At 37.0% G+C, this 144,179-nt stretch overlaps 2 protein-coding genes across 3 annotated transcripts; both read right to left on the bottom strand.

The window, feature by feature from the left end:
- Window positions 1-6,830: 6,830 nt before the first annotated feature.
- DPH5 (diphthamide biosynthesis 5) lies at window positions 6,831-42,177 on the bottom strand (the record flags this gene model as incomplete). Of its 2 annotated transcripts, none has more annotated exons than XM_079696914.1 (7): window positions 6,831-7,051; window positions 8,546-8,649; window positions 10,123-10,162; window positions 15,141-15,261; window positions 27,764-27,872; window positions 34,566-34,690; window positions 42,043-42,177. In XM_079696914.1, 7 exons carry the CDS (start codon window positions 42,175-42,177, stop codon window positions 6,831-6,833), a joined length of 855 nt encoding a protein of 284 aa, XP_079553040.1. The 2 variants fall into 2 exon arrangements, with proteins under 2 accessions (XP_079553040.1, XP_079553039.1); XM_079696913.1 differs by having other exon boundaries at window positions 6,831-7,054.
- A 95,060-nt stretch (window positions 42,178-137,237) lies between these two features.
- LOC307068001 (protein CDV3 homolog) lies at window positions 137,238-138,529 on the bottom strand (the record flags this gene model as incomplete). The annotated part of the gene is made up of 2 exons (XM_079725616.1): window positions 138,123-138,529; window positions 137,238-137,388 (listed from the first exon to the last, which is right to left on the bottom strand). Exons 1-2 carry the CDS (start codon window positions 138,440-138,442, stop codon window positions 137,238-137,240), a joined length of 471 nt encoding a protein of 156 aa, XP_079581742.1. The 5' UTR covers window positions 138,443-138,529.
- Window positions 138,530-144,179: the final 5,650 nt, after the last annotated feature.

Here is a 144,179-nt window from a genome sequence, read left to right on the forward strand (position 1 = left end):
CAAATATGGTCAAAACAAATATGGCCAACTGATTTTTGACAACAGGGCAGAAACAATTCAATAGAGATGGTCTTTTTAAACAAACGGCGTTGGAGCAATTGAATATCTATACACAAAACAAAAACAAACAAAAGATGAACCTTCATCTAAAACTCATACTTCATAAAAAATTAACAAAATGTATTACAGATCTAAATGTAAACCGCAAAACTGTAAAAATTTTAGAAGAAAACATAGGATAAAATCTACATGTCCTTGAGTTTGGTGATAGGTCCTTATACATGGTAACAGCAACATGATCTATACAAAAAAAAGTAATAAACCTGATTTCATCAAAATGAAAAACTTTTGCTTTGCCAAAGACATGGTTAAGGGAATGAAAGGATAAGCCAGAGATTGGGAGGAAATAATTGCAAATCACAATCTGACAAAGAACTTGTATCCAGAATTTATAAAGTACTGAAAACTTGGGACTTCCCTGGTTGCCCAGTGGCTAAGACTCCATGCTCCCAATGGAGGGGGCCTGGGTTCTATCCCCAGTCGGGGAACTAGGATCCCACATACCGCAACTAAGTCGGCACACCGCAACTACTGAGTCCACGTGCTCTAGAGCCCATGCTGCAACTAGAGAAAGCCCGCACACTGCAACGAAGAGCCCATGTGCTGTGATGAAGACCCAACGCAGCCTAAAGCAAGAAAGAACACTCAAACCCTAACCATAAGAAAACAATTCAAATTAAAAGTGGGCAGAAGGCATGAACAGATGCTTCATTAAATAGGATATAAAATGGTAAATAAGCACATGAAAAGATGTTCAACATCATTAGCCATTAGGAAAATGCAAATTAAAACTAAGATGACATACCACAACACACCTATCAGAATAGCTAAAATAAAAATATTGCCAATATGAAGTGCTGACAAAAATACAGAGCAATGGGCACTCTTACACTGCTTGCAGCAATGCAAAATGACACAGCCACTCTGGAAATCATTTTGGCAGTTTCTTATAAACTTAAATGTACATTTACCATATGACCCAGCAATTGCACTCCTGCCTATCTTCTCTAGAGAAATAAAAACTTAACGTTCACACAAAAGCCTGTATGTGAATATTTTAACAACTCTATATGTAATTACTAAAAATTGGAAAAACCCAAATCTCGTTCAAATAGTGAATGGATAAACAAACTACAGTGTATCTATACATGAGACTACTACTTAGCAATAAAAAAGAATGAACTTTTGATACATGCAATAACTTGGATGAATTTTAAAAGCATTTTGTTTTGAAAGAAGCCAGTTTCATTTATATGCCATGCTCAAAAAGACAAAACTATAGAGAAAGATCAGCTCAATGGTTACAAGGGATTATAGGGGGGTAGAGGGGTGAATATGAAGGGATACGGTGAGGGAGTTTTTCTGGGTGATAGAACTATTCTGTGTCTGGATTATGAGAGTGATTTCACTGTATGATAGTTTAAAATAGCATTAAAAATAATAGTATTAATAGTATTAAAGGGCTAACAACTATTAAACAAACAAATGAATGTAGTGTTTAGGTGTTTCAACTTAAATGGCCAAAACACTGGGATTCCACAATAGCAGACCAAAACCAATATCATTCATCCTTTTTCTGCTGATAAATAGTGCACATTTTTCATTTTACAATTACATTTAAATTGAGGTTAAATTACATACAGACTAGAGTTACCAGATTTAGCAAATAAAAACACAGGCACTCAATTCAATTTCAATTTCAAATAAATATCTTTTTTTTAGTATAAATGTGTCCCAAATATTGAATGGGACATATTTGTATTTAAAAAAATTATTCATTGTTTATCTGAAATTCAATTTAAATGCATACCCTGTGTTAACTGGTAGTCCTAACACAGAAAAATTCACAGATCCTAAATCTATATAACTGAATTTTGATAAATGTTTATACCCATACAACAAAAAACCCCATCAAGATACAGAAACTTTTCATGACCCTGGTTCCTTTCTGTCCCCTTCCAGTCACTCTTCACTCTCTCCATAAGTAACCACTGTTTTCTTTTAATTAGTTTTGCCTGTTGCTGTACTTCATATAAATGGAAGTGTACAGTACTATTTTGTGTCTGGTTTCTTTCACCTAACATGTTTTTGAAATTCACTCATGTCTGTGTGTGAGTCAATAGCTCATTCTGTTTTATGGCCAAGTAATATTCCATCGTAAAACACACAATTTGTAAATGCATTCTCTTGTAATGGACACATGGCTTGGTTCCAGTTTGGGGCTATAAATGAATAAATATACAAAGTTATAAACATTCACAGACTATTTTTTGTCAGTATGTTTTCATTTATTTTGAGTCAATACATAGGACTGGTTTTGCTAGTTCAGGGGGCAGTTGTATGTTTAATTTATAAGAAACTGCCAGTTATTTTCCAAAGTAGTTGTGCCGATTTATATTCCTACCAATACTGAGATTTTCAGTTACTCCATATCCTGGTAGCTTTCACTACTGTTAGCCTTTAAAAATTCTGACATTCTATTGGCTTTAATTTTCTTTACTGTTTGTCCGTTTCCTATTTCACCAATTTCTGCTCTTATGTTCAGTATTTGCTTCCTTGTAGTTAGTGCTTAATACACTTTTTTCTAGCTTTCTAAAATGAAAACAGATCGTTGATTTTAAAACTTTTCTATTCTAACGCAATAAATTTCTAAGGTCTGCATCCCACAAATTTTCACATTTTATGTTTCTGTCTTTATTCAGTTAAAAATATTGTTTTATCTCCAAATATTTGGGACTTTTACAGACATCTTTTTGTCAGCAATTTAAAATTTAATTCCATTGTGGTCAATGGCCAAGCATATGGTCTACTTTGGTGAATGTTTCATATGTGCTTGAAAATAACGTCTAGTCTACGACTGTTAGCTGTAGTGATCAGTTTGACCCAAATTGTTGGTGTTGTCCAATCAATATTTTTACTGGTTTTGTTTACTTCTATCAGTTGCTGAGACAAGATTGTTAAAATCCCCAACTTTGTAGATTTGTCTATATCATCCTTCAGTTTTGTCAATTTTTGCCTCATGTATTTTCAAGCTGGTATTCAATGCATACACATTTAGGATATGTCTTCTTCATGAACTGCCCCTTTCCTCTTTATGAAAAGTCTTTCTTTATCTCCAGTATACTCCTTCTTTTGAAGTCCATTTTGTTTTATGTTAATAGAGCCCCTTGTTTTCTTATGCTTACTGTTTGTATGGTCTATTTTTTCCCCATTCTTCTACTTTCATCCTGTCTTTATATTTAAAGTTTAATGCTTAGAGACATTTAGTTGAGCCTTTAAAAAAAAATCTAGTTCTTTTCATCAGACTACCTAATTTACATTTAAGCAATTATTGGTTTGTTTGAATTTAACTCTACCATTCTACTATTTGTTTTCTCTTTGCCCTATGTTTTTTGACCTTTATTTCCTCCTTTCCTGCCCTCTTTTTGTTAACCATGTGTCTTTCAGTATTCAATTTTAATTCCTTAATTATTTTTTACCTCTGCCATGTGTGTTTTTTTGATAGTAGTTGACAAGGGATTACAATACATACCCTTACCTTATCAGTCTACTTAGTTAGTATTCTACTACTTCAAATAAAATGTAACAACCTGCATAATTATAATTATGCAACTGTATAATTCCCTTTACCCCCTGCAACTTGTGTTATTATTTGCATATATTTTACAGCTACATATATGCCACAATGCTATGTTAAATTGTCAGTTGTCTTTTAAAAACATGAAGCAAAGAAAACCTGATAGTCATTTATACTTACATACTTATTATTTCCTTCCTTCTAGCTGATGTCATTTACCTTCAGCCCAAAAATTCTCCCTCGGCTTTCCTCGCAGTGCAGGTCTGCTAGTGACAAATTCTGTTTTCATGAAGATTGCTTTATTTTGCCTTTATTTTTGAAGGACATTTTTACTGGATCTAGAACACTGGATTGATAAGTTTTGTTTTGCTTTTGAATTTGTGTAAAGATTTTGTCTTTCCATTGTCTTATGACCTCCACTATTTCTGATGAGAAGTAGTCAATTTTTGTTATTCCCTGGTGGGTTCCCCAATACCGCTTTTGGTGGCTTTTAAGATTCTCTCTTATCTTTGGTTTTCATCAGTTTTAACTATGATGTGTTAGGTGTGGTTTTCTCTACATTTATTCTGCTTTGAGTTCACTAAATTTATTGGATCTGTATATTCATAGTTTCACCAAACTTGGGTAAATTTTGGCCTTTACCTACTCGTATTTTTTCTACCCTATTTCCTTTCTGTTCTTCTTCTGGGGATCCAGTTACATCTTTGTTGGACTGCTTGATATTGTCCCACATGGCACTGAGGTTCTGTGCTTTTTTTTTTTTCTTCCCTCTAACCTTTTTTCTTTATTCCTCAGATAGATATCAATAATTTCTATTCATCTATCATCTGCACTCTGTTGTTAAGTCCAACCGTTCGGGGTTTTTTGTTTGTTTCCAATTCTCTGCTGAGAGTACCATTTATATTAATTCATTACAACCACTTTTCCTTTTCATCCTCATAGTTCTAATAGCTGCTTTGAAATCCTTGTCTGTGAATTCCAGTATCTGGATTATGTTGGGATCTCGTTCTACTGTGTGCTTTTCTCTTTTTGACCAAAAGTCATATTTTCCTGTTTCATTGCATGCCTCATAATATTTTATAGTATTCTAGGCATTGTTGATAGATTGATTCATTTTGTTATGCTCCGGAAGTAATAAGCTTTGTTCTAGCAGGCAGTTAAATTATTGGCTAATCACCTTGATTTTATGGAAGCTTGATTTTACATTATGTTAAAGATTTTGTCTTTAGTTTTAGCACAAATCCTTAGTGCTGGGCACAGCCTTTTCTGATAATACACAACCATTCTGGGGATTTGAGGGAAAGCCTAAGGTACTTACCAAGCCTTCTAGCTTGTTGGGATTCAAACTCTGTTTTCTCTTGCAACTGAGAGCAACAATCTCTGCTCAGCTTTTTCAGCCTTCCAGCTATGGCTTTCCACCTGGTTCACTAGAATCTTCCCTGCACATGCACAATGCAGGAGTTAGTCAAAGACTTAAGAGGAAATCATATGCAGATTGGAAGTCTCCTCCATCAGTGCCACCTTCATTTCTAGAATTTCCTCCTTCAATTTACAGCTCCTCAAGCAGCCCCCAATTCCTCCAATACCTCAAGTCATTAAGACTGCAACTTTCTCGTCAGTTCTAGCCACCCCCTCACCAGACAGACTGGTGAATGCCCTGAGGGAAAAGTCATATAAGCATAGTTCTCAGGCTGCTTCTGGTCACTCCCCAGTGCCTTTAGACAGTTATTTATTATATTTTTCCAGAGTTTATAATTGGGAGGGCTTGTACATTACAACTATTCCACCACTACCAACACCAGAAGGCCTTCACTTTATAATTCTTCATTGTTTAATTTAACACCTTAGAAAAAAACAATACAGAACTGGTACTTAAATGCCCTTGTCTCTCTCCTCTTTTTCGTCCAACATAGTGAAAACAGAATGTTTCACATATATTAAAATATCTTTTATCTCAAATGAAATGAAACAACTCAAAATAATCTCTTCTTAATTGATGCTTCCAGAAAGTAGGCAAGTAGTTGCTCAACTTCCTATGGATCTACTGAACAAAGAGTTCAGATAAGTTGATTAGGCCATGAAAACACAGTTGATTGACCTTGAACAATGTCGGGGTTAGGGACACTGACCCTCCATGCAGTTGAAAACATCTCTGGTTCCACATCCATGGATTCAACCATCTGAGGATTCAACCAACCATGGATTGTGTAGTACTGTAGTATGTATTTAGTGAAAAAAATCTGCGTATATGCAGACCTACACAGTTCAAACCTGTGTTGTTCAAGGGTCAACTGTACTCAGAGTTAGACCAACTAAACTAACATGTAGCAAAGCTATTTCTGTTGTAAACTGACAAAGTATGAGACTTCATAGTCACGAAACATAATAAATGGAGTGTGATTTACAACTAGGAAGAAGAATGTGGCTACTTGCATACATACAGAGGCATATTAACTGTTAACTGATATGATAAATCTTGACCAATCCACTGTTGTTTTCAAACTTAAATATTTTAAAATTTTATTTTGTAGTCAGCAAGTTTTCCATTTTTCAGCTTGGATGTGAAGGATGCTATTTAAAACCAAATAGCAACTGTACATGGCTGGCTGAACATTTATAATTCAACAATTATATAACCTCCAAAATACAGCAGAATATGAGGCACATAATTAGGACGTCAGCTAAACAAGACAAGGCAATTCAAAAGGATGTCACGTTGTGGCATGTGCTCAGCTGAGCTTTTAAGTAAGTAGGACTGTTGGGTGGGGACTTATTCTTCCCACCTCTGTTTATACGCATTAATACCAAATGTTGTCAGGACAACTTATCTTGCAGTCAGGACATCTGACTTTTTAAGAAAGAAGAAAGCTCCACCTTGTATAAACTGATTTCATAAACAAAAATTGCTTTTAAATGACTCTGTCGATGGATGTCTATCTGTAAGTTTTCCAGCATGGTCTGCTCCATGTATGTACATCCTGAAAAACTGCCAAAATAGCAGCAAAAACTGATGATATCATAGGGAAAAAACTCATTGCCAAAGGAAACCAAGCATTGTTGAGTCAGCATCTTTCTTCTTGGTCACTCGTTTTATACTTCTTAGGTAAACCAAAAGATCTGTTTGATTTGTTATACAAATATGTGTATTGCATATATAACTGAAATTAACATCTAACAATAGAAATGCCTACATTCAGAGTCCATCAGTGCTTTGGGATTCTGAGCTATTTTCTGGTATGGAAAACAGACTTAGCATCTCCATCTCCAGTGGATGCAAGCTGCCTCCTGTGATAATCAAGGAATGTAATGGTCCTCCCAAGTCCACAGTACACATTTGCTGCAAAGTGCCTGCTGCAATTTTCTGGTCTTCAGCTCCAACCCTGGCTAAGCCAACACAGAGTGTCTCCTCGGTGACTGCTATTTAAAAAAAAAAAGATACCACCATTCAATTCAGCAAATGCATTATCCTGAATCCATTCAAACTAACACTAGTACCAAAGTACATTTAAAGAAGACCCAAATATATTACATCTCCTTAGTCACTCATTATGGACACACTATCTACTGATTTATCTAAGGCTTTTCTAAATTATTTGCACTACCTGACATATAAAGTAAAGTAGTACTTCCTAACTTTATCCTTTCAGAATTCCAAAGACTTACCTTAGTTTAAATTTTTAGGACTTGAATAATTCCTGTATCCATACTCTATTGCATAGCATTTGTCTTTAAGTAGATTCCGAGTGGACAATGTTTATTACATGCTTATATTTTAAATAAAATGTTTGAGATATATTCACATTGGCCAAGATATACTGGAAAAACCAGGGGATTATGAGCTAAATACACAGATTTGAGTCTGTGCTTGGCCACCTAGCTATGTGACAAACTTCAGTTTTTTCATTTTTTTTTTTTTAGTGGAATACCATCTGTCATAAATGGTGGTTTAAGGGCTAAGATAATAGATATGAAAGTACTTAGTAAACTACATAGCCCTTAACAAATAATAGGCATTATGACATTCCTTATGCTTTTAAGTTCAAAATAACCAATATTAGTGAACTTTAGTATTATTCACTCTGGCCTGACAGCTGAAGGGCTGACCCTCTTGTGGTTTTGTTTAGTTGGGAAAGCTGTCCTGATTGAAAAATGGTCAAAATGGGGCACATCATTTCTACAAGGACAAGCAGGCATGTAAGGAACTCTGTGCAAAGGTATGGATACAGAGCACCCTTGCAGATTATTTGTTTCATGACTTTAACAAGGCCTACTGAGGCCAATGTTATTCAAGAATCTATTCATGTATCTTTTCTATCAAGAAATAGGTGCTCAAAGCCAGTCAGCACCTAACAACAGAATATAATGACAGATTCATTTAAGAACGTCTCAATAAAAACCTACTGACAGTGAACATTTTATTATATACCACATCTATTAATACTATGTCTAGATATTAGGAATATAAGGATAAATTCTCTTGTCTTTATCCTGAAGAAAACTATACCTGGTCTAATTGCTGAGAATGAGAAAAAGTAGAATAAATATACTTTTACAGGACAGAGTTTACCATAGATTTGGGCTAAAATGGAAGTTCTGTATTTTACCAAAATATTTATATGTTAACATTTACATAAAGCTGATTTATAGTTAATTTATAAAAAATCCTTACTTTCTAGAATGATATTAATTTTACTAGAAGGAGCTCCATTATTTTTCTTTCAGTAGAACATTCAGCTTATGAGATTTAAGGTAATGTTGAAAAAAAGTGACATGGAAAAATACAATGCAAACACACTGACTCTCACTTCAGTGGTGCTGGTATATATATGTGTGTGTATGTCAGACGTTACATACACATCTCAGTGTAACAGTAGGGGAATACGAGAGCCCTTTTAAGGTTCTTCATACCTGGTTCTTCTCCTCGTATTCGCTGATTCTGAACAATCTCCAGAAGTTGCTGGGCTGCTTGGTTTACACTCATATAACGAGGAGGTTCATAGATCTTTCTTCCCCTGTAAGTGTAAAACTAGATGCCACTGTTCTTAGCCATGAAATTACACAATATATTTTTAACACAGTTACTCCCCCAGGTATACTCAATTACCATAGTCTACATTATGTTTGAAGCGGTCACTTGTTACCCACTTTAAGTATACATTAAAGCATGGATACAGTGATCATTTATCTTAAGTTTCTTAACCTTTTTTCATTGTTCTACTTCAAATGCCCTCTCATCTCACTGAAATGCTGGCAGAAATAAAAGTCCAACAACTTAAAAGATAAATGTTTAAATCAAAGTTACTTTTATTCGAAGTGATACTTCAGGCAAAAATAATTCAAAATAAGCAGCAATTTGTTCTATACCTTAGTTTAATCAGGTTCTATAGTGTTCATTTTTATTACCATGTTTAAACCACATATCCCTCTTTTCACATCTTCCTCTAAAAAAAGTAAACTAAAGCGATAAATATCTCAAAATCTTGGAGGATAAGATGTTTACTTCCATATGCCTCAAAAGCCTACCACATTTGCCCAATGATCAAAATAAAAACACTGCTTTTGCAGTTTACAAAACAGTCCATATAGATTATTTTACTGACTCTCAAAACAATTCTGTAAGTCAGCACTCTCCAAGAGGAATATAGTGCAAACAGTAAACATAATTTTAAATTTTCTATAGTCTCTACATTAATAAAAGTAAAAAAAAAGAAAAAAATAACTTTAGTATGTTTATTTAACCCAATAGATCCAGAATGTTATATTTCAACATTTATTCCTATAAAAATTATCAAAGATTGTTTTTGTACTAAGTCTTTGAAATCTGGAATGTATTTTATATTTTAGCACATCTTAATTCAAATGTTAAATTTTCATTGGAAATACTTGATCTGTATTTAGATTTCATAAAATTCATGGTTGTAAAAGTAGATTTACATACTGAATTGTTCTAAATATACTTAAATGTTTTCTATTAACTAAGTCGAGTATGTTTTAATTAAAATTAAATTATAAATTCAGTTCCTCAGTTACATTAGCCATACATATTTAAAGTGCTCATTAGTTACATGTGGGTAGCAGCTACTGTATTGGACACTGCACCTATAAGCAAAAGGGGTTAGTACTCCCATTATACAAATGAAGAAAATACAGCTCAGAAATGGAAGTAACTTGCCCAAGAGCACATAACCAGAGGCCAACTCAAGACTCAAACCCGTGTCTTCTGACTCCCAATTAACTCATTCCACAAATACTTACTGAGTGCCTATCAGGTGCCAACCACTGTTCGCAGTACTGACCCAAGAAATCTATTGCTATTTCCACTCTATCTATCACACTGCTTATCATTTCATAAGATTGAAAGTATTTAATTTTGCACTGTTACTGAAAACTGATTTTCAACAATCTTTAGAACCCATGTTACTTAAGTAGAACTTATTGTTCAGGGAATTAAAGTAGATGTAAGCATTCTCAGAATAAGAACTTACTTGATTAGATTTTCCAAAGACTGCTCCTTTACTTTGATGTCTGTAGGAAGTAAAAAATAGTTCTCTTTTAATTAACTACTTTATCCAAAATCCTACGTGTAAACTTCAACTGAGTCACCTAAGTTTGTGGTAGACATTATTTCTCAAGTCTCCAAAATGCTAATTTGATTGAGTCTACGACAATCGTTCCTCACACTTGTATCTGGCCACTTTTTAAAGGAAATATGAAGAAGAAGGGAAGCTTGTGGTTGTGTAAAGGTCATTAGTTAGAAAACAAACATGAAGTTGGCCCTGAGACCATCCTGAAAGGATCGAATTTCCTCTTGGAAAAGAAGACACAGGAAAGAGTTAGATAAATATTGGCATATACACTACCAAACAGCTAATCAAAATTTTTGTGTTCATTTCTATTAGGTGGTAACTTCATAGAACCAACTGAAAAGTCTTGTTATGTTCCTCTTCTTACCTATTTTTCAGGCACTAGAATATAAGCTTCAATGCATGTAACATAAATAAAAGAAAATTCTTACCACATTTTGAAAAGAGACTTTTGCTTTCTTGTGAATGGTAAGACATGCCTAATAACTTATGAATACTTTAATACCAAGTATTCATACTTTAATTGGGATTTCCTGAGCACTGACTGGTAGCCAGGTACAGGGCTACCACAGCGGCCAAAACCCACGTAGTCTTTGCTCTAATAAAGCTTGACAATGCAAACATCACAAAGATTTGATCCTTTACACTTTTTAATCACTGATGCTCAGCTAAACAATTCGGTAGAAGGTAAAAAAGCAGAATCACTCTACATCCTCACAGGAACTCAGCACACAACAGCAAGAGCGACAGCTGCTTCCTGTTCTACATGCTGAAAACAAATGGTTCAGTCAAAGTTTGTTTTTGAAAAAATAAATATAGTGTAACTGAGGGGTCTTTCTGATAGACTTCTACAGCTTTCCCAAGTGATTATAAAAGTTTTTCTCATAAAGGATACTAAGTATTTGCTTGGAAAATACTCCAGAGATAATCCCTTACATGTATTTCTAAATGTTCTTGGAACCAGCAGTGAATATATTTTTCAGGTTCGAAATATCATTAATTATTTAATATTGCCACTTGTCTGGCACATATAGGAAAAAAATGCGTATCTATTATTGAAATATGGCCTGCAATACAATTAATGATATATAAGTCAACTTTGAGCTCCTTTACACAACAGTTGTAATATATTTTTTTAATTAAACATTTATTAATGTATTCACCTTGAGCTTCTGAAATGTTGTCATACTTAAGTTTTTAATTTAATATCTTCAATATTTTTACTTTTTTACTGATATGCTCTACAGAATTTGATTTCAAAAATTAAGAGGGTTGGGGAGAATTTTTACAGGCAAATGCTTTTTAATTGAACATAAGACTGCATTAGTGAATTAATCTCAAGACAGACCTATCTTGATACTTTTCCCTTGTCTTCACACAGGCCATAATTATTCCTTTCTACTTCTACTTGCTAGAATGTAAGTTTCTCCTATTCATCTTAGTACCAGCACCTAGCATAATGCAAGTACCTAGTAGATACTCCATAAATTCTACTGAATAAATTTGTTCACATGGCTCTACTACCACCAGCCCATCTTAAATTATCTACCCTTTAAGTAGAGTAAAAGTCCCAGCTCTTTCAGAAAGCCTTTACTGACTTCCTCTTAAATGCTCTTTGTACTCTGAAATATCCATACAATTAATGCTATATTTTATTAATCTCTAATTACATTATATATATCAGTCTTATCCTTCCAAGTAAATTTTAAATTCTCTATGGTTTCTTACCATGACATAGTCTCACTAATCCCTACAGGGCATGGCCCATAGCAGGCATTCAATAAATACGTACTAATTTGAATAATGAGAATTCCAGGTGATTAAATGATGAGATCTATGGTTTGAGAATTTGGAATCATGATATCTTATACTTCACACCTTGTTCCTGTTTTTGTTAATGGAGCAAGGAAAATATATTGTTTAACCTTGTTTGTTTTTTCCCAGGAAAGCCAAGAAAAGAGGCAGCTCTTAGAGAAAGTTCAAGAGCCAAAGTTCTGGTTTGTCCTTCCTGCCTCTCCATACAATAGAACTTAACTGTTCTATAAACTTTCATGTACACAGCACATTAGTTCCAACTAGATTGCAAAACCCTGAGGGCAGGACCCATGTCTTAATACTTCCTTAGTATTCCAGAAGAACCTAACTCCACACTGGGCATACAGTAAATACTCAATAAATACTGTAAACTGATTTTCTGTCCTTACAAAGCTTCCAAAAGATAAATCCTATTTTTCCTCCTTTCCCCCATTTTTTATGATACATCAAGATGTTATCAGGTAGCTTGCCTCTTAAGACTACTTTTCTCCCCATTCTGTTTTAAAACCTCTCAGTTCTGTTGTAAAACACACACACACACATGCTTTTTAGTACCTGAGCTCCAATGAATCCTTATTTTTTATCCCTCAGTTGCATATACTTCTACTTCTGCCTTTTATTAAAGTCCGTTTAACAGCTGTCCTTCTCACATCCTTCTAGTTTGACTTTCTACATACTGCTGGCCTTAATTGGATCTAAGTTTAAGATAACATGATGGAAATATCTAATGGCATATTCCACATGAATTAACAAGTGTGTTACAGTTGGCCTGCCAGTAGGAACTACAAAAAAAGGAAAACTAGTATCTTTCCACATGGAAAATCGAAACACAAAACTATAAAGCTAATTAATAATGAATTACTAAACTGCCCTGGTAATAAACTAAAATAAGAAAACATTATTATACCAGTTAATAAGCCAAAAAAATGTTAGAGGAGCATGCATGGCCTGATCTAGATCTAGAATTAATTAGATGTCAATGTTAATGGAGTAAAAAGGATGTATTCTAGCTGGAACTGAATGAGCTAGCAAGAGTTAAAACACTTTCTGTGCCAATGGGTAATAAGATCCAAGTCTGAGAAAATAAGCTAAAAGTAAACTTTAACCAATTAACTTCCATTACATATTTGTTGAACAGCTACACTGTGCCAGACTTCTAGACATTAGGAAGAGGGGAATGAGCAAGATAAAGTCCCTGCTCTTATGAAGTAGGGAAGAAAACCAACAAGTTAATAAAATAATTCAGATGGATGGTAAGACTTAAAAGAAATAATACAAGGTAATAGGAAAGAGAATCACTGGAGGATACAGCGTGTACCACATCAGATTAGGTAGAATTTCACTTTAGATCAGGAGTCAGTAAACTTGTTCTGTAAAGAAGTAGGTAGTAAATATTTTAGGTTCTGAGGGCTACAAGGTCTCTGTCAAAATTACTTATCACTGCCAGTGGAGCATGAAAGCAGCCACAGATAATACATAAATGAAGTAGCATGGCTATGTTCTAATTAAACTTTATTTATAAAACAGGCAGTAGGCTAGATTTGATCCACGGGTGCTAGTTTGCTAGCCCCTGCTAGATAATTTCTGATTTCTACCCTATAAGAAATGCTAAACATTAGTAAAACTTTTCTACAGTCTTCTCTTTTAAAAGAGACATATTGATTGAGGTTCTGATAATGTACAAATTATATATTATTGAATAATAGAGAACTGTCTATATTATACAAATAACCTAAATGCCTTTGGCAAATAGGAATCTTTTCTAATGTTCTGAATATCTGTACTTACTACAGAGGCCAAAACCATGGGTTCATTCTTTGCCCTGATTCTGTGCTATGTGGCAGACATTCTTCTGCTGTGACTTCACACACAGTATCACTAAAACAGTGCAATTCAATGTATGATCCGAGGACTGATGCCACTATGTGAGAATTTTGTTCCCAATAAATGATTTTAAAAAAACTACAGGAGTAAGAATAAGTGTTTACAAACACAGTAATTTGACTTTGACACAAAAGATTAGAAACTTAAAAGTAAATAAATATATGTATTTATTTTTACATATATTTATTTTATATATGTGTGTGTATATACACACATATCTACACACACATATGTATAAAAAACTTGGTCCTTCACCACAAATTGAGAAGTACTGCTCTAAACACTTCATGAGGCAAGAAAAGATTATTCCTATTTGATAAAAATGAAGGCAAAGGTAAGGGCTGTTTACAATATTGTCTAGCTAGTATATAGCAGCACTCAGATTTTGTCTTCTGATCCCAAGTGTCATTTCAAAGTTATCAAAGATGCCAGTTATTTCTTTTCTGTTGACTAGCCACAGATTAAAGCTCTGGTTATAGCATTTTTACAACACACACTGTAGAATAGGAACTGATAGCAAATGTGAATCAGTACAATTCCAGTACCTCTGCTGACAAACGCAGCCCATCCCTTCTGAAGCTCTATCAGTACCACCAGCTTAGTGTACAAAGACAGTGATCCCAGCTATTTCCACACTAGGTAGGAAACAGAATTTGGCAGCATAATACAGTGAAAAGAGCTGTGAATAACAGGCTATTTGGATTCTATGAATTCTGCAACTAATAATCTGGGTGACAGTGGGAAAATGATTCAATGTCTCTGGGCCTCAACTTCATCTGTAAAATAGGGTTTCAGTAAGATGATCTCAAGAGTCTCTTTCAGATCTATAATTCTGTGATTCTGATAGCATTAATACTGCAGTATTCAAAGGACACCGTAAGGAAGACAGGATGGAACGTGGTAAGAATAAATGCTCAATACGTCTACTGAATTGCTGTAAATTGACCAGAACAGGGTCTTAATGGACAAATGGGTAAAAGATGGCGAGGATCTATTAGGGCATAAGTAGGCAGCAGCACGAACTATGGCACATATGTAGGAGTAGCCATGTCATATTTGGAACAGAAAATTCATTTCTCCACAGAGTACAGGGGAGAGCATGCCATGCATAGAGTAGCTAGCCTGTATCCCACAGAACAGTTTCACCTTCACACAAAATCAAAATGAGAACAATATGACAACTCCATATTGTCATCCTAAAGAAACTCCACAGCCCTTACCTAGTAAGCATAATGTGTGCATGCCGTTTTGTCTGTTCTTCTTCACTTTGTCAAAAAAGCTTTCTGGTCTCCAAGTGTCTGTCCAAAAAACAACAGACACTGTCTCTCCAAACCTATACAACTAGAAAAAATAAAAACTAAAATTAATTAATGATGGAACAATTCACTACTATTTCATAGACAACAATAAAAATAAAAAGCAAGAACCAAACTTGAGATTGACTGGGTATCAAGTCTGTCACACAAAAAAAAAGGTAATAAAAATTCTCTTTGATCCACAGCAGCTGGTGTCATTCTGATGCCCTTTCAGTTGGAGATTTCTAGTATTTCTGCATTCAGTATGGGAACATATGTAACTACTTCATGATTTAGCTAGGTAGCTGCTAAAAATACTGAAATACAAAGAACCCAGAGGAAGCCAAAAAAAAAAAAAAAGACTTTTGAGCAGTCAGAGCACAGTTCACAAAAATATTATCCTCACTTTACAGATGAGTCCACTGTCAAGATCAACTGACTTGCCTAAGGTCACACAGCTAGTTAGCAGTGAAAAAGAAACTCAAACCTAGGTCTGAGGAAGAGCTCCTTTCTACCATGACGTCTCAGTAAAATTCATGCACTGTATACTCACTGCAGCCATTCCCAAAACCTACTCCCCTACTTTACCCACTGTTTATTCCCTCACTATAGAGTTCAGTGATAGGCCTTTTCCCAGACCTCCTCCTTTCCCCCCAGGAGGCCCACCCACTCCACTTGACCATCACACAACCAAGAAGCTTGCTTTGTTCCAACTTGCTTCCAGGCTGGCTGCACATCTCACTTAAGTGAGTCCAACTCCAAATCTTATGCTGAGAAAATCTAGTTTTGAATTTTAGTTCCTCAACTTGTTAGCTGTGTGACATTATTCTTTTTAAGTCTTAATCCTTAAAATAGGAACAGTGATAACATATGTCCTTCCAATCCATAGGGGTGTACGAATCAAATAACATGTAAAAAGTTATTCGAACTGTGAATAATATGCTTATATTAGTTCTTATCCAGGCACTGCACAAAGGATTTTATTTTCAAAGACTTAATATATGGTAAAACGTAACACTGAAGTTGTTATGTAAAGATTTAATTATTCAATTTAAAGAATGCCTGAAAGAATTTTTAGTAGAGCTGGAAAGCACTAAATGCTGGAAATTACATCTAGTCCTCTGCCGTAAATTAGCTGTGTAACTGAAACAGCTGTGTGACTTCAGGAACTCACCTAACTTTTCTAACCCTAAAGTTCTTTATTTGAAAAATGAAGAAACTGGTCTGGAGAAGGGATTATCATCCCCAGGCTTCTCAGTTTTCAGAAGCTGCTGCAAGACGCATATAGGGAGGAAAGAGAGAAGCTACGACATTCAAAGTCCTCCATCCCTCCATCACTAAAGAACCTCAACTTTTCTCAATTTTTATATGTTGAGGGCTTAGAAACTATCACCGATATTCATAATGGTGACTTTGAGATCCCAAGGGAAGGTTCATCATATTCCTTATATGGCCACAACCTCCAACCTACCTACCAATAGGCTTTATTCCCAAAGTCCATTTGAAAATTGTCCGAAAAGGTATTTCCCCATAGAAGCCATGCTATCCAGTGGCAGTCGAATTCATAGATTAGTGTACAAAGACCCATGTAACTCTCAGAATTCAGTCATAAACCTTCCAGCCACACCTAACATGGTTTCTCTGTAATAAATGTATTTAGAGTTCCAATGTAAGATCCCTGGAATACATTCACCCAAGCTACAAGGACTAAGCCTAGCTCTGTTGAGGGCTTCTGTTATTGTTGTTGTTCTATAAGAGGCAAATCTGTCCGACAAATATTTATTATAAATCACCCACTATGTGCCAGGCATTATACTAGGCATAAAGTGAGAAGCAAAGCAGAGCTCCAGTCCTCACGAAGTATGCAGTCTCACTTATACCTGACATAGCGGGCAAAAGCTCTGGAGTCATGGCTCTGGTTCCTACTAGTTGGAGGATCATGGTGACTAGTTCGGTGACTTTCAGGAGGAACTCCCTTGCAAAATGGATATAATAATTATAAACCTAATAATGTGTTTTGTTAAGGATTAAATGACATACTGTATGTAGTGCCTAGTGCCATAGTAAAGACTCAATAAATGTTATGAATAATTTGATAATATAACAACGATAATGTTTATAATGATGATATGAAGATGTTCTAAAATGCTGTGTTGTGCTATAATCCAACTGCTCTCCTTACTAGAGTGAGCTCAAAAATATTACCAAACATTTGAAACTATGTTTATGATTTAATTCTGACAAGTTCAATCGTTTACATTCTTAAAAGGATTTTTGGCATCTCTGATCAGATTTTAAAATATTAACATTACTCTATTAAAAAAAACTTTAAAGGAAAACCATTAGAGTTAAAGAAAATTTCATATGCAACCATATATAAATACTGTAAAAAGCTTTTCAATATTTTAAGAGTCATGAAAATATAGTCATGGAGGTAAATTCTTCATTCAGAAAGAAGGGGATAGATGATTTAAAAGAGAATTGAGATGCTAGTCACATATAAACATTAGTTGAAACACTTTATGTAAAAGCGTCTTTCAATTGTCTAATTTGGGGGATTAAAGAAAACCTCACATAAGCACTGCTTTCTAGGACACTGATTTATAGACTGTAACCATTTCCATGGCTGTGGTACAAACTTCTTCAATGAATTCTGGAACATTATGCAAACAGTTTCGCCATTTAGATGTCAGTACCTCAAAGAACAGAAAGGCCAATTCCTTTGTGTTTCACAATTCAAGGACTTACCAGTAAATTACAAAAAGAAACTGGAACAGAATCATACAGTGACGAGAACTGAGCTTACAGAAGCCTAAGCACCTACCATCCTAAAAATGTAAGCCTTTTTGCTTGTGATCATTTTCCCCCAAACCATTATTGATGCAGATCTACATTTAAAGATTACAAAAAGAACTGTTTTCAAAAACAGTAGGTAAATACAGGCTTTCTGTGTGTGTTTTAACCGAGAGTAAGTTATAAGGAAAGCAGTTTATCTAACTTGATATTGGATCATGTTTTTTATCAATTGAAGACAAAAATTCAATTCAAAATGATTTACTCAATTATATATAAGGCACTAGTTAAGAGTGAAAAGATGCACAAGAAAGACAAATATGAGGTAATAAATAATAATAAAAAATTAGATATAAATTGTATAAGAGTTCAGCATTTCCCCCACAGAGAGCGCACCTGAAGGTAACTTCTGAATAGACAGGATATAAGCTGGACCTTAAAGGATGGGTAAGATTTACCCTGGGGAAGTTGAACATGCAGAAGAATGAGATGATGTGAACAAAGTAACAGAGGTGGGAAATCCTGGGCAGTATTTACAGTGGCACTAATCAAGTATCTAGAAATAAGTATTGCCTGACTTTGCCTCTAACAAGTATCTCTAATTCCTGACACCTTACCAGGTACCAATTCCTGTCAATTCTAGCTCTACAGTTTATCTAGAAACTATTAATTTCTTTTCCCTCTACCTTAGTTTGAGTTCTCAGTACCACCTGCCCAAACGACCTTAATAATCTTAATTCATCTCGCTGCCAGTATTTCCTTTCTTTCAGAAGCACAGATGCTTTGAAAACTCCAGTTTATAATTATATTTTAATGCTTTGGTATTTTATATTGAAATGAAAATATTTTGTGATTTTTAGGTTAAAAAGTATCTTTTCTGGATATGGAAAAATTAGAAAATTTAACTTGCTAAGAACTCTATCAAGCCCCACATGTATCTTTTATATATGTATATCCTAATCAGATCACTTAAATCTGTGAGGTAAAAGAAAGCTGAGCCAGCAGAGTTGTCAAAAAATGTACTACAAAACCATATAATCAAGAGTTACTAGTTTTTTATATAGAATACTTGTTTTTAATCTTCATATGCATTTTGCTTAACACTGATAAAACACTGACTTTTGCTAACAGTAAGAAAGATTATACACATGGCTACAACTAGGTACACAGATAAAGCTGAATGACTATGTAGACAGAAGAGCAGCTAGATTTATATTTTCACATATAAATGAGAGAACCCACATACAAATTAAGTGAAAGAATTACAACTTGAAGCATACAATTCCAAAGACAAGATCCAACTTGGGGTAGGGGGTGGGGAGGGGGGAATAAATAAATAAGCAATTCAACTCAGCAAATATTTGTTACACATTGATTATATGTGCATGGCACTGCAATAAAGTACCATGGAAGATGTGAAGATAAGTAAATTAAGGAGTTTATAATATGGTAAGCACATAAACATATGCAAGCAACTGAATACTCTTATAGGATAGAGATTTACCAGGATTGTTTGAATAGAACGGCACAATCAGATCTACAATTTAAGCAGAAAACTATAAAGTGGAAGAGAATGATGGGAAGGTGGCTATTAAAATAGTGACTAAAAAAAAGGAAATGGAAAGTAAGGAAAAAAATTTTAACATGCTCATGATTTAACAGGTGGTCAAAAATAATTCCAAAGTGACTAAAAGAACAGAGAACTTATTAGATGAATTCTTCTAAGGTTACATAGTAATGTAGAGCTCTAATACCTTTATTACCTAGTTAAGTGTTCTTTGTACTCGTTAGGTTTTATCATTTCTACAATAGTGCCTGGACAACAATGAAAGCAATTTAACACTTCTGAAAACTAACAGTAAGAACTACTACAAGGTCAAAAATGCTGACTATCACAATGAGTGTTGTGTTATTTAAAAAAAAGGAAGGAAATGAGTTCTTATTTTTTGAAAGTAATATACATTTTTTTCCCAAAGTAAATATGTATTATATAAACAGAGGAACATATGGCAATAATCAAGGTCACTCATGCAACAGTCAGCGAAAGTGGAAGCATTTCATAATGATGAGAAAATTATACAACCTTTTTCCCTGAAGTCAGCCACAACTGATAATGCAGTTTTAAATGCAGAAATCATTGCTACCTAGTTTCAAACTGTCTTATTTATCTTTCCTTTAAAAATGTCTCAAAATCATTTCAGTCACCAAACTTTTACAAAAGAATTAACATATTCTATCACACAAATGGCTAACAATAAATGAAAGTACCAGGCAAAAAAATTATTTTAGGATCTGTAATTCTTTTTTAGCCTGTCAGATTCAGGAGAATGTACACACAGTAAGTGCTAAGTAAAAAGACTGAAAGAAAACATACCAAAATGGTAACTATGGTTACCTTCAGGTGGTGAGACTACGGATGCTTTTATTTTCTTCTTTATACTTACTGTATTTTCCTGATTTTCTATGCGTATATATGTCATTTGTTATTAAGAAAAAACATTATTTTGTAAGTGGCTCTTCAAAAGCAGCAACAATAATAAAAGCAATTCTGATTCTGCATGATTAAGCTGCTAAATGCCTAACGAAGATTTCAAGAGAAGAAGCACTTGTTCCTCTTGTCTTTTGTGTACTGAGAAAAATCTCTGATTTTTCGTTATCAGGAATGTCTAAATACTTGCCTGGCTCTCGACAAATAAATGGATTTTTCTTTGACTAGAAAAATCCTCAAAATACAAATAAGTATTAGAAATATCTGTTACTTAGGAATTTCAAGTAACATGATTTTAAAGTATACATGTTTATAACTAATATTTTAATTGCAAAAAATCTTAAAATTAACTCAATGAAAATTTGAGTATCTAACATATCTTGGTTTATGTATCCTTTGCCTAAAGGTGGAAAACAGGCCCGTTTTTTTTTAATAAATCTTTTTTTAAAAAAATTATTTATTTATTTTTGGCTGCATTGGGTCTTTGTTGTTGCACGCGGGCTTTCTCTCCAGTTGCTGAGAGCGGGGGCTGCCCTTCGTTGTGGTGCGCGGGCTTCTCATTGTGGTCGCTTCTCTTGTTGCAGAGCACAGGCTTTAGACATGCAGGCTCAGTAGTTGTGGCACATGGGGTCAGTAGTTGTGGCTCGCAGGCTCTAGAGCACAGGCTCAGTAGTTGTGGCACACGCGCTTAGTTGCTCCACAACATGTGGGATCTTCCCAGACCAGGGCTCGAACCTGTGTCCCCTGCATTGGCAGGTGGATTCTTAACCACTGCGCCACCAGGGAGGTCCCAACAGGCCAGCTTTTTAGCTTCCAAAACTATAGGATATTAGAACTTAGCTAGTTTAGTATTCTTCATACTTTTTAGTGACAAATCTTTTTTCCAAATGAATTCTTACATAGAACATCACTGATGTTAAAAATTGAGTTAAAGATAATGACCTGGCTCCTCAGAGGTTTATTCTTTGTGTTTTGGTGTCAATTACTTCATTATCTGCAGAACCCTAAAGCATCTTCATAAATCATGGTGCACTTTGAAAACCACTAGTTTTGTCCAACGTTCCTCCCTGTTCCCACCTCATCCCCTTGTAGTTAAGAAACTTAAGATCCAGAGCAGTTAGATGACTCCTTAGTTACCACCTGAGCAAAAAGTAAAACCAAAACCTTTTAACTTACAGTTAAACTCTAAACCTTTTCCATTATATCCATTATACCTTTCCTTTACTAATTCTTCCCAATATGTAGTCAGTTTTTACCCAACATACTTATTGTAAGTCTTGTGTTAACTAATCTCTAGATAGCCAAGGTTTCTGTGGTATGTATGTATGGATTCACTTGTGTTTCTGTAATACCTTGCAGATGCCCCAAAGTGCCTCCATGACTCTCTAACTCTACCTTTCTCTCTTTTGGGAATGTCTTTTAACTTCTTGTCCATCTAGAAAACCCCTTATAATTCCTTTTCTAAACCACTTTACTGAGGTATAATTATCATACCATAACATTCACTCATTCCAAGTATACATGAAATGATTTTTAGTAAATCTAAGTTGTACAACCATCACTACATCCAGTTTTAGAGAATTTTTATCACTCCAGATCCCTTATGTCCATTTATACTTAATCCTTGTCCTCATCCTCAGCCTCAGCCAACCACTAATTACTTTCTGTCTCTATAGATTTGCTTTTTCTGGACACTTTATGTAAATGGAATCATAAATTATGTGGTCTTCTATGTCTCACTTCTTTCACTTAACATACATATGCTTATTATCTATGCTGGGACTACCAATTGTTCATAAGAAAAAAGGAGATACTTCAGGGAAATATCATGCCTTCGAGAGTCTGGGAATAAGACAAACCCAATCGTATTCTTCTACATAATCAGTTCTAAGATTGATAATGGTCCTGAAAGCATAGGAAGACTGGCACAGGGTTCTTAGGACAGGAGGCAACTTCTCTAGAAACGACAAGTTAATACAACCAACCAAAATGAGAAAACACCTGGGCAATGGTATTAGAAGGGTCCAGCCCCATGGACAAGTCTATGGGGGTAAGGACCATGATAACTGTGGTAGTGAGATGGTAGGATCCATTAGCATATAGAGTCCGTTTCCTTTCCTAGGACTATCAGTAAGGCACAAATGGCTCTCTATATCTCACTAAATCTCAATTCCCTTAATAGACACTGCTCCTATGTATCTACTTCTTTTAATCGTCTATTGCACCCTACCCTCTCCATGAAGTCCAAGCCCCCATCACCTCTTCTCTAAAAGACTGCAATAAACCTACTAATTGATTTCCTCACTTCTAGTCTTCCCTGGCAGAAATTCAGTCTCCACATACCAGCCAGAGATATCTTTTTAAAACACTTACCAGATCAAGTATTTGCTCTGTTTAAATCCCTCTAAAGGCAGCTAGTCTATATCACTTAGAATAAAATCCAAATTCCTGACAGTGTATTAGCCTAGTGAGCCAACCCTACCCACCTATCCAGCCTCAGATCACTCCTCTCCTTGCCTACTACTCTCCAGCAAGCCTTCCTTTGGTTCCTTTAACAAGCCAAGCTCATCTCCGCTTTAGGGTCTTTGTCCAAACTGTTCCTTCTGACTGGGATATGGTTGTTCCTTCTTGATTCATATCTAATCTTAAATGTTACCACCCAGAGAGACCTCCCCTGACTATCCAACTAGAGTAGTGACCTAGTCACTCTCTAAACTAGCAGTCTACTTGAATTTCTTATACTTGCTACTACCTGACTTTATTTTTTAAATTTGTTATTGCCTCTCTTTCCTACTAGAATGTAAGCTCTTTGAGAGCAGAGACCTTCTTGGTCAGGTTTACCACCATATTCAAAGAAACTCAGTAGGCAAACAATAAGAAGACAAACTATTTGTTGAATAAACAAACCACTATTTCTCTTAATGATGTCTAACTTGGCAACCTCTAATATACTTTCAATATAACAACAACAACAAAAATTTCATTAGGTATATGGGGTTTGTGGTAAGGAAGTGTATTTATGGCATGCCTAGAATAGAATGCATATCAACTGGCTGTGTATGTGTTTATGTGTTTGTGTGTTTGTGTGTGTGTGTGTGTGTGTGTGTGTGTGTGTGTTTGTAGAAGTGTTAGTCTATGCAACTACTTACCTTCATAGATACTGATAATCAAGAATCTTCTGTTGGTTAATAAACTACAAAGTTAATAAAAAATACTCAGTGGTCGATTCTGAACTATGCTGCTTTAGAAAACAACAAAAACAAAAAAGATAGTTCAAAAGGAGCTGATAAATGATAGCTAAAAAAATTGTACCCATTCTCAGGTTAGGAATTTCATACTACTCCTCTTTAACCTAAGGTAAAGATGTTGGAAAAGTATATACTGTTCAGGTCTGTAACCTTACCCAAGTAGAACTTCTGTTTAACAAGAAGTTTAACTTCTTGTTATGGCTGTTTTTCAGTTCATAGGAAAGCTCTTTCACATAGATGACAGAATGCCTTTCGAAAGTGGTGCCCACTTCCCTTTTAGAAAATTGAGCAAGAGAGCATGGCAAGGTAACCTGTTAACACTCTACATTTAGCAAGCGTATTTCTGGGAACTAAAATCTACTTTTCCAATTCTGCTATACTAAAAGAATGATAGTGCAGTTTTTAACTTTCTAAGAAATTTTTTATCTGTCTAGGTTGATGAATCTCAAAGTGTGGTGCCAGCACCAGCAGCTTCAGCATCACCTGAGAACTTGTTAGAAATGCAGACTCTCAGACCCCTACTCCAGATATACACTGTATCAGAAAATCTGAAGGGAAGGCTCAGGAAACTCTTTAATAATCCCTTCAGGTGATTCTGATGAATACTAATGTCTGAGAACCACTGGTATAGGTTATTGTTTTTCCATAAATGCTAGTCCAAAGAGTAAAGAGAAAAAGACTAGCTATTATAAGGAAGGGGACTTTGCCAAAATTTTTGCATTATGCAGGATATCCATATACATTTATTTTAAAATTTAAGTGTGCTGTGCATATGATTATTTTTTTAAGTCTTTTATCTTAGAAAACTATACAAAGGAATCAATAATTACCTCCTTCTCCTGGGATATGAATACCTTGGGTGGTACAAGAATTACACTTCCATAGAGATTTCATAAGTACAAAAGACAGAAAATAGAAAGGTACTTCCTGTTTTTCACACTAGTAGTAAGTCATTTCATATCCAGATTAGGGAACAGAACCAAGATGGGGAAACAGTACTTTGTGGCTGCTTAGAGAAATCCCATATAAAACTGAGAGAAAGCTAAATTTAAAATAATAATAATATATGTAAATGTGGATATGATCTTGGGGGCTTATATGTATGGAGACTGTCAATTCTCATAGTAAATTCCTCTCAAATACCTTCACCCATTTAAAATATGAGAACAATAATACTGTACTTCTTTATCAGTGTAGGGGATCAGAGGGAAAGGGTCACCCTAGTCTAGCTTTACCCAGTCTGGATAACAGATTTACATAATAAAGACAAAGATCTTTTAAAATATTTATGCCTTACACCCTGAGAAAACCATAATTCAAAAAGAGTCATGTACCACAATGTTCATTGCAGCACTATTTACAATAGCCAGGACATGGAAGCAACCTAAGTGTCCATCGACAGACGAATGGATAAAGAAGATGTGGCACATTTATAAAATGGAATATTACTCAGCTATAAAAAGAAACGAAATGGAGTTATTTGTAGTGAGGTGGATGGACCTAGAGTCTGTCATACAGCGTGAAGAAAGTCAGAAAGAGAAAAACAAATACCATATGCTAATACATATATATGGAATCTAAAAAAAAAAAGAAAAGGTTCTGATGAACGTAGGGGCAGGACAGGAATAAAGACAAAGACACAGACACAGAGAATGGACTTGAGGACACGGGGAGGGGGAAGGGTAAGCTGGGACGGAGTGAAAGAGTAGCACTGACATATATACACTGCCAAATGTAAAATAGAAAGCTAGTGGGAAGCAGTTGCATAGCACAGGGAGATCAGCTCGGTGTTCTGTGACCACCTAGACGGGTGGGAGGGAGACGCAAGAGGGAGGGGATATGGGGATAAACATATGCATATAGCTGATTCACTCTGTTATACAATAGAAACTAACACAACATTGTAAAGCAATTATATTCCAATAAAGATGTTAAAAAAAATTTTACGCTTAAAAAGCAAAAAACTCTAAATAATAGATTATTAGAAGATAATTTAGAGCAAAATATGATGGAAAGGGGCTAACTAACCTTCTTCACCAGAAATAAAAATAAAACCAATATGAAAAAATATATATAGTCCCTTATATATAGTCCAATAGCTTAAGATTTATACATTTTTGTCTATCACATAATTTATTCCTCTCTTTTTTTCCTTTCTCCTGGCAATCATTCTTAAATGATTAAAAGATAGCATGTCTAGAGGAAAGAATATTGGACTGAGAATCACTCAAGAATCTGAGAGTCAAGAATTCAATTCATTCCAACACAGAAATGTTTGGAAAAACTTTTACGTGTAAAAAAGACTTGAATTGGCAAGGTTTTTTTTAAGTATGCATTTTCTTAGAAGACAAAACAGACAGCAAAGTTCTTTGCCAATTTAGACGTAGTCATAACTAAGAGGAAGTAATGAATACTGAAAGGTGAATCATTTATACTTTTTCTCTGGTTCTTCAGAACCAAAGTCAATATTTCTGGGATGCCTGGCCAGGATTAGTCAATTAAAGTGAGCTACTTTTCATAGGTAATACAGAAAATACAGGTCCCTCTAAAGCCACAGACACAGCATTGGGTACCAAGGCGAATGTAGCTTCTTGCTGTAAACAGCTATTTTTTTTTAATGGATGAATTCAATAGCATTTTACTGACCCTCAGAACAAAAGAAAAGTTGTGTTTTTTGAGATTTCCTATATATACAACTAGCAATTGAATTCAGAGTCTAGGTGATCCATTGGCTGTGAGTTGTCTCTTTGTGCCTAATAATCAGCAGCTCTTATTCTGTGTGGTATCACACCTTTAATTTGGGACACCTAATTAGTGTGTAGAAAATTAAAAACTGCATTTATCAGAATAATCATGCCATTACTTCATAACTGACAGTAGCTTTTATCCATGGGCTTCACTAAAGCATAGAAGTATTAATTAAATTTTATGGGATTATATTTCCTTTAAAATACGTGTGTAGAAAGGATCAAGCTATCTTTATATTTCTCAAGAGATTGGAAATACATAAATGATTCCCAAAAAATCTTTACTATTTTTTCTTTTATTTGATTTTGAGAATATCTGGGAGATTCTTGACTACTTTTCTAATGGACTCTCCATATATATGATCAAAATATTTAAGATTTCATTAAAATAAAATGCCTGTTTCATATTCACAGAGAGGAAACCAACCAATACATGCCAATAGTTCTCAGTTCATGCTGTCCCTTACTTTGTAAACAGCTATTTTAAATTATGCATTCCAGTAAGATATATTGGGAAATACCTATTTCATACACTCTAAGATGCAAATTTTTTCCTGTTATAATACATCTGAAATAGGAATGTGTCTTAACAATCAATAAAGTCTTAAAACTACTGTTGGCCACAAGCAGTCACAACTGTCATGGATTATATATGTGTGAACATCAGAACACAGATATCAAACTTGTAAAATGAATGTCAGCAGCCTGGAAGAAAATATTAAACAGTTATGGAGTGCTCCTTTAACTCCTCAGAACCAAGATTTCTGGGCTAAAAACAACTAACTTTACATATCAATAATTGCAAAGCTGGCTTAAAAGCCTAACATCACTGGCTTTTAGCTCTTTCATGGATTATTTTAAGAAATGCTGCATCACCGTGCTCTTAACAGCACAGAAAACAATATTGGGTGGAAAAACATGGGCCTCAGCAATGCAGAGTAAGTCATCTGGAATAATTTTGAAAGGTTTTAGGAATACTTAACCAATTTAATTTGGTTATATTCCCTTTTTTGTATATTACAATTTGGATATAAAATTAAAATCTTTCTCTAGCTAAATTTCAATGATCTATTCCAGTGAGGGGAAAAGAAGTCTAAGCTATGGGAAAATTATTATAAAAAAAATCTAGTATTAAAAAACTTAATACAGTCTTATATAAAATAATAATGTCTTATAATTCATGAAATACAATAAAATCTATGGAAATTTGCAGAAAACTAAAACATTTTTGCTAAATACCATTAAAAAAAACCCGTTCTTTTGTAGTGTTACCTGTAAACCGCAGCAGCCTACAGCATTCATTATGGAAGCATTGTGAATAACTCGGTAAGGGATTCCCAGTTTCGTTGCTCTCAGAATAAGATCGCTATGTGTTGTAGCTCTGTAGTGAGAAAACATCAGGTTGGATTAAACTAACCACGGCTGACTTTTTTAAGACAGTAAAGCCACAGCATTTCATGAGCTCAAGTCAATCAAAGGGTCAAGGACACTGCTTTCCCTCAGATATTTCGAGGCATCTGCATAACACTTTCATCTGGGCTTCTGGGCAAAAAAAGTGTAAGTTTACACAGGCCCTGTACAATGTTGAACGGCACCTTTAACACTCTTAAAGCAACCTTGGCAGCTACAGAAAAAAAGGAACTTTTAACTTGCTCTTTTCGTCCTGTTAACACCTGCAAAAGACATCTGTGGAATATTACTCAGCAACTGAACTCCTGAGTAGCATTCTCAAATGTTTTGGTCTTAGGGTCCCTTTAAACTCTTAAAATTTCTGCTACAGAGCTCCAAATTATGGCACTAGACTTCCTCCTTGATTTCTGCTCTATTTTGAAGGCTTTGTTTCTGTATAAGGCACAATTTACAGAACATTTTCACAGCCTGTAGATCAGAGTTCTGACTGATATATTCCTAGTTGGATTTTATCTGTCTAGCAGTCATTTTATTTATAACTGTTTTCAGCCTGGTTGTTACTGTGCATAATTAGTATGTGTAAGGGTGTGCCTATTCTGCCTGCTGCCTTCCCTTTTTTGAGATAGATCTAACGATTATAATTAGATAGATTGGGGTAAGAGAGAATACATGTAAATATAAATATGGATACTGTGAAACTTAACCCCATATCAATTTAGAACTGCATTATTAAAGGCATTTTTCCCCCTTGATGAAAACTCAAGGCCCTACTGGGGAAAGCAACATTAGCATGTTTGAGAAACTACATACAAACAAGCAGAACCTGTCAACTGGTCAATGCATACCAAGTAGGAAGATCAAGGGCTTTCACCCCATGAGGCAGTCAGAAACAGATTAAAGAATGCCCACCAGGGAAGTCTGTTTTAAATCACACACATAAAATACAAACTACTATAAAAATAATCATTAATTTGATTTAAAGTAAGCTTTTAAAAAATAATATAAATACCAGTTATAAGCTTTTAATATCACTTTCAACAGAATTTCACTATTTAACACTAAGCTAAGGGAAAACTGAATTAGTTACTTGGTGAGTTATTTAAATAGATGAGCAGAAAGAAAAACTGGTTTAAAATTATTCTCTTTTTATCACAAGTTCATTTAAAACGACCAGATGTGGTTGGTGTACTATGAAGATTTAATGACCTGGCAAAGTGATTTGATTTTGTGAAACTGATATAAATGTGATTAAATTAGCCTTTCAGATTACTGCTATGAAAAACTGTGATAAAATTGGTATTTTATCATCACAATTACCTAGATTATATTGTTTCATTAAAAAAAAAAAGAAAAGAACTGTACGAACCATGGGCTTAACGCCCTTATACTGGGCATTCCTCCAGGTCCATGGCTCATGAAAATGTTTCATTGTAGCGACTGGGAAAGTGTGTGCGTGCATGTGCACGTATGTGCACTGCCATGTGTAAAGACAAATTTATTACTATTTCTGGGCATGTGGCTCTATCTAAAATCATATATACTTATATACACACACATATGGTTCTAGATAGAGCCACATGCCCATAAATAGTAAATGTTTCTTAATAATATACTTGGAATTGCTCTGAAGGCAATTTCAAAAGAGATTCAAGAATGTTGTGATCAATGGAATCAATAAAATGAAGTTCATAAGGGTGACAACTTGAATGTATAAGACTTAGTATGTCTATTTTAAATTTTATTTTATAATAACATTAATTTGCAGAATGGAAGCAATTAAATGATCCACGTTAAGGCACATAGGAGACAGGTGAATAAAGGTATATTTGTGTGTGTGTATGTGTGTGTGTGTACCATGAACATATTATAGAGCATATTAAAATAGCAAATGGAATAAAAACAGAACCATCTTTAGAAAGAACTTGGTTTTTGTTTTTTAATTTATTTATTTTTGGCTGTGTTGGGTCTTCGTTGTTGCGTGGGCTTTCTCTAGTTACAGTGAGTGGGGGCTACTCTTTGCTGCAGTGCGTGGGCTCTCATTGTGGTGGCTTCTCTTGTTGCGGAGCACGGGCTCTAGGCACACGGGTTTCAGTAGTTGCAGCACGTGGGCTCAGCAGTTGTGGTGCATGGGCTTAGTTGCTTCGCAGCATGTGGGATCTTCCCGGACCAGGGACCGAACCCGTGATCCCTGCACTGGCAGGCGGATTCTTAACCACTGCGCCACCAGGGAAGTCCAGAAAGAATCTGTTTAATGATGACCCTGTTCAACTGCTCTTTATGGGGACAGAAAGCTTAAGACTGTCATCTCTCACATGACTGAGTCAGATCTACTGATGCAGAACATTTTTAGAGTCATTTACATTATTTATGTGATTAACTTCCACATTCCTTTTAATAACCTAGATAAAAGGGCAAAGATGAGGGGCTTCCCTGGTGGCGCAGTGGTTGCGAGTCCGCCTGCCGATGCAGGGGACACGGGTTCGTGCCCCGGTCCGGGAAGATCCCACATGCCACGGAGCAGCTGGGCCCGTGAGCCATGGCTGCTGAGCCTGTGCGTCCAGAGCCTGTGCTCCGCAACGGGAGAGGCCACAACAGTGAGAGGCCTGCATACCACAAAAAAAAAAAAGGGCAAAGATGAGAACTACACCAACTGACTTAACTTACTTTCAATTACCTTCTCCATGAATTTAAGATTGGTGGAGATAGACGGTTCTGATGGACGCACAATAATGTGAATGTTCTTAATGCCACTGAACTGTACACTCAAAAATGGTTAAAATAATAAATTTTTAAATATTTTAAAAATATTAGAATTTTAAAATATTAGAAAATTTTTAAAAATTAGAAAAAAGAATTTAAGATTGAGTAAACAATTTTCCCTTCTTTTTGAAATTTTTATTCAAATAAGTAGAAAGGGGCTTAAAATTAAACAAAGTACATTTTTTTGGTCTTATATATACATGGAAGAATTTCAGTGCCTTGTTGCATTCTGTATTGCCTTCCTGGTTTATCCATTTAATTAATTCAAATTCTAATTCTTCAAGGCCCAATTAAAATTTACACATTCCTTACCACCTGTCTCCAGCTACTATATCCCAACAGTAATCCAGTGGATAAATGAAAAATAACTACAGTTACAGTAAATATTACATAAATCCAAATACAAGGTTATATATGATTAGTCACTGACATAGGGAAAATTAACTGGCTAGAAGTTAAAAAAAAAAAAAAAAAAAGCACTTACTCCTGAATAAAATAAGGTAGGATTCATGGAAGAGGTGGCATCTAAGCTGGGTCTTAAAGAATCTACTATTTCACTAAATAGAAACTAGGAACAACAGTCTGTTTAAGGAAAAAGCACGAGCAAAGACATGGAAAACGAATACTGCAAAACATTTACAAAATGGCAAAGTTATATAATTTGGCTCTACCACAGTCAAAAAGAAGAGTAGTCAAAGGAAGAAGTAGATAAACTGTTAAAAGATTTAAGGCCAGGAAGTCACTGAAGGATTCTGAGTATCGTCACAGCACTTTCTCTGGGCCTCAGTTTTTTCATTTACATTGAAGTTTCCCTTCCACCCCTCCTTCCACCCCAACCCCCCCCCATCCTACCCCACAATCTTACCCCACAGTCTTCAACTATTAAACCAGACCTTGCTCAAGCACCAACTCCTCCATAAAATAAAGCCTTTAAGTTTACACACACTTTTCTATCCTCATCTTCTACTTAACCTTTCAGCAGTACATCAAAGCTGACCACTCTTTCTTTTCTAAAATATTTTCTTTTCTTGGCTTCTGTGACAGCACACTCTATCGGTTTTCCTCCTCCTCTGCTCTTGAGAGACCATGAAATGCCAGTTTCCTAGGGATTGATCATCCTAGGTCTTCTGTTCTTGCTCTTGTTCCTTCCTAATGTGATTCCATCCACTACTCAGGTTTTAAATACCATCTAGATACTGATGACTTCAAAAGTCATATAACCAGGATAAATCCTCCCTTGAGCTCCAGTAGCAGATATCAAATTGTCTATATGACATCCAAAACTTAAAACATTTCCAGAACCAATTCTTGTTTCTCCCAGCCCTTTTTCCCGCTGGTTTTCATCATTTCAAAAAATGGCATCGTCAACTACTCAGTTACTAAAGCCAGAATCCTTGAAGACTTACTTCTTTCCTTTTCCTCATCTACTATATACATCCGAGCATTTTTCCTTCTAAATTTTTCGCAGTTTGTCTTTTTCTCTCTTCTACCAGAGCCACCCTTGCCTCCCTAAAACCCACTCACCCAAGAATTTAGAGTGATCTTTTAAGAATGTCAATGAGATTGTGATTATTTGCTGCTTATAATCCTCTAAAAGTTTACCACTGTACTTCAAACAAAATCCCTACTCCCTCCAAAGCCTTACATGTCTGGATCCCACCTATCTATTTAACTCCTTCTCAGGTCCCTTTTTCCTTCACTCACAGAGCTCCAACCACTCTGGCCTTTCAGTTCCTTGAATACATTCTTGCTGTTCCCCTCTGCTTAGAATGTTCTTCCCTTCTGCTTTTCCTTTTACTCTTTAGATACCTGCTTGAATATCACCTCCACATGAAGGATTTTCCATATGACCCTGCATAAATAAGTCTGTTCCTGTTAGTCTCTATTTTTTTTCTTTACAGATTTATTTTTAATTTTTTATTTTTTCTTCAACTAATGTCAGTCTCCCTTACTAAACTGTAAACCCATGAGTTATCATCTAATATATATCCAGCACATAGGAATGCCTGTCATGAGATAGGTGCTCAAAAGATATTTGCTGAATGGATGTCAGTCCAAATACACCTGGTCCTCCTTTGTCATGACCTCAGGCAAAATATTAACAATTCTTTCAATTAATATTTGATTGATGTCTACTATAAGCCAAGTATTGTGAAGGAAGCTAGAGAGATAAAAATGTGAAGGACAGCCTACAAATCTAAAGAGTAAATATACAAATAAAAAAATACTTTGTGAAGTAATATATGAAAACTAATATGAATAATATGTCAGCAGTTAGGAAGAGATATAACTTCTGGTTGGGTTAATTAGGAACAATATCACAGAGAATGTGATGTTTGAGTTGGGCTTTGAAAAATGAGTAGGTTTCTGACAGTCAGAAACAGGGCAAAGGGCACCACAGATGAGGAAAACAGTTTGAACAAATGCGTGGTGAGAAAGCATGACGATCAGGGAAGGGCAAACTGGTTGGCGTGAGTGTGGGTTTCAGTACAAGACTGGCAGGACACCAGTAGAAGAGCAGGCTAGACAGTATTTTTCATGTCTGGCCAATGATGGAGTTAATAATAGTCTAATTTTGAGCCCGGGTGAGATTTTAAAATTGTGGATCTACAAACATGAATTTGATCACAGCATAGGTAATGAGTTAAGGATCTACACCTGGACCAGGTAAAAGGCTACTATATTAAATTAGTATAATGAGAGCTTGGATTAGGTAGAATAGTGGCTGCCACAGATGAAAGGAATGAAAGGATATGAAAAACGTGGTAAAACAAAAGTCAACAGCAGTGCTTCTCAAACTGTGTGAAAGGCCAATATTTTTTAAGTTCTAAATTGTCATGGAACATTAGTTTTGTAAAATGCAAAAAAAATAATATTAGAAAAATAAAATATAAAATAATACAAAATACATGCTCCAAATTTTTATTATTACTTTCAGCAGAGTTAAAATTATTTTGTAAAACTGCTATAAAAGTTTCTAAATGCTTACTTTCAATTTCTGTAGTTATCTCATCATGGACTGGTAAGTTTGTGGGCTGGCAATAGCCTGCAAATCTCACTTAAAGTAGCATTGGTTTACTGGACTTCATCAGTGACTGGATACCATTTGCAACTAAGTATAATAATGATACATAATCTCTGGCACCTCATATTGATATAAATTACTTTCTTTTTGACAGACACATGCACATGTAACTCCATTGTTTTGAAAAATATCCTTGGTGGTGGGCTCACAGTGATTTAATTGTCCTTATGTTCCTTAAACCTGTGACATATATCCTGGGTCACCAGCTGGAGAAAAAGAACTGTTCTGTTTGGCTTGACATTAGAGATTGATGATGCTTGGCTAGACAAGTATAAGCCCATCTTTTTAGTAATGGGGAAGAACAGAGCTCCCAATGGATATAAGAAATTGAAATCTGAGGCTTAATAAATGATAAATTCAAGGCAAGTAAAGTGACAACAGTATTGCTAAATAGTAGATGATTAAAAAAGAAAAAAAAAAGCCTAGGACAAAGCAAGCAGAAGATACTTGCACTTACCTGCAAAATAAATGGCAGGTACAACTCTTGATAATGTAATATACTTATTTAATAATGGTATACTAGTTTAGGTTATTTGATGCCCTAAGTGACTTTCTAAAAATATAGCTGAAGCAACGATATAAACTTTAGAGTTGACACTTGATAATCAATATAAGTTATACATGATGACATCCTTCCCAAATAAATTTTCTTCATTAATCTCAAAGATAATGAAAGTTTAAACTACAAAATTTTAGACAGCGCCTAGGTAAACAGTCTCCTATCAGGACCTGGAAGATAAAGTTTTAAATGTAATAAAAGAATTCTTAATGATTAAAAAAGTAAATAAATTAAAACTCAAAATATCTCCTTTGACTTACCCAAATGGATCACCAACTACAAGGAATGCAACATCACTGATATCAGCATCCTTTAAAATATTATTTGCTTCCTGTTCCACTTCTTCTCTATCAGCGAGAATCAATTTTCTTCCATAAAACTCTTCCTATAGATTTAAGTCCAATATAAAAATGAGACACAGGTGACCATTTCAACACACACACACACACACACACACACACACACACACACACACACACCTCTCTCACACACACAAAACAGTCTTTGTCTGGGGCCTGTGTAAATCTTGGCAACCATCCAAACAGAGATCATTGAATACAACTCTTCAATGAGCTAGCCCTCTGTATCATGTTGCAATTAAACTCTGTCTTTGGGGCTATCTTAATATCCCAAGAGGAGGTAGACCTCCTAACACCTCAGGCTCTTTGCATTTTAAATTAACCTCTAAATTTGGGTCTAATAGACCAGGCTGAACATTGTAGGATGAATAGAGAACATGTATGCATGAGCCTGACTTCAGAAACACAGTACTGCAGAATAAATATATTAAACAATAATTATACACATACATGGTAGTTGGGTTTGATTAAATTTTCCTTGGGAAATCTATGAAACCTTGACTAAAAAAGAAGATAATTTCAATGAGAAACAGTAGAAAATTAAGATTTAGTTGTTTACAGAACCAGCAAACATTCCTGCATAATTGCAGGAAAGACTAATTTAAAACTGTATTTCCTAGTTCCTGCTAAAAAAGGCAGAGTTGCAGGAGCAAGAAAAGAATTCTAAATATATAAGAAGTCTCCATACAAACTGCTTTGTGAACGAATCCCCAGAAGTTCAACTCTAAAGCACAAACCCAGGAGGCTGACCTTAACTGGAATGGCAGCACGGAAGTAAGAGTGTGCTAGTGGTCATGCGGTAGTGGTTACAACCTATTATGCAAGATCATGAATCTTATAACTGATTTCCTGTGGAGTAATATATTGAATATAGTAAAAGTGGATGCACAGATAAATAATACTATTTCTTACATGCTGAGAAGTTTATTTTTGTCATAAGGATTATATCATATGTCAAAAGTTATAAGGATTGCTGTAATAGAAGAGTATCTGCTACTCTAATATTTGTCAAGCAAATGAGTAAATGAAAAAATGATTAAGCATTTGAAGATAAAGGCTGTAGTTCCAACTGCGATAATTACTTCCTAATACTTAACTAGAATCTGTTCCTCAAATGTGAAAAAAGATTCTTTCCTTTTCTCTGAATATCTTCTTAGAGATAATGTTCCAGAAGTTCCCAGTGACAATGATGTTTTCATAGATGAAAATGTTTTATTTTCACTTGTACCACATATTTTTTCTTAATCCTTCCTTTTTATACACCTTACTTTAATTTTGTAAGCCCAATAAACTTAACAGTTGTAGAGGGGACTTCCCTGGTGGTGCGGTGGTTAAGAATCCACCTGCCAATGCAGGGGACACGGGTTCGATCCCTGGTCAGGGAAGATCCCACATGCTGTGGAGCAACTAAGCCCATGCGCCACAACTACTGAGCCTGTGCTCTAGAGCCTGCAAGCCACAACTACTGAATCCACATGCCACAACTACTGAAGCCTGCACGCCTAGAGACTGTGCTCTGCAACGAGAAGCCACCACAATGAGAAGCCCGCACACTGCAACCAAGAGTAGCCCCCGCTCGCCGCAAGTAGAGAAAGCCCACGTGCAGCAACAAAGACCCAAGGCAGCCAAAAAACAAGACAACAAACAAACAAAAAACAGCTGTGGAACATTTATAAACATTTATTTATATATATTCAAACAGCTGTGGAACATATGTAAGAGAACACACATATGATTACTGAAAACTGAAGGAAACAATGTTCTTTTCTGAACTTCTAACATTTCTTAAAAATCAAGGAGTCACATGTTACTAGGTTAATGCTGGCAGTAATCCTATCCAATATTTTATAAATGACTTAACAACAGAAAACCCACTCTCTCCTCAAGACTTTTATCATGATCACTTCATATTTATCACTTACCGTAACCCAAGAAATATTTCATTAACTAATTGAAACAACAGATTATTTATTTTTTTAAAACATCCTCCTTAAAGAGAAACACACATTAACACCTCAATATAATCAAAGGTTGATCGTCTTTAAAAAGAATGTTTAAAAAAAGGAAGAGATTGCTAAAGCAGAAATAGACTGGTACTACATTATTTTATCTTAATCACTTATTTATGTATTCGTTCATCCACTCATTTGAAAAATATTTCTGTGTACGACCTCCATGCCAAGCTCTATGCATGATGTTGGGAAACAGTGTGAATGAGACACACATGACCTCTGCCCTATGGAGCATAATGTCTAGCGGGGAATTAACTGCCACATTATATGTGCTATAGGAACATCAAAGCTAGTCAGGGTCAGGAAAGGAAAATTTAAAAAACAAGCAGCACCATTTAACAAATGATTTTAAATTTATACTATATATTATCCAATGATTGATTAGACAGTTTTCATATAATCTCAGTCCTAATCTTCTCCATTCATGAAAATGAAGGTAAAACTCAAAATCGTTCTTAGTTTTACATTGGTGGGTTTTGTACATAGGGAAGAAAGTAAAAACTAACAGCTAAAATTACTTTTGGTATTTCTGGAAGGATACACAAGAAATTAGTAATGATTGCCTCAAGAAGGAAGAACTGGGATAGAAATCTTTTGATGTATATACCTTTTAGTATCTTTGAGTTTCAAACTATTTAACATATTACCTAGTCAAAAAGTAGAAGAGTAGAGGCTCAAAGTAGCATATGGAAACACATGCAAGAACAAAACCTTAAAAAGAAAACAAAAACACTAACATTTAAAGTAGGAATGGAAAAATAAGGAGCTTACAAAGGGGACTGAGAAAAATGAAAAAGCAGGAATAAAACCAATAGAGAGCCATGTCTTGAAAGTCGGTTTCAAGGAATAGTCAACTATGTCAAAAGAAGTAAAACAGACAAGAATTCAATACTATCCTCTGGAGTTCTCAGCTACTAAATAATTGTTCAATAAACAGAGAAGTATTTCAGAGAAATGGAAGTCAGCTTGTAGGAGTCTTGAGACATAAGGGGGTGTGGGGGGACAAGAGAAGTATACTGCTTTTTCAAAAAGCTTTGGAAAAAGGAGAGAGAAACAGAATAATAACTATGGGGAAAACAGGCTTAAAAAAGGAGAGTTTTCAGAATGGACAATACACTTGATCCTTGAAGAATGCAGGGGTTAAGGGTGCCGAACCTTCACAAAGTCAAAAATTTGAGTATAACCTATAGTCAGCCCTCCATATCCGTGATTCCTCCATAACCGTGGATTCAACCAACCTCGGATCAAGTAGTACTGTAGTATTTACTATGGAAAAAAAACCCAAATATAAGTGGATCTGTGCAGTTCAAACTCAAGTTGTTCAAGGGTCAACTGTATTTGACCCTTGAGAGGACAAAAGAATATTAATATAGATCAAACATAAAGAAGAGAGAATAATTGACAGGAGTAAGTTTCCAGAGGAATGGAGAGAAGTTTGAAAGAAAACCCATCTAGATGGCATTAGACTTGAACAGGAAGAGAACCTCATCTTACAAGTCATTTTCTGAGACTGGAGGGAGGACAGATTCAGATTCAGGGCAAGGATAAATAGGAAGCTAATAAAGGTCATAGCTGATGGCCTCATTTTTCTCAATGCAAAGTTCTTTACTGTTCTCTCCTATCCCTCCAATCTCAATCCACAGCAGTTAGATAGGAGGACAAGGAAACAGAGTTGGCTGGTATACCCAGGTGAAGTAGGTTAGGAAGAAAAGAGAAGGAACAATGATAAATATAATTAACACTGCCGTACTCTACGTATGAAAGTTGTTAAGAGAGTAAATCCGAAGAGTTCTCATCACAAGGAAAACAATTCTTTTTCTTTTACTTTGTATCTATATGAGATGATGAATGTTCACTAAACTTACTGTAATCATTTCATGATGTGAGAAGTCAAATCATTATGTCACTTATACACTTTAAACTTTTACAGCCCTGTATATCAATTATATCTCAATAAAACTGGAAGGAAAAAAAGAGGGAAAAGATACACCAGAGGAAAATGAATGTTATTTTGGTGTTGCCCAAGAACAAGTTATAGCAAATATTTGTTTTTCTCCTCCCTGCTTTTGCTCACTATTATTTTTTCTTCAGCAAGGAATGTTCTTTCTCTTCCCCTTACCAAATCTTATCTATAGTAATATCTGTCTCTCGCTCTTCCCCTTATCAAATATCATCTATAATAACAATATCTGTAATAATACATTTACAATGGGCTTACTCTGTGGTCAGGCACTCTTCTAAGAACTTATGCATATGAATTCATTTAATCTTTACCACAATTTATGAATCGGCACTATTTTTATTCCTGTTTTACAGATAAGAAAAAGAGCAAAGAAAATTTAAATGACTGCCCAAGGACACAGAACATTAGTTGATTGCAGGACTTCACAGAACTGCAAATGAGGCATAGATAAGCAGAGATGAATGAGCTCCTCTGCTTTATGCAGGATAGCTAGGGCCCCAAAGTTAGCCCTCGCAAGCCATGAGCAGCTTCCTCCATTTATCGTGAAGAGCTACACAAATATTATCATTTTGTATTTGGGCCATGATTTAAACAAAAGAAACAAAACAAAACAATTGAGATGTGTCGTTTTAAAACATCGCTCAAATTCCATCTGTTCCATAGTATTCCCTGATCAGCACAGCCTGAAGTGACCTTCTCTCTTACATGTACCCCAATTGTAATTAATACCTAGTAGCTACTTGATAGCTTCTACTACTTAATTGGTGAAAAAGTGTTGGCTTAAATAAAATAATCAAGTTCTTGTCAGCAATATAATTTTATAGTTTCTCTCTTCCACTACTGTCATGAATTGTTATTTACATCTTCCAGTATTATTTAAGTTTTCCTGGGTAAACGCAGATGAATCATGACCCAAAGAACAAAGATCATAGCTTATATCTCGTTGTATAACGTATATAGGTGCGTTATATCAAATAGGCACATAAGATAATAATTTAGCCACAGAAAGTGCCTAAAGAAATCCAAACTGTATATACCAAAACTAAAACTCTTTCCTGGATTCACTGTCTCTAGTTTAATTAACTTCTGAATAATAGGGAATATATAAACGATACTACCCATCTGGCAATTTGAAAATAATAGCTTTCATTGTAAATTCTAGATTTCTTTAGCAACATCCATGTGTGCCTTTTTAAAAAAAAAATTATTTTGTGTAATTAGTGATAAAAGAAAGCATATATTCATTACAGAAAACAGAATTTTCCCATCTTTTTTTCACTGTATAATAACTATCTAGAGTTATTGAGACCAGATTGTATGAGCACATCTTAACAACTTTTTAAGTAATTTGTTTAAAAAAGAAAGAAAAGGTAGAAATTAAAGGAAGAAAGAAAGTGGCTGAAGATAAAGTGGTTCTAAAATTTTACTGGGCAATATAAGGCATGATTGTATTTACTTATACCTTACTTTATTCCAGAAAGGATTCATTTAAGGTGGCTGATGTATGGAAAGTTGTTCAAGGAAGAACATGAATTGAGGACCCAGAGGGGCTCATGGAGAGCAGGTCAGTGGAATTTTGTGACAGGGAGGGATCCAGGATTGACCACTTTACTTGAATTCTAACTTCTCTGTAGGTGCTCTGTGACATTATATTTTGTGAAGCTATTATCTATCCCTAAGAGTACAGAGACACAGTATGGTCAAAAGTGGTGGATCTCAACTGAGGACTGCTTTGGCCCATATTCTGGCTCTATCATTCACTATCTGTATGACCCTGGACAAGTTTTTCTGTGCCTCTAAAACTGTGAACAGTAATTAAAGAGTAATAATCCTGTTCTACATGTAAAGTGCTTAAAACAGTGCATAATAAGTGTTCTAAAAATATTAGCACTTTTTATTGTTGAGGAATAGAATTCTAGTACCTTAACAAAGTACATATAATTTACCTGTGAGTTTGAGCTCAGCCCCAGATCTTGACCCTGTATGTAGTAACTCTACAAAAATGTTTTTGGAAAAATAAAATAATACTTAAAAAAAATCATAGCAACCAAAATTAACATTTAGCTAGCACTTAAATTTGCAAAGCACTTTCAAATACATCATCTTAATAAATGATATAATCTTAATAGCCTTCCAACTGATTATTATCTCCATTTGACAAATGAAGAAACTGAGGTTTAGAGATGTTTGGAAATGTATCTGTTAACAACTCATGTTTTCTGAACACTTTTGTGCCAGACGCTATGCTAAAATCCTATAAGGTAGGCATTTCTGTCCTCTTTTTACAAAGTAAGAAACTACAGTTAAAGGGCTTGTCCAGGGTCACATGTTAACATGTGACAGAGCAAAGACATAAAACCAGGTCCAATTCTATAAAACTACTGATTTGTCTATATTCTCTAAAAAGATTTTAAGTTCATTCTAATTATCCTTTATCACTAATTAAGAGAGGAACATTTCTATCATCTTGAGCTTGGATATTTTAGCTCCATCCTAATAAACTGGAGCCAACAAATCAAAGCTGGTCATTAGACACAATTTTTATTTCAACGCATGGCCAATCAAGTAGCAGTCCTTTAAGATTTTAAAGAAACTCTGAGACCTTCAGAATTCTCTGGGCTGTGAATCTGAGAGGCCAGAAGACCTGAAATTCTCTAGGTCACCTTTTTCTCTGGAAGACTTGATAGACCAGACAATCCTAAAATGTTCTCCCTCCTCCTATAACATGGCCATCAATCTTTTCATCTTAATTTACATTGTATTTGAAATTTGACAATGAACCTGAATTTGACCCCTCCTCCAAAATTTACTGAGCCCTTAACCAAAGCCAGGTAAACGTATGATACACTAGCAAATTCTACAGTTACTAAGTTCCAGGCTGACTCAATACATCCAAGTGTATGGGTATAAGCCTTACTGGGAGATGTCTATTCAAAGGTTAGATCTCTCTGGATATGATACAGACAGAAAGGTGATTACCATTCCCTATGGAAATACTTCAAAGGGGGGAGGTTTTCAGCTTGGTTCCTGAATACATAACCAACTCATTAAGGCTGTGTCAGCACCTCATTAGCACTCAACTCAGAAAGGATTTCTTGGCTATCTCATGAAATACGGGATTCTGATAATTATCCCCAGGAGTGTAAAATAACTTTCCTATTTAATGGAGAAAGCTACACAATTAGACTTGTAAAGTAAGAAAAAGCACCCTTTCATTTTCCAAGTCACTTGGTTAGGGTGTTATTTCCATTTTTGTACCCCTCAGATTCTTAATAATAAGCAGGGCATGTGTTTTAAAGGGTTTGAACCAACAGACCTGAAAAATTCGGCTCAGCTTGGTGTAATAAAAATCAGCTGTTAAATATCGTTCTTCCCAGGAGGCTGGAAAGCCTTAAGCACCTACCAGAACTTCCTTCCCTACAGTCAGGACTGAGGTATAGGCTTCCAGATACACTCGACTGCAGCGTTTTAGAACTTCCAGCCCCTTGACTGTGATGTCCTTGGCATCTCCCAGGCCCAAACCGATCATGTAAAGCATTTCAAAGTCCAGGGGTAGGGCGACTGCAAAACGAAATGAATAAGAAAATCAAGTGTCAGCTACATGGAAGATGCCTAAAATCTAGTGATGAATACTTAGACGAAAACCAAAAGAGCATGAGGGACGGCATGTCACAAGGAAGGAGGTTTAAGAACCTTACTTCAAGCCTTTTAAATAAGGATTGTACTGTTTATAAACAACCCTACCCGCTTTCTCTCTTGTTACACAAACCTAGGAGCAATTACCCTTTGAGAGAATAGTAGCTGGGTCACCGTCCTCCCCAATCTCCTATCTGCCGCGGTTTCCCAGAAGCAGCTGCCCAACCGGATGATTTGCGCAGAGCAAGGATCCACGCTGCAGCCTCACCTACGGCGCCGCAAAGCGCCGGCGCTGCGCTTTGCGGCACTTTACGACTAGCTGGAAGTGATGGCTCGTTCCGGCACCAGGCGCGGGACCTTGTCCCGCCGCGACTAAGAATGATACGGAGGTTGCTGGGGCGGGGAGGCGAAAGGTCAGCTGGTCGGAGGGAGTCTGACCAGTGCCCCCAGCATGACCTTTGGGAAGGGACGAGGCCTGCCCGCGATCCCCTATGTTTAAGCCCCCAGCCTGGGACCGGCTAAGTGCAGGAGCTCTTCGCCCGCGAGGAGAGCCGGCCGCAAAGTTGGCCCGAGGAGCCCCACGCCCTCCCCCTCTCCTCCTCCAGACACACTAGGGGGTGGCGGGTGGAAGGGGTTTCCCTAGTCTGCCCCGGGATTGCCCAAGCGCGCATGTTCCCATCCTCGCCTTTTCATTTGGCCGTAGTTTCACCAGCTGCTTCCCTCGTGAGCTGCCAGCTTGGCGAACTCGTTGGTGAGTGTTAGTTCAGATTTCCCAGCGGGGCGGTGGTTCCTTGGGCTTGTCCCCAAGACCTCATTCTGGAGTGCCCCAAGGGGCGTGACGGGAATCTGTCTCAGTCATCGTCAGTGTCGGGAAGCCCAGGACCCTCCTGTGCCCCGAGAAGTGACCTTTAAGAATGCTCAGGGATTTCAGGCCTCGTCCCAATGCTTCCACAGGGGGAATTCTTAAAGTGGTTGGTTAAATGAAGTTCCAATGTCGAAATGATTTGTTTTGACTGAATATGCTCTTCCTAAGGTCACTAATGACCTCATCCAAGTTCAGAAGACAAGTTCCATTGCTTATCTCAGTAGACAGAGTTTTCCTTGTGCTTCTCCGACAATGCCTTGTGTCTTATTTGCTCAACTCCGCTTCCTTTAGCCTAGGCTTATCTTTTCTCCCAGAATTTCATCCACCTTTTGGCCTTCTTATTGTGTACACTCTTAGTGATTGGTTCTATCCACTCACATTATATCAATCCATTCCTCAATAAACAAAAATAAACTCAAAATGTCTCATAGATGTAAGTGAAAAACTTGAAACTTCCAAAGGAAAACAGGAGAAAATATTTGTGACCTTAGGCAAAGATTTCTTAGGTGCAACACCAAAAGCATGATTCAGAAAAGATAAAATGAAAAAATACTTAAACGAAATAAAAACTATGGTCTTCAGAAAACACTGAAGCCACACACTGGGAGAAAATATTTGCAAAGCATATATCTGGCAGAAAAAGACTTATATTGAGAACATACAAAGAACTCTCAAAACACAATAATAAGAAAACAAATTAATTTTTTAAATGGGGAAAAATTATGAGCAGACACATCCGCAAAGAAGTTATATGAATAGCAAATAAACATTTGAAAATATGCAAAACATCATTAGACATTAGGGAAATAAAAATTAAAACCACCATGAGCTACTACTACACACCTATTAGAATGGCTAAAATCAAAAACAAAAACAAAATCCTGAATATTCAGTCTCACGATTTCAAATATCTCTCTGTTTTGCTGACTCAAATTTCAACCTCCCATTCAGACCTCCTCCTCAGCATCCTGTATTTAACTTCCTTCTGGAAATCATCTAGATAACCCAGAGGCATGTCAAATCCAACACATCCAAAGCTGAATCCATCACCTTTCAACTTGGCTTTTCCTTCTGTGTTATCTACTTTGATGGGAAGACATTGTTATCTATTGACTCTTATCCAATCCAGACACCTGGAAATCACCTCACATTTTAATCTGACAATCTGCTGGCCTTTCTCAGTAGAAACCATACCTACCACCACAATCTTGATTCAGGTCCTCATTATGTCACTCCTGCAGCTGCTCACCATGTCTCCCTCACATTCATCCTTCTCTCAGGAGCCAGGGAGATCTAGCTAAGATATAATCTGAAAATGTCACTCCACTTCTAAATCCTTATCAGGCCAAGAGAAAGTCCAGGCTCCTTTATATATCCCACAAGATCATCCATGATATGACAACTGCCTATCTCCATAGCTTCATCTGTCTCCATTACATACCATGAAATTTTCTCTAGCAGCACAGTTCTGTGCCAACAACATGCTGCTCTGTGCCTTTAGTCAGGCGGCCACCTCAGCATGGAATACCCTCTCCCATTTTCTCCTGTCTAAATCACTGCTACCCATTCTTTAAGACTAAACTCAGCAAGCAGTCCCAGAGATCCCCCAGCTAGGTTAGGTATCTCCTTTTTCTTACAGTAACACTCCACACATATACTTATTGGTCAATTTAAGTGTTTTGTAATTGTGTATCTTCTTTACCAAACCGTAAAGTTCGTGAAGTCAGGGACTGTGTTTTATTTATATTCTCATCCCTAAGCCTTAGCACAGTGTCTGGCACATGGTAGGTATTCAATAAATCTTTATTAAATAGGTCATTATCCACTACTAGCTGAGCAATTTCTTTGAGATGATGTCTTTTTCTGTCTTTACAAAATGCAGGGAGTGATATGCTTTTGATGACTACCAAAAAATCATTGATAGAATTATCAAACATAAAGATGCCTTGCTTATGACACTTTAGAAAGTCATTTATGTTGAAAGGCTTATGACACATATCACATATACTTTATACACACAAAACATACATACCTAAGCATATAGCTGATTAAATGATATCATATTTAGTATGTAAATTTTCCAATGTACTGGTCATTTTTTAACATGTTTTTGTTTTGATTTTCTTTGAGTGATTTCAAACAGCTTCACAGGGAAAGGGCATTGCCAAAAAGAATAATTAGTAATCCAAAGGAAGGTATACTTTATCTCCTTTCAGGAAATCTATATTGAAAATGAAGTTATTCTGAGTAGGTAAAGAAATATTGTATTTTTAGATACAGAAGTAATTTCAAGTCTTACTTTTCAAAATTCAGTTAAAGGAACTTACTTTCACTATAGAATTCTTGAACAAATCAACCTTTCTGCCTGCCTTCATTTCTCAATAGCAGTGTGAATTTGGAGGACTCTTCTGGAGGTAGATTGATAAAGGTGTTATGGCAGTCCTTTTCCTCCTCAACTCAATATAAGCGGCAAAAACTAGTCTCATCTTTTTTGCAGAATTATTCTGTGTGATTTGGTTTCTCCCTTGCCATGTAAAACAGGTTTCAAGTATGATTGCATTTTCCCCAACAATTTATCGTTAAAAATCTCAAATATATAGAAAAGTTAAAACAATTTTACAGTAAGTGTCCATACAGTGACCTCCTAGGATCTACAGTTTTAACATTTTGCTGTATTTTTTCAATCATATATTTATCCACCCACTCAGCCATCAACCCATGTTATTATTTTGTTGCATTTCCAAGGGAGTTACAGACATAAGCACACATATGATTGCATTCTGCGTGAAAGATAAACCCTTCATCTAGGTAACAGATTAACAAAACATACATACCTAAGCATATAGCTGATTAAATGATATCATTTCTTCATCTAATTTCAGCAGGGCCTTGAGAATTTTTCTTTAAAACAGTTTCAAATTAGTTTTTAATCAACACTAACATTATTTTGATGATAATGAAAGCAAATAGAATATTTATTTCTAATGTCATAGCAAATATGAAATTTCTATGTAGCAGAAGAGAGGGGCATGGTTATAGAGAGCCATTATTCTAGGGGAATAAGCCTTTTTAGTGTAAAGAATAACAAGGATACATGGGGGGGCCTGAAGAGTTTTCTGCTTTCTATTTCTCCTTTTATGTAGGACAATACCAAATCATCCCTGAGGGTAAACATTCATGCCTTTCCTGAAAGATCTTTAAGATGCTTTAAAACCTTTGTTATAACTCATTTTTAGTAACTTCACTGTCAGAAATTCTTATAGCTAATCTAAGACCTTCAAGCAGAAGTCACAAAATGTGAAAAAGAGATGCAGATAGTCATAAGAAGTTAATACTGATGGGTTTTCCATTCCATTGTCATAAACACATCATACAGTAGTTTTATATTAAAGTGATAACACATAGTTGAGACACTGCATTACATTATGAACAAATTGTAATTACCTTACATCTGAAAGGAGTCATCCATCAATTTTCCTATTTGAGTTCATTGTGTGTCTTTTGAAAAGAAGATATCAGGGCTACTGAGTAAACTCCATCTGACCTTATTGTGAATAGAGAGTATTATTTTACTCTGAAACTGTTCCCAGAGATTGCCTCTTTGTTAGAGGAAATTTTGATTAATATTCGTAGAGCTTAGAAACCCTGAATTGATTGTCATTATTTTCTAACAATTCACAAATAAGTTATAATTAAAGTTAGCATTGCTTCAGAAGACAGAGTTATATTTACTAAGATCAAGAAAAGTTCTGAAGTTACATTATTGTGCATTTGCTTACTCGGGGGAAAAAGGTAATTGTTTATTTAGTGATCTTGCTCATCTACACATTTTACATGATGTGATCATGTAAAATGCACAATAATTTTTTTTTAAAAAAACTCCATATCCATAGTGATTTTCTGTGAAAAATATGGAATTTTTACTGTTATTTTTAACCCTAGCTTAATAGATTGAGAGAGTAACCATGTGGACTGATTGTAAGAAAATCACTTACAGCCCTATATTTTTGTGTAAAGTAACTCCCCAAGATGTTTCCTTGTGTGTGTAAACTTTTTTTCTTCATTTCTAACCCATTTTTATACTTGGCAATTCCTTCCTCCAAAGAATATTGCTAAAAAGGTAGAATCAGGGGTACATAGTTTCACTCTTTCTACGCTTAAAAAACTACATCCTGCCCTTTTAAGATTTATTTAGGGAAACATATCTCAATTAGCCAAGATTTGGTGGGAGAAGGAGGGTGGTTCCCCTTCACTCAAAAGCCAAAGTTCTTAAAAGTAGTCTATCAACCCACACACACCCCCTCACTCTACTACTCTTGTATTTCTCTGACCTCACTTCTTGCTATTCTCCCTACCCGCACCGCCCCCCCACCCCAGATATCTGTGTGGCTCTGGCTCCGCTTCCTTGAAGTCTTTGCCCAAAATTTACCTCCTCAGTGAGGCCTTATCTGTATAAAACTGACACTTCCAATCACTTCATCTGCTCTTTACCCCAGAGCACATGTTCATCTTCTAACATAACTGTATAATTTACTTACTTATTATGTTTATTCTCCATGTTGTCCTAGAATATAAGCACCACAAGGGCAGGGATTTGTTGTTCCATTTGATTTACTAATGTGAAGGAAATACCTAGAACAGTGTTTGGCACATATGCTCAATAGATGTATGTTGAATGAATGAGTGCATATCTACGTATGGTAATATATTATAAATACATTTTTTATTCATAAGGGAAGAACTGTGCAGAGAGAAGTTTGCATAATTATTAAGAACTCAGGTTTTCATGTCATTCAGACCTTGGTTTAAGTTTAGGTGTTTTCTGTTCAGTAGTCTTACTGAACCAAACTTGGGTCTGCTTACCTGTGCACAATAAAGCCAATCTACTGACAATGAGTTGTGGTGATGGGAAGTGCCGCATTTATTGCAGGGTACCAAGCAAGGAGAACAGGCAGCTCATGCTCAAAAGACCCAAACTCCCCAATGGCTTTCAAGAAAGGGGTTTGAAGGCACTGTGAGGGAGGGGACTGCAAGGTACATGATCAGCTCATGCATAGTTCTCAGATTTGTTGGCATCAAGGTAAAGTTTCAAGCATCATCAACCTTTGGGTTTCAATGGGTCTAGGGTCTATGTGCGTGTGGTCAGTGTATTTTCATCTGATGGTGGTCTGCTTCCTCTAAAAACAACTTAGGAATGTGTGTCAGGCCTTTATATCTTTCAGGGAACTGGGAGTTCAGTGATTCTGCCATGTGGCAGATTTATAGTCTAAACTGTTACCAGTTTCCCAGCCCCAATGGCTATTTGTCTCTACATCTTCACATTTCCTAATCATTAACTCTTGAGTCATCCTTTTGAGACTCAAGGGAGGCCTGGGAAACTAAAGCAAAAGCCTTTTACTTCAAAGGACAGGGACACAGGGGCTTGTATATGGTTTCAGTAGTTCATTTCCTTTCTAAACCTCAGTTTTCTCATCTGTGAAAATAGTGATAATAATACCATCCCTCATAGGATTATTGTGAGGATAAATGAACGAATACATATTAAGGACTTAGCATAGTGTCAGGCAATTAGTAAAGATTCAATCAACACTGGCAGATATGGAGTTTGAAATTAATTTTATAGCAATCTACAGTGTCCATCAGATTATGAGAATCAGCCCTTATCTCCCACCTAGATTGGTTCTCATTCTTTTCCTCATTCACAATAGTTCTCTGAAATCATTACATAGTTCATTATAGACCAGTTCTCTAGATGGACTATTTTATTGATTCACAAAGGGTCATCTTAAGCAAACATTATTATTATACTCCGAGGTACTCTTTCTGAGAAAAACTTTGTTTCTATCATTTAATTGAGTTTAGCACTGTAAACTTGATTGGCACCAAATAAATGTTGCTTGGCAATATGTTAATACTTAAAATAGAAGATGGCTAGCATGCAGATGGGCTTTGTTTCTTAGTATTATAGTAAACAAAATCTACTGATGAGCAGAGAAGATGTTCACTTGGGTTCGAAACAATTTTTAAAAATTTTAGATACTCAACAACAATTAAAAAAATAATTGTGGTACATTCATACAATACAATACTATACAGCAATGAAAAAAATGAACTACTGCTACATAAAACAACATGGATGAATCTCAGAATCTCAACATGGATAAGTAAAAGAGTACCTTGGAGATGGGATGTAGCTTACATACAGCAAAGTCCACAAAATCTTAAGTGTACAGTTTGATAAGTCTGCTCTGAACATTGTATCTGACATTTGTTGGACATAAGCACTCATTTCTCTTGGTATATACCCAGGAATTGGAATTGCTAGGTTATAGGATGCATGTGTTTTTACTTCAGTAGATGGTGCCAAACAGTTTTCCAAAGTGTTTGTACAATTTACATTCTCACCAAAAAGAGATGAGAGTTCCTGTTCCCCCACTTCCTTGCCAATACTTGGTATGGTGAGTCCTTTGAATTTTGGTGAGTGTGTATTTTTATCTCATTGTGGTTTTAGTATGCAGTTCCTTGATAATTAAGATGTTTATCACCTCATATGTAATTTTTTCTTGAGTCATTCTTTAATTTCTTTATTCTTTAATATTTTAAAATAAATTTATTTATTTATTTATTTTTGGCTGCATTGGGTCTTCACTGTTGCACACAGGCTTTCTCTAGTTGCAGCGAGCAGGGGCTACTCTTCATTGTGGTGCGCGGGCTTCTCATTGAGGTGGCTTCTCTTGTTGTGGAGCACGGGCTCTAGGTGTGCAGGCTTCAGTAGATGTGGCACATGGGCTCAGTAGTTGTGGCTCATGGGCTCTAGAGCACAGGCTCAGTAGTTGTGGCACATGGGCTTAGTTGCTCCATGGCATGTGGGATCTTCCCGGACCAGGGATTGAACCTGTGTCCCCTGCATTGCCAGGTGGATTCTTAACCAGTGTACTACCAGGCAAGTCCCTGTTTATTCTTTAATATTAAAACAATATCAATTTTTGTATTGGATAAAAGTGGTTTTCTGTTTGTTTACTATATGATTCCATTTATATAAAATTCTATAAGAGGCAAAAGGTTAGTGGCAGAAAGATCAGTGGTGTGGCCAGGGGCCAAAGATGGGAGAAAGGATTGACTGCAAGAGGCATGAGGGAACTTTTTGAAGTGATGAAAATACTCTATATCTTGATTGTGGTGGTGGTTGTATATTTGTCAAAACTCATTGAATTGTATACTGAAAATTGATCAGTTTTACTGTATGTAAATTATACTTCAGTAAAAAGCTGATTAAAAAACTGAAGTAGGTAAATATAGTTTGCTCATGAAAAAATAGAAAATGTGATCTTGAAAGAGAAAGGAGGAACATTCTATTACAAATCAAAATAGATCCCCTTTATAGTTTATATATTTCAGTTTCAGCTTTTAAATAGTAAATTTCCCAGCCTCATCTCTTGTGCTGAACATTAGTCTCTAGTGATACCAAACTTGGTAAGAAGTCCTCCATGCACACTATATTGTTTCTTTCTTTGCTGTCATTGGCTTATGCTGAACACTTGCCTGGAACAGCTTCCTCTCTTGTCCTCCCCTGAGATTCCCACTTCCTCTCTCCCTCACCTGGCTAACTCCTACCTACCCTTGAAGACTTGGTGTGGAATTCACCTTGGATGAAAGTATTTTTAAAGACAGTGTTAATTGAAAACATTTCAAAGCAAGTTTATTTATTTTTAAAGGTAACAAACACTGTCATTTTTTAAATCTCCTTGCTATACTTAAGCAATATTTCTTCTAGCTCATTGAGGTATAGTTGACACATAACATTGTGTAAATTTGTGTACAATAAACTTACTTGTTTTTTTAAAGCATAAGTATTTATTTCTCCCATCACAATGTTATTTAAGTGGTGAATCTGTACTTGTAAGTAAGTAAACCAATTATAAACTAAGATACTTTTGGGGCTTCCCTGGTGGCGCAGTGGTTGAGAGTCCACCTGCCGATGCAGGGGACACGGGTTCGTGCCCCGTTCCAGGAAGATCCCACATGCCGTGGAGTGTCTGGGCCAGTGGGCTCGTGGGCCATGGCCGCTGAGCCTGTGCGTCCGGAGCCTGTGCTCTGCAATGGGAGAGGCCACAACAGTGAGAGGCCCGCGTACCACACACACACACAAAAAAAGTAAACTAAGATACTTTTTTCAGTGGGAATATGTGTGCACCAATGACTGTGTGTGCCTAAAGAATATAGTTATTCCCAGAGAGATACCTGTGGTCAGGATGCCCATTCACTCTGGCTCTGTTGCCAGTCACTACGTGAGTTTGGACTGGTTTTGCGCTCAGTGAAGTTGATGTTTTTAGCTCGATGATTTCTAAGACACACTCTAGGATTCAGAAACTTCCTTCTGTAGAATAAGCAGGTTAGAATGGAAAGAATACTAGACCAGGAATCAACCTGAGCTCTGCACCTGTGGGCCTTTGCTTCATTTCATGGTTCTAAACTCCAGTAAGTTTCTTTGTCATCGTACTCTTTTCCTACCTTCCCTCCTTTAACAGATTCTGATATAAAACAGTGAGCAATGCAGCAATTCCTTAAGCCTGGAAATTAGCATAACCAGAATATAAATTTTTTAAAACCGTATAAGTTGTTATTAAATGTGTACACTAATAAACTGTGTAGACATTGAGTTATTCAGATTTAATAATATGGTCACTTATGATACTTAGTGTGTTTTTTTCTATGATAAATCTAGAAACTTTTTAAACCAAAATTAAACCCCTGTCTTTATCAAGTTGCAGAATTTCCACAAAATTAAGTTTCTTGGAATAGATTTGGTTTGCATTTTCTAGATCCTAGGCAGGCATGGGATATGATTCACCCTAACCTTATTTCCTTGCGTTTTACTTTATTTTATTTGGTTTTTTGCTTGTTTTACAGTAGTTTTCTGCTGTAGCTGAGTATCATTGTTTCTTTTCAGCAATTTTCATCACCTCACTATCAAAGCCCATTAAATTTTCTGAAAATAATGGCTTATTGGGATCCAGACTCAAATAAGAGCTATTTTAATCTTATCTTTGCTTCTGGTTGTTGCTCCTCTTTGGACATTCATTAAATAATATGCACTTGATGAAATTTTAACAGTAGTATCAAAGATATTATTTACTCCATGAATACCAGTTGTGGAAGCAGTAGAAAGCTGTGAGTAAGAAAGAGCTTGGGCTTTGAAGTGAGACTACTAGACTTGAATTCTGGCTCTTCATACTAGCAATTTGTCCTTAGGAAATTTCCTGAATCCTCAGATATATTATGTGTAAAATGAAGATAATAAAGGTACTTATCTCATTGAACTGTCTTGTGGATTAAATGAGGTAATACTAAATGTAAATTGCTCTGAACAGTGTCTTGTACTTAGTAATCATTCAGTTCTTAGCTGCCATTATAAATATTACTACCTTTAGGTTTCTTGTGAGGATTAAATGTGATCATGTATGTAAAGTGTATATGAAAGGCCTGCAATGTTGTAAACAATTAACATTAGCTGATATTATTACTAAACGAAGATTTTCTCTGGCCAGTTGGTTTTAAAAAATTTCTTTTTTTAAAATTAATTAATTTATTTATTTTATTTTTGGCCGCGTTGGGTCTTTGTTGCTGCGCGTGGGCTTTCTCTAGTTGTGTCAAGCAGGGGCTACTCTTCGTTGCAGTGCACGGACTTCTCATTGTGGTGGCTTCTCTTGTTGGGGAGCACAGGCTCTAGGTGCGTGGGCTTCAGTAGTTGTGGCACTCAGGCCCAATAGTTGTGGCTCACAGGCTCTAGAGTGCAGGCTCAGTAGTTGTGGTGCACGGGCTTAGTTGCTCCGTGGCATGTGGGATCTTCGTGGACCAGGGCTCGAACCCGTGTCCCCTTCACTGGTGGGCAGATTCTTAACCACTGTGCCACCAGGGAAGCCCAATTTTACACAGTTTCTATGTGTCCAAGTAAAACTGCACTTTAGGACCGTTCTCTCCCCTCCCCCCACCCAAAAAGTGAATGTGCCATTAATATATTTGTACTCCAAAAACATACAGATTTCTAGGCTAAAGCTCAAAGTTTTTAAAAATTATAACGTAGCTGAAATATTATTTGTAATGAAAGGAAGCAAACATGGTATTAATAACCATAAAAATAAATAAAGGCTTAAACACTTTTTTCTTAAATAATGATGTGATGACATATTTTCCTTCCTAATAACTTTGTTCTATGGCAATTAAAGTCCATCAGTAAGTTGGGGGTGTTTGGGGGCATTGTGGTGTGAGACTCTGGGGCCAATCCTTTTCTTAAAGAAGCTATAAGAATTCTTACATAGAAATTACACTCAGAGTCATACTATCTTGATACATTGCTTATACCTTGTTCCTAAGGTATAAGAACCTGCGTCTCTATCTTGTTGTTTCAAGACTTTGAACTGTACAACTGATTTCAGTCTTCTGAGAGACTTAATTTCTTGCTCTCTGACCCATCTCTACATGAATGAGTTCCTTTTTGCAAAGCTAGACCCCTGCAAAGTTAATTACTCACCTGTCTGAAACCATCAGGGTTACTGAGTACTTTTGAACAGGTCGTGCACTGAACAACTTTAGAAAGTGCCATTCACATAGACTACATACAACTGTACAACTGCACATGGTGGCCCAGTGACCAGTTTTCTATTTCTTAAACTATTGTTCACCTGCTATGCCCCTGCCTGGGTAGGTACCCTGGATCTTGCATTACTTGATTTCTTTGTTTGTTTTTGTTTTAAAGTAATATTATATGCCATATCATTATGTACTAGATAGAATAGCACTTTTAAAGAGTGGTCTTCATTAGATAGCATGTGCTGAGATTCCTGCCCAGTGTTTGTAGTCTTTAATTATTTGATCTCATCTGCTTTGTATATTGCTTCTGGTTAACTTGCCTCAACTTTCACAGCCACTCATTGCTCAGTGCTGTTGCATCCGCCTGGAACACTCCCTCTCTACTTTATCCCATAGGAATCTCATCCTTTAAATTGTAGTTTAGAAGCCGCTCATCTATAGTATCTCACCGGAGCTGCAATTTTTCCTTTCTTCCTCTTCTGATTTCCTTTAATGTTTTATTACTGTTGCATGTTACTTCTCTAGTTAGACTGTAGATTTGAAGGGCAAGCACAGTGTTTTACTTGTCTTTATCTTCTCTATAACACCTATATCAGTGCTTTGCTCTTAATAGGTGCTCAATGAATATTTGTAGAGTGTCTTGGTGAGACTGCCACTTAACAAGAGCCATCAAGTAGATATGCTTAATGGAACTGAGACGGGAGAGGCTAGAAGCAGGGAAGTGATTTGGTAAACTCTTGTAGTGATTTGTGCGTGAGGTGATAATCAATCTTGAGTCTACTTAATGGCAAAATAAGTTGAGATGCACTGATTATATAAATCAACGTGGATGACCATGAACATAACTGGGGGAGGGGAGGACAGGGATTGATTAAAATCTGTTGTTGATGCAAATTGGAACCTGTTTCTTACGTTTAGAAGTTTATGTCAGATGTCAGGAGAATAAAAATAAATTCAGATCTAAGTTAACAGTACTCTGCATTCACTTTAGTAATGGTTAAAACCACAAAGAAACGTATCCTTAAAAAACCTTTGTTTACTCTTTCTAAGGCTGTCATAACATTTGATTATTTTAAATATGAAATCCAGTATTTTGTGAAATTCAACAAAACCAGAATGAGCTGTGGGATTTTTTTTCCCCACTTGTAACCAGCTGGACACAGGAAAAAATAGGCATAGTGAGAGTTGAGATTATTACTCATTTCAGCAAATTATTTGGAATACTTTATGCCTTTTTTCCCAAAAGCCCCCAAGAGCTAGACTTACTCATTTCTGGAGGATCACATTTTTGACAGATTCTTGCACATTCATGAGTGTCCATCACATGCAGAGATTTAGCTTAATTCCTTTCACAACTAATTTGAAGCCCTAAATACCTAATTGACCTTAATTGTGCCTGGTTCAATACAGCAAATATTTATTGAGTATCTGTTGTGTGTAAGGCTATGTGTCCTGTATTCTTAGGGAAAAAGAAAAGCATAAGTTACTATCTATGCCCTCTAGAAATTATATTCAGGTGGGAAAAGCAGCATAAATAGCTATGTTCCATAGTGATAACGTGATAATAGACAGTGATACACATGCTATAATAAAGGCACAGGCAGTGTACAGTGGGAGAACAGAGGGAAGAAGGGATTAATTAAACTGGATACTGCTCTAATAGCTTGGTCTAATTCTGTTCCTTTTATAATATCTAGGTAACACAAGGAAGCTCTTTCTGGATGCTTGACTGGTCACCGGATAAGCAGAGTTTATTTATGTCACCATTTCGGGGAGACTGTGTTGGTGGGTGTTGTCCAGGGAGCCCAGCTAGCTGCAGATGAACTTCAGCCTTGCAAACATATTAACTGGATTTTCCAGGTTACCCAGAATACCAGTTTCTTAGCAGTGGACTAAAACTAACCACATTTATCTGTTTCAGACATACAAAAATATAGGTGTCATTTTGTCAACTTTGTTAGTGTTTGGGGAGAGGTAGGGGATGTATATTCCTAATATGGACATTCCTTTTTTCGGATACCATCTTGAAGGTTACTTGATGACCATACAATCCATACAGGAAAGTCGGTATTATTACCTAGATTCCGGGAAGACATAAGGAAATATCAATCTTCCACACAGTATACAGGCATAATGGGATTCTTGAGAGCCCCATTTTTATAAGTTCCCAGTCTGAAGCCTGTTTCCTGGACATAAATTTGAATCACTTGCCCTGAGGGGTTGGTATGCAGAAATGAGTGACTCACCTTTTGAGGATTCCAGACAGCTAAATACCACCATCATTTCAGAGTGTTTTGTTGTTGTTTTTTGCATGAAAACTGCTAAAGTCCTATTGAAAAATTTCAGTTATAGGATGAGTTCAGTCAGTTTTTGTGGGCTATTTTTCTGAATCTTTTCATAGAAAAATGAATACTAGTTTAAAGTGTTGTAAATACACCTCAACAATATGGCCATGCATTCTGCATACTCAGCAGAAACAGAATATCCACTTATGTATCTATTTCAATAGTTAATTCCTGGGCTTCCCTGGTGGCACAGTGGTTAAGAATCCGCCTGCCAATGCAGGGGACACGGGTTCGAGCCCTGGTCCGGGAAGATCCCACATGCCGCGGAGCAACTAAGCCCATGCACCACAACTACTGAGCCTGCACTCTAGAGACTCTGAGACACACCTACTGAAGCTGCGCACATAGAGCCTGTGATCCACAGCAAGAGAAGCCACTACAATGAGAAGCCCACGCACCGCAGTGAAGAGTAGCCCCAGCTCACTGCAGCTAGAGAAAGCCTGTGAGCAACAACAAAGACCCAACACAGCCAAAAAATTAATTAATTAATTAGTTAATTAATTAATTAAAAAATAGTTAATTCCTGGCTTCCTCAGGAAAAGGAAACATGGCACGGACATAATTCTTATTCTTTGAGCCTGATATTATGCATGGCATTCCTCTGTAGAGAATGTATATAAATTGTTGCCTATTTTGTATCATTTTCAAAGATTAGCAGGCTCAATAGGAGCAATTGTTAGTGAATTTCCTGTCCTTGTAAGTAGTTCGAGTTGTAACTTAAGTTTTCTCTTTGTAGTGCCATCCCTACCATTGTGTTTTTTTTTTTCCTACTCAATACAGTATTCCTCATATTGTTTGTTGAACATATATCCCTCTACCCCTTCTCTTAATCTCTTCTCCCACATTCACAGAGCCCTTGCTTCATCCACCATGCTCTTTCCTAATTTCACTGCTGGCTTTTTCCCTTCAGCATATTAGAGTGTACCCATCTTAAAAATAATCAGAACAACCTTCCTCTAATTGTTGCCCCATCTAGCTATTATCCAATACTTCTTCCCTTCACACACCATGTTTTGAAAAAATAGCCAGACGTCATCTCAAATTCCTCATTCCTGCTATTTTCTTAATCCATTTAATCTGATTTTCATCCCTTCTACAATGAAACCATGTTCTTTAATGACCTGCGTTACCTTCTGCTGCTGGATCTCTGTAGCTCTGTTGATCCTTCCTTGGTTTGTGACACCATTTCACTTCAATTTCTATGTTCTGATTCCATCTACTCCTCAAATGTTGGCGTTCTTGGGATTCTTTTCTTGGTCTTATTCTTTCCTTGCTCTACAGGCTCCAATTTGATGATCTTATTCATTCCTGTAGTTCCAAAATCATCGTTAAAGTTATAACCTTTAACAGTGGTTGTATTTTCACTTACAGTAGCCTTCCTGAGCTGCCATCTCATATATTCAGCCATATATCTGCTATACTTACTTGTTTCACAGTATCTCAGTATGTACAGAACTGAACCCTACTCTTCCCACCATGGATGCTTTTCTTCCTGGATTCCCTTTAATGAAGAGAAGCACCATCCAGACCAAACCCTGATGCCTCCCTAAGTGCTTACCCCCTCAAAATCAAACGAGGCTAAATGTCTCTTGATTCTAATTCCATCTTTCTATCCTAATTCCAAAGCCTACTGTTTTTGGCCAGAATTACCTCATCACTTCTTAAGACTGATTCCAATCTCATCTGATATTTATTCTATTTATAACACTGCTTCAATTTTTTTTTCCTGAAACACATCTTTTATTATTTTATTCCCCTTCTTGAAATCCTTCAGTGCTTCCCCATTACATTTAAGATAAACTCCAAACTTCTTAGCATAGTAGTATAAGACATTTTATGTTCTGGGCCCAGTGTTTCTCTCTAGCTGCAACTCTTACCTCTGCTATGTGCAGTTCAACTTTGTATCCGGTCCCAGAGGGCACTCCACTCTCCACCTTCCACGCTGTCCTCTTTCCCCTTTTTACCCTTCCTTCTGGCCATTCCCTGCCCAGCTCTCAAACTTCAATCCTAACAGCACTTCTTCCAGGCCTCTGCTTTTCTTTCTCACCTACTCATTTGGCATTGCCATGTTTCCTATTCATGTTTCTTTTATCACACTGATTAATTCTACTGTAATGGGTTGTCTGAGTCTTTCCTACACTCCCTAGCAGCAGGAATCATGTATTATCTTTGTATCCTGCTAACTAGAATGTACCTATGGAATATACTTAATAAAATCTTGTTGGATAAAAATGTCTGATGTCTGATTTACTTCAGAAATAATCACTGCTATCTATAATTGCAGTTCTTTTTTAAAAAATTATGTAACGCATAACAAGTTTACTCTTTAAAAATGGTCACAGTTCCACTCTGAACCAAAGAACTTAGAGATAAGGGAAAGTAGCTCAGGAATACAAGTGGCAGTAAATATGGTAGAGGCTTTGCAATGCAATTCTGACTCTACCCATAGTTAGGCCAAATTTCATAGGTTAAGGGCACAATCTTCCACAAGACTGCCCTCATTTCATTCACCAGCTGCAAGCTCGTGAACTCCCACAGCTACCCTCGCTTCTGACCAACTGATTACAAATTTGGGAGTTTCCCATGACCCCCTCATGTTTGATTATTCACTAGAAAAATTCACAGAATTCAGGAAGGCACTAAATGTAAATTATAGTTTTATTATAGCAAAGAAGATTCAAACCAGAACCAGACAAAAGAAGAGACTCATAAGGTGATGTCTGGGAGGGCCCAAAGTGTGAAGTTTCCGTGTCCTTTCCCCATGGAGTTAGCTACCCACCTTACATTGATGTGTGACAATGCTTAGTGTATCACTAAACAGGGTAGTGCATCTGAGCTTCAGTGTCCAGAGTTTTTACTGGGGTTTCATTATGTGAGCATGATTGACTAAATCGTTGGCTATAAGGTTGAACTCAGTCTCCATCCGCCCCCCCCTTCCCAGAGGTTGTGCTGATATTATGTGACTCAAGGTCCCAGTTTTCTAATCACATGATTGCTCTTTCTAACATGTCTCTCTCCCATCCTGAGTCATCTCATTAGTATAAACTCTAGAAGCCACCATGAATAACAAAGCCACTCCAATCACTGGCAAAATTCCAAGGATTTAGAGGCTACCTCACAGAAACTGGGGACAAAGGCCAGCCACATTCTCTAGCCAATAGTCTTAGACCATCTAAAATTAAAATGTCTGGCCACCAGAAATGAAGCTTGTGCAAAACCTAAATTATATTGATAATCTAGAATTTGTATTCATCTGCCTTTTTTAATCATACCAGGAAAGGACCATGGTCTGAAGGAAATGAAAACAGAATATTGAAGAGATATTTGCTCTCCTGTGTTTATTGTAACATCATTCATAATAGCCAAGATATGGAAACAACCTAAGTATCCATCAACAGATGAATGGATAAAGAAGATGCAGTGTATGTGTGTGCGTGTATATGAATATATTCCACACAATGGAATATTATTGAGGTATGAGAAAGAAGGAAATCCTGCCATTTGTGACAACATTGATGGACCTTGAGGGCATTAGGCTACATTAAATAAGTCAGATGGAGACAGACAGATACTACATGGTATCATTTATGTATAATCTTTTAAAAAGTTATACTCATAGAAACAGAGTAAAAAAGTGGTTTCCAGGGTCTGGGGATGGCAGGAAATAGGGAGAGGTTGTAAAAGGTTACAAACTTTCAGCTATAAGATAATAACATCTGAGGATCCAATATATAACATGGCGACTATAGTTGATAACACTGTATTGTATAATTAAAATTTGCTAAGAAAGTAAGGGGTGGGGCAAGGAATTTGGCATTCATGTACAGGTTAAAAGTCTTAATGTCACTTAAAAACTTAATTGATAGCATAAATTTCTATTTGGCAAAGTCTGTTAGAGGCTGTCCATACAAGAAAAATTTATCAGAATTAGGAACTTCCTCTGAATTAGATTACACAAGGTGGAATTAGATTACACCTTGTTTAGAGAATATGTTTCAGAAATTGTGCTAATGTGTACATTAAGAGCGTATAAAGAGAATAAAACTTGAATGATCCTTCTTATAAAGCTGATGGTCTGTGAAATCTTGTTAGGTTCTGCATCAAACAAGTTAGATAGAATAGACAAAGAAATCTTCCCTAAAAAAGATTTATTTCCTCCATTTGGTATTTCTTACTGATTGAATTTAATATTTTTACCATTTATAATATATCAAAATTTTGTTTATAAACAGGAATTAAATCTTGATAAAGATTTCTGCCTACATTAGAGGTACCTTAAGTAACCAAACAAAATTAAATCTATTTTACCAGTATTGACACTCTTTCTTAAGAGCTGTTAGCCTGGAGTGAAGTATAACCCCTAGGAAGAGGATCTCTGTTTCTGCAGAATGGCAAAATATTCTGACTAGCCCTCCTACTCATAACGGCAATGAATGATGGATAAATGTATAACTGAGTTGACAAATTTTAAAAATTCACAGGACAAAAGCAAAATGAATACAGAAACTCAGAGAGCTAAAGTAATGCTCAAGCTGCCTTTTGTCCCAGGGATTCATGCAAAAGCATTTTGACCGTAAGCTTCATCTGCACAACTCGGACTACTGAGGGCAGGAGACAAACTCTGCAGCCTACCAAAGTAAAGCAATAAGAAACCTCTGCTGTAAACAGAGCTGTCCTTAAAGGGCTATACCTTCAGTGTAAGGGTGAACCTAGATTAAACCTGTCCCACAAAAGGGAACAGCAAGGAATATTAATTCCCTTGGTTAGGGATCAGCAAACTGTATATCTCAAGACAAATCTGCCTGCTGCCTGTTTTTGTATAGCCTGGGAGCAAAGAATGGTTTTTACATTTTTAAGTGGTTGAAAAAATCAAAAGGAAAACCATATTTCATGATGTGAAAATTATACATGAAATTCAAATTTCAGTGTCTATAAAGTTTTATCGGAACACAGCCATGCTCATTCATGTACATATTGTCTGTGGCTGCTTTTGCCCTGGGACAGCTGAGTTAAGCAATTGCAGTAGAGACTATGCATGGCCTGCAAAGCCTAAAGTATTTACTATCTGGCGTTTTACAGAAAAAGCTTGTCAACCCTTGGTTTAGGATTTATGATTAGAAATCATTCAAGCTTTTTTCAGGTGCAGTTCATAACCCATGTGATACTACATACTCCTTTAAATAATAGACTTAAAAGAAATAGTGATTTGATGTCAAAGAAATAGAACGTAAATTACTTCAGCTCTGCCATTTTCTGTGACTACTTTGAGTTTATATTTGTATTTGAAACTTAATGAAACTGTGCAAACTATGAGAAATAATATCTTACTGAATTTTAATATCTTTAAAATTGAAATATATTCTCATTTATTAACTGTTAAGTTTTTAAACTAAAGAACAAATCAGGGAAATAATTTCTTATAAAAGACCCCAAAAGCACTAACCCTAACCTAAAAGCAATTGATAAATTGAAACTTCAAAATTAAAATCTTCTGCTCATCCAAAGACATCATTAAGAAAATGAAAAGTGAAGCCACAGATTGAGAGAAGACATTCAAAATACATACATCTGGATAAATAAATTAAGTCCTGCAAAGAGGTGAAATTCCGTTTCTACTTTGCTCTTACAATACGACCACACTACTTCTGTCACCAGACGTGTGGAGTTTTCCCACAGCAACAAATTCTCCAACACCAGCTCAGTGTTGTACAATTCAATTCAATTCTGAAACTAACCAGAGTTAGCACAGACTCCACAGGTTAAGGGCTCAGTCTCATGAGACTGCCCCCAACTTCAGACGACAATCACAATTAGTAGCTCTCCAGGTTACTGTTTGGTGTGTTTTTTCCAACACCAAACAATTCTCCATTTCTCAGCAGATACTTACCAGGTGTCCCACAAATTTAACTCAGTTCTGACATTATCTACCTGGAGATAGTGTCAGATCCCACAGGTTAAGGGCTCAGTCCCACAAGACTGCCCCCACTTCAGATGCCAATCACAAGTCCAGGTTGTTACCTGTGCTGCTGACTAAGTGGCTGTAGGTTGGAGAGTATCACCGCCTTCTCTTTGGGCTTGATTAATTTGCTAGAGTAGCTCATAGAACTTACTAGATTACTGTTTTATTACAAAAGGATATAACTCAGGAACAGTCAAAAGGAAGAGAGGCATAGGGCAAGGTATGCGGGAAGGGCACTGAGCTTCCATGCTCTTGGCTTGCGGAGTTTCTGAGAGGCTCCATTAAACAGGCACAATTGATTATATCATTGGCCATTGGTGATTGATCCAACCTCCAGCCCCTCTCCCCTCTCCAGAGCTCAGGTGGTAGGACTGAAACTTCCAAATGCCTAATCATGGTTAGTTCCCCTCACAACTAGTCCTCATCCTTAGGGGATTTCCAAAAGTCACCTCATTAACATAAACTCAGGTGAAGTAGAAAGGGGTTTGTGAATAACAAAACACTCCCTTCACCTTTATGGCTCTGCAGCTATTTCAGGAATCGATGACAAAATGCCAAATATTATAACAAAAGATGCCCCTACAGATCTTATACAGGGAATTGCAAGGTTTTACAAGCAATGTGCCAGGAACAATGGACAAAGATCAATTATGTATTTCTTATTGTAAAGCCCAGTATCATAGCATGACCCACAACGTCTGTCTGGCTTAGCTGCAAATCAAATGTTCACATGACCCCCTTCTTGGATTTGATCATTTGTTAGAACAACTCACAGGACTCAGGGAAACACTTATGTTTACCAGCTTACTGTATAATAAGAGATATGTTAAAGGATACACATGAACAGCCATATGAAGAGATACATAAGGCATGGTCTGGAAGTGTCCCAAGCACAGGAGCTTCTATCCCTGTGGAATTGGTGTGGACCACCCTCCTGGCACATAGGTGTGTTCACCTACTCAGAAACTCTCTGAAGCTCATACCATTGGGGTTTCTTTGGAGCCACAACACATAGTCATGACTGATTGTTAACTCCATTTCCAGACCCTCTCCAAATCTCCTCTTTTTGGGTCTTTATGGAGGCTCTATTACATAGGTATGATTGATGATTACATTCAAGAAAAGGGAGTGGGGTGGGGCTGACAGTTCCAAGATTATGACTTGATCTTTGGTGACCAGTCCCCATCCAGAAGCCCACCAATGGTCCTTATTAGAACAAAAGATACTCCTATCACTCAGGAAATTACCAACTTCACAGTATCTCTTTGTCAGGAACTCTGGTCAGAGACTAAATATTAGAAAAAAAGATTCTCCTAGCACCCCTATATACAAGGGTTTTAAGAGCTCTGTGTCAGGAACTAGGGGCAGAGATCAAAATATACATTATATGTATATAACATGTATTTTATTATTTCATGCTACCATTCAAAAATAAGACAATCCAATTTTAAAAAATGACTTGAATAATACTTTACCAGAGAAGATTTACTGATGGTTAGTAAGCACAGGAAAAAGTACTCAGAATAATTAGTTATTAGAGAAACACAAATTAATATTAACAATGAGATATAACTCTACACCCATTAGAATGGCTAAAACATTAAAAACTAACACTACCAAATGTTGGCAAGGATGTGGAGCACCTAAATTCTCATACATTGCTAGTACCAGGTAAAATGGTAAAAGGACTTTGGGCACCTGTTTGGCAGTTAAACAAGCACCTACTCTACGACATAACCCACTTGACTCCCAGTATTTATCCAAGAGAAATTGTTACATATGCCCATAAAAAGACTTGTACAATAGTTTTTCTGGCAATTTTATTCATAAGAGCTACAAATTGGAAACAACCCAAATGTCCATAAAAAGGCAAATGGATTTTTAAAAATTGCAATAGTCATATAATGGAATACTATACTATAAGCAATTAAAAATGAACTACTGAGCAGAAGCAAGAAGAACTACAGTCTTGCAGCCTGTGGGAAAAAAACCACATTCACAGAAAGATAGATAAAATGAAAAGGCAGAGGGCTATGTACCAGATGAAGGAACAAGATAAAATCCCAGAAAAACAACTAAATGAAGTGGAGATAGGCAACTTTCCACAAAAAGAATTCAGAATAATGACAGTGAAGATGATCCAGCACCTTGGAAAAAGAATGGAGGCAAAGATCTAGAAGATGCAAGAAATGTTTAACAAAGACCTAGAAGAATTAAAGAACAAAAAAACAGAGATGAACAACACAATAACTGAAATGAAAAATACACTAGAAGGAATCAATAGCGGAATAACTGAGGCAGAAGAACGGATAAGTGACCAGGAAGACAGAATGGTGGAATTCACTGCTGTGGAACAGAATAAAGAAAAAAGAATGAAAAGAAATGAAGACAGCCTAAGAGACCTCTGGGACAACATTAAATGCAACAACATTCACATTATAGGGGTCCCTGAAGGAGAAGAGAGAGAGAAAGGACCCGAGAAAATATTTGCAGAGATTATAGTCAAAAACTTCCCTAACATGGGAAAGGAAATAGCCACCCAAGTCCAGGAGGCGCAGAGTCCCATACACGATAAAACAAAGGAGAAACACAGTAATCAAATTGGCAAAAATTAAACAAAAAGAAAAATTATTGAAAGCAGCAAGGGAAAAATGACAAATAACATACAAGGGAACTCCCATAAGGTTAACAGCTGATTTCTCAGCAGAAACTCTACAAGCCAGAAGGGAGTGGCATGATATACTTAAAGTGATGAAAGGGAAGAACCTACAACCAAGATTACTCTACCCAGCAAGGATCTCATTCAGATTCGATGGAGAAATTAAAACCTTTACAGACAAGCAAAAGCTAAGAGAATTCAGCACCACCAAACCAGCTCTACAACAAATGCTAAAGGAAACTCTCTAAGTGGGAAACACCAGAGAAGAAAAGGACCTACAAAAACAAACCCAAAACAATTAAGAAAATGGTAATAGGAACATACATATCTATAATTACCTTAAATGTGAATGGATTAAATGCTCCAACCAAAAGACACAGGCTTGCTGAATGGGTACAGACCCATATATATGCTGTCTGCAAGAGACCCACTTCAGACCTAGGGAAACATTCAGACTGAAAGTGAGGAGATGAAAAAAGATATTCCATGTGAATGGAAATCAAAAGAAAGCTGGAGTAGCAATACTCATATCAGATAAAATAGACTTTAAAATAAAGTCTGTTACAAGAGACAAGGAAGGACACTACATAATGATCAAGGGATCAATCCAAGAAGAAGATATAAAAATTATAAATATATATGCACCCAACATAGGAGCACCTCAATACATAAGGCAACTGCTAACAGCTATAAAAGAGGAAATCGACAGTAACACAATAATAGTGGGGGACTTTAACACCTTACTTACACCAATGGACAGATCATCCAAACATAAAATTAATAAGGAAACAGAAACTTTAAATGACACAATAGACCAGATAGATTTAATTGATATTTACAGGATATTCCATCCAAAAACAGCAGATTACACTTCCTTCTCAAGTGCTCATGGAACATTCTCCAGGATAGATCACATCTTGGGTCACAAATCAAGCCTCAGTAAATTTAAGAAAATTGAAATCATATCAAGCATCTTTTCTGACCACAATGCTATGAGATTAGAAATCAACTAGAGGGAAAAAAAGGGAAAAACCACAAACACATGGAGGCTAAACAATACATTACTAAATAACTAAGAGATCACTGAAGAAATCAAAGAGGAAATCAAAAAATACCTAGAGACAAATGAGAATGAAAACACGACAATCCAAAACTTATGGGATGCAGCAAAAGCAGTTCTAAGGGGGAAGTCTAGAGCTATACAAGCCCACCTCAAGAAACAAGAAAAATCTAAAATAAACAATCTAACCTTACACCTAAAAGAACTAGAGAAAGAAGAACAAATAAAACCCAAAGTTAGTAGAAGGAAAGAAATCATAAAGATCAGAGCAGAAATAAATGAAATAGAAACAAAGAAAACAATAGCAAAGATCAATAAAACTAAAAGCTGGATCTTGGAGAAGATAAAAAAATTTGATAAACCATTAGCCAGACTCATCAAGGAAAAGAGGGAGAGGACTCAAATCAATAAAATTAGAAATGAAAAAGGAGAAGTTACAACAGATACTGCAGAAATACAAAGCATCCTAAGAGACTACTACAAACAACTCTATGCCAATAAAATGGACAACCTGGAAGAAATGGACAAATTCTTAGAAAGGTATAACCTTCCAAGACTGAACCAGGAAGAAATAGAAAATATGAACAGACCACTCACAAGTAATGAAATTGAAACTGTGATTAAAAATCTTCCAACAAGCAAGAGTCCAGGACCAGATGGCTTCACAGGTGAATTCTATCAAACATTTAGAGAAGAGCTAACACCCACCCTTCTCAAACTCTTCCAAAAAATTGTGGAGGAAGGAAAACTCCCAAACTCATTCTATGAGGCCACCATCACCTTGATACCAAAACCAGACAAAGATACTACAAAAAAAGAAAATTACAGACCAATATCACTGATGAATATAGATGCAAAAATCCCCAACAAAATACTAGCAAACAGAATCCAACAACACATTAAAAAGATCATACACCATGATCAAGTGGGATTTATCCCAGGGATGCAAGGATTCTGCAATATATGCAAATCAATCATTGTGATACACCATATTAACAAATTGAAGAAGAAAAACCATATGATCATCCCAGTAGATGCAGAAAAAGCTTTTGACAAAATTCAACACCACTTATGATAAAAACTCTCCAGAAAGTGGTTATAGAGGGAACCTACCTCAACATAATAAAGGCCATATATGACAAACTCACAGCAAACATCATTCTCAATGGTGAAAAACTGAAAGCATTTCCTCTGCGATCAGAAACAAGAAAAGGATATGCACTCGAGCCACTATTATTCAACATAGTTTTGGAAGTCCTAGCCATGGCAATCAGAGAAGAAAAAAGAAATAAAAGGAATACAAAGTGGAAAAGAAGAAGTAAAACTGTCACTGTTTGCAGATGACATGATACTAATCATAGAGAATCCTAAAGATGCCACCAGAAAACTACTAGAGCTAATCAATGAATTTGCTAAAGTTGCAGGATACAAAATTAATGCACAGAAATCTCTTGCATTCTTACACTCTAATGATGAAAAATCTGAAAGAGAAATTAAGGAAACACTCCTATTTACCATTGCAAGAAAAAGAATAAAATACCTAGGAATAAACCTACCTAGGGAGACAAAAGACCTGTATGCAGAAAACTATAATACACTGTGGAAAGAAATTAAAGATGATACCAACAAATGGAGAGATATACCATGTTCTTGGATCAGAAGAATCAATATTGTGAAAATGACTATACTACCCAAAGCAATCTACAGATTCAATGCAGTCCCTGTCAAATTACCAATGGCATTTTTTACAGAACTAGAACAAAAAATCTTAAAATCTGTATGGAGATACAAAAGACCCTGAATAGCCAAAGCAGTCTTGAGGGGAAAAAAAAAGAGCTGGAGGAAGCAGACTCCCTGACTTCAGACTATACTACAAAGCTATATTAATGAAGACAATATGGTACTGGCACAAAAAGAGAAATAGAGATCAATGGAACAGGATAGAAAGCCCAGAGATAAACGCACACACCTATGGTCAACTAATGTATGACAGAGGAGACAAGGATATACAAAGGAGAAAAGAAAATCTCTTCAATAAGTGGTGCTGGGAAAACTGGACAGCTACATGTAAAAGAATGGAATTAGAACACTCCCTAACACCATACACAAAAATAAACTCAAAATGGATTAGACACCTAAATGTAAGACTGGACACTATAAAACTCTTAGAGGAAAACGTAGGAAGAACACTCTTTGACATAAATCACAGAAAGATCTTTTTTGACCCACCTTCTAGATAATGGAAATAAAAACAAAAATAAACAAATGGGACCTAATGAAACATAAAAGCTTTTGCAAAGCAAAGGAAACTAGAAACAAGATGAAAAGACAACACTCAGAATGGGAAAAAATATTTGCAAACATATCAATGGACAAAGGATTAATCTCAAATTATATAAACAGCTCATGCAGCTCAATATTAAAAAAACAAACAACCCAATCAAAAAATGGGCAGAAGACCTAAATAGACATTTCTCCAAAGAGGACATACAGATGGCCAAGAGGCACATGAAAAACTGCTCAACACCACTAATTATTAGAGAAATACAAGTCAAAACTACAATGAGGTATCACCTCACACTGGTCAGAATGGTCATCATCACAAAATCTACAAATAAGAAATGCTGGAGAGGGTGAGGATAAAAGGGAACCCTCTTGCACTGTTGGTGGGAATGTAAATTGATACAGCCACTATGGAGAACTGTATGGAAGTTCCTTAAAAAACTAAAGTTAGAATTACCATGTGACCCAGCAATCCCACTACTGGGCATATAACCAGAGAAAACAATAATTCAAAAAGAAACATGCACCCCAATGTTCATTGCAGTACTATTTACAATAGCCAGGCCACAGAAGCAACCTAAATGCCCATCGACAGACGAATGGATAAAGAAGATGTGGTACATATATATAACGGAATATTACTCAGCCATAAAAAGGAACGAAAGTGGGTCATTTGTAGAGACATGGATGGACCTAGAGACTGTCATACAGAGTGAAGTAAGTCAGAAAGAGAAAAACAAATATCACATATTAACGCATATATGTGGAACCTAGAAAAATGGTACAGATGAACTGGTTTGCAGGCAGAAATTGAGACACAGATGTAGAGAACCAAGCTATGGACACCAAGTGGGGGAAAGCAGCGGCGGGTGGGGGTGGTGGTGTGATGAATTGGGAGATTGGGATTGACATGTATACACTGATGTGTATAAAATGGATGACTAATAAGAACCTACTGTATAAAAAATTAAAAGAATATAATTCAAAAATTCAAAAAAAAAATGAACTACTGATTCACATAGCAAGATGAGTGACTATCAGAAACATATTGATCAAAAGAAGCCAGACACAAATGGATACATATTGCTTGCTCTCATTTATGTGAAACTAAAAACTGAGCAAAACTAATCTATGGTGTCTATGGGGAGTGGCACTTGCCTGGAAAGTTGCTCTATAGCACTTTCTGGGGTGATATCTTAGCTGGTTGTTGGTTACATGAATTTATACATTTGTCAAAACCTGTCTAATTTTACACTTATTTCACTGTAAGCAACTTTACTAGAAACAAAAAAATCAGCACACACATAACTTGCAGTGAAAATATTCCTGAAGCTAACCCAAAGCAAAGTGCTTGCTTAACACTAGTTACTAGTAGCTTTGTAAACTGTTGTACATACTACAGTATTTTTCAAAATGACATTTTATTTTATATTGTGTGATAGCATCTAAAATCATTTCTTTTCTAAATAGAAAGCCACCTGTCTATGCCTTCATCATAAATTAAAAGCCTATCTTTAAATGAGTTACAAAAAACAAAGAATACAGGAGATCAGCATCAGACTGTCAAGTCAAAATCAGGATCACAGGAGGAGCCTTGCTAAGATCTTGCTACAAGTTAGGTGTTTTATGTTCATTAGTTCAGTTTCCTTTACCATAATCCTGGTAAAGAAGTATAAGGTCCATTTTACAGACAAGTATATTAAGGTTTAGGAAGGCTAAGTAGCTTAATCAAAGACACAAAGCTACTAAATGGTAGAACCCAGATTTGAACTTAGTTCAACTGACTCCAAAACTTAAGCTCTTTCCACAGTACCCACTGTTTCAGATTTTGGCAAGGAAGAGATGGAAAAGCAGCATAGTTAAGATTTACAGGCTGTAATACAATAGAGTCCAGTAGACTGATCACTCCAGTGAGGCCTAAGCATCTTGATTTCTTGGCTGCCCCTTCAGATGTCTCTTCCACTGCCTGACCCAGGCCCCCAAGTAATCTCTCTAGCTCATCTGTGTCCTTTGGGTACTATGAAAGTCACGGACTGGCCCACTGATCAGTAGTTCAGTTACAGTTCTACCAATACCGAAAATAGAGAAGAGCCAAGGAGAAGAGTGAACGTAAGTTAGTGCAGTACATTCTTCAAAAGCAGGGCAAAAGACTGTGTCCCTGTATTGTAGTGAAGAATAGCAGAGGATAAAAAAAGAGCAAAAGAGAAGGTAAACTCAAAGACAACTGTAAGTATACTGAAAAAGTTGTATTTCCCTTTAAGTTTAGCTTTAAAAAAAACTATATTCTAGTGAAAATATAGGAAAGGATTTTGTTAGTTGTTGGCATTGAAGCAAGCAATTAATGTTTGTGCGTGTCTTGAAAAGACAGTAAAGAAAATTGTGGCATATTGTTATTTTAGTAAAAGTAGTATTGTCTGATTAAAATTTTTGAATGCTTAGGCCATTATAAAATAAGCCTTAGCAGGCTTTCTGGAAATGCTTAGTTCTCAGAGTGAAGACTGGTCCCCTCTGTTAAATTATTCCAGATTTTAGTCCTAACTCGTCTGATCACTAGCTTTACCTTTAGACATAACTTGTCTTCTCACTTGCCTTAGACATTCTTTTGGAGTTTCAGCATTTTCATCTAATAAGTGAGAGATTTAGACTAGATGCTTTATTATTATTATTATTTAGGAATAGTAATCACTAACTTTTAAAAATCTTCTGTCATATGATAGGAACCATACTTTGAAATGTTTTGAAATAGGTTTTCTCATTTAATTGGCACAACAGCCTTTTGTGATATATGTGATATTGCCTATCTTATAAATGAGCAAACTAGAGTAAAGAGTGTTTAGGTCTGGGATTGAACCCTGACTCCATTTGGTCCAAAGATTTTAACCACTATGTTATCCTGCCTATCTATGGGTCCTTCAACTTTAATATGCTTAGATTCTATTCCAATCAGCTCAATAAACAGATGCTGAGTTAGGTGTGAATCCTTGAAAGCCAGAGAACTTGATTTAATACCTTACTTTTCTCTTTATCTCCAACATTTTAGGCCTGGCTGAATTCAAGCAAAAAGAACAAAACCAATTAATAATTTTCTTAAGGAGAGGGATTATATTCTACTTTTTCACTCTGCTGACCACTCTTCCCTCTTTCCACTGTATTTAGCATGGTATTTTGCACATCATACACATGCAGTAATTTTTGACTCACTATGGGTGGAAAAGATTCAACAGTGATCAATTCTGCTTGGTTAAAAAAAAAAGTTATACTCAAAGCTTTCATCTAAACCCATCTGTTTAACATAGAGGAACTGATAATAAACCAAGAGTCTGAGGTTAAGAGTGACCTTTCAGAGAAAAATAAATGTCATATATTAACGCATATATGTGGAACCTAGAAAAATGATACAGATGAACTGGTTTGCAGGGCAGAAATAGAGACACAGATGTAGAGAACAAACGTATGGACACCAAGGGGGGAAAGTGGTGGTGGTGGGATGTTTTGGGGGATTGGGATTGACATATATACACTAGTATGTATAAAATGGATAACTAATGAGAACATGCTGTATAAAAAAATAAATAAAATAAAATTCAAAAATTCAAAAAAAAAAGTGACCTTTCAGGGAATTCCCTGGTGGTCCAGTGGTTAGACCTCGGGGCTTTCACAGCCATGGACCCCGGGTTTGATCCCTGGTCGGGGAACTAAGATCCCACAAGCTGCGAGGTGCAGTCAAAAAAAAAAGTGACCTTTCAGAGCCAGGGAGTCTGCTGCTGCAGCCCATGACAACAATGGTTGGAAGAAGAACAGTTGATGCTGCCTACCAGTGCGCCTGCCTGCAGGAAAAACAACACCTCCTTCAAAGACCAAGTCTTAGTTTCTCTGATGGTGAAAACATCAGAACTTTCAGCTATGATTGAGAAGCTCTTCCTGCATTATCCCTCCACCTTTCCACTTGATAAGGTCACCTGTGCTCTTTATCACAGGGGCACTAGCCCTGCCCTGGGTTGTGCTCCTGGATAGTGTTTATTCTTAGTGTTACCTTTAAAAAGTATTTCTCTTCCTTTTTTAAAGTAATTTTATTTCATGTAATCTTGTATCTTTTACTTTTAAATGGGAAATAGAAATTAGGGGCAGCTCATTTATGAAAGTATTTGCATATATTGGGCAGAAATATTTATTGAATTAAATAAAATCTTCATCAACAATAAAACCATATATATCATAATTAGCTTATAAATTAAGTGTAGGTCCTCTATTGCAATACCAGTGTTAAAAAATAAATATTTTGTAAAATTTTGGCTTTAACTTATAGGTCCAATGGCCTTTCTCCTAAATGCCAACAGAAGCCCTTCTGAGAGTAGTTTTAGTCTCAGAGAGGCCCAAATAATTTGTATTTATATTATTAGTTAAGAAACACAATTAAGATTATTATTTTCTCAAATAAATGTGAAGATTATATGCTAAGCACATTTCTAACAAATGTGAAATTCCAGTATTTTAGATGGTATTTTCATTCCAAGTGATACTTCTCCTGGACTTCACAGAGACAAACTAAGAGTTACCTTGATAAACAACCCACTTAAATTCTATTTAACTATCATAATGAAATAATTCTATGTGCCCATTTCTTATAAATGCCCTCTTTATTAAGTGTACTTATCTTATTCAGTCAAACTTTAAATATGACCATTGGACAAAACTGGACATGTAACAGATTGAATCTTTTCTGGTACCAGAAAAGTTCATAGATTACCAATTATTTTTTAAGTAATATTTAATAATGAATTCATTCACATTTCTTTCTACCAAAAAAAATTAAAATTTTTCTAGGGATTTGATTCCTTTATATCTCCTAGGAGTATTACCAGAATTTCCAATGTAATGTCTAATTTGTCATCTGTGACATGAAGTTAATTTCCATAACACCTGGCATCTAAACAGCTGTGACTGCACCTGTTGTCAGGTGGCCCCTCAGGGAGTGGGTTTAGCCTTGGGGAAGACCCAAATAATTTGGTAGTGGGGAGGCCCCAACTGAAGGAAGGGGAAAACGTTTTTTGGAACATTTCAATTATTGTTTCTACTAATATACTGCAATCAGGCCTTTACTTCCTCAACTCCCTTTCACTTTTCAAATCACTGCAATCTTGCTCCCTTCCCTAAATTCCACTGAAACAGATATTACTGGGGTCACAATTAACTACTAAATGTTAAGTTCTGAGAATAGGTTTCAGCATGTGACCCCTGCAGAGTGCTTGATACTTTTGATCATATTCTTAACAGTCTCTTCCTTTTCGACTTCTGTGATCCCTTTCTTCTACCTCTCTGACTACTTGTTGGTATTTACAGACTTATGTTTTTCCCTTGATTGTTGGATGTTGTCTTCCCACATGTGATGGTCAGTTGTATGTGTAAACTTGGCTATTTTATAGTATACATTATTTAACCAAACACTAATCTAGCGGCTGCTGTCAAAGTATTTTGTAGATATAGTTAAATTAACATCTATAATCGTTGACTTTAAGACGATAATGTGGCTGGGCCTCATCTAATTAGTTAGAAAGCCTTAAGAACAAAAACTGAGGTTTCCTGGAGGAAAAGAAATTCTGCCTAAAGACTGTAACATCAATGTTTCCCTGAATTTCTGAGTTTCCAGCCTGCTGGCCTGCCCACCCTAAAAATTTCTGACTTGCCTGCCCTTCAGGTTTCAGAATGCCAAGTCCCAGCAAGCACGAGCCAAGCTTTGAAATAAATCTCTTTAAAACACACATAGCGGGGATTCCCTGGTGGCACAGCGGTTGAGAATCTGCCTGCCAATGTAGGGGACACGGGTTTGAGCCCTGGTGTGGGAAGATCCCACATGCCGCGGAGCAACTGGGCCTGTGAGCCACAACTACTGAGCCTGCGCGTCTGGAGCCTGTGCTCCGCAACAAGAGAGGCCGCGATAGTGAGAGGCCCGCGCACCACGATGAAGAGTGGCCCCTGCTCGCCGCAACTAGAGAAAGCCCTCGCACAGAAACGAAGACCCAACACAACCAAAAACAAACAAACAAACAAATAAATAAATAAAAACGCACATAGGGACTCCCCTGATGGTCCAGTGGTTAAAACCCCACGCTTCCCATGCAGGGGACACAGGTTCGATCCATGGCAGGGAACTAAGATACCACATGCTGCACAGCGTGGACAAAAAGCAAACAAACAAAAAACACATACACACACATCTCCTATTGGTTCTGTTTTTCTGGAGAACTCTGACTGATTACAGATCACTTTGTCATTTGTCATGTTCCATATAATTCATTCATTTCACTTCTTCAACTATGTCCATAATGCATCTTTGACTCCAGAATATTTATCCCAGGCTCTTATCTGAACTTGTAATTATATTTCCAAATAGTAAGTATCTCTATATCATTGCCTCAGTCCCATCTAAACCAAACATGTCCAAATAGAACCGCAACCCCCTTCTCTCCTTTTTTCTATCTCAATTAATGCCATCTCTACACTTAATCATCTTATTTAGAAATCTCAGAGTTGTTCTTGATTCACCTCTCTCTCTCATCTTGTCCAACTAATCAGCCCCTAAACTTGGACAGTTTTTTCCTCTTTGGCAACCCTTGACTCTACTCCTTTCTTACTTCTTCCACTGCCTTAGGTTAGAACTTCTAATCACCTCTTGCATATTCTTGATCTTGTTCACCACTGTCTTTTTCTTCTATATCATTATCCACAGATCCACAAAGGTCCTTGTCTTGTCAGAGCTATTACATCATATTGTAATTACTTGTCCTCCCTTCTAGACTGGGTGTCATTGATTACATTTGTGTTGAATGAATGAGCATGATGGGCACAATTTTCTTTACAAAAAAGAACTACTAATTTGCTGCCTGTAGCAGAAATTATATTTTCCTAGAGAATCAAATTAAGGAATCAAATTAGACTATTGAATCCAGTTTTTTTTTCTTATTACTAGTATATTTCCAATTCTTTCCAATATTTCAGTTCTTTCCAATACAGGTGTTTTTAACTTGGGATCCACAAATGGACTTCTAAGGGATGCCATGAACTCACTAAAATTTTATGGGAAACATTTTGCATATTTTTCTTTGGCGAATGACCATATTTTTCACCAAATTCTCAAAGAGGTCTGAGTTGCCTAAATGCTTAAGACTCATTTTGCTTAGTGAAGCTGTGTGGGTTTGTATCCCAGCTCTACCACCTACTGACTGTGGGACCTCAGACAAGTTATTTAACCACTCAGGGACTTACACAGCTTTCTTATCTTTAAATTGTGGCATAAAAATAGTAATGGCTTCATAAGGTTGTTGTGAATATTAGCAAGTTAATGTATATAAAGTGCTTGGCACATATAAATGGCTGTGTGGCTCTTACTATAAAAAATGCCTGTAAAAATAAAAATAAAATAAAACAAAATACAGAATTTAAAAACTATTCTTGTTGAAAATGTAGGAGCTAAAGCTCAAAAGATAGGCAAGAGTTGAAGAGTTTCTGAAATTACCTACATAGAAGCAGTAGTTGAAATCACAAAAGCAGGAGTGGTTCTATGGGATAAAGAATGAAAAGAAGGGCAAAGAGTTTTGGAGTAAACTCATAGCCCATAGTAAGGTGAAAATAGAGAAGAGAGCTCATGAAGATGTTAGTAGAGTGTTCATATCCAATGAGGGAATTTTACTATCAAAGGTACAAATTAAGCCTTCCTTAAGTCAAGGAAAAAGAGGAATAAAGAGACGACTGGATTTTGTGACTAGGAGGATGTATTAGCTTCCTAGAAACAAATTGCTACAAACTGATGGCTTAACACAATTGAAATTTATTCTGTCATAGTTTTGGAGGACACAAGCCTGAAATCAAGGTGTCAGCAGGGCCCTGGTCCCTCCAAAGGCTCTAGGGAAAAATCCTTCCTTGCCTCTTCTAGTTTCTGGTGGTTACTGGCAGTCCTGGGTGCTGCTGGCTTATCACGGCATCACTCTAATTTCTGGCTCCTTTTTCACATGGCCATTTTCCCTCTGAGCATCTGTGTCTCTATGTTGAAATTCCCCTCTTTTTATTAGAACATTAGTCACTGGATTTAAGACCTACTCTAATCTAGTATGTTCTAATCTTAACTTGATTACATCTGCAAAGACCCTATTTCCAAATAAGGTCACTGGGTGAGCATGAAATCTGGGGGAATACCATTCATCCCAGTACAAAGAACTCTAGTTACTTCAGAGAAGTGGTAAAGTAGGAGGCTATACTGCAAGGCACTCAGAAATAAGTTAGTGAGTGATTAACATGGAAATGACATTTTTCCCCTGGAGATTTCTTACTAAAAGAAAAATAGGATTGTAGTTTGAGGCAAGAATACATTGAGGAAGAGAGACATGGTGATAAATTATATCAAGATAGAGTCAGAAATAGAGATATAGACACAGAAACAGATGTAGCTATAAAACGTTAGAATAGTTTTTAGGCATAAGTGGTGGTGACAGAAGGGAAGGTTATCAAGTATAGCGGTGGTAGGTTAGCTGGAAAGGAGACAGGACAACTGTTTCTGAGATAAGAGGACAGGCTCTATTTTGCAGTTCCAGTAACAGCTTGAGAAACAAATGACTGTTATTAATCATACAGTCTTTAAAATAGTATGCACTGTTTTTACATTGTTTTGTCTATTTTCACCTTGTGATGTCAGTTTTATATTTCTCAACAAGATTCTTTTTTATTCAAAGCAAATCCTAAAAGAATCGCCTGTAATTAAAATAGAATGTAGCCAACATAAACATGTTTGAATCCAAATTGTTTTATAGTTTTCTTAACAGAGATATCTTTTTAGGCACATCAGGGTTGGAACCTATAGTTTCCTACTATATTAAGAGTAAGCAGGGACTTCCCTGGTGGTGCAGTGGTTAAGAATCTGCCTGCCAATGCAGGGGACATGGGTTCGAGTCCTGGTCCAGGAAGATCCCACATCCTGCGGAGCAACTAAGCCCATGTGCCACAACTACTGAGTCTGCACTCTAGAGCCCATAAGCCACAACTACTGAGCCTGCATGCTGCAACTACTGAAGCCCACAAGCCTAGAGCCTGTGCTCTGCAACAAGAGAAGTCACTGCAGTGAGGAACCCGTGGACTGCAACAAAGAGTAGCCCCTGCTCGCACAACCAGAGAAAGCCCTTGTGCAGCAATGAAAACCCAATGCACCCAAAAACAAACAAACAAACAAACAAACAAATAAATAAAGAATATGAGCTTCCCTGGTGGCGCAGTGGTTGAGAGTCTGCCTGCCGATGCAGGGGACACGGGTTCGTGCCCCAGTCCGGGAAGATCCCACATGCCACAGAGCGGCTAAGCCCGTGAGCCATGGCCACTGAGCCTGCGTGTCTGGAGCTTGTGCTCCGCAACGGGAGAGGCCACAACAGTGAGAGGCCCGCGTACCGCAAAATAAATAAATAAATAAATAAAAATATAAAAAATAAAAAATAAAGAAAAGAGTAAGCATATTTCAAAATGATCCTTTTAATAAAAGTACTTACGTGGTTGGATCCTAGCCAATAACAAGATGTGTATGTCTAAGATGGCATGTGTTGTTCAAAGCTTTGACAGTGTTAAGGTGCTATTTCAGGTTCTTCCTTTTCCTGGTTAGATTCAATGTAATATCACTTTTGTGGGAATCTTCCTAAGACAGAGGAGAGCTTAAATAAGTGAAGTTTCCTTATAGTGAAATAGCTTTGTTTCTGTGGATCCTGATTTAGTTTTATTCTTTTATGCAAATTGACTAATAAATAAACGTGTGGAGACTAAAAGTATTAAGATTATACATTTATTTATAAAATTTCCTTTTTAGCTTTTTGTTTTGTTTTTTCTTTTTTTTTTACATCTTTATTGGAGTATAATTGCTTTACAATGCTGTGTTAGGTTCTGCTGTATAACAACGTGAATCAGCTATATGTATATATATATTCCCTCCCTCTTACACCTCCCTCCCACCTTCCCTATCTCACCTCTCCAGGTTGTCACAAAGCACCAAGCTGATCTCCCTGTGCTATGCAGATGCTTCTCACTGTGAAAGAATTCCCCACATCTAGTTAATTAGAACATACATTATCTAACCTATTTTTTTATGAGAAAATTTAAGTTCTGTTCTTTTACCAAATTTCAATTATACAACACACTGTTATCAATTATAGTCACATGTTTTACATTAGATCCTCAAACCTCATTCATCTTATAGCTGAAAGTTTATACCTTTTAACCAACCTCTCCCTATTTCCCTCACCACTCCCAGCCCCTTTCAACCACTTTTCTACTCTCTGTTTCTATCAGTTTGACTTTTTTTTTCTTTAAATTCCACATATAATTAATACCATGCAAGATTTATCTATCTCTGTCTGGCTTATTTCACTTAGCATAATGCCCCCAAGTTCCATCCATATAGTTGCAGATGGCATAATTTCCTATTTTCTTATAGCTGAGTAGTATTTTGTGACCATCACATACCATACATATGGTATATCATATATATGTCATATATATCATTATTGTATATATGTGTGTGTGTGTGTGTATATATCTCATATCTTCTTCATCCATTGATAGACACTTAGGTTGTTTCCATAACTTGACTGTTATGAATAATGTTGCAATGAACATGGGAAGGCTGATATCTCTTTGAGGTCCTGTTTCCATTTCCTTTAGGTATGCACTAAGAAGTGGGATTGCTGGATCATATGGTAGTTCTATTTTTAATATTTTTTGAGGAACCTCCATATTGTTTTCCATAGTGGCTGAACCAATGTATATTCCCACCAATAGTCCACAAGTATTCTCCTTTCTCCGCAGCCTCAACACTTATTGTTTATTATCTTTTTGATGATAGCCATTCTAACAGGTGTGAGATACTATCTCGCTGTGGTTTTGATTTGCATCTCCCTGATGATTAGTGATTTTGAGCATTTTTTCATGTACCTGTTGGCCATTTGTATATTTTCTTTGGAAAAATGTCTATTCAAATCCTCTGCCAATTTTTAAATCAGATTGTTCAGCTTTTTTTTTGCTATTGAGTTATATGAGTTCTTTATATATTTGGATATTAACCACTTATCAGATATATGATTTGAAAATATTTTCTTCTATTCAGAAGGTCGTCTTTTCATTTTGTTTATGGTTTCCTTTGCTGTGCATAAGCTTTTTAGCTTGATGTACTCTCACTTATTTATGTTTGCTTTTGTTGCATTTGTTTTTGGTGTCAAATCCAAAAATCATCATCAAGACTGATGTTAAGGAGCTTACTACCCCCTATATTTTCTTCTTGGAGTTTTATGGTTTCAGGTCTTATGTTCAAGTTTTTAATCCATTTTGAGTTGATTTTTGCTTATAGTACAAAATAGTGGCCCATTTCATTCTTTTTCATGTGTCTGTCCAGTTTTGCAAACACTGTTTATTGAAGAGAATATCCATTCCCCACTGTATATTTACTCCATAGTCGTGAATTAATTAACCATATATGCACGGGTTTATATCTGGACCCTGTTCTGTTCCATTGATCTATGTGTATATTTTTATGCCAATATCACCCTGTATTGATTACTACAGCTCTGTAATAGAGGTATGCTGTCTCCAGCTTTGTTCTTTTTTCTCAACTTGCTTTGGTGATTGGGGGGCTTTTGTGATTCCATATAAATTTTAAGATTGTTAGTTCTATTTCTATGAAAATGTTATTGAAATTTTAATAGAGATTACACTGAATCTGCAGATTGCTTTGGATAGTATGGATATTTTAGCAACATTGATTCTTCTCATCCATGAGCACAGACTATCTTTTCATTTATTTGTGTCTTCTTCAATTGCTTTCATCAATGTCTTATAGATTTCAGTGTATAGATTTTTGCATCCTTGCTTAAATTTATTCCTATGTATTTTATTGTTTTTGATACAATTGTAAATGAGATTGTTTTCTTAATTTCTCTTTCTGGTAGTTCATTCTTAGTATATAGAAGCTCAACTGATTTTTGTATTTGATTTTGTATCCTGCAACTTTACACAATTCGTCTATTAGTTCTAACAGTTTTTTGTTGGAGTCATTAGGGTTTTCTAATATAACAGCATGTCATCTGAAAATGTGATAGGTTTACTTCTTTCTGATTTGGATGGCTTTTATTTCTTTTTCTTGCCTAATTGCTCTGGCTAGGACTTCCAGTACTATATTTAATAAAAGTGGCAAGATTGGGCACCCTTGTCTTGTTCCTGATCTTAGACAAAAGCTTTTAGTTTTTCACCATTGAATATGATGCTAGCTGTTAGCTTGTCATACATGGCTGTTATGTTGAGGTACGTTCCCTCTATACCAACTTTGTGAGAGTTTTTATTACAAATGGATGTTGAATTTGTCCAATGCTTTTTTTGCATCTATTGAGATGATTATACGATATTTATCCTTCATTTTGTTAATGTGGTGTATCATATTGATTGATTTGAGGATGTGAACCAGGTTTGCGTCCCTGGAATAAATCCCATTTGATCGTGGTGTATGATCCTTTTAATGTAGTGTTGAATTCAGTTTGCTAATGTTTTATTGAGGATTTTTACATCATATTCATCAGGGATATTGGCCTGTAAATTTTTTCTTTTTATGTGCCTGTCTGGTTTTTGTGTCAGGGTAATCCTGGCCCTTTAAAATAAATGTGGAAGTGTTCCCTCTTCTCCTATTTTTTTTTTTTTTGGAAGAGGCATTTTTCACAGAAATAGAAAAAACAATCCAAAAATGTGTATGGAACTGCAAAAGACACTGAATAGCCAAAGCAATCTTGATAGAAAAGAACAAAGCTGGAGGTATCATGCTTCCTGATTTCATACTATATTACAAAACTATAGTAATCAGAACAGTATGGTACTGGCACAAAAGTGGACACATACATTCATGGAAAAGAATAGAGAGCCCAGCTCCATGACAGTGGTCTTGGCAATTATTTGTTGGATTTGGCACTAAAAGCAAGGGCAATGAAGGCAAAAATAAACAAATGGGACTACATCACTAAAAAGCTTATTCACAGCAAAGGAATCTAAGAATCTATCAACAAAATGAAAAAAGCAACCTACTGAATGAGAGAAAATATTTGTTAATCATATATCTGACAAGGGGTTAATATCCAAAATATATAGAACACATACAACTCAATAGCTGAAAAAAATCTGATTTTAAAATGAGCAGATGGTAGCCAAGATGGCAGAGTAGGAGACCCTGAGCTTACCTCCTTCCATGGGCACATCAAAATTACAACTATTTACAGAGGAAGTATCTATGAGAATGACCTGAGGTCTAGCAGAAAAAATTTTCCACAACTAAAAATATAAAGAAGGAACCACAATGAGATGGGTAGGAGGGGTGGAGACATACACATAGTCAAGACCCACCTCCCTAGATAGGCAACTTTCAAATGGGAAAATAATCACAATTAAAGAGGTTCTCCCATAGGAGAGAAGGATTATAACCCCACATCGAGCTGGCCAAACTGATGGTCCTCCACTTGGAAGACAAACCCCCAGAATGTCTGACTGTGAAGGTTAGTGGGACTTACATATGGAAGAGCTATAGGACGGCTATAGGAAACAGAGACTCCACTCTTGAAGGGTGCATGCAAAATCTCACATGCTCTGTTTCAGTACAGAGGCAATAATTTAAAAGGAGCTTATGTCAGAACTACTTGCTGATCTTGGAGAAACTCCTGGAGGGGCAGGAGGCAACTGGGACTCCCCCTGGAGACATAGACAGTGGCAGCAGGCATTTTAGGGAGCTTGTTCTACTATGGTGCTGGCAAGCACTATTCTGGAGTGCTCCCTCTAGCCTATTAGCAGGCCTGCACCAGTCCCAGAACCCCTCAGACCATGCTGCCAGTCACACAAGGATCCACCCCTGCTGACCCCACAGCCAGGTATGTCAGGACCCTGCCCTGCCCACCAGTGGGCTTGCTGCCACCACACAAGGCAGGGCCTGGTAACAAATCAGGGCAGGGGCCAATTCTGCATACCAGCAACACATGGTAGTCAACCCTGCTACAACTCATGCAGTCCACACAGGGATTATCCCTAGAGCATAGAGCTCTGGTGACCAGAGGGAAGTGCGCTGCTGTCCCCATAGAACATCTCCTACGTAAGTCCACTTTTTCAAGATTGGGAAATGTAGCTCACCTCTCTAATACATAGAAATAAACATAGAGAATTAGGCAAAATGAGGAGACAGAGGAATATGTTGCAAATGAAGGAACAAGACAAAACCCCAGAAGAAGAACTAAGTGAAGTGGAGATAAACAATCTACCTGGTAAAGAATTAAAGGTAATGATCATAAAGATGCTCAATACATGGAAGAAGAATGAATGAACACTGTGAGAAGTTTAACAAAGAGTTAGAAAATATAAAATAGAACAAAACAGAGCTTAAGAATGCAATAACTGAGTTCCACCGGAAGTACCGCGGGCTGGGAGCTCCAGTAAGGATCGGGTGTTCTGCATTGCACCACCGCACACAGTGGGGTCTTGGCTCCAGGACCTTGCTTCAGACAGGACTGCTGTTCCTGACCAAGACTGTTAAGAATCACAGTAATAGGAGCCGGAGGAAGATGGCGGAAGAGTAAGACGCGGAGATCACCTTCCTCCCCACAGATACATCAGAAATTCATCTACACGTGGAACAACTCCAACAGAACACCTACTGAACGCTGACAGAAGACCTCAGACCCCCCAAAAGGCAAGAAACTCCCCACATACCTGGGTAGGGCAAAAGAAAAAAGAATAAACAGAGACAATAGGATATGGACGGGACCTGCACCAGTGGGAGGGAGCCGTGAAGGAGGGAAGGTTTCTACACACTACAAGCCCCTTCGCGGGCGGAGACTGCAGGTGGCGGAGGGGGAAAGCTTCGGAGTAGCGGAGGAGAGCACAGCAACAGGGGTGTGGAGGGCAAAGCAGAGAGATTTTGGCACAGAGGATCGGTGCCCTCAGGCACACACCAGCCCGAGAGACTTGTCTGCTCGGCCGCCAGGGCGGGCGGGGCTGGGAGCTGAGGCTCGGGTATCGGCTTTCAGTCGGAGCGCAGGGAGAGGTCTGGGGCTGGCGGCAGGAAGAGAGCCTGAAGGGGTTAGTGCTAGCCCGGAGGGAGTCCGGGGAAAGGGTCTGGAGCTACCGGAGAGGCAAGAGACTTTTTTCCCTTTTGTTGCCTGGTGCGCGAGGAGAGGGCATTCCCCTCCCTCCCATCTGCCTGAGTGAGCCAGAGCCCCCGAATCAGCGGCTCCTTTAAACCCGTCCTGTCTGAGCGAAGAACGGACGCCCTCCGGCGACCTACGCGCAGAGGCGGGGCCAGGTCCAAGGCTGAGACCCGGGAGCTGTGAGAGCAGAGACAGGGAAATCTCTCTGTGCAGCCTCCGAGGCAGCGGATTAAAGCTCCACGGTCCATTTGATGTGCCCTGCGTCTGTGGAGTGCATGAATGGACAGCGAATCATCCCAAATTGAGGAAGTGGACTTTGAGGACAAGATTTAAGACTTCCCCCCCCCTTTTTTTTCCTCTTTTTACAACGAATTATCTCAAATTAAGGAGGTGGACTTAGCAAGATTTCAGACTTTTCGCCCTTTTCCTCTTTTTAAAACGAATTATCCCAAATGGAGGAGGTGGACTTGGAGAGCAAGATTTTTGATTTTTCCCCCTGCTCTCTTTTTGTGAATGTGTATGTGTAATCTTCTGTGTAAGATTCTCTCTGTATAGCTTTGCTTCCACCATATGTCCCAGGGTTCTTTCGGTCCGTGTTTTTTTTCAATAATTACTTTTTAATTTTAATAACGCTACTATATTTCATACTTTATTCTATTTTACTTTACCTGCTCTTTCTTTTTTTCCTCTCTTCCCTTCCTCCCTCCCTCCCTCCGCTCCTCCTTTCCTTCTTTCTTTTTCTTTCCTCCATCCCTCCCTCCCTCCCACCCTTCTTCTTTCCACTTTCTTTTTCTTTCCTTCCTCCCTCCCTCCCTCCCTCCTGTCTTTCTTTCTTTCTTTCCTTCCTCCCTCCCTCCCTCTCTTCTTCCATTCACTCTTCCTTTTGCTTTCATTCCTCCCTCCCTCCCTCCTTTCTTTCCTTTCTTTCCATCCTTCCTCCCTCCCTCCTTTCTTTCTTTCTTCCTTCCTTCCTTCCTTACTTCCCTTCTTCCTTTCTTTCAATCTCTCTTTCTTTCTTCTACTAATTATTTCTTTCTACTTTTTCTCACTGTTATTCTGAGCCGGGTGGATGAAAGGCTCTTGGTGCTGCAGCCAGGAGTTAGTGCTGTGCCTCTGAAGTGGGAGAGCCAACTTCAGGACACGGGTCCACAAGAGACCTCCCAGCTCCACATAATATCAAGCAGCAAAAATCTCCCAGGGATCTCCATCTCAACACCAGCACCCAGCTTCAGTCAACGACCAGCAAGCTACAGTGCTGGTCACCCTATGCCAAGCAACTAGCAAGGCAGGAACACAACCCCACCCATTAGCAGAGAGGATACCTAAAAACATAATAAGGCCACAGGCACCCCAAAACACACCACCAGACGTGGACCTGTCCACCAGAAAGACAAGATCGAGCTTCAACCACCAGAACACAGGCATTAGTCCCCCCCACCAGGAAGCCTACACAACCAACTGAAACAACCTTAGCCACGGGGGACAGACACCAAAAACAACGGGAACTACGAATCTGCAGCCTGCAAAAAGGAGACCCCAAACACAGTAACATAAGCAAAATGAGAAAGCAGAAAAACACACAGCAGGTGAAGGAGCAAGATAAAAACCTACCAGACCTAACAAATGAAGAGGTAATAGGCAGTCTACCTGAAAAAGAATTCAGAATAATGATAGTAAAGCTGATCCAAGATTCTATTTCCCAGATCCAAAATCTTGGAAATAGAATAGACAATATGCAAGAAACAGTTAACAAGGACCTAGAAGAACTAAAGATGAATCAAGCATCGATTAAAAACACAATAAATGAAATGAAAAATACTCTAGATGGGATCAATAGCAGAATAACTGAGGCAGAAGAACGGATAAGTGAGGTGGAAGATAAAATAGTGGAAATAACTGATGCAGAGAAAAATAAAGAAAAAAGAATGAAAAGAACAGAGGACAGTCTCAGAGACCTCTGGGACAACATTAAATGCACCAACATTCGAATTATAGGGGTTCCAGAAGAAGAAGAGAAAAAGAAAGGGACTGAGAAAATATTTGAAGAGATTATAGTTGAAAACTTCCCTAATATGGGAAAGGAAATAGTTAATCAAGTCCAGGAGGCACAGAGAGTCCCATACAGAATAAATCCAAGAAGAAATACGCCAAGACACATATTAATCAAACTGTCAAAAATTAAACACAAAGAAATCATATTAAAAGCAGCAAGGGAAAAACAACAAATAACACACAAGGGAATCCCCATCAGGTTAACAGCTGATCTCTCAGCAGAAACTCTACAAGCCAGAAGGGAGTGGCAGGACATAATTAAACTGATGAAGGAGAGAAACCTGCAACCAAGATTACTCTACCCAGCAAGGATCTCATTCAGATTTGATGGAGAAATTAAAACGTTTACAGACAAGCAAAAGCTGAGAGAGTTCAGCACCACCGAACCAGCTTTACAACAAATGCTAAAGGAACTTCTCTAGGCAAGAAACACAACAGAAGGACTATACCTACAATAACGAACCCAAAGCCATTAAGGAAATGGGAATAGGAACATACATATCAATAATTACCTTAAATGTAAATGGACTAAATGCTCCCACCAAAAGACACAGAGTGGCTGAATGGATACAAAAACAAGACCCATATATATGCTGTCTACAAGAGACCCACTTCAGACCTAGAGACACATACAGATTGAAAGTAAGGGGATGGAAAAAGATATTCCATGCAAATGGAAATCAAAAGAAAGCTGGAGTAGCAATTCTTATATCAGACAAAATAGACTTTAAAATAAAGACTATTAGAAGAGACAAAGAAGGACACTACATAATGATAAAGGGATCGATCCAAGAAGAAGATATAACAATTGTAAATATTTATGCACCCAACATAGGAGCACCTCAATACATAAGGCAAATACTAACAGCCATAAAAGGGGAAATCGACAGTAACACAATCATAGTAGGGGACTTTAACACCCCACTTTCACCAATGGACAGATCATCCAAAATGAAAATAAAAAAGGAAACACAAGCTTTAAATGATACATTAAACAAGATGGACTTAATTGATATTTATAGGACATTCCACCCAAAAACAACAGAATACACATTTTTCTCAAGTGCTCATGGAACATTCTCCAGGATAGATCATATCTTGGGTCACAAATCAAGCCTTGGTAAATTTAAGAAAATTGAAATTGTATCAAGTATCTTTTCCGACCACAATGCTATGAGACTAGACATCAATTACAGGAAAAGATCTGTAAAAAATACAAACACATGGAGGCTAAACAATACACTACTCAATAATGAAGTGATCACTGAAGAAATCAAAGAGGAAATTAAGAAATACTTAGAAACAAATGACAATGGAGACACGACGACCCAAAACCTATGGGACGCAGCAAAAGCAGTTCTAAGGGGGAAGTTTATAGCAATACAATCCCACCTTAAGAAACAGGAAACATTTCGAGTAAACAACCTGACCCTGCACCTAAAGCAATTAGAGAAAGAAGAACAAAAAACCCCCAAAGTTAGCAGAAGGAAAGAAATCATAAAGATCAGATCAGAAATAAATGAAAAAGAAATGAAGGAAACGATAGCAAAGATCAACCAAACTAAAAGCTGGTTCTTTGAGAAGATAAACAAAATTGACCAACCATTAGCCAGACTCATCAAGAAAAGAAGGGAGAAGACTCAAATCAGTAGAATTAGAAATGAAAAAGGGGAAGTAACAACTGACACTGCAGAAATACAAAAGATCATGAGAGATTACTATAAGCAACTCTATGCCAATAAAATGGACAACCTGGAAGAAATGGACAAATTCTTAGAAATGCACAACCTACCAAGACTGACTCAGGAAGAAATAGAAAATATGAATAGACCAATCACAGGCACTGAAATTGAAACTGTGATTAAAAATCTTCCATCAAACAAAAGCCCAGGACCAGATGGCTTCACAGGCGAATTCTATCAAACATTTAGAGAAGAGCTAACACCCATCCTTCTCAAACTCTTCCAAACAATATCAGAGGAAGGAACGCTCCCAAACTCATTCTACGAGGCCACCATCACCTTGATACCAAAACCAGGCAAGGATGTCACAAAGAAAGAAAACTACAGGCCAATATCACTGATGAACATAGATGCAAAAATCCTCAACAAAATACTAGCAAACAGAATCCAACAGCACATTAAAAGGATCATACACCATGATCAAGTGGGGTTTATTCCAGGAATGCAAGGATTCTTCAATATACGCAAATCAATCAATGTGATACACCATATTAACAGGTTGAAGGAGAAAAACCATATGATCATCTCAATAGATGCAGAGAAAGCTTTCGACAAAATTCAACACCCATTTATGATAAAAACCCTGCAGAAAGTAGGCATAGAGGGAACTTTCCTCAACATAATAAAGGCCATATATGACAAACCCACAGCCAACATTGTCCTCAACGGTGAAAAACTGAAACCATTTCCACTAAGATCAGGAACAAGACAAGGCTGCCCACTCTCACCACTCTTATTCAACCTAGTTTTGGAAGTTCTAGCCACAGCAATCAGAGAAGAAAAGGAAATAAAAGGAATCCAAATCGGAAAAGAAGAAGTAAAGCTGTCACTGTTTGCAGATGACATGATACTATACATAGAGAATCCTAAAGATGCTACCGAAAAACTACTAGAGCTAATCAATGAATTTGGTAAAGTAGCAGGATACAAAATTAATGCACAGAAATCTCTGGCATTCCTGTACACTAATGATGAAAAATCTGAAAATGAAATCAAGAAAACACTCCCATTTACCATTGCAACAAAAAGAATAAAATATCTAGGAATAAACCTACCTAAGGAGACAAAAGACCTGTATGCAGAAAATTATAAGACACTGATGAAAGAAATTAAAGATGATATAAATAGATGGAGAGATATACCATGCTCCTGGATTGGAAGAATCAATATTGTGAAAATGACTCTACTACCCAAAGCAATCTACAGATTCAATGCAATCCCTATCAAACTACCACTGGCATTTTTCACAGAAGTAGAACAAAAAATTTCAAAATTTGTTTGGAAAAACAAAAGACCCCGAATAGCCAAAGCAATCTTGAGAACGAAAAACGGAGCTGGAGCAATCAGCCTGCCTGACTTCAGACTATACTACAAAGCTACAGTAATTAAGACAGTGTGGTACTGGCATAAAAACAGAAAGATAGATCAGTGGATCAGGATAGAAAGCCCAGAGATAAACCCACGCACATATGGCCAACTTATCTTTGATAAAGGAGGCAGAAATGTACAGTGGAGAAAGGACAGCCTCTTCAATAAGTGGTGCTCGGAAAACTGGACAGGGACATGTAAAAGTATGAGATTAGCTCATTCCCTAACACCATACACAAAAATAAGCTCAAAATGGATTAAAGACCTAAATGTAAGGCCAGAAACTATCAAACTCTTAGAGGAAAACATAGGTAGAACACTGTATGACATAAATCACAGCAAGATCCTTTTGGACCCACCTCCTAGAGAAATGGAACTAAAAACAAAGATAAACAAATGGGACCTAATGAAACTTCAAAGCTTTTGCACAGCAAAGGAAACCATAAACAAGACCAAAAGACAACCCTCAGAATGGGAGAAAATATTTGCAAATGAAGCAACTGACAAAGGATTAATCTCCAAAATTTATAAACAGCTCATGCAGCTCAATAGCAAAAAAACAAACAACCCAATCCAAAAATGGGCAGAAGACTTAAATAGGCATTTCTCCAAAGAAGATATACAGACTGCCAACAAACACATGAAAGAATGCTCAACATCATTAATCATTAGAGAAATGCAAATCAAAACTACAATGAGATATCATCTCACACCAGTCAGAATGGCCATCATCAAGAAATCTAGAAACAATAAATGCTGGAGAGGGTGTGGCGAAAAGGGAACACTCTTGCACTGCTGGTGGGAATGTGAATTGGTACAGCCACTATGGAGAACAGTATGGAGGTTCCTTAAAAAACTAAAAATAGAACTACCATATGACCCAGCAATCCCACTACTAGGCATATACCCTGAGAAAACCATAATTCAAAAAGAGACATGTACCAAAATGTTCATTGCAGCTCTATTCACAATAGCCCGGAGCTGGAAACAACCTAAGTGTCCATCATCGGATGAATGGATAAAGAAGATGTGGCACATATATACAATGGAATATTACTCAGCCATAAAAAGAAACGAAACTGAGCTATTTGTAATGAGGTGGATAGACCTAGAGTCTGTCATACAGAGTGAAGTAAGTCAGAAAGAGAAAGACAAATACCGTATGCTAACACATATATATGGAATTTAAAAAAAAAACAAATGTCATGAAGAACCTAGGGGTAAAATGGGAATAAAGACACAGACCTACTTGAGAATGGACTTGAGGATATGGGGAAGGGGAAGGGTAAGCTGTGACAAAGGGAAAGAGAGGCATGGACATATATACACTACCAAACGTAAGGTAGATAGATAGTGGGAAGCAGCCGCAGAGCACAGGGAGATCAGCTCGGTGCTTTGTGACCGCCTGGAGGGGTGGGATGGGGAGGGTGGGAGGGAGGGAGATGCATGAGGGAGGGGATGTGGGAACAGATGTATATGTATGACTGATTCACTTTGTTATAAAGCAGAAACTAATAAAAAAAGAAAAAAAAAAAAAAAAAAAAAAAAAAAAAGAATGCAATAACTGAAATAAAAAATACAGTAGATGGAATCCACAGTAGATTAGATGATGCAGAGGAACAGGTCAGCAAACTGAAAGAGTAGTGGAGATCACCCAAGTTGAACAAAAAGAGAAAAAAGAATTTTAAAAAATGAGGATAGTTTAAGAGACTTCTGAGACAACATCTGTGACTGAAAGTAAGGGGATGGAAAAAGGTATTCCATGCAAATGGAAATGAAAAGAAAACTGGGGTAGCAATTCTTATATCAGACAACATAGACTTTAAAACGAAGACTGTAATGAGATGAAGAACATTACATAATGATAAAGGGATCATTGGTCCAAACAGATCATTGATCCAATAGTTAACAATTGTAACTGTATATGCACCCAACATGGGATCACCTAAATACATAAAGCAAATATTAACAAATATAAAGGGAGAAATTAACAGTAACACAATATTAGGGGACTTTAACATCACACTTACATCATTGGACAGATCATCCAGACAGAAAATTAATAAGAATTGTGGCCTTAAATGTCACATTAGATCCAATGCACTTAATAGATATATAGAGAACATTCCATCCAAAAGCAGCAGAATTCTTTTCAAGTGTACGTGAAACATTCTCCAGGATAGATCACAGGCTAGGCCACAAAATGAGTCTCAATAAGTTTAAGAATATTGAAATCATATCAAGCATCTTTCCCAACCACAGAGGTATGAAGTTAGAAATCAAATACAAGGGAAAAAAACCAAAAACAAACACGTGGAGTCTAAATAATATGTTACTAAACAATCAATGGGTCAGTGAGTGAAGATATAAAAAATACCTGGAGACAAATGAAAATTAGAAACACAGTGATCCAAAATCTATGGCCTACAGCAAAAACAGTTCTAAGAGAGAAGTTTATAGCAATACAAGCCTACCTCAGGAAACATCTCAGATAAACAATCTAACCTTACACCTAAAGGAACTAGAAAAAGAAAAACAAACAAAACCCAAAGTTAGTGGAAGGAAAGAAATAATAAAGATCAGAGCATAAATAAATAAAATAGAGACAAACAAATAGAAAATATCAATGAAACTAGGAGGTATTTCTTTGAAAAAATGAGCAAAATCAATAGGGCTTTAGCCAGACTCATCAAGAAAAAAAGAGAGATGGCCCAAATCAATAAAATCAGAAATGAAAGAGAAGTTACCATGGACAGTACAGAAATACAAAGGATTATAAGAGATTACTGTGAACAATTATATACCAATAAAATGAACAACCTAAAATAAATTGATAAATTTCTATAAACATACACTCTCCCAAGACTGAATAAGGAGGGAGTAGAAAATATAAACAGACTGGTTACCAGTAATGAAATTGAATCAGTAATAATAATAATAATAATAATAATAATAATAATAATAATAATAAAACCTCCCAGTGAGCAAAAGTCTAGAACCACATGGCTTCACAGGTGAATTCTACCAAACACTTAAAGAAGAGTTAACAACTATCCTTCTCAAACTATTCCAACAAATTGAAGAGGAAGGAATGCTTCCGAACTCATTCTACAAGGCCAGTATCACCCTGATACCAAAACCAGACAGACACTACACAGAAAAGAAAATTACAGACCAATATCACTGATGAACATGATGCAAAAATCCTCAACAAAATATTAGAAACTGAATTCAATAATATGTTAAAAGACTCGTACACCATGATCGAGTGGGATATATCCAAGGGATGAAAGGATGGTTTCAATACCTGCAGATCAGTCAATGTAATACACCACATTAACAAATTGAAGAGTAAAAATTATATGATCATTTCAATAAATGCAGAAAGGCTTTTTACAAAATTCAACATCAATTTATGATATAATTTGTCAACAAAGTGCATTAGAGGAATCATACCTCTGCATAAGAAAGGCCATATAGGGAATTCCCTGGCAGTCCAGTGGTTAGGACTCCATGCCTCCACTGCTAGAGACCTGGGTTTGATCCCTGGTCGGGGAACTAAGATCCTGAAACTTGCATGGTGCAGCCAAAAAAATTAATTAAAAAAAAAAGAAAGGCCATATGTAACAAATCTACAGCCAACATCATACTTAATGGGAAAAAGCTGAAAGCATTTCCTCTAAGATCAGGTACAAGACAAGGATGCCCATTGTCACCACTTTTATTCAACATAGTATTGGAAGTCCTAGCCACAGCAATCAGGCAAGAAAAATAAAATAAAATAAAAGGACTCCAAATTGGAAAGGGAGAAGTAAAACTGTCACTGCTTGCAGAAGACAAAATATTACACATAGAAAATCCTTAGGACACCAACAAAAAACTATTAGAACTAATAAATGAACTCAGCAAAGTTGCAGGATACAAAATTCATATACAGAAATCTGTTGCAGATCAGAAAGAGAAATTAAGAAAACAATCCCATTTATAATTTCATCAGAAAGAATAAAATGCCTAAAAATAAACCTAAATAAGGAAGTAGAAGACTTGTACTCAGCAATCTATAAGATACTGATGAAAGAAATTGAAGGCAAGAGAAACAAATGGAAAGATATACCGTGCTAATGGATTGGGTAGTTTTGTACTGCCCAAGGCTCTCTACAGGTTCAATGCAATCCCTATAAAAATACCAATGGCATTTTTCACACTGGAACAAATAATTCTAAAATTTGTATGGAAACACGAAAGACCCCAAATAGCCAAAGCAATCTTGAGAAAGAAGAACAAAGCTGAGGTATCATGCTCCTTGATTTCAAGCTATAATAAAAGCTATGGTAATCAAGACAGTATAATAATGGCATAAAAACAGACACATAGATCAATGGAACAGAATAGAGAGCCCAGAAATAAACCCAAACTTATATGGTCAATTAATTTGCAACAAAGGAGGAGAGAATAGGCAATGAGGAATAGACAGCCTCTTCAATAAATGGTGCTGGGAAAAATGGACAGCTACATGCAGAAGAATCAAACTGGACTACCTTCTCACACTATATAGAAAAATAAACTCAAAATGAGTTAAATATTTAAATATAAGACCTGAAACCATACTTTTCTAGAAGAAAACATTGGCAGTGCTCTCTTTAACATTGGTCTCAGCAATATTTTTTTTAGGTATGTCTCCTCAGGCAAGGGAAACATAGGCAAAAATAAACAAATGGAACTACATCAAACTAAAAAGCTTTGCACAGTGAAGGAAACTATAAACAAAATGAAAAGGCAGCCTATTTAATGGGAGAAGATATTTGCAAATGATATACCCATAAGGGATTAATATCCAAATTATACAAAGAACTCATACAACTCAACAACAAAACACCAAAAAACCTGATTAAAAAATGGCCAGAAGACCTGCATAGACATTTTTGCAAAGCAGACATACAGATGACTAACAGACCCATGAAAAGATGCTAAACATCACTAATCATCAGGGAAAGGCAAGTTAAAATCACAGTGAGAGATCACCTCACACCTGTTAGAATGGCTATCATCAAAAAGACAAGAAATAAGAAGTGGTGTTAAGACATGGAGGAATGGGAACACTTTTGTATGGTTGGTGGGAATGTAAATTGGTGCAGCCACTATGGAAAACAGTATGGAGGTTCCTCAACAAATGTTTTTAAAAATAGAACTGGGACTTCCCTGGTAGCACAGCGGTTAAGAATCTGCCTGCCAATGCAGGGGACACAGGTTTGAGCCCTGGTCTGGGAAGATTCCACATGCTGAGGAGCAACTAAGCCCGTGCACCACAACTACTGAGCCTGTGCTCTAGAGCCTGCGATCCACAACTACTGAGTCCATGTGCCTAGAGCCCGTGCTCCTCAACAAGAAAAGTCACTGCAAAGATAAGCCCGTGCACCGCAACAAAGAGTAGTCCCCGCTCACCGCAACTAGAGAAAGCCCGCACGCAGCAATGAAGACCCAATGCAGCCAAAAATAAATAAATAAATAAATTTATTTTTAAAAAAAAGAAAGAAAAGAAATCCTGCCATTTGTAACAACATGAATGGACCTTGAGGGCACTGTGCTAAGCGAAATAAATCAGAGAAAGACAAATACTGTATGATCTCACTTATATGTGGAATCCATTTTTGAAAAAAATAAAAGAACTAATTTTAAGGAGAACCGATCGGTGGTTGCCAGAGATGGGGAGTGGGGAGTGGGTGCAATATTTAAAGGTGGTCAAAAGGTACAAACAGCTAAGCCCTGGGGATGGTATGTATAGCATGATGACTATATTTAACAATATTATATATTTGAAAGTTGTTAAGAGAGTAAATATTTAAAGTTATCACAAGAAAAAATTATATAACTGTGTGATGATAGATGTTCACTAAAATTATTGTGGTAATCATTTCATGATATATACATATATCAAATCATTAGGTTGTACAATGTTTTATGTCAATTAGATCTTGAGTAAAATAAGGTAAAATATGATAAAAAGAACTGTTTCTTTCTTTGCTATAGCCATGTGGGTCTCATGCACATAAGTCTAATTGGCTTTCAGAGCTAGATTTTTTGGGGGGACCCTTTCCTCAAGTGGAAATCTTAAAAGTTCGGGCACTAGATGATGAGTCCAAACCCTTCGCTTCTCAGGGACAAGCTGGGAGTTGTGAGATCCCTCCTACTGTATGGCATTGCTCCAGGGGTGTATTTTACGGCAAGAGTGTTTCTCAGTCTTTCCTGCCCCTTTTTATGTGGGTATTTTCTCATTCACTCAGTATGTAGGAGACACTCAGCAGATATCTGTATTTCTCTAAGAGAGAATTGCTCCATGTGTGGCTGTAGATTTGGTGTATCTGTGGGAGGAGGTGAGTTCAGGGGTCTCCTATGTCACCATGTTGGACTGAAACGACACTTACTGAATTCTTAAAATCACCATTTTAAAGATGAGGAAATAGACACTCAGACGTTAAGTCACCTAAGAATACCCACCTAGTAAGTGATGCCACTGGGCTTCAAACCCAGATGGTCTGCCTGTGAGTCAGTGCATTTGCTCTGCTCCCAGTTTCTGGAAAGGGCAGTTTGAGACTCATAAACCATCTTATTCTTTTTAAAACAACCCAGTGAGAAGAAAAGTTGTCATTTTCAAATTCCAGTGAAACTAAGAAGAGAGGAAAGAAAAGAAGATCTTTGATCTATGCTTAGGCTGGAACCATTTCAGGCATTTGCTCTAAGTATGAGCTAGAGGGAAGTCACCCTTATATTTTCTAACCAAAATGAGCTGCTTATGCTGTCAGCTGCTTTCATAGGAACCATAAGAATCCTTTGTACTGTCATTTCTTTGATTAGGTACATATGCCTCTTTATGAAAATATGTTTTATGCATATGACTTGTTTGTATGTGGTATTATGTAGATTTCACTAGCAGTTTTTCAGAAAACTGTTCTAAGTAATACTTAACAAATGTAATCCTCTTAGGAATAGTAAATGATTATATAAATGTGAAAATCGGTACCTACCTTTCAGCAAAGTTAGTGATGTGGGTCATCAGTTATAATAAGCTATTGTCTTTGGACACTAACTCAGCTGATGCAAGTCTTTTAATGATTATGGCTAAGTCAGAGACAAGAGGGGAGCATCTCGGGTGAATGGCAAGTAGTCCATTTTTGTTGGATTTTAAAGTTTATATATGTCAGTAGTTCTTAAACTTGATCATGCATTGGAATTACCTGGAGGGCTTATTAAAACACAGATTGCTGGATCCCACCTCCAAAGTTTCTGATTCCTGTTTTTATAGGTCTCCAGGTGGTACCTGTGAAATTTCATTTCTAACAAGTTCATAGGGGCCGTTGCTGCTGCTGGTGCAAGTATCGTATTTTGAGAATGACTATTTCAGGCAATACAAGAGTAGTGGAAGTAAAGACTTACAGGATGTGCTAGATCCAGATTGTGGAGAAGTTTCAGTACCAAGATAAACATTTGGACTTAGTCCTGCACGTAGTGGGAAGCCATAGGAAAGTTCTAAGACAGGGAGTGACAATTAAAGCATGTTTTAGGAAGGATGATAGTACTTAAAGATCTATATTTGACTGCTATTAGATAACTCCATATGGATGTACAAAGGTACCTGTCTCAACATGTTCAAAACTAGGCTCTTTTCCCGTATTTTTTGTCTCCTTTTATGCTTATTTCTATGTTAATGGCTCCGGTATATTTCCATTTGGCCAAACCAGAAACCTAGGTGTCATCTTATATATATATATATATACAATTATCTTTAAAAAAAATTCATTTATTTAATTAATTTATTTTTGGCTGCATTGGGTCTTTGTTGCTGTGTGCAGGTTTTCTCTAGTTGTGGTGAGCAGGGGCTACTCTTTTTTGCGGTGTGCGGGCTTCTCATTATGGTGGCTTCTCTTGTTGTGGAGCATGGGCTCTAGGCGCACAGGCATCAGTAGTTGTGGCGTGCAGGCTCAGTAGCTGTGGCTCGTGGGCTCCAGAGCACAGGCTCAGTAGTTGTGGCGCACGGGCTTAGTTGCTCCGCAGCATGTGGAATCTTCCCAGACCAGGGCTTGAACCTGTGTCCCCTGCACTGGCAGGCAGATTCTCAACCACTGTGTCATCAGGGAAGCCCCTAGGTGTCATCTTTGACTTCTTTTACTCCTGGCATTGACAGCACTCTGTTACCAAGTGCTGCTATTTCAAAAATATCTTTTAAATCTGACTCTTCTTCATTCTTGCTGCCTATATCATCTCCTTGCTTAGACCATTGTAGAAAGTGCCCAACTTGTCTCACATTCTTTAGTCTTTTCCCATCTCTAGTTTCTTTCCATATTCATCAGCTGTTCTTTTTTAAAGTACACATTTGATCATGTCATTGTAAGTTTTTTTTATGGTTTCCTAGTACTTATAGAACCAAGTTTGAACTTTTAATCATAACATACAAATTCTTATACTTTGGCTCTTTCCACCTATCTACCCTTAGCTTCTGCCACAGTGCCCTACAAATCCTACACTCCAGCCACACCATACCCACTATTCACCATTCTTTGAACATCATACCAAACTTTTTATGTGGTTTGTATTTTATCTATGTTATTCCCTTTGCCTGAGAATTGCTTGTTCCTTAAGATACAGTTTAAACATCATGACCTCTCTGAAGCCTTGCATGTCCTCCTCTCCTAGATAGGGTTCATTACATCTTCTATGTTTATCTTATTAAACTTTATACATATCTGCAGTTTACTTATTATCTGCATTGTACTCATTTATGTAAATGTCAATCTCCTTCACTAGACTGACATCTTTGATAACAGGAACCATGTATCCTCAATGAAGAGTTCATTATTTGATATATGTAGAGGCTGCATAATACTTTTTTGGGTAAATAAATGAATTAATTAATGCATGGAGGGATTTTAGGATAGTAGTCTAGAAGCATGGAGACAAGTTAAAGTAGAGTGCTTCCTCCTTGGGGGGTAATAAAATCTAAAACTCAAGTGATTTTGATAGGGGGAAAAACTGAACAGATGAGGAAAACATTGCAGATTGGACATGGTGATTGACTGACTGCTGTGAGCAAGAGAGAAGGCACAACAATACTATGACCTTGAACTACAGTGACCAGAATAATGAAATAGAGAAATCTAGAAATGTGTGTAAGGTCTGTAATTGCATCTCTTTTTTTCTTTCTGATATTGGTCATGTGTGTCTTTTTTTTTCTAGTTTTTTCCAATTTTAAGTTTATTAATTTGATTTATCTTTTCAAAGCATTTACTTTTATTGATTTTATCTTGTTTTGTTTGTTCATTTTCTCTTTTACTTATTTAAGCCATCATTTTATTTCCTTTTTTCTGCTTTCTTTGGCTTTCATTTATTCCTCTTTTCTTGGTTTCTTCAGTTGTATGCATAGGTCATTAATTTTAGAGCTTTCTTCTTTCTTAATATAACATTTATGCTATAAATTTCCCTCTAAGTACTGCTTTAGTCCAACAAGGTTTTGATGTTTCCATTTTATTCAGTGCAAAATATACTAAGTTTTTTTTTCATGATTTATTCTATGACCCATAATTATTTAGAAGTGTTTTGTTTAACTTCCAAATACTCAGGGACCTTTTTCCAAAGATATCTTCTGTTATTAATTTCTAGTTTAATCAATAGATTGAATTGAAGTTAGAGAAAATACTCTATTTAATTTCATTCTTTTAAAATTCATTGAGACTTGTTTTCTGGCCCAGAATATGTTCTTTCTTGATGAAATTCCATTGGCCCTTGAAAAGAATGGATAATCCTGTGTTGTTAGGTAGAGTGTTCTATATTTGTCACTTAGGTCAAGTTGGTTGATAATGTTGTTTAGGCCTTTCTGCACACCGAAGGTTTGTTTTGTTTGTTTCATTTGCTAGGAAGATTTGTTAGAATATCTAAGTATAACTGAAATTTGTATATTTTCCCCCCATTTCTATTAATTTTAGCTTGATGTATTTTGAAGCTCTTAGATACCTACACATTAAGACTGTTATGTCTTCCTGAAAAATTGACTCTTTGTTATTGTGAAATATATCTCTTTATCTCTGGTGTTTTCCTTGTTCCTAAATCTTACTTGTTCTTACTTTAACTGATATTAATATAGTTATTCCACCTTTCTTTTTTGAAGAGCAACTAGTGCCACATTTGATTGTCTTTTAATGTTAGCTTCTATTCTTCAGGTTCAACAAAGACATTTTGGTTCAGGTTGACAAAATTTTCCTCTAACCCTCTAGAATAGTTCAAGGTGTAAGGCCTCAGGCCTCTCTCTTCCTCTCTCCTTGGGAAAGATTTGTCTAATTCTTTTCAGTGGCCATGCTGTATAAAGGAGAAAATCAAGGGAGTAACCAGGAATAACTGCTAGAATCACCAAACAGCAAATAATGCAAACGAAGAGTTATCACCATATTTCCAGCCTATTTGAAAGACAAAATCGATTCAACTCAAGGCTACAAGTTTTCTCTGAAGTACCTTCAGACCCAGGGAGATGGAGGTGAGAGCGGGAGAAGGGGTTCCTATAGACTATGATTTCACTAGTGCTTTATACTAGATTACTATGTCATCAAATAAAGTAAGTGGCAGGCCACAGACTTACAGCAGGAGGTCTCACAAGCCTGTCCGCCAATAAGCATTCACCTTTCTTTTGAGTAGGGCTTACAGGGTATATATTTTTCCATCCTTTTACTTTTAACCTACCTCTCTGTGTATTTAAGGTGAATTTCTTGTAGACAATATACAGTTGAATCTTGTCTTTTAAATCTAATCTGACATCTCTGTTTTAAATTATAGTGTTTAGACCATTACAATTAATATTAGTACTGATACTATTTGGTATATGTCTACCATCTTACTATTTGTTTTATATTTACCTCTTCTTATTTTTCCCCCTTTTTCTCTCTTTTCCTGCCTTAAAATAATTATTAATTTGGTATTTTATCTCTACGAATTGGCTGGTTTTATTTTTTTAGTAGCTGAGCTAGGTTTTTCAGTATATATCTTTACATCACAGTCTATATTCAAATAGCATAATAATATTCCTCCCTATCCTTTGTACTTATTGTCATACCTTTTAATTCTCTCTATATATTTTTTTAATAAATTTATTTATATTTATTTTTTAATCTTTGGCTGCATTGGGTCTTCGTTGCTGTGCGTGGGCTTTCTCTAGTTGTGGTGAGTGGGGGCTACTCTTCATAGCCGTGCACAGGCTTCTCATTGCGGTGGCTTCTCTTCTTGCACAGCACGGGCTCTAGGCTCGTGGGCTTCAGTTGTTGTGGCTCACAGGCTCTAGAGCACAGGCTGAGTAGTTGTGGTGCACAGGCTTAGATACTCCATGGCATGTGGGATTTTCCCGGATCAGGGCTCGAACCCCTGTGCCCTGCATTGACAGGCAGATTCTTAACCACTGCGCCACCAGGGAAGCCCCAATTCTATATATTTTATTAGGTTTTATATTATGAATAATATAAACAGACAAATAATTATCTTTTAAAGAGATTAAAAATGAGAAAAATGTATTTTTTGTATTTGTTCACATATTTACCATTTCCAGTAATCCAATTCCTTGGTGTAGGTCCATGTTATGTTTCTAAGTATGCTTCTAATTGATTAATTTTTTACTGGTTATGGGTTATAATTTCTCATGCCTTTGCACCTGATAAATTTTGACTGGATGCTAGACCTTGTGAATTTTACTGTTGGGCACTGGATTTTATTGTTGGTTGCTGGATTTTGTTGCATTCTTTAAAGAGTGTTGGGTTTATTCTGGTGTGCAGTTAATTACATCCATTTTATCCTTTCAAGGTTTGCCTTTAAGCTTTGTTATTGTGCGGCTTTATTTTGGAACTAACTTAGCTTTACTACTAATTCGTGACCCTCTATTTCAGAGATCACAATTCTTCACCATCTTTTGTGCAATATCTGAAAATTATGTTTCATATATTTTTCTGGTTTTCTAGTTGTTTACAGTGGGAGGACAATACCCTTTGAAGGTAATCTTTCATGAGTGGAATTAGAAGTCATTTTTTTTTAATATTGATAGAAGGAAAGCTTTTTTTTAAAGTTAACAACTCATTATTAAACTTGTTAATAATGTCTTCTAAATTTTTAAGATTGTTGTCAAATTTGAGAAAACCTCTGTCGAATTTCTTCTTGACTTAGCTAAATACTTCCAATACAGTCAACATAAGACACATTCATATCATAATATGACCTTTGGACCTCCATCTTTGTGTCATGATTATGGCTGACCTTATACACAGAGTGATAAGAGTATTGCTGGAAGCTAGTCTTGAACTTCCTTGACTAGTTATAACTTACTTATACATAAAACGCTGCAGACCATGTAATCCTATCCCACCAAATTCAAGTAAATATATCCCTAATGCAACCTCCTCTTAGCTGGATTCTAATATGAATGTAGGTAAGGAACTTGTGTTCCCTTAGCTTCACAGGAATTTTGCCTCTGATTTTACGATCAGTTTTTTTTTTTATAATCTTTATTGGAGTATAATTGCTTTACAGTGTTGTGTTAGTTTCTGCTGTATAACAAACTGAATCAGCTACATGCATACGTATATCCCCTTATCCTATCCCTCTTGCATCTCCCACCCACCCACCTCCTTATCCCACCACTCTGGGTGCTCGCCAAGCACCGAGCTGATCTCCCTGTGCCATGCAGCTGCTTCCCTCTAGCTAGCTATTTTACATTTGGTATTGCATATATGTCAATGCTACTCTCTCACTTCATCCCAGCTTACCCTTTCCCCTCCCTGAGCCCTCAAGTCCATTCCTTACATCTGTGTCTTTATTTCTGTCCTGGCCCTAGGTTCATCAGAACCTTTTTTTTTTTTTTTTTTTTTTTAAGATTCCGTATATATGTGTTAGCATACAGTATCTGTTTTTCTCTTTCTGACTTACTTCACCCTGTATGACAGACTCTAGGTCCATCTACCTCACTACAAATAACTCAATTTCATTTCTTTTTATGGATGAGTAATATTCCATTGTATATATGTGCCACATATTCCTTATCCATTCATCTGTCGATGGACACCTAGGTAGCTTCCATGTCCTGGTTAATGCAAATAGTTCTGCTATGAACATTGTGGTACATGACACTTTTTGAATTATGCTTTGTTCAGGGTATATGCCCCGTAGTGGGATTGCTGGATAATACGGTAGTTCTATTTTTAGTTTTTTAAGGAACCTTCATATCGTTCTCCATAGTGGCTGTACCAATTTACATTCCCGCCAACAGTGCAAGAAGGTTCCCTTTTCTCCACACCCTCTCCAGCATTTATTATTTGTAGATTTCTTGATGATAGCCATTCTGACTGGTGTGAGGTGATATCTCATTGTAGTTTTGATTTGCATTTCTCTAATAATTAGTGATGTTGAGCAACTTTTCATGTGTTTGTTAGCAATCTGTATATCTTCTTTGGAGAAATGTCTATTTAGGTCTTCTGCCCATTTTTGGATTGGGTTGTTTGTTTTTTTGATATGAGCTGCATGAACTGCTTGTATATTTTGGAGATTAATTCTTTGTCAGTTGCTTCTTTTGCAAATATTTTCTCCCATTCTGAGGGTTGTCTTTTCATCTTGTTTATGGTTTCCTTTGCTGTGCAAAAGCTTTTAAGTTCCATTAGGTCCCATTTGTTTATTTATGTTTTTATTTCCATTTCTCTAGGAGGTGAGTCAAAAAGGATCTTGCTGTGATTTATGTCATAGAGTGTTCTGACTATATTTTCCTCAATGAGTTTTATAATGTCTGGCCTTACATTTAGGTCTTCAATTCATTTTGAGTTTATTTTTTTGTGTGGTGTTAGGAAGTGTTCTAATTTCATTGTTTAACATGTAGCTGTCAGTTTTCCCACTTATTAAAGAGGCTGTCTTTTCTCCAATGTATACTCTTGCCTCTTTTGTCAAAGATACAGTGACCATATGTGTGTGGGTTTATCTCTGCACTTTCTATCCTGTTCCATTGATCTATGTGTCTGTTTCTGTGCCAGTACCGTACTGTCTTGATTACTATAGCTTTGTAGTACAGCCTGAAGTCTGGGAGCCTGATTCCTCCAGCTCCGTTTTTCTTTCTCAAGATTGTTTTGGTTATTCGGGGTCTTTTGTGTTTCCATACAAATTGTGAAATTTTTTGTTCTAGTTCTGTGAAAAATGCCATTGGTAGTTTGATAGGGATTGTACTGAATCTGTAGATTGTTTTGGGTAATATAGTCATTTTCACAATATTGATTCTTCCAATCCAAGAACATGGTATATCTCTCCATCTGTTGGTATCATCTTTAATTTCTTTCATCAGTGTCTTATAGTTTACTGCATACAGGCCTTTTGTCGCCTTAGGTAGGTTTATTCATAGGTATTTTACTTTTTTTTTTGCAATGGTAATTGGGAGTGGTTCCTTAATTTCTCTTTCAGATTTTTCATTGTTAGTGTATAGGAATGCAAGAGATTTCTGAGCGTTAATTTTGTATCCTGTTACTCTGCCAAATTCATTGATTAGCTCCCGTAGTTTTCTGGTAGCATCTTTAGGATTCTCTATGTATAATATCATGTCATCTGAAAACAGTGACAGTTTTACTTCTTCTTTTCCGATTTGGATTCCTTTTATTTCTTTTACTTCTCTGATTGCTGTGGCTAAAACTTCCAAAACTATGTTGAATAAGAGTGGTGAGAGTGGGCACCTTGTCTTGTTCCTGATCTTAGTGAAAATGGTTTCAGTTTTTCACCATTGAGAATGATGTTGGCTGTGGGTTTGTCATATATGGCCTTTATTATGTTGAGGTAGATTCCCTCTATGCCTTACTTTCTGGAGAGTTTTTATCATAAATAGGTGTGAAATTTTCTCAAAACTTTTTCTGTATCTCTTGAGATTATCATATGGTTTTTATCCTTCAATTTATTATATGGTGTGTCACATTAATTGATTTGCGAATATTGAAGAATCCTTGTATTCCTGGGATTAAACCCCACTTGATCATGGTGTATGATCCTTTTAATGTGTTGTTGGATTCTGTTTCCTAGTATTTGTTGAGGATTTTTGCATCTATGTTCATCAGAGATATTGACCTGTAGTTTTCTTTTTTTGTGACATCTTTGTCTGGTTTTGGTATCAGGGTGATGGTGTCCTTGTTGAATGGGTTTGGGAGTGTTCCTCCTTTTGCTATATTTGGGAAGAGTTTGAGAAGGATAGGTGTTAGTTCTTCTCTAAATGTTTGATAGAATTCGCCTGAGAAGCCATCTGGTCCTGAGCTTTTGTTTGTTGGAAGATGTTATATCACAGTTTCAATATCAGTGCTTGTGATTGGTCTGTTTATATTTTCTATTTCTTCCTGGTTTAGTCACGGAAGGTTGTGTTTTTCTAAAAATTTGTCCATTTCTTCCAGGTTGTCCATTTTATTGGCATAGAGTTGCTTGTAGTAATCTCTAATGATCCTTTGTATTTCTGCAGTGTCAGTTGTTACTTCTCCTTTTTCATTTCTAATTCTATTGATTTGATTCTATTGATTTGAGTCTTCTCCCTTTTTTTCTTGATGAGTTTGGCTAATGGTTTATCAATTTTGTTTATCTTCTCAAAGAACCAGCTTTTAGTTTGGTTGATCTTTGCTATCGTTTCCTTCATTTCATTTTCATTTATTTCTGATCTGATCTTTATGATTTCTTTCCTTCTGTTATCTTTGGGTTTTTTTTTTTGTTGTTGTTGTCGTTCTTTCTCTCATTGCTTTAGGTGTAAGGTTAGGTTGTTTATTTGAGATGTTTCTTGTTTCTTGAGGTAGGATTGTATTGCTATAAACTTCCCTCTTATAACTGCTTTTGTTGCATCCCACAGGTTTTGGGTCGTCGCGTTTTCATTGTCATTTGTTTCTAGGTATTTTTTGATTTCTTCTTTGATTGCTCCAGTGATCTCTTGGTTATTTAGTAGCATATTGATTAGCCTCCATGTGTTTGTATTTTTTACAGGTTTTTCCCTGTAATTGATATCTAGTCTCACAGTGTTGTGGTCGGTAAAGATACTGATATGATTTCAATTTTCTTAAATTTACCAAGGCTTGATTTGTGATCCAAGATATGGTCTATCCTGGAGAATGTTCCATGAGCACTGGAGAAGAACGTGTATTCTGTGGTTTTTGATGGAATGTCCTATAAATATCAACTAAGTCCATCTTGTTTAATGTGTCATTTAAAGCTTGTGTTTCCTTATGCATTTTCATTCTGGATGATCTGTCTATTGGTGAAAATGGGTGTTAAAGTCCCTTAGTATTACTGTGTTACTGTCTATTTCCCCTATTATGGATGCTAGCATTTGCTTTATGTATTGAGGTGCTCCTATATTGGGTGCATATGTATTCACAATTGTTATATCTTCTTCTTGGATTGATCCCTTGATAATTATGTAGTGTCTTTGTCTCTTTAATAGTCTTTATTTTATAGTCTATTTTGTCTGATATGAGAATTGCTACTCCAGCTTTCTTTTGACTTCCATTTGCATGGAATATCTTTTCCCATCCCCTCCCTTTCAGTCTGTATGTGGCCCTAGGTCTGAAGAGGTCTCTAGTAGACAGCATATGTATGAGTCCTGTTTTTGTATCCATTCAGCCAGTCTGTGTCTTTTGGTTGGAACATTTACTCCATTTACATTTAAGGTAATTATTGATATGTATGTTCCTATTACCATTTTCTTAATTGTTTTGGGTTTGTTATTTTAGGTCTTTTTGTTCTCTTGTGTTTCCTGCCTAGAGAAGTTCCTTTAGCATTTATTGTAAAGCTGGTTTAGTGGTGCTGAATTCTCCTAACTTTTGCTTTGCTTCTCTCTACAGGTTTTAATTTCTCCATCGAATCTGAATGAGATCCTTACTGGGTAGAGTAATCTTGGTTGTAGTTTCTCCCCTTTCATCACTTTAGGTATATCATGCCACTCCCTTCTGGCTTGTAGAGTTTCTGCTGAGAAATAAGCTCTTAACCTTATGGGAGTTCCCTTTTATGTTATTTGTCATTTTTCCCTTGCTGCTTTCAATAATTTTTCTTTGTCTTTAATTTTTGCCAATTTGATTACTATGTGTCTCAGTGTGTTTCTCCTGTATGGGACTCTCTGTGTTTCCTGGACTTGATTGACTATTTCCTTTCCCATGTTATGGAAGTTTTCAACTATAATCTCTTCAAATATTTCTCAGACCCTTTCTTTTTCTCTTCTTCTTCTGGGACCCTTGTAACTCGAATATTGGTGCATTTAATGTGTCCCAGAAGTCTCTGAGACTGTCCTAAATTCTTTTCATTCTTTTTTATTTATTCTGCTCCCTGGCAGTTTTTTCCACCATTTTATCTACCAGCTCACTTATCTGTCCTTCTGCCTCAGTTATTCTGTTATTGATTCCTTCTAGAGTATTTTTAATTTCAGTAATTGTGTTGTTCATCACTGTTTGTTTGCTCTTTAGTTCTTCTAGATCCTTGTTAAATGTTTCTTATATTTTCTCCATTCTGTTTCTGAGATTTTGGATCATCTTTACTGTCATTACTCTGAATTCTTTTTCAGGTAGGTTGCCTATTTCATCTTCATTTATTTATTCTTGTAGGTTTTTACCTTCCTCCTTCATCTTTAACAAATTTTTTTGTTGTTTCATTTTTTTTTTTTTTTTTTTGGATGGTGGTGCTGTATTCCTGTCTTACTGGTTGTTTGTCCTGAGACGTTCAGTACTGGAGTTTGCAAGCAGTTGGATAGAGATGGGTCTTGGTGATGAGATGAGGAGCTCCAGCAGGCCTCACTCCAACTGATAATTCCTGGAGTCTGTGGTTTTCTGTTAGTGCAGCAGTTTGGACTCCGAGCTCCCACCACAGGCGCTTGGGCCCAAACTCCACCCTGGGAACCAAGGTTCCACTAGTTTCATTGTGTGGTTAAAAAAAAAAAAAGGAATAAAGAAAGAAATAAAGGAGCAGTACAATATTAAAGAATAAAAAACAAAATAAAACTAGAAAGATAAAAAATATATTAGGAAAAATGAAACTATAATTGAAACAACTGCAACAAGGTAAAATAAAACCACAACAGAAAAAAGAAAAAAAAAGGGGCGAGCAGGGACAAACCATAAGTAGAGATCACTAACAAAGTATAAAGAATAAAATAAAATTTGAATAATAAAAGATTTTTTATAAAAAATAAAAATATGAAAGAATCAGCAACAATGAATCAATAAGGTTAAACAGAACCCCAATCTAAAAGAGGAAAAAAGAAAAGGAAAAAAATAAAAAATAAAAAAATAAAAAGCCTTGGCTATGGGGGAGGAGTGTAGGCAGGGGTGGAACTTAGGCAGGGGTGGGGTTTAAGGTGGGACAGGACCTAAGTGGGTGGGGGGTGACGTTTGAGCATGGGGCAGGACCTCTGCTTAGGATCTGTGCAGAAGGGAAGTGGCAGCACGTGGAAAGGAGGGCCTCTGGAGTGGGGAGTTCCAGAGTATGGAGGTAGGGCCCTGAGTGAGGGTGTATTGGTGGGGTTTAGGCCCAGCATGTTGGAGGGTGTCTCCAATGGGGTCTCCGAGTGTAGAGGTAGGGCCCTGGGTTGGGGTGTAGGGGTGTGGCTTGGGCTCTGCACCACAGGAGGGAGGCTCTGAACGCAGAGGATTAAGCCTGGGAGCCCAAGAGGCTCCCTGGTGCCTAAGTGGACAGGGAAAGCACAGCCCCGTTCCCTTCCATTCCTTCGTGCCCCTCCCCCACTGTCTCCCCCAGGGTCTCCCCCATCCCCGCTGGACCCCTAACCGTGGGTGGGTCCCACTGTGTGTAGGAACTCCTCCCCTCCGCCAGCCACCCCGCAGGGGTGCCTATCCCGGAGGTCCGGCCTTTACTTTTGCTCCCCCTTCCCTCCCTCCCACTCCCTCAGGACCCCCATGGCTGGAGGGGGCCTAGACGGGCAGAGGATCAGGCTCAGGAATCTTAACAGGTTCCTGGGGGTCCAAGTGGGCAGGGGAAACCAGGCCACGCTCCCTTTTGATCCTCTGCTCTCCTAATGGTTCCCCAATTTCCCCCTTCGTGTGTGGGAAATCTTCCCCTCCCCCAGCCGCCCCTCAGGGCACCAGTCCGGTCCTGCCTCCACTTCTCTTCCCCCTCACTCCCCCCTACACCCCACATCCTACCTGGTTGCTGGGGCTCCTCTCATCCCCTTAGGTGTCCGTGGTCCCCCACTGGTGTCCGGTAGGTGCCCTAGTTGTGAGGAGATGTGAATTCCACTTCCTCCTAGTACACCATCTTGATTCCAACCCTACCATCAGTTTTTTAAATGCATGATCATTCTATATTATATACAGACTGTAAGGTTGTGGAATTAGCATTCAAAACTATAACCTTGAACTGGAAAAAAGTTCTTCTTCTTTTGGCACTAAAAATGGGAACCAGGAACATGTTTTTGGTGTGATTCTTTTTCACAGCTATCTGATGTTGACAAAAATCAGTTAGGTACTAAGTTTCCCCACTCCTGTAAAAAAAAAAAATGGATTTACTAAAGATTTGAATTGAGAAAAAAAAACCAGCCTTTTTTGCAATACATAATCTTCACGATTGCAAAACAAAAACAAATAAGCAAATATCTTGATTCAAAAGTAGAAAGTAGTCATTTGTTTTTACTTTTATACATAGTAAGTGGTGTAGTTCTTATATGTTTGTTGTCTCATCTGTTTACCCCAATACATCACTTAGAAATAATGAGGCTATAAACTTATTTTCATAACAAGGTTTGCTGCACTGTGGCTCCCCAAAAGTAATTGGGCTTTTATTAGTTTTTATTGTAAGTATTGTATTTTTAACTGTATTTATATGAACTGTTTATTAATATTTTCTCTTTTAGAAAATGCTGAGAATTTCTTTTTGTAAGGAAATGCTTTCTCCTTTTTTAAAAAAAAACTTTATCCATATGCTGACAGTCTCTGTGTTTTATTTATTTATTTTAATTAATTTATTTAATTAATTTATTTTTGGCTGCGTTGAGTCTTTGCTGTTGCGCGTGGGCTTTCTCTAGTTACAGTGAGCAGGGGCTACTCTTCATTGCAGTGCGCAGGCTCCTCACTGCGGTGGCTTCTCTTTTTGTGGAGAACGGGTTCTAGGCTCATGGGCTTTAGTAGTTGGGGCACATGGGCTGTGGCAGTTGGTGCTTATGGGCTCTAGAGAGCAGGCTCAGTATTTGTGGCACACGGGCTTTGTTACTCCGCAGCATATGAGATGTTCCCGGACCAGGGCTCGAACCTGTGTCCCCTGCGTTGGCAGGCTGATTCTTAACCACTGCGCCACCAGGGAAGTCCAAGTCTCCATGTTTTAGGTATGGTTAAGCTAAGTTCCTCATAAAGGACAAAGGGCATTTTTTTTGTGTGCACTAAGTAGCAACACCCAGAGTATAGTAATGTCTGGCTGCTGTTAGGAAGTTTAGAATTCTTTTCCTGTTTTGAATGTTCATTCCTGTTTTGAATTGTTGACTAAGAATACAGACTAATTGGCAGTCTTTTGCTTCTGGATTTCAAGTAACTGAAATTGACTGGCTGTTGTAAGCATAGTAGTGAAGGATTCAAAAGAGCTACTGATACCTTTGAGAATAATAAGATTTAAATGCATGAAAAAATAAAATGCTGAGGTGGAGTTCAGAGAAGGGAGAGATCGTTATGACCTCAGGTAAAGATTCTAAATCTTAAGCTGGGCTTTGAAGGTTGAATAGAATTTGAAGAAGGACATTCCACTGGGCAAACAAAAACACCCAATAAGTGTAAAGGTAACAAGGTAGGGATATGCAAGTCTCCTTTAATTTTATTTAATTCAACAACATTTATCAAAAGTTTATTCTCTTATGAGTATTTTGCTAATTAAGAGATACAAAGATAAATAAAGAATGGCCTTTACAACCTCATAGAATTTATCAGTCTGGGAAGCGGGAAATGACATGGGCACAACTACTACAAGAGAATGGATTTCTATGAATAAAATTTAATCATAACCTTTACTTAAATGCTTGAGCAACAGACCTGGAGTCAGAAAGATCTAGGTTTAAAATTTAGCTGTGTCTCTTCCTAGCTATATAAGCCTGGGCTCATTTGAGTCTTAATTTCATCCGTGTCTGTCTTCCATTTCAATTCACAGATATAACTGAAAATGCTTTACCAGCAAACTCATTCCCAGGAGGTCAGAAAGCACTGCACTATCATCAGTATGGAGCCTAAGCAGCTTTCCTACCACAGGTTTTGTATCCTGTGCTCTATAAATACTCCATAAGGTCACATTTACCCAAGTCCAGATTATTGGACTCCAGTTCTTACTACTGTCTACAGGCATTGCCCATTCTCTATCACTAACTAAATTCGATTTCATTGGCCCTGACTATTCTCAGAACCACATCTTATTTACTATTCCTTTGGAAGTGTAGCTCACTAGACTGCCCTAAGAGATCAGGCTCTTGTTAGTTCAGTTTCCTTTAGCCTGTCACCCATGAAGTTTACCTGTCTTGGTTTTCCTAGGACTGAGGAGATTACTGGGACATGGGAATTTCAGTGCTAAACTGGGAAAATCCCATCTGAAGCAGGATAAATTGGTCATCCTACCACCAACGTGGTCCAGACCTCTCTCCTATTCCTCTAGCCCTTGTTGCTGAAGTCTCAACGCACCTTCAGCTTAATCCAAGTTTAATAGTCTTCTTAAAACTTTGAGGATTAAAAAATATTTTATATATATATATATATATATTTGTGCACATGCATGCATGCACATGGATATATATGCATGCCTGTATGTGTATGCTTGGGGGGTTAAATGTTATGAAAAAAATGTTGGAAAAATCAGTAGAATTAAGGCAATAACTGGACATAACAGGTAAGGAGTAGCTTAATAACTGGAAGAATTAATTAATTAATAGAATATGCTTAATTTTATTTTTATTATAAACTTAAGCAAGCTGTTAGATGTTTTTATTACATATCTATGAGATTACAGTATAAGATAATGTCTGATAGAAACTCAAATCAGATAACTGGTTATTTCTAACTCAATACATCAATATTGCACAGGGAATTTTGAGATGCATTTTGTGTATTTGTCAGAAGTAGGGAAAGAAAGAAGATGACTAGATGCTTTTATTTAGAGCATGTGGGCAACTGATTTTTTTAAATGAGTCTTAAATGTCTTCAAATTTTTTATATTCTTTTTCTTGACAACCTTATAATAATTGGTCTTTTCTTACATTTGATGACAGACTAAACACACTACAGCCACTGATTCCTTTCCATAAATGATTTTATAAAATGAAAATCTCTCTCAATAGTCAATGAAATGAGTTTCCTAATTTAAAGCTCTCTTTTTTTTTTTCACTTAGAAATAATTATCTATGCTTGAGACTTTCTCACAAGAATTTCTCTATAGAGGAAATGGTACTCTCACTTTGAGGTACCCAACTAGATTAAAACTACCTTAGCGAAGGGATCATGTCTCTACTTCCATCCCCATTTTCATGCAGACACTTATGAAATGCTTAGAATTCTGTTGATGTTCACAAAACTGCCTTTTCTATTGTAGTGATTGGGAGGCAAGAAGATCTGAGGGGACAAAAAATGCAGCAGTAGTTATACTACGTGGGTTTGGGCTTCTGAATCAGCCTCAGGGTGTATATAAGATAATCGAAATAGTAAATTTTGAATCCACAAATTTAGGGGGTTTCTATTACCATATTTGTAGTCCACAGTCATCAGCAAGTATAGTATATAGAATAAATGCTGAACACACAGTTATTGATAGGTTGACCAAATCCACTCATTCAACAAATATTTATAGGGTGTCTTTTATATGTGAGGCATATTTCTCATTACTAAGAATATAGTAAAAATACCTAGGCTATCGAGTTTAGATTCTAGTAGGGTGACAGACCAAAAGAAAAAGAGAAACAAGTAAATGCACAATATGTCAGATTGTGATAAGTACTCTGAATAATTTAAAACAGGGTAAGGAAGTTAGGGAGTGATTGGGAGTAAAGGGTGTGGGCCTGCTGTTTGAGATAAGGTGTCAAGGAAAGGCTCACTGAAAAGGTGACATTTGAGCAGGGACCTGAAGGAAGGAGAGTCTGCTTTGAAGGTATCTGAGGAAGAACTGTCCAGGCAGAGTGGACGGGTACCAAGGTCCAAGGCAGAATTGCTTGGATATTCAAGGAATAGCAAGGAGGTTAGTCTGGTAGAAGCAGGGGGAGAAAGGGGAGAGAGGCAGGAGATGAGGTCAGAGAGCTGGGGGCAGGGTGGCAGATCTTACAGCGTTTTACAGTTTAAAGTAGGTGTTGGGGCATTTCTTACCAGTGAGATACCTTTGGAAACAAAAGGTTGCATTTTCAATTCAAGTACCCTCAAACCAAATTGCCACAGGACTTGTGTTACCAAATTAAGTAGACCAATTTCCATTTTGAATTATTTTTTGAACATAAATGGATCATGCTGTAAGCTTATTATTATTGACCATTTCTCAGATTTTTATCTTTCACATCTAAAAATATTTGGCTGAAGTTTTTAGCAAATCAGGGCCAATACTTTTGTAAACCCACGGTACGTTATAGAGAGTTTCAAATAGCAGAAAGCCTGTTCTGTTAGCTAGAATATTTGCGTTTACTTCAGTTATTTATTCAGCAAGCATTTAGTTTGTACCTACTGTATTCCAGGAATTGTGTTAGTTGGGAACAAAGATGTATAAAGGCTCTTTCCTTAAAGAGCTCACAGTCAAATAGGTGAAGCAGACTCACAAATAAATAATTGTACTATGATATGGCAAGTGCCCAGTACTTAGTAGGTGCTTCTTAGATACTTAACAAGTATCTGATTGATAAATAATGGTAGCACTAAGAAGGAAGTATTTAGTTCTGTTTGAGGAAGTCAGGGAAGGAGAAATGATTTACAGTCAACCATCAACTTCATGAGGATAGGACATTGTCTGCCTCTAGTACAGTATCAAGCAAATTATGGGTGCTCAGTAAAAGTTTATTGAATGGATGAATGAATGACTAGATGAGGAGATGGTTGAGCAGTGTCTGAAGAAGGAATAAGATTTGCTTGGGAGGCAGGTGCACCTTGGTGGCAAAGAGAACAATGTGTGTAAAAGGTATGGAGATGTGGAAAAGCATAATTCTATCCCAGTAATAATTTTAGATTTCCATTTAAAGTACTCTGCCAAGTCCACACTTGAGACATAATTATTTATATACATGCTTCTTTATGGTGTATTTCTTATGAATTTGTATGCATCTAGAAACTTCCTAAAACATTATCAGTCTATATGTATATTAGCCAGTTGAAATAGTTACATTTGTAGTACGAAAAACTTCTTTGTTTGTTGCCCAATTTCTTTTTTTAAAAAGTATATTTGTAAGAACAACTCTGAAATCAGAACAGATAATATTATCCTAAAAATACAAAGATTAATTCACCTGGGCAAACTTAGTGGGGGAAAAATATCAGATTTTGCCATACAGTAAAATGTACTATTTTGTTCATTAGTTGTGCAGTCAAACCTTCATCAAGGTATAACAAGCCCTGGGAGTGATTTCTATTGAATGACAAAAGAAGTGGAATAAAATTCATTTAAAACTGGTTCACACCAGCTCTCCTGCATGTACTATAAACTGCTAAGATCAAGTCACAGAACATTATTTTGAGGAGAAAGGGTTTAGTGAACCCTAGAAATTGGGTTTGATTTATGCCAGAAAATCTGCCTTTTCACTGCTGAGATTTCTATGGAAGAAAGCCACAGTCTTTTACCAAATGGTTTCTAAGGAAACGCCTTATAGCACAGCATCTGAAAACAATTTGGTTGTTAATGAGAAGTGGTTCTCACGATGGTGGGAAAGTGTTGACTGAAAGAAAAGGCTTCTAGATTTGGCAGTCAGTCTGTAAAAAGTGTTTACTGTTCTACAGTTACGTTCCTGAAATTTCTACATAGATTAAATATTTGTACATCTTATTTCACAGCTGTTCTTGCTTGTAAATATATTCTTTAAAGGAGAAATAGAAGAGCTTTTGTGCTAAAAATGTAGATACTTGAACTTGCAAATATATTCAGACAAGTTTCTTCCCAGAATCTGTGCGCTCCATCATTTTTTCCAATCTGTTTTGGAATTCCAGCATGCTAGGATTCATGTACATTTGGCACTGGATTATAAGTACATAAAACTAATTTACAACATAAAAGTCTTCCAAAAATCCCAAGATACAGTGAGATATTTATATATTCTTTAAATCTACTTTAAAAATACATTCTGAAATGTCTCATAAGTTGTATGTATTTTACTTCTTTTAAGTTCTTCCTCAAAAGAAAGTATTTACAATATTTTAACAATAATCCCTTTATAATAATTTGAAGATTAAATTTTAATATCTAATAAAGCACTAAACCTTGTAGTTAAAATAATAAACGCTAGGATATACACTAATTTGTCTAAATGTACTTATTGAATTCAGATTCCAAAATAAACATAACTATATTTACTTGATAAGCTTTAAGTTATAAAACCAAAAGAAGAAATTTATACAATAATTTCAAATAGATTTTCATCTGTGGCATGATTCAGAAACACGAATGAATATACGACAGGATCCCAAAGAGTAACCACCAGAGTTCAGAGGAAAATACTTAGAAATACTTCTGGCATTAAAATTTTGTGACTCAGTGTAAAAATGTAATACTCAGTTACTGTCACTTGAAAGCCTATGGATGCTTCACTTTGCCATGGCTGTTACCTGTCCATCTGTCCCCTGGTATGTTTTTTTGTTTAGACTTTTGTACAAGGCAGAGTGGCCAAGAGTCTTCTTGTTGTCTTCAGTTGTTTTCCTCATTTGACCCTACCTCCTCTCTCTTTCTTCCCTGGTCTTTGAATTTCTTCCACTTTGGGCAGCTGCTTTCATTTGCAGCTCTGCTTTGGGCAGGGGAAAAATTCTGCCAACGAAAACAGGAAAAATAAGAAAACAAGAAGGACTACAAGTGCTCTGCATGTGTTGCAGCTCTCTGGCAGCCCACTTTGGGGTCTTTCCACTCATTGGGTAGCAGACTGAGAAGGGATCGGCTGCTGGAGACTAACTCAAAGTGACCAGAGACTATCCCAGAGGACTTTTTTTCTCATCTAAGAAAACAAACACAGGGACTTCCTTGGTGGTGCAGTAGTTAAGAATCTGCCTGCCAATGCAGGGGACATAGGTTCGAGCCCTGGTCCGGGAAGATCCCACATGCCATGGAGCAAGTAAGCTCGGGCGCCACAACTACCGAGCCCGCGCGTCTAGAGCCCGTGCTCTGCAACAAGAGAAGCCACCGCATTGAGAAGCCTGAGTACCGCAATGAAAAGTAGCCCCTGCTCATGACCACTAGCGAAAGCCCGCATGCAGCAATGAAGACCCAAAGCAGCCAAAAATAAATAAATTAAATAAATTTAAAAAAAAGAAAACAAACACAGAAATCGTTTGTGTTGGAAGGTGTTATATTTTATGTTTACTCACCCAGTCCATACTCTGAGAGCATATAATCTCCATTCAGTTTGGTCAGACCTATACTATTGTCAATATTGCTTGGTTACAATAGTAATTTATATATTATTTTTGATTGTGACATTTAGAGAGAGGGAATATGACCTTCTTTTCTATTCTCCCTTATTCCCTATAATACAGAAACTCAGAGGGCAGAAACTTCTTTATTTACCTTTCTCAGAGTAGTATATTATAGACAAACATGTATATGAGAGTATTTCATAAATATTAGTCCATGAAGAGAAAGAAGCTGTTTTATTGAGCAATGATACCCTTCTTCATGTAACAGACCTCTAATGAATGCACTATTTTGTGATAAGGTGCTAGGCCCTTGGGAACACAGTGATGAATAAGACAAGAGACCATGTCCTCCAGAAGATCTCAGTCTAGAGGAGGGGAGGAATATGTACAAGAGAAATTATAATACAATTTTGTATAAATGAGCAAATAATGTTCTTATTGGAACACTTAATTTCTGAAATTGATAGAACTTACCAATTACCTGAAAACACATGGAAAGTGCTTAGTATAGTACCTGGCAAATTGAAAGCCCTCAAGAGATGTTAACTATCTTCATTATCATTATCATCTTTATCTTTCCTATTTCAGTATTTTCATGCCAATATTGAGTACAAATCTAGCCCTTCCATGTTTGACCTTTTTCGATGTCTCACTAACAGAAGTCAGTGTATTTTCTAGTAGAAATGAAATGTCTTATGTGTTAGCATTCCATTGTAACTTATGTTCAACCACAGTTCCCAAATATCACATGTAGTGATAAACAAAGATATATGAAAAATTGTCTATTAGCTGAGAGAAAATGGAAGGCTTTTTATTTTACTTCCACATTTCCATTTCGGGAGCTTTTCATTTTTGGAAAATATGTACTCAACTGTATAATGGAACTTTTTAATTTAAAAGAGGCAGGGTTTGGTGGGTTTGGCTTTGGATGACTGTCTATTGCTGTCATTAATATTAAGTTAACTTCTGAATATTAGAGGGGTTCCTCAACCTTAGCACTATGGACATTTTGGGCCAGATAAATTTTTGTTGTGTGGAGCTGACAAGTGCATTATAGGATGTTTGGCAGCATCCCTAGCCTCTGCCCTCTAGGTGACAGCCCCCTTGTATTTGTGAACCCCCAAAATGACCTCAGATAATGTCAAATGTCCCCTGGGGGGGCAAAATCATCCCTAATTGAGAACCACTGCTTTTGATCATCTGGCCATTGATTTTACGCCTATGGGAAAGTGCAGATTGACCATGGTGCAGCTTTTCTTCCAGTATGTGTGGGTCTTCAGTCAGCCGTGCTCCTTCATACATTCAGTGCCTAATTTGTGAGAGGTACTGGCAAACCATGATGAGTAAGTTTACCCTTGCCCTGTAGTAGCTCTTGTCTCAAAATTTGTAAATTAAGTTGATTTCTTAGGTTTTGTAAACATACCAAGTGATTCTTAGTAACACTTTGAAGCAGTGCCTTGGACTTCTTAGCTAGCTGTAATAAATATCCCAAATCAGGTATTACTATGTGGTATCAAAATACTTCCATTGGAGTGGACAACCCCCTATAATTTTCTATAAATTTTCATTGAAATTTCTTTGTTTCTTGTGCATGGAATAAATTGAAATTCATAGCTTTGTTTTACTACTGAGATACTGAATTATTTATTTTTTATGTTTATTAAGTCTTTTTCCTCCAAATCTTTTATAAATGAACACTTGTGTTATGGGTTTGCAGGATAATAACAGCACCTGTCCTGATACATAGAATTCTTACTGTTTGGACAGCTGTCTACATTCTGGACATTTGTGCATATACATTCAACTTTGAAAGAATAATTGTGTGATAAAAAAGATCTTATATTCTGTAACTGAAGCTAAACTGAATGTTCATATTATCAAAGATATAAAAACCTTAAAAAGTAATAATACCAAATCCTATAAATGCACATTATGATTCATTTAAAATCAAGTATAGAGCAACATACAACATAATATTTAATACTGAATTTGAACTGATGTCAGGCTAATATAGTTAAAATAGTTAAACAGTAATATAAAAAACTACTCTCTAGCAGTGTAGCATCTTCCTGGCATTTATCTAGCCCTTTGTATGTGCTTAAGTGATTCACCTCTTAATTCATAAAGCTATATTAAGAATCTGAATTTTATGGTTCTCTATGTGTTACTAATAAAGAAACTTCAATGATGAATAGTTGTTTTTACTTTTAGTATTTCATTTATCACTGAAGTCTACTATGGAGATTTTTATATTATAAATCTGGCATTGTTATACACATATACTTATATGGATATATATAAGCTACTGTTATTGAGTGCTTACCAAATACCAAGAACCATGCTAAATGTTTAATCTAAGAACCTTAGCAAGAGTTACACAGTGAGTTCCAGATCATGAATCTGAAGCCACCCTTGTCTGGCACCAGTGTTTGTTTTCTTAATCATTACACCATATGGCGCCATTCAGCATTGTATGAGTATGAAAAGAAATGTATATTTCATGCAAAAGAATGAAACTGGAGATTGGTTCAAGATGGCAGAGTAGAAGGACGTGCTCTCACTCCCTCTTGTGAGAGAACCGGAATCACAACTAACTGCTGAACAATCATCAACAGGAAGACACTGAAACTCACCAAAAAATATATCCCACATCCAAAGACAAAGGAGAAGACACAATGAGATGGTAGGAGGGGTGAAATCACAATAAAATCAAATCCCATAACTGCTGGTTGGTGACTCACCAACTGGAGAACACTTATACCACAGAAGTCCACCCACTGGAATGAAGGTTCTGAGCCCCACATCAGGCTTCCAAACCTGGGGGTCCCACAACAGGAGGAGGAATTCCTAGAGAATCAGACCTTGAAGGCTAGCAGGATTTGATTGCAGGACTTCAACAGGATTGGGGTAAACAGAGACTCCACACTTGGAGGGCACACACAAAGTAGTGTGTGCATCAGGACCCAGGAGAAGGAGCAGTGACCCCATAGGAGACTGAACCAGACCTACCTGCTAGTGTTGGAGGGTCTCATGCAGAGGTGGGGGGTGGCTGGGTCTCACCGTGAGGACAAGGACACTGGCAGCAGAAGTTCTGGGAAGTACTCCTTGGCATGAGCCCTCCCAGAGTCCACCATTAGCCCCACCAAAGACCACGGGTAGGCTCCAGTGTTGGGTTGCCTCAGGCCAAACAACCAACAGGGAGGGACTCAGGCCCCACCCATCAGTAGACAAGCAGATTAAAGTTTTACTGAGCTTTGCCCACCAGAGCAACAGCCAGTTCTACCCACGACCAGTCCCTCCCATCAGGAAACTTGCACAAGCCTCTTAGCCTCATCCACCAGAGGGCAGACAGCAGAAGCAAGAGAACTACAATCCTGCAGGCTGTAGAACTAAAACCACATTCTCAGAAAGATAGATGAGATGAAAAGACAGAGGGCTATATACCAGATGAAGGAACAAGATAAAACCCCAGAAAAACAACTAAATGAAGTGGAGATAGGCAACCTTCCAGAAAAAGAATTCAGAATAATGATAGTGAAGATGATCCAGGACCTCAGAAAAAGAATGGATGCAAAGATGGAGAATATGCAAGAAATGTCTAAAAAAGACCTAGCAGAATTAAAGAACAAACAAACAGAGATGAATAATACAATAACTGAAATGAAAACTACACTAGAAGGAATCAATAGCAGAAAAACTGAAGGAGAAGAACAGATAAGTGACCTGGAAGACAGAATGGGGGAATTCACTTCTGTGGAGCAGAATAAAGAAAAAAGAATGAAAAGAAATGAAGACAGCCTAAGAGACCTCTGGGCCAACATTAAATGCAACAACATTCGCATTATAAGGGTCCCAGAAGGAGAAGAGAGAGAGAAAGGACCCGAGAAAATATTTGAAGAGATTAGAGTTGAAAACTTCCCTAACATGGGAAAGGAAATAACCACCAAGTCCAGGAAGGGCAGAGAATCCCATACAGGATAAACCCAAGGAGAAACACGCTGAGACACATAGTAATCAAATTGGCAAAAACTAAAGACAAAGAAAAATTATGGAAAGCAGCAAAGGAAAAACCAATATGGTATTAGTACAAAAACAGAAATATAGATCAATGGAACAGGATAGAAAACCCAGAGATAAACCCACGCACCTATGGTCAACTAATCTATGACAAAGGAGGCAAGGATATACAATGGAGAAAAGAAGTCTCTTCAATAAGTGGTGTTGGGAAAACCTGTACAGCTACATGTAAAAGAATGAAATTAGAACACTCCCTAACACCATACACAAAAATAAACTCAAAATGGATTAGAGACCTAAATGTAAGACTGGACACTATAAAACTCTTAGAGGAAAACATAGGAAGAACACTCTTTGACATAAATCACAGCAAGATCTTTTTTGATCCACCTCCTAGATTAATGGAAATATAAACAAAAATAAACAAATGAGACCTAATGAAACTTAAAAGCTTTTTCAAAGCAAAGGAAACTAGAAACAACAAGAAAAGATAGCCCTCAGAATGGGAAAAAATATTTGCAAACATATCAACGGACAAAGGATTAATCTCCAATTATATAAATAGCTCATGCAGCTCAATATTAAAAAGACAAACAACCCAATCAATAAATGGGCAGAAAACCTAAATAGACATTTCTCCAAAGAGGACATACAGATGGTCAAGAAGCACATGAAAAGCTGCTCAACATCACTAATTATTAGAGCAATGAAAATCGAAACTACAATGAGGTATCACCCCACACCAGTTAGAATGGGTATCATCAGAAAATCTACAAACAACAAATGCTGGAGAGGGTGTGGAGAAAAAGCAACCCTCTTGCACTGTTGATGGGAATGTAAATTGATACAGCCACTATGGAGAACAGTATGGAGGTTCCTTAAAAAACTAAAAATAGAATTACCATGTGACCCAGCAATCCCACTATGGGGCATATACCTAGAGAAAACCATAATTCAGAAAGACACATGCACCCCAATGTTCATTGCAGCACTATTTACAATAGCCAGGACATGGAAGCAACCTAAATGCCCATCGACAGACTAATGGATAAAGAAGATGTGGTACATATATACAATGGAATAATACTCAGACATAAAGAGGAATGAAACTGGGTCATTTGTAGAGACGTAGATGGATTTAGAGACTGTCATACAAAGTGAAGTAAGTCAGAAAGAGAAAAACAAATATAGTATATTAACACATATATGTGGAACCTAGAAAAATGGTCCAGTTGAACCAGTTTGCAGGGCAGAAATTGAGACACAGAAGTAGAGAACAAACATATGGACACCAAGGGGGAAAGTGGTGTGGGGCGGTGGGGGAGTAGTGTGATGAGTTGGGAGATTGGGATTGATATGTATACACTAATATGTATAAGATTGATAACTAATGAGAACCTGTTGTATAAAAAAAAATAAAATTAAATTAAAAAAAAGAATGAAACTGAACCTTTATCTTACACGTTACACAAAAATCAACTTAATATGGATTAAAGACTTAAATGTATGTCCTGAAACCATAAAACTCCTAGAAGAAAACATAGGGAAAAAGCTTCTTGGCATTGGTCTGCACAATGATTTTTTGGATATGACACAAAAATCACAGGCAACAAAGGCAAAAATAAACAACTGAGAGTATATCAAACTAAAAATCTATACAGCAAAGGAAACAATTAATATGAAGAGGCAACCTACAAAAGGGGAAAAAAATATTTGCAAACCAGATATCTGATAAGGGATTAGTATACAAAATATTCAAAGAACTCATACAATTCAACAGCAAAAAAACAAATAATCTGGTTGAAAAATAGGCAAAGGACCTGAAGAGACTTTTTTCCAGAGACACAAAAATGGCTAACAGGTATATGAAAAAGTGCTCAATATTACTAATTGTCAGAGAAATGCAAATCAAAACCACAGTGAGGACTTCCTTGGTGGCGCAGTGGTTAAGAATCCGCCTGCCAATGCAGGGGACACGGGTTTGAGCTCTGGTCCGGGAAGATCCCACATGCCGCAGAGCAACTAAGCCTGTGTGCCACAACTACTGAGCCTGCGGTTAGAGCCTGAGAGCCACAACTACTGAGCTTGTGTACCACAGCTACTGAAGCCCGTGCGCCTAGATCCCGTGCTCCACAACAAGAGAAGCCACGCAATGAGAAGCCCACGCACCGCAACCAAGAGCAGCTCCCGCTCACAGCAACTAGAGAAAGCTGGCGTGCATCAGCGAAGACCCAACACGGCCAAAAATAAATAAATAAATAAATAAATAAATTTTAAAAAAACCACAATGAGATATCAACTCACAGGTTTTAGGACAGCTATTATCAAAAGTACTAGAGATAAGCATTGACAGGAATGTAGAGAAGGGGAACCCTTGTGCACTGTTATTGGAAATGTAGATTGATACAGCCATTATGGAAAACAATATGGGTGTTCCTGAGAAAGTTAAAAATAGAACCATCGCATGACCCAGCAATTCCACTTCTAGATGGGAAATGAAATCAGTCTCTTGAAGAGATATCTGCACTCTCATGTTCATTGCAGCATTATTCACAGTAGCCAAGATATGGAAACAACTTCTGTGTATGAATGAATGAATAAGAAAATTATATATATATATAGACACTATATATTACATAGTATATATATATTTACTAATATATATATGAATATTATTCAGCCATAAAAAGGAATCCTACAATTTGTAACAACATGGCTAAAACTAGAAGGCATTATGCTAAGTGAAATAAGCCAGACACAGAAAGACAAATAGTGTATGATCTCACATATACGTGGAATATAAAAAAATCAAATTCATAGAATCAGAGAGTAGACTGGTGGTTGCCAGGGGCTGGGGAAGAGTAAGGAGATGTTGGTCAAAGGGTACAAGTTTTCATTTATAAGATGAATAAGTTCTGAGGATCCATTTTACAGCAGGGTGATTATAGTCAATGATATCATAATGTATACTTGAAATTTGCTAAGAGAGTAGATCTTAAGTGTTCTCACCACACACACAAAACAGGTAACTATGCAAGGTGACGGATGTGTTAACTTGGTTGCAGTAATCATTCCACAATGTATAATATCTGAAATCATCACATTGTACACCTTTAAAAAATCATGTTGTATAATCTAAATATACAGAATTTTTATCTGTGACTCATAACTCAATAAAGCTGGAAAATAAATGTGTTTGTTTTCTAAGCTATCTGCTGCTCTGAGATGACAACTTAGACGTTTTGGTCTTTGCAATACAAATATACTAGGAGACTTTTGATTTGTTTGAAATAGATTCCAATGATCCATTCTAGCTTATTATGGTGAGAGGAATAAAGGGAAATTTCTCTAATTTCCAAGTTTATTTGAGAGATTTCCCTATTGCCATAGCCTAGTCTCTCTCGTCTAAATAGAAAGACAGAATATGTGCACACAACATAACATTATTTAAATAACCATACCGTCACTGTTCTGAAGTCACCATACTTTAAATGGTTAAAGATACTTGGCTTTGGTTTTGTTAAAACTTATATAAGCCACATGGCTACATTAACTTTAACAGAAAATTTGAGAAGAGAGGTATTTTAAACAATGTATTTTTACAATGAAAACTGTGTTGATATATTTCCTTATTTATTTTATATAGCAACAATCTTTGGTTCTTTGATAAAATACAATTTAACTTATATTTCAATGCTGGGCATGTATTATAACTTGCTCATTTTGGGACATAATTTATGTAGCATATTCGTATGTGTGTGAAAGAGCATGAGAGAGATAAAAGTGAATCGAATCCTATGAAAATCAAATCTATAAATATTCAAACTTAACAGCTAGATAGTTAAGTCAGAAATTCACTTAACTGAGAAACTTAGCAGAGGATGGGGTACTACTACTAATAGTACTATTAGTATCATCCTCATTTTACTGATGAGGAAACTGAGACACAGAGAGGTTTATTCAGTACTGCCTCTCAGGGTCTTATCCTTTGAAAAAAAGTGATTCCCTATGAAGTTTCACATGTAAAGGAAAGTGTTATATTGCCACACAGGATATAACACATATATCCTGAAGTGGATATAACCACTTCAGGCAAACTTTTGTTCTAGGCACCCCAGTACAGATACTCCATTGTTTAGTGACTGATATGCTCTAAATGTCTAAACATCTCTAAATGTCTGTTATAGGACAAATGAGTATAAAAATTTTCTCTTGGACATATACCTGACATTAGGCTAAAAGTGGAAAATACAATTTGCTTTAAAGAAATACATTTTATAAATGACTTGTCTATGACAATTATTTCAGTAATACTCTAAAAAGTGCCTGTATGCACACCAGAAACTAACACAACATAGTAAATCAACTATACTCCAATAAAATAAATTTTTTAAAAATGTGGCCTGGTCAAGGAATCACTACATTTTCAAAAGTAAATCATTTATTTTCAATCACAGGCCAAAGCAAATGTGTTATTGTCACTTCATGTCTCTCATATAGATATGGCCCCTAAATTATTAGGATATGTGAGTTGTTGAAACCTCAAGGCTCGGTCCCTTAGGAGCCCTGTTCTCTGAGAGCAGGAGTGTAGTGAAGACCACCTGCTTTGGACTGGCCTGAAGTTAAATCATAGCATTGTGACATATTAGGTGCATGGCCTAATATGGAATTCCTCAGTCGTGATCTGAAAATGAGAATAATTATGCCCAGCCATAGGATTGATTTATGGGTTAAAGAAAAAGTATATGTACTGGCTAACATAAAATAGATTGTATTAACACTCTCAGTTGCAGGCATAAAAGAAACGAAGGAAAGAAGGAAGAGAGGAAGGGACGGAAGGAGGAAGGAAAAAGGAAAGAAGGAAGGAAGGAGGGAAGGAAAAAAATTGGTTAAAATTAAAAAAAATTAATTACCTTTCTTTACCAAGATATTAAGGGTTCAAACAATACTCTCAGGATTTGATCTCGATGCATTTCTTCAGCCTGCTTCTGTTGATATTTGCTTTATTTTGAAAGAAGTTCTTAATGCTGACTCCTAGCAACTCTATATTAACATCTTCCCGATTTCCAGTCTAACAGAAAAAAGGGTCAACTCTCCTCAGAAATACCTGCAAAACTCCTGGCCTCACTTTGATTAAATCCACTTTTGCATGTTTCCAGCCCTGAAATAATTGTAAGTCCAGGGAACTTCAATGTTTTGATTGTCCAGACCTAGATCACATACCTAACTCCAGAATCAGGGATGATTTAATCTCCATCCAAAGCATAAGGACAGAAGGCACAGGGGGTGCCCCAAAGGAGATGTAGGTAGTGTTATCAGAAGAAAGGAGAATGAATGTTGGATGGCAAAATCAGAGAAACATCTACTACATTGGCATTTAATTAAATGGCAGTTATTATTACTGTAGGCATTTTTAGGCCACTTACAAAATTCTATTAAACCCAATATATAAATAATCACTCTATTTAATAACTTTACCCAGAAAATATATTCATATTTCCAACTTGGGATATTACAATAATCCCCTTCCCTTGCTTCAGGGTGGGCATAGTGAGCAAGAATTTCATAACATACCTATGCGGAACTCTCATTTAACTTTTTGTGTGTTTGTTTGTGTTTTGTTTTTGTTTTTTGGCTTTGAATACCTACTTCTTCATTTAAGTTTTCTGAACCTCAGTTTTCTTGTCATTTTCTAGGGAGTAAATCAACGAATTTTCTTTACTTTTGACCTAGGTATCTCTACTCCCTGTAGAATATAACAGATTATTATCTCATAACTTTTCTTCCTTCCTCTGTTCCAGAAGCCAGAACCAGTTACTTTTTTTTTAGTAACTTTTTTTTTAAACTTTTTTGGTCTAAGTTATTTTTGGTTGTTGTTGTTGTTGTTTAACTGCTAATGACTATATAGAAACCACCACTTCTGGTTTCTCTTTTTTCACTTTGACTCTAGAGGGAAAGACAGGGTACATATAGGTGCTAATTGTGGGCTCTGGAGTATGCCAGGAACTGAAGTAAGGTGCATGGGCATCTTGGATGTTGTAACTGTGGAGTGAGTCATCCTAGACTTTTGCAAATAAAGGGGGAGTTAGGAAAGGTTGAGGGAGCTATTTCTCAAACAGATGGATCATGGTATTGAGGAATTCTCAATGCCTGGGTAACTGTACCGAAGAGTAGGGGTCTACAAATTTTTCACAACAACCCTGAGGTGTAGGTAGAGCTATTAGTTCCATTTTGCACACAAGAAAACTAAGGAATAGAGAGACTAAGTCATGGATTAGTCAGGATTCAAATGGCCTAATTCATTATCAAAGCCTAAATTCTTGAAAGTGCAAATCTCTTCACAAACTTCAGGAATTAAGGCACATACAAGAAATCTAAGTCTTGGGGTGGTTTGAAACTGTACAAATACCTCTGGATCAAAAGTTTATCTTTTTTTTCCAGATTCCACTTAAATCTCAGTTACTATTTAGCCTCTGGTATCTCCATTAAAAGGTATTTGTAGCTGGATGAAGAAATAAAGCTTTACATGAACAGCTTCCATAACAGCAATAATTATAGTAGTGACCATATACTGAGCAATTACAGTGCACCAGGATATGGCTATGAGCACTTTATACTTATTATCTCATTTTATCCTCTCCACCACCCAATGAGGTAAACTACCATTATTTTTACTGTAATTATATAATATTGTTATATAATAAAATGCTTAGAATATATGTACAGTCATTATACAATATTTATATAATAAAAATACAACTCTGGGGCTTCCCTGGTGGTGCAGTGGTTGAGAGTCCGCCTGCCGATGTAGGGGACGCGGGTTCGTGCCCCGGTCCGGGAAGATCCCACATGCCGTGGAGCGGCTGGGCCCGTGAGCCATGGCCGCTGAGCCTGCGTGTCCAGAGCCTGTGCTCCACAACGGGAGAGGCCACAACAGTGAGAGGCCCGCGTACCGCAAAAAAAAAAAAAAAAAAACAAACAACTCTGGATATGTGACAAGTTGCATAAATATTTACATGAAAACATGAAGTGGTTAATTAGCAATTATCTCTCTGCAGCCTTTAGCCCTTGAAGAGCTCCTGGGAAAAGAAGAGCTGAGCTCTGTCAGAGGTGGTTTCACTTGACTTAGTTTTCTTTCTTCCCAAAATGATTCAGTCTCAGAATTGTTCTTTAATCTTTAATATCTCCATTAAGAAGAGTTTCTGTCAAGTGCTTCAAAAGTATACAATGTGAGGGAGCATTGCTGATCCCCTGCTGGTGAGTGAAACAGGGGAGGTAAATTCCTCAGCCAGCCCCTGGATGTGCCCTCAGAAATGCAGGCTGATGTGCAAGCACATGCCAAGAACCCATCTCCTTTCTACCTCGTTACTCTCTTTTCATTGGGTTTCTGTGTGTCCTTTGTAGTCCAACCAGCAAATTACTTTGAGACAAAGAGAAATCCACTGCCGCCGGGCCAATCTAGGGATAAACTAGTTCCCTTGCTAAAAAAAATACTTGGGAACCTTTAAATATTGAACTTGTGGGTCAAAAATTTGGAATTCCTTTCCTCTCAGATTAAAATCTTTTGACTTTTTTTTTTTTTGCTGTACGCGGGCCTGTCACTGTTGTGGCCTCTCCCGTTGCGGAACACAGGCTCCGGACGCGCAGGCTCAGCGGCCATGGTTCACGGGCCCAGCCGCTCCGCGGTATGTGGGATCTTCCCGAACCGGGGCATGAACCCGTGTCCCCTGCATCGGCAGGCAGACTCTCAACCACTGCGCCACCAGGGAAGCCCAAACTTTTGACTTTTTCTGAAGCCATTGCATTAGATTACAGTTTACTTCTCTGCTAATTTGCCAGCTGTGAACTAGGCACCTCTAGGAGGTTGTTCTGTGGTTTAAACAGGGGAAAAAAAAGACTAAGTTGACAAAATGGGTATGTTTAACAAAAATATGGGACGCTCAGTTTGATACTACACTGTTGATGACAGTTATTTGACTCTTCATAGTCCAGTCATAATGAGACAGGATACTGCATAAGCCAAGACCACACAAAGGATTGATGGTAAGTATCAAGAGGGTGTGGAGGAAGTGGGTTATAACCTCTTCTTCTCCCAACTGTTGTAGTGTCATCTCTTGCCTTTTAAAAAATCAGTTAAAGTACACGAAGCCCTGATATATTCAGGGACAACAGTAACAACCAAAAACTTAGGTTTACTGAAAGATGCATGACTTTTTCAGCTTTGTTCTTTCATAGGGACTTGCCCTCTCCACCAAGCTCTCTTTCTCTTTATTTTTTTCTCAAATATTATTGCATGTCATTGTGTCTGGCTTAGTCTATTGGAAAATCCTATGTTCTCTGTAATTTAAGTTTTAAACAACATGTGATTTACCCTGTTATTAAAAAAAAAAAAATTCAGCTGCCTTCTCTGAGTGGAAGACTGTCTAGCATCCTTAATATTCTTCTATAGAAATTGTGATAAAGGAACAGATAAACCTAAGTAAATCCAGTGTGTAGAGCTCCTTTAAAATGTAGGACCTTGTCAATGGGTTAAAAAGTAAAAGTTGGTTTTGTTCTAAATATCCTTGCTGGGGCCCATTATGCATAATAAGGGGCCACAGCCCATTTGCAAGGCCTCTGAATGAACTCCATTCATTCTGTACTTGGAAATGTTTCTTCAGGCACAAAGAGAAACAATAGTTATAACCTAATTTCTTTGGCACCAATATCAGCAGAGGAAAAGCCAGAAGATCATTATGAAAACTCTAGTAACTTCTCTTGGTGATTATATACTTCTGTATTCATTGATCATATTTGTGTATCCAAATAAACACCTTTTAAAAAGATTATAGAGTAGTTTGGCAATGATGTAATATCACATTTCATGCACCGAGTGACATTTTAAAAATAGAATGCTTCAAAGTAATTTGCTTATTACAGTTACTAAAGTTTATAAAAAACACACTAACATGCACCCCAAGTCTTTAAGGGAAAAGACTTTGTGTTTTTAATGACCATATTTTAAAATCTGATTAGAATTCAAACTATAATTTTGTTAAGTAAATCCACGAATCAGTTTCCACATCTACCTGTAGAAGTCAATGGAGGGTGTACATCTGGAAGTAGCAGTCGTGGTACAGTGCCTGTTAATACCATTTCCAAGTGAACTTTCTTAAGTGCATGTCTGATCTAAGCATGTCACCCCTTGCTCAGTACCATTTGTGTACTTCCCATTGCCCTTGAAGGGAAAGCCCACATCCCACATGACTTACAAAGTCCTCTTTCAGGCTTCTGGCTTTTGCCTACCTGCCTTTTCAGCCTCATCTCCTACCATCCTTCCCTCAGTGAACTCTATTCAGTGGACTTGGCTCTTTCTTCCACATAATGTTTTTTCTGCCTCTTCTTGCCTGGAGCTCTCTCCTTCCCAACCCTGTTTCCCCATTTTTTTTTTTCCGGTACGTGGGCCTCTTACTGTTGTGGCCTCTCCTGTTGCAGATCACAGGCTCTGGACGCGCAGGCTCAGCAGCCATGGTTCATGGGCCCAGCCGCTCCGCAGCATGTGTGATCTTCCCGGACCGGGACATGAACCCGTGTCCCTTGCATCGGCAGGCGGACTCTCAACCACTGCGCCATCAGGGAAGCCCCTGTTTCCCCCATTTTAATCTGACCAACCCTTACTAACTCTTGAAGTCTTAACTTTTTCTGGAAGATTGGTCACTTTTTCTGGAAGATTTTTAGTTGTCTTAAATAACTAATTAATTGAAAGTACAGCTTATTTGAGGCTGATTGTGTGGGGATTCATTGTTGAATGATAGTTTGGAACCAGATTGTGAAGGACTTTCTAAACTGTGCTTTCAAGATTTTGAACAGGAAAATAATGTCAGCTTTATGTTTTAAAAGTTTGAAAGATGGTTTAACATACCCATGTAATTAATGGTCACTGAACTAAGAAATAGCACACTAATCCTTCTGAGGATCCCGTCTTCGGTTTCTCCCAAGCACTGTGAAAAATCACTTGCTCTGATTGCATTCTTGGAGACCCTGCTAATTCATTATTGAAAAATACCAGCTGCCAGTATTTGGCTTTATGTTGTCATTTACTTGGTGAGTGATGTTAAATACAATGTTAACGAAAACTCGAATACCATTGAATTATTTGATAATATATAGTGAAGTAGTTTTAAGAGTGCACGCTCTAGAGAGATCTGGTTTAAAATTCTTGCTATACCACTTACCAGCAATAATGGATGTGGACAAGTTATTGAGCAAAAGAAACTCCAAATGAGGGGTGGAGAGATGGGGCAAGGAAGATAGACCCTAAAGCAGTTTGCCAAGCATGACATTTCTTTGAATTTGAGAGTGTCTTTTAAAAATCCAAGTGAATCTTGCTTTCTCTTCTAACACATTCCTGTTTATTTTAACATAAAAATATTTTTAAGTTGGGGAAAGGGATTAAGTTGGTTGGTGGTTATTGCCTCAAATTTTCTGCACAGTTATTTCTCCAAAACAACACACTATGTTTATCCTATGGCTTGAAGCATGTGAAAAACAGACTAAGGGAATTACCAGAAATGTAATTATAAAATCTCATTAGCGTAGAAGTTCTGCATTGATCTTCAGCCACTGATCTACAGTGTTCACTCCAAGACTACAGTATTCTAGGCAAGTTTTTAAAAAATCCAACTCAATAATATTACAAAATAAACTCATCATTTCCCTCCTCACCATCCCTAAAGCCAGATTATCCTAACTTTCCTGGCTTCACCATTTTTCCAGTTACTCTTATAGAAACCTCAGGAAGCACACTGGCTTATCTCTTTTTCTTATCTCCCCCAAATACTTCAGTTAAACATTTTAGTCTTTCTCCACAGAATACATCTTAAACATACAAACCTTTTTTAAATTTTATTTATTTATTTTTGGCTGCGTTGGGTCTCTGTTGCTGCGCACAGGCTTTCTCTAGTTGCGGTGAGCGGGGGCCATTCTTCTTTGTAATGCATGGGCTTCTCATTGCGGTGGCTTCTCTTGTTGCGGAGCACAGGCTCTAGGCACACGGGCTTCAGTAGTTGTGGCCCATGAGCTCTAGAGCGCAGGCTCAGTAGTTGTGGTGCACGGGCTTAGTTGCTCTGTGGCATGTGCGACCTTCCCAGACCAGGGCTCGAACCCGTGTCCCGTGCATTGGCAGGCGGATTCTTATCCACTGTGACACCAGGGAAGCCCCGTATAATTCTTCTGATTACTGCTTTTTCTTTTTCATTTATGTTTTGCAGTCAGCTGGACTATCACTTAGTTCTTGAACAAGTTTCCTCCATGCATTCTCTTTCCCTTTTCATTTAGCCTATGTAGCCAATTCCTTCATTGTCTCATCAGCAAATACAAAATTAAGTATTTATTTTCAAGACAGGCCTTCCTCCACCATATTATGTTGACCTTCCTTTCCAATGTAATCTTTTCCTACTCTCCTATATGGTCCATACTCTACAGCCAAACTGAACTGTCTACTCTTCCCCAAGCACCCTCCAGCTCTCTTGTCTCCAAACCTCAGCACCAACTATTTCCACAGCCTCTCACTATTGTGTCCATTTTCAAAGCCTATCTCACAAGGCTTCCTCCACCATAAATCCTTGAGTGATCATTCCAACTGAATGTATAGGGTTTCTTTCTCCTTTTGTTTATTCATTCATGGAACAAATATTTATCAAATGTCTTAGGTGTATCAAATGAGAAAACAGCACTGGGGATTTAGCAATGATTGGGACAGAATTGGAACCTACCCTAGTGGAGGTTATAATCTAACATAAAAGAAGACTTGATAACTAATTTCAGGTGTCAAGGGTTTTACAAGGGTCTGTACAGCATGTTTAAAAGGGTGTAACTTAAACTGAGAGTCAAGTATGATTTCCCTGAGATGAGGTGCAGAAAGATATCTGGAGAATGAAGAACTAGCTAGGCAAAGTGGGAGGGGATTAAAAGAATTTGGGGACATGAAAGAGTGTTCTAGGCAGAGCAAACAACATATGCAAAGGCCAGGAAGTGGGAATGAGCATGGCACTTTTGAAGAACTGAGGGAAGGCCAGTAAGGATAGCCAAATGGATGTAACATGAATAATTGAATAGGAGAAATTGAGATATTAGCAAAAAAGGGATTGATAACCCAGGGGCTCTAAAATGGATTAGAACTGAAGAAAGGAGAGAGGGTAGAGAAAAACAGGGAGGGAGTGGAAGAAACAATGCTTGGAGACACGGATGAGACTGAAGAAAAAGGATAGTGATAAAAGTTAAAGAATAGAACATTTTGGTCAGTGAGTCCCATATCTCATTTCTCATTAAACCTTGTAATACATGCTCACTTCCTGTATTCTGTCATATTTTATAGTTATTTATATAATTGTCTTATTCTTGATACTAAATTATATTACCTGGGTTCTTATTATAGGTTAATAGTAATTATTAATAATATGGATCAGTATTTACAAGTAAAGATATTTTTGCTGCTGTACTTATTTCTTTCTTTGATCATTAAATAGAGGTTTCTTCCTCTCCATTTTATGTTCAAACTCATCTTTTATGTCATTTGGCAAATACTGAATGCCACTTGGTGCATGACATTTTAGCAGGCCTAAAGAAAGGCACCAAAACCAAAACACAAACTACTACAAAACAATTTTTGAGTGAATAAATGAAGCTATTTTCTTGAGTCCCCTTAATCTTTCAAAATGTAGGAAGTGTTAGTATGTCTAGGTCCATTCACAGAATTGGGAAGAAAATGGGAACTCAGAGGGGACAGAAAATTAGTGGTAGGATTCAGTAGATCAGATTTCCAGCTTCTTAGCACCCTTGATGTTTAGCCTAGTTATAGAACTTTTCTTCATTTCTCCACTAAGAATTCCTTTTTTTCTAGTAGGATTGCTTCAGTTTATGAAAATGAGTGTGTATGTACTAAGCCATTTTCAGAAATGTCATTAAGACTATTACAACCTAAACAAATGAAATAAAGTACTTTTCACTTAAGGTGTCTTTTTTTAACCATTTTTTAAAATTGAAGGATAGTTAATTTATAGTATTAACTTAGCTTCAGGTGTACAGTAAAGTGATTCAGTTATATATATATACATATATGTATATATGTACACAATAATAATATATGTATATATATATATATTCTTCTTCAGATTCTTTGCCATTATAGGCTATTACAAGACACTGAATATAGTTCCATGTGTTATACAGTAGGTCTTTGTTGTTTATCTATTTTACACATAGTAATGTGTATATGTTAATCCCAAACTTCTAATTTATTCCCCCTGCCACTATCTACTCTGGTAACCAAAATTTGTTTTTTATTTTGGTAAGTCTATTTCTATTTTGTAAAGAAGTTCATTTACATAATTTTTTTAAGATTCCACATATAAGTGATATTATATGATATTTGTCTTTCTCTGTCTGACTTCACTTAATATGATAATCTCTAGGTCCCTCCATGTTGCTGCAAATGGCATTATTTCATTCTTTTTTATGGCTGAGTAATATTCCACTGTGCATATATAACACATCCTCTTTATCCATTCATCTGTTGATGGACACTTAGGTTGCTTCCATGTCTTGGCTATTGTAAATAGTGCTGCTGTGAACATTGAGGTGCATGTATCTTTTCGAATTAGAGTTTTCTCCAGATATATAACCAGGTGTAGGATTGCAAGATCATATGATACTTCTATTAGTTTTTTAAGGAACTTCCATACTGTTCTCCATAGTGGCTTTACCAATTTACAGTCCCACCAACAGTGTAGGAGGGTTTCTTTTTCTCCATACCCTCCCCAGCATCATCATATGTAGACTTTTTAATGATGGGCATTCTGACTAGTGTGAGGTGATACCTCATTGCAGTTTTGATTTGCATTTCTCTAATAATTCATGATATTGAGCATCTTTTCATGTGCCTGTTGGCCACCTGTATGTCTTCTTTGGATAAATGTCTATTCAGGTCTTCTGCCTATTTTTTGATTGGGTTTTTTTTTTTAAGTAAGCTTATGAGCTCTTCGTATATTTTGGAAATTAATCCCTTGTCAGTAGCATAGTTTGCAAATATTTTCTCCCAGTCCATAGGTTACCTTTTCACTTTGTTTATTGTTTCTTTTGCTGAGCAAAAGCTTTCAAGTTTAATTAGGTCCCATTTATTTTTGTTAGGTAGTTTGTTTGTTTGTTTTTATTTCCATTGCTCTAGGAGATGGATCCAAAAAAAATTGCTGCTATTTATGTCAAAGAGTGTTCTGCTTATATTTTTCTCTAAAAGGTTTATAGTAGCCGGTCTTACATTTAGGTCTTTAATCCATCTTGAGTTTATTTTTGTATATGGTGTTAGAAAGTGTTCTAATTTCATTCTTTTACACATAGTTGTCCAATTTTCCCAGCACCACTTATTGAAGAGACTGTTTTTTCTCCATTTTATATTCTTGCCTTCTTTGTTATAGATTAATTGACCATAGGTTTGTGGGTTTATTTCTGGGCTTTCTACCCTGTTCCACTGATCTATATTTCTGTTTTTGTACCAGTACCATACTGTTTTGATTACTGTAGCTTTGTAGTATAGTTTGAAGTCAGGGCGTGTGATTCTTCCAGCTCCATTCTTCTTTCTCAAGATTTGTTTTGACTATTTGGTGTTCTCTTGTGTTTTTGTACAAATTAAAAAATCTTTTGTTCCAGTTCCGTGAAAAATGCCATTGGTAATTTGATAGGGATTGCACTGAATCTGTAAATTTCCTTGGGTAGTATGGTAAAGTGTCTCTTTTAATTACACCTTTGTATTTCTCCTACATTTTCATTGAGTCTGATGTCTATTTTCTTTGTATATATACCTTACTTGGATACAGGCAGGATGTTCCCCTTTATTTATTTATTTAAAAAAAAATTTATTTTTGGCTGCATTGGGTCTTCATTGCTGTGTGCAACCTTTCTCTAGTAGAAGCAAGCAGGGGCTACTCTTTGTTGTGGGGTGTGAGTTTCTCATTGCAGGACTTCTCTTGTTGTGCAGCACGTGCTGTAGACGCACAGGCTTCAGTAGTTGCAGCACGTGGGCTCAGTAATGTTGGCTTGTGGACTCTAGAGTGCAGGCTCAGTAATTGTGGCACATGGGCTTAGTTGCTCCATGGCATGTGGGATCTTCCCGGACCAGGGATCGAACCCTTGTCCCGTGCATTGGGGATCGAACCCATGTCCCGTGCATTGGCAGGAGGATTCTTAACCACTGCACCACCAGGGAAGTCCCCAGATGTCCCTTTTTTTTCAGTTAGATGTTAAATAAACTTACCATATGTTCATTTTCAACTTCATGTTTTAAAAAGATTTTAATTACACAAAGAAGTCATCCACATGACATTAGGGACCCAAAGTTAATGGGAAACAATAGTAAAAATGTAACCCTCCTAAAATATTAGTGATCATCATCTTCCTTTTTTTGTTTTCCTAAGTATACCCTAAGGGTGTTTATTGCGATGAAGCTGTGATATACTCACTGAAAGAATGTGAGGTTCATCATATTGGTATGGCCAAAACACATGGGTATGAATGTCTCTTGGGAGAAGCCATCCAGGACAGTGCCATGAAACGTGAGGATCTCTGGATCATCACAAAATTTTAGCTCAGTAACTATGGCTTTGAAAACACTGTACAGTCCTGTCTGAAATCCTGTGGCTTGGCGTACACAGGTGTGCACTGTAGACATCATTGGTCATTATCATCTTCTTAGAGATTCAACCATTCTTTTATGTATTTTTGGAGGATTAAATAATTTTGGATGTAGTGTGACTCTGAGCATGGCAGATGTCAGGAGAAATATTGTTATGTGTTTTTAAAGAAATAAATTTTATTGTGCTTTGAAATCCCTTTTGATGTTTTCTTATGCAACTCCCAGTAACTTAGTTACAAAGTCAACTGTCTCAGATGGGATGTCTTAGCCCTTGCTCAACTTTTTATGAATTCTTTTGCTATTTTATAATCTTAAAATTCACGTCTGTCCTGAAGTAATCTTTTGTCTTTTTTTCCATATATTTACTTTTTATTGAATTTGTTAATGTTACAGAGTTTTTGCACTGCCAAACCATGCCTGAGAATTCAAAGAAAGAAATGCTACAATGGACAGCCTCATCCACCCATCATACAGCATATTAAAACTTGATTCATGTGCATTTTGATAATTTCACAATCTTTTAAAAAGTTATATCAAGGGTTGGAATTTTTAAATCTCCTGCAAGTCTTCAGATTTCTGTTCCATTAAGTAACATTTCCACATATTCATCTCAGTTCATTCCTTAATATAACGTAACCCCCAACAAAATTTTGCTGGAAAAAAATGCATACTTTTCAGGGGAAATATGTGGCTCAAGGTCCAAGAGATTATTTGTTAAAAGATTTTTTGGCTCCCAAATGAACTCTTCAGATTAACCAAGGATCCTTTGTTTCTCAATCATCCAACCTCTCCTTGGCTGGCTCAGCAAGTACCCAAGTACATCAGAACGTAGGCATCCTGCCTGCCACTTCAAATAATGCCAACGTTATTGCCCAGTTATGGTTCGCAGGTCCTGTCAGATGACTCTGTAACCCTCCTAGGAGTGCGATTCCTGCATCGACACTTTTATCAAGACTGAACTCCTAGAGGAAAATGCTCCTGCGTCAGGATAGTTTTACTCACCCATTTGCTTCACTCTTGCCAGTAACAAGTCTGCAACTCCTACATCTGGCAAAGGGATTTTATTATAGAGAAACCCAGACTCTGCATCAAGTGGTCACACGCCACTTTGAAATATTTCTATTAAACCGAAGATGCAAAACTAGGAAATTACCAGACTATCTCATTAGAGGGAAAGACTTTTCAGTAATCCTGGGTAGCGTCCTGATGTCCTTCTTCAGGACTAAGAATTACTGTATAGTTTAAGCTGTAATTATTAAAAACAGAAGGGCTACATCTCCTGTCTTTTGCCCTGACTCTCCAAATGAACAACGTAAAAAGACACACCAGAAGGTTGATAACAGAGCTAGGCTGGGACAATCACTGCATCTACAGAATGTCTAATGCCTTAAACGTTTGGGCACAAGTGCATCTGGAATTCTTGTCAGAGATCATGCAAGATCCATGAAACTTCAGTGGGTTTTAGGTTGAGGTTCTGCTCTCACTGCTTTGAATTTATAAGGACACGTCCGTGACTCCCTTGGCCCAAGCAGAAACCATACTCTTTCCACCACAGTTTACTATACAACTTAGACCTGATTAGAGGAGGCTTTAGCATCACCTGAAGTAGAGCCCCCTGCATCTACTGCCCTTTACATCAAAGCCCATTTGTTTCTACTCTAGGGATTGACATATTCATGAGACATTTCACAATTCTAATGCATGTTTCAGGTTACTTAGCCAAGCAATATGCTCTGTCAAAGAACTATTCCAAGTCAAAGCAAAAAACAAAAACAAGAACAAAAAAATCCTTAATATGGAACACAGAAAGAGCACTACTGGAATAAAAAATTACTAAAAGAAATAAGATTACTCCCCCCCACCCTTTCCCACTTGGTAACCCGAGTTTGGTTGAATTTAATTTGTGTTTACCTCAGAATACAACTCAAAGTTTAAATTATAAATCACAGCCCTACACAGATTATCTGAACACATCAGTTCTTTTGAGAGCAGCATGTTCCAGGAAGTCTAACATAGCCACAGCGCACTACAGAGTATTCCTTATGGATGGGGCACAGGACAGGTTAATTAAGGTCACTTAAATCTTCATCTTTTACAGCAGATCAGAACCCAGATGGCTGACTTTCTGCAGGATTTCTGATAGGAATCCAGTAGAGCTGGTTTCAAGTTTCTCATCAGCACTTAAAAGCTGTAACCTTCTTATCCAGACATTGTGATCCACATGAAGTCCACATGAATTCCACGATGAGTGCAGCAAATCTGAGGTAGTCAACCCTTACGAAGGCTCAGTATCTGAACATAAAAAGATTTTGAAATGACCACTGGCTTCAGTTTTTGTTTTTTTTTTGTATTTGCAGAGTAATTATGAAAGAACGCTGCTGAATCTAGTTCACACATTTATATAATAATGAAAATCCCCCTAAATCCAATACATGTAAAGAGCAGTTGTGACACTTTAAACTTCCATAGTGCAATAGGGCTGATCCCGTATACCGAGCTGTCTGCATCAGTTGTAGATCCAGCAGAGATCAGATAGATGATGGATGGCTGTCCGTGGTGGTTAGCTGTGGTCTAGTTACCTTAGAAGGGTTAGCAAACACCATTCCTTAATTGTACTGTGTGTGGCTGCTTTTCTGATTCTCAAGCACAGCATGCTGGTTGTCTAGCTGAAGCTTAAGGGCCTGGTTTTTTGAAACCTCATCCCTACCTCTAGTTTTGTGTCTTACTACTTCAAAGCTCTTCTCCATTTCTTTATCCCTAAGGGAAAAGAAATGTGATCAGTAAATATTTCTTCTTCACTAGGTTGTTTTGAAAATATCCTTCCTTGAATTTAAAAAAAAAGCCACCCCTTAGAAAAATCTTGAGGAAGTGACAGGTGGGGGAAACTGGTTTATAAATCCTTATCAAAACCATTTTTAAGGCTTCGGCTGAGCAGAAAATATAGAATACTGTACTGAAGCTCTACAGTCCTATTTTCTGTGGTAGCAAATCTGCTGAATACTATTAACTGAAAACCTATTTTGGAACCGACTTCAAGACAACTGGAAAGTTAAAAAGCTGTATAATGACATGGTGATTCCTTCTAAGACTCACTTTTACTCTTAGCAAATAATAGACAATACATATCTCTTTCTTTATGCATAAAGTAAGGGCAACAATTTCCTCATTCACGTAAAGTTCTACTCATTATTCAAAGACCTCTCCACACTTCTACTTTATGGGAGTGGATCAGATAAAGATGAGTGTGGTGAATCACTGTAGGACAGAGCAGAAGAACAAGTCAAAGTGGAGGTTTAAATTCAAGCCAGCTGTGCTCTCAAAGAGGCAAAAAGGCTGAGATTTAATTTAAAAGCCACCCTGAAAAATTTCCATTTGATGTCATTTACATTTCTTCCCATTTTATTTACTTTGTAAAAAATTCATGTCCCTAAATAAGATGTGGATGTGCCATATGTGATCATTTAACTCCAGGTAGCATTCATTTTAAATACCTGTTCTGGCTTTTTACATGCTTGGCAGTGGACTGCGGGGATGGGAACTGTGTATCACTGTAGATTTCTAGTGGTCCTTGTGGTGCTTTCCTTGTTGTGGTCAACCTGACTCCAAGAGGCCTATACACTCCTCTAGTCATTGTCAGTTCTGGGGTTTCTGTAATAACTACTGGAGCAGGAGATGCTTGTACGGGAGCTGTTTTATTCCAGGTACCTGAAGATTTTTCTACATCACCACCACCACCTCTACCTTCTTCCCAATTATCACCTGGATCTTCTCTTTTTTCATTTTCATCTTCTTCCTTTTCACTTATTTGCATTGCTTTAACTCTTAGGCTGCTGTGATCAACCTCTTTTTGCTCAAATTCTTTCCACTCATCTGCATCCTTTGTCACAACCTGGGTGGTGGCCCCGGGGCCCATGGTCTCCCTGCCTGCGGTCCCACTGTAGCCCAGCCGGGTCCCTGCACCCCATCCTTTTGTCTTTATGTCCATTTGTCTTTATGTCACTTTTTCATATTCCCACCTCAATTAAGAGAAACTCTCATTCGTGGAGCAATGGTTAAACCTCCACCTCTTTGCTACTCCTAGTCATAGAACTGTCCAAGTATCATGTGACCTGCACCTTGGAGAGGTAACCTACCATGAGCTGGAGTCCAGTCCTAAGTTGTTCAGGTTAAGAAACTCAGTTGACTCACTAACTAAATCTTGCTTATTAACTGAGGTGCTATGGTTTATGCATCATAATAATGTGAATTTATCCTGTTATTATTTTGAATCAATAGTATGGCATCATATCAAAGAGACTTTATTATACTAACATACCAAATATAGTGTATAGAGTTATAGCAGAGGTTTCTAAGACCCCAATGAGTGTAATATATAGAAAGTACAGTGGATTAGAAATAAGGAGGCCTAACATTCTTATCTGAGTTCTGCTGATATTATTTATGTGTATTTGAGGCTAATTGTTTAAATTCTCTGGGCCTTGACAAGAAAGGGAAAAGAACTAGAAGGCACACCCATTCCTTTTTAGAGTATGCTCCAGAATTTGCATGTATCACTTCTGCTCCTGTACCTTTGGCCAGAGCTTAGTCAGTTGGTCACATGTAGCTGGAAAGGAGACTGGAGCATGTAGTCTGTAGCTAAAACTTGTAGGATTTTACGACTAAAGGAATTGGACTTTTGAAGGACAACTAACAGTCTTAGTCATTTTCCCCTTTTATCAGAAAAGTAAATGCTCTCTCAGCACCTTCCTTCCTCCCTCACCCCCAGCAGATTTCTGCTTAGGCTGGAATTGGCTCATATGGTCACCTCTAGATGCAAGGAAGCTGAGGAAACAGGAAACAGGATTTACATGATTGGCTTTCACCAAAGGTTTCCAAACTTTCATGGTTCACAGCTGCCTTGAGATCTCAGTAAATATTTTCGTGGTGCCAAAAGAAATACGTAAAAGTTCTATTTACAACTTAGTAGCTGTTTGAATAAATTATGCACATAAATTGAAAGAAAAGTAATACCTTTTTCATTCTTAAATAACCATGTGTTGTTAATGGGTATTACCTGTGGGGTATTCCATAACTTCTCAAACATTGGCATCAGATTGGATAGTGCCATTTCTCATTCTACATGATTTTTGTGCCATACTTTCTTTGTTTTCCAGTCACAGCAACCACTGAAAATCCAGTTTTGCAATGATATGACATAGTCTAAAGGTATGTAGTAATCGCATATGAAAACTGTACCCTGGGCTTCCCTGGTGGCGCAGTGGTTGAGAGTCCACCTGCCGATACAGGGGACATGGGTTCGTGCCCCAGTCCGGGAAGATCCCACATGCCGCAGAGCGGCTGGGCCCGTGAGCCATGGCCGCTGAGCCTGAGCGTCCGGAGCCTGTGCTCCGCAACGGGAGAGGCCACAACAGTGAGAGGCCCGCGTACCGAGAAAAAACCAAAAAAAAAAACACAAAAAAATCTGTACCCTAAGCTAGTAGTATGTGCTGTCCAACAGATGTTGAGTCTCACTGCGTTTACCTTGAAAATTAAAATATGCTATTCCCTCGCACCCAGTGAGTTTACTCTGGCACCCTTGGAGACTGGGCACACAGTTTGAGAATCATGGGTTTAAACTATCATGATCCATTATGTGGAGCTGGACATAATTGCTCCCCATACAAGAATCAGGTTTCTTTTAGAGAAGAAGAGAGAATGGAAATTGTTTAGGAAACTAACAATTTCTGCCTCGGTCTGCCCCAGCCAGACTATATGTTCTTTTAGAACAGAGGGCATGGCTGTTTTTTCATACTGTTTTGTGTGTAGCACAATTCTAGGCACTTAGAAGGAGCTCAGTACATATTTATTAAATGAATGGAGAAATGAAGACCATGTGGTTAACAGTATGGTTGATTTTATCAACCATAGAATGTTAGGTTATAGGAAATCTGTTGTCTGTATGGTAAGCCTCTATGTAAATTCAAGGGCCTGGACTATGGCTTCCTCATTTATTAAGCTCAGAACCCAGCGATATTGTAGGTGATAGAAAGTGTTGGTTGGATGAATGAGTGAATGTCTCAGTGAGAGCTAGTTCTGTCTCCAAACCCATTACAAAGGAGTTTCATTACACTGATAATGAAAAATGCTTATTAGTGACCTCTCAATATAAATGCCTATGCTGGCTGCCAAGAAAGAAAAAAACCACTCCATCTTATCACTTTTTTTTTCTTTTGTTACCACAGTCACCACTAGAAAAACTGACAAAAAGAGAAAAGCAGAACTTTTTTGAGATATGAGAAGGACTTTTTCTGCAATGGTTTACATTGTCAGCAGCTAAACTGTTTCACAATTCAGGATCATAAACACTGGAAAGTGACTTTTTAAACAAAAGCCATGAAACTTTATAAGTATGATAGATATTTGAGCAAAATCTGTCTTTCTCCTCTTTCTTGTCTCAACTCAAATTTATTTTTCTGTGTTTTCATTGTTTTTGCAACAGAGGAGGTCACTGAAGCTCTTTGCCATTGGCTTCCCTCATAGTAAAGTGTATAACTCTGTGACACTCTATAGAAGAATGTGCATGTGCTAGCAAGTTAGTTACTTCTACATCTAAAAATTGCCTATGATTATTTGATTTTTCTAGTCATATATTTAGAAAGTTATTTATGTATCTGTCTCTATCACTAAATCAAAAGTATTTTGAAGGCAGGTTCTATGTCATTTTCATTTTGGATCTGGTACAGAGTAGGTACCCAGTATATATTTGTTGAATTAGTAAACTATTTCTTATGGAGATTTTCCCAAAAGCATTAAGCAGTGTTTTGTTAAATACTCAGTGTGTGTATGTTTATTTTGTGAGAGCCAAAACCATCTCTACTTTAACTCCTTCAGTATTCCTATAAACTAAGGAAAATCAGAATTTATTTTCATTGTTTGTATTGTATTGTTTGTATTGTAAATGGAAATATATAATTATCTCTAATGTTGGATACCAAATCTTGAATTTGTAGTATGAAAGAAATAAACTAGTTAATATATTTTAAAACCCCTTTTTTTTGTATGCATATAAATTTATTTATTTATTTATTTTTGGCTGTGCTGGGTTTTTGTTGCTGCGTGCGGGCTTTCGCTAGTTGCGGTGAGTGGGGGCTACTCTTCGTTGCGTTGCGTGGCCTTCTCATTGCGGTGGCTTCTCTTGTTGCAGAGCATGTGCTCTAGGCGCGTGGGCTTCAGGAGTTGTGGTTCGCAGGCTCTAAAGCGCAGACTCAGTAGTTGTGGCGCATGGGCTTCGCTGCTCTGCGGCATGTGGGATTTTCCTGGACCAGGGCTCGAACCCGTGTCCCTTGCATTGGCGGGCGGATTCTTAACCACTGCGCCACCAGAGAAGTCCCTAAAAACCCTATTTATTTATTTATTTATTTATTTATTTATTTATTTTCTCTCAACATCTTCATTGGAGTACAATTGCCCCACAACGGTGTGTTAGTTTCTGCTGTATAACAAAGTGAATCAGCTGTACATATACATATATCCCCATATCCCCTCCCTCTTGCGTCTCCCTCCCACCCTCCCTATCCCACCCCTCTAGTGGTCACAAAGCACCAAGCTGATCTCCCTGTGCTATGCAGCTGCTTCCCACTAGCTATCTATTTTACATTTGGTAGTGTATATATGTCCATGCCACTCTCTTACTTCGTCCCAGCTTACCCTTCCCCCTCCCCATGTCCTCAACTACATTCTCTACGCCTGTGTCTTTATTCTTGTCCTGCCCCTAGGTTCTTCAGAACCATTTTTTTTTTTTTAGATTCCATATATATGTGTTAGCACACAGCATTTATTTTTCTCTTTCTGACTTACTTCACTCTGTATGACAGACTCTAGGTCCATCCACCTCACTACAAATAACTCAATTTCATTTCCTTTTATGGGTGAGTAATATTCCATTGTATATATGTGCCACATCTTCTTTAACCATTCATCTGTCAATGGACACTTACGTTGCTTCCATGTCCTGGCTATTGTAAATAGAGCTGCAATGAACATTGTGGTACATGACTCTTTTTGAATTATGGTAAAAACCCTTTTTAAATAGAATAGTATTTATTCTTTTGTTTGTTTGTTAATGTTTTTCTACCAATGTAATAAAAGCTTTCACTGAGCAGTTACTAGATGCAGGTCAATGTCCAGGTGTCGGATTCATGCTGCAGTCAGTTTTACAACCTTAAATTTAATTTAATTTATTTTTTATTTTTAATGAGAACTTTTGCAGTTTACTCTCTTAGCAACTTTCAAATGTGCAATGCAGTCTTGTTATTTTTTTTTAATTGGAGTAAATTTTATTTTTTTAATGCATTTTTATTTGTTATTTTTTCTGAGCACAAAAGAAATACATATGCTCATTGCAAACAATTTAATCATTATAAAAATATTATCAAAAATACCAGAGATAACTTCTGTTGATAGTTCAGAGTATATTCCTACAATTTTTTTCTGTGGATTTATAGACACATAATAATATTGTTACAACTTTGAGGTGCAACCTTTTAAATGAATTGAATCATAATGCACACCCTAGTTTGCAATTTCTTTTTTTTCACATAGTGTATCTAAACTTTTAAGTGTAATAGATTTTTCAACTAGTAAATATAAAATTTCCTTAGTCTGTTTAATTGCTGAATCTTGGTTTTAGATGTTGACAGTACCGTATACTCTTAGAATTACTTGTCACAATTGCAATTTGAATTTATTATTTATAAAATTGTAGGTTCTATACCTGTCTTCCTAAGTAAATTGTACATTCCATGCCTAACGCACACTAATTGAAACATACACACATAACAGCCATAGATGCTATGAATGAATGAATGAATGAATGATGGGCTTCTATCTCAAGACTTTCTTTACAAGGCTGGTGTTCTTACTACATTTCATACTGCCTCCCTTTAGTGGTTTTTTTATATGTTTTGAGAATTTTCATATTCTTGTTATTTATGTTTACATTATTTTTAGTTTTGTTTAGTATGTTTTAGGTCAATGTGAAGACACAGAAATAAGCATTTTAGATATTCAGAAGTTTAGGAATAATAATTACATAATGATAAAAATAATCAGCATTTTAAACCTGTAAAGTTATTGGAGCTTACTACTTTTCAAAATTAAAAAGATAATAATAGGGGCTTCCCTGGTAGTGAAGTGGTTGGGAGTCTGCCTGCCAGAGCGGAGGACATGGGTTCGGGCCCTGGTCCAGGAGGATCCCACGTGCCGCGGAGCACCTGGGCCTGTGCACTGCAACTGCTGAGCCTGCGCTCTGGAGCCTGCGGGCCACAACTGCTGAGCCCGCGTGCTGCAGCTGCTGAAGCCCGCGGGCCTACAGCCCGTGCTCTGCAGCGGGGGAAGCTGCCGCAGTCGGGGGCCCACGTGCCGCGGTTAAGAGTAGCTCCAGCTTGATGAAACTAGAGAGGGTCTGTGCGCAGTGGCAAAGACCCAACACAGCCAAAAATAAATAAATAAATAAATAAAATTTTTAAAAAAGACAATAATAAACATTCACAGAGCAGCTTTATTTCAAT

The sequence above is a fragment of the Hyperoodon ampullatus genome, assembly GCF_949752795.1.
Source record: "Hyperoodon ampullatus genome assembly, chromosome: 2".
NCBI classification, from domain to species: Eukaryota; Metazoa; Chordata; class Mammalia; order Artiodactyla; family Ziphiidae; genus Hyperoodon; species Hyperoodon ampullatus.